The 133,940-nt window shown below is 43.1% G+C and overlaps 1 protein-coding gene, 1 long non-coding RNA gene and 1 pseudogene across 10 annotated transcripts, besides 4 other annotated features; 1 reads left to right on the top strand and 2 right to left on the bottom strand.

Moving 5' to 3' along the window:
* Positions 8,549-9,748: an enhancer, noted in NCBI's record as "MED14-independent group 3 enhancer chr1:182729835-182731034 (GRCh37/hg19 assembly coordinates)". NCBI's record gives its function as "activates an origin of replication core promoter dependent on BRD2, BRD4, P300/CBP and CDK7 cofactors, and independent of MED14, by STARR-seq in HCT116 cells {active_cell/tissue: HCT116}" and the evidence as "EXISTENCE:reporter gene assay evidence [ECO:0000049][PMID:35650434]".
* Positions 18,072-128,630, top strand: RGS8 (regulator of G protein signaling 8). Of its 9 annotated transcripts, XM_017002631.3 has the most exons (9): positions 85,861-86,096; positions 87,256-87,357; positions 92,682-92,804; positions 97,516-97,629; positions 98,718-98,791; positions 103,475-103,576; positions 104,415-104,479; positions 122,145-122,311; positions 123,531-128,630. In XM_017002631.3, the coding sequence occupies exons 4-9, from the start codon at positions 97,624-97,626 to the stop codon at positions 123,711-123,713; spliced, it is 597 nt and encodes a 198-aa protein (XP_016858120.1). In that variant the 5' UTR covers positions 85,861-86,096; positions 87,256-87,357; positions 92,682-92,804; positions 97,516-97,623; the 3' UTR covers positions 123,714-128,630. The 9 variants fall into 9 exon arrangements, with proteins under 9 accessions (NP_001374776.1, XP_011508391.1, XP_016858120.1 ...); NM_001387847.1 differs by lacking the exons at positions 85,861-86,096; positions 87,256-87,357; positions 92,682-92,804 and adding exons at positions 18,072-18,196; positions 100,696-100,824; NM_001102450.3 differs by lacking the exons at positions 87,256-87,357; positions 92,682-92,804 and adding an exon at positions 100,696-100,824.
* Positions 27,475-28,088: an enhancer, noted in NCBI's record as "H3K27ac-H3K4me1 hESC enhancer chr1:182711495-182712108 (GRCh37/hg19 assembly coordinates)". NCBI's record gives its function as "activates a minimal SCP1, AML or CMV promoter by ChIP-STARR-seq in naive H9 embryonic stem cells {active_cell/tissue: H9 hESC(naive)}" and the evidence as "EXISTENCE:reporter gene assay evidence [ECO:0000049][PMID:30033119]".
* On the bottom strand, positions 35,697-36,219 carry LOC100421471 (NSE4A component of SMC5/6 complex pseudogene; annotated as a pseudogene).
* Positions 55,904-57,586, bottom strand: LINC01688 (long intergenic non-protein coding RNA 1688). The gene is made up of 2 exons (NR_146548.1): positions 57,560-57,586; positions 55,904-56,135 (listed from the first exon to the last, which is right to left on the bottom strand). It is a non-coding gene; the product is annotated as a long intergenic non-protein coding RNA 1688 (long non-coding RNA).
* Positions 125,763-126,962: an enhancer, noted in NCBI's record as "MED14-independent group 3 enhancer chr1:182612621-182613820 (GRCh37/hg19 assembly coordinates)". NCBI's record gives its function as "activates an origin of replication core promoter dependent on BRD2, BRD4, P300/CBP and CDK7 cofactors, and independent of MED14, by STARR-seq in HCT116 cells {active_cell/tissue: HCT116}" and the evidence as "EXISTENCE:reporter gene assay evidence [ECO:0000049][PMID:35650434]".
* Positions 126,452-126,731: an enhancer, noted in NCBI's record as "active region_2206". NCBI's record gives its function as "activates an Ori minimal core promoter by ATAC-STARR-seq in GM12878 lymphoblastoid cells {active_cell/tissue: GM12878}" and the evidence as "EXISTENCE:reporter gene assay evidence [ECO:0000049][PMID:35858748]".
* Positions 128,631-133,940: the final 5,310 nt, after the last annotated feature.

Genomic DNA, 133,940 nt, shown 5'->3' with positions numbered 1-133,940 from the left:
GTCTCCTTGGATCACTTTCTTGCCAAAACCCTTCTCTGATTGCAGATTGACCGTGACTAGCCACTGGGAGATCTCTTCTGGGAGCTGCGACATGTCCCATATCCCAGCAATGCTGGAGGGATGCACTGCTGGAGAGCTGCCTAAGGAAACTCTAAGAGTCCACTCTATAGATGACACATGCTGGGCCAAGACACTGCTGTCCCAGCAAGGATATTTATCCACTCTATTAACAGGGATAATAATGAATTTTTATGATACCAGTGATTATTGTACAGTCTCTGAGATAACTGAAAACCTTACCTTGTTTGGCTTTAGAAGCAGCCACAGAAATAGCCATTGCTCGACAGTTTCATACAAGGAGGGGAAAATACTGACTTCATGAGAAGCTTGAAAAGTTTAAATGACATTTAATTAATGATTTCATACATTAACCAAATATTTGTTGTGCATCTGCTATGTTCACAGCTCTGTTGTAAGGCTTGAAAACTCTAAAGGTAAGATGGGCTGGGTGTGGTGGCTCATGCCTGTAATCCCAGCACTGTGGGAGGCCGAGGTGGGCAGGTCATCCGAGGTCAGGAGTTCCAGACCAGCTTGGCCAACACGGTGAAACCCCATCTCTACTAAAAATACAAAAATTAGCCAGGCGTGGTGGCATGCGCCTGTAGTCTCAGCTACTCAGGAGGCTGAGGCAGGAGAATCGCTTGAACCTAGGAGGTGGAGGTTGCAGTGAGCTAAGATCACACAACTGCACTCCAGCCTGCGCGACAGAGTGAGACCCTACCTGAAAAAAAAAAAAAGGTAAAATGACTGCCTTTGTATTTCCTATAGTTCTGAGTAGTGGCAAGGGAGACATACACACTAACCTTTATAACTGAATGTGATACATATTACAGTAGAGACGAGTACAAGCATGGAGAAGGAGGTGCATAACCCTGCCCAGGGGAATGAACAAACCTTCAGGTTTCTGTGAAACTGGTGCTAGGACTTGAAAGACAATAATGACACAACTTATGTAATGCTCACTCTGTGCCAGAAGTGCCCTATTCTATGCATTTTCCGAATATTAAGCTATTTATTTTTTTCCAAAGCCCCACAAGGTTGGTGTAACCATCATCCCTATAGGAAACTGATTAACAGGGAAGTTAAATAACTTTGCCCATTGTCACTCAGTCTGGGAAATATGGAGCTGGGATTTGAATTCAACTACTAATCTCTGCACTATACAACTATGACTCACTGGGATTAAGGGGCTGGGTGAAATGGGAGGTGTGGAGGACGTTCCATGCTCAGGGAACTGTATAAAGATCTGAGAAAATATGGCATGTTTGTGGCTTTTGTTCTGAATTTCAGTGGGAAGGCAACATAGAGGGACTGATGATAAATACATGCTTCATTTTTCTTTCATCATAGGAGTTTTTCTGGAGAATATTTGGAAAATGATTTATCAACACAATTTCTTGAAATTGGAGCGTTTTCAAATGGCTGCTGTCCAGCTGGTCATCCTGTTGAGTTGTTGGCTGAGGGTTATTTTATTTGTTTTTTTTTTTGTTTGTTTGTTTTTGACATGGAGTCTTGCACTTTGGCCAAGGCTGGAGTGCAGTGGCGCGATCCCGGCTCACTGCAACCTCCGCCTCCCGGGTTCAAGCAATTCTCCTGCCTCAGCCTCCTGAGTAGCTGGGATTACAGGCGTCTGCCACCATGCCCAGCTTATTTTTTGTATTTTTATTAGAGACAGGGTTTCACTATGTTGGCCAGGCTGGTCTTGAACTCGTGACCTTGTGATCCACCCACCTCAGCCTCCCAAAGGCTGAGGGTTATTTTAAATATATCCCCAGAAGAAAGACAACAAATTTATTGATTTTCCATGATTCCCAGAATTGACTTATTCTAATGCTACCTGAGGCCAAAAGTGAAAGATTGAGTGCCACAGAAAACAGCATTTCCAGAATAATTTTTTTTGGGTATAACCATAACCTATATTCTTCATTATGGTCAAAGTTTTTGCTAATGTTGACTATTGGTCACCAAGTGGGACAGTAGACATGACTCCATGTAGCACCTTGCTAATGCCTCAGGGTATGTGAGAAGTACCTGAATGTATGTGTCTTTTTTTTTTTGAGATGGAGTCTCGCTCTGTTGCTCAGGCTGGAGTACAGTGGCATGCGATCTTGGCTCACTGCAACCTGCACTTCCCAGGTTCAAGTGATTCTCCTGCCTCAACCTTCTGAGTAGCTGGGATTACAGACGTGCATCACCACGCCCAGCTAATTTTTGTATTTTTTTAGTAGAGATGGGGTTTTGCCATGTTGGCCAGGCTGGTCTCGAACTCCTGACCTCAGGTGATCTGCCCGCCTTGGCCTCCCAAAGTGTTGGGATTACAGGTGTGAGCCACTGTGCTTGGCCTGAATATATGTGTCTTAACAGCAAAAACAAGGTGTGGCAAAATTTGGTCTGGAACAGCACCTAAATAGAGAATAATCTGGTCATTTTCTTGTATAATCTTCTGCTCTTGATGGACCAGAGGGTAAGACAATCATTCATTCATTCATTCATTCATTCAGCATTTTCTAAGTGCTTACTATAATAAAATCTAGTAATAACAGTTAACGTTTAACAGAAAGCCTACAATGTGACAGGCACTGTGCTAAACACCTTAAAATGAACGCAACTACTCCTCACTAACCCCCTGAAGTAAGAGTAACATTATCCCCAGATAAGAAAACAGGGGGATTAGGAAACTTGCTCCATGTCACATAACTGGCAGAGCTTAGTTTCCATCCCAGACAGTCTTAGCTAAGAACCTGTGCTCTCAACCACTGTGCCATGTCATTTCCCTATGTCCAAGGTTCTGAAGTAGGCCTGGTTAGGAATGCAAATAACAAACTGTAATTACAAACTGTAATTAAGTCAGAATGGAACAGACATAGAGAACTGGTTCTTAGATGTTTGCCCGCTGAAACATGTACCAGCTGATATGCTTGCATGAGATGCATTCTCTGTGGCAACACTAGCACTGTCATTGATCCACCCTTTCCCCTCCACTTTTTGCCCTAGGAAAGCATACTGAAATGCACGTAATACATGTGAGTAAGAGTGACAATATTGTAGGAATGACATTGAATCAGTACTCATTTATGAAAGTGATGTATCCTTTGCACATTTTTGTATAAGATGATAGTGGTTATAAGTCTTAGTACACAAATGAAGGCATTCAAGAAATATAACTTTTTTTTTGCTTTTATAAATCAACTTCATTTTGGCTCTGGACACCCAGCCTTTTGAGCTGGCAGGAAATTTAGTCTCTGCCATTTTGGGCTGATCTCCCTCATGCCCTGTGAACGTGTGCCAAGATCTGGGTCTTACGCAGGGCCAACATATTGTATTGCACAATTATCTACATTGATTCCACTGAGACTGCTGTGGTCTTTCACTTTCCCTTTGGCTCTTGGAACCCTGAAACCTATAAAACTGGGAGCCCTGGGCCCAGAATCCAGGTGCCCAGCTTCCCAAGGCTGCACATGACCTTTCTTCCAAGGCACCTTAGATCTCTCTTCCCCATAACCTAAGGCTTTTCTTTTTCTAGAAGGAAATCCCTTGCTCACCTTCCATCTGAGGCACTTTCCTGTCAGCAGGCCCTATTCTCCTCAATGGGTTTTGCTCTTTGAAAAAAAGAAAGCCATGAGGTAAAAAGTATCTTTTTTGTTCTCTTTCTTGCTGCAAACCTTTTGCAAGACAAGTAAGTAAAAATCTGCTTGAATTAGGAGAGGAAAATAGTAACAAAAATAATAATAACTGGTCTTTAGAGTAGAGTTTACCTGGAAACAGATGCCCTTTTCTTATTAGCCTTCTCTCCCTCTCCTTCTTTACAAAATATAAGTAACTTTTTTCTTAATTATAAAAGTTGCCATTGAACGATTTAACAGTAAACATAACCGCAGTTTGGTAATTATTTTTTCAGACGTTTCCCCCTGTGTGTATATATTTAACAATATTCAAGAAACATTTGTAGAATGTTTACTGTGCCTTGTAAGCTTCAATGAGGAGGCTGATCGTATTTGAGGTATCAGCCCATTGGAGAGTTTGCAGGGCAATAACCTGATCATCTTTATATGTTTGAAAGATCACAATGGCGGTCCCATGAAGAATGGATTGTAAGGACAAGAGGCTCTTACAGTGTCCAGAGAAAAGATGCTGGTGCTGGGGGTAGGGTGAGAGTCATGAAGGTGGAGTGATAAGCAGGGATTCTGGATCTGGTTGGGAAGGCAAGCAGGCAGGACTGGCTGGAAACTGGATATGGAGGTAATGGGCAGTGAGGAACTGAGGATGATTTCCAGATTTGGGGCTTGAGCAGCTTTGTGGACCTGGGTGCCATCTACAAGAAGAGGGGAAAGGCTAGCAGTAGGGCAGTATCTTTTACTTCTTAAAATGCTTCTCTAGAAGGGCACTTCCTAATTTCCAGGACCTCTTGGAGTCTAGAGTAGTGAATCTAGGGGGTGAATCCTGACCATGGGAGGCACAGATGATGCAATGGGCTGCAGGAAAAACAAAACTTCTATTTAATCTTGTTTTTCTCATCCTTTATAATTTATATTTCTGTATATGCCTTACAATATGCATATTATTACAGAGTTTTGTATATATATACACACACATGTATATCATTTATAAATAAATAAGAATGACTGAATGAAGGAATGAATAAACTGAGAATGTGGCAGACAAACAGCTGTTCACCAAAATCTGTTCTTCATTTCAGAATATACAGTTTTAGCTGGCAAGCTGCTGCCCAGCCCAAGGCAACTTTTTCCAGATTGCTTGCATGTGGGTGTGACCAGTTCTCTAGTTATTCCCAACGGGAGGTGAATGGAAGTTATAAATGTCAGTTTTGGACCAAGGCTTTTGAGAAGCAGTCATGCTTCTTTTACACTCTTTCCCCTTCTGCTGGCTTACATGCAGAAAAGGAACAGGCCCTGGGAATGTCGGAGGCCTGAGATAGACGGAGACTTCATCCCTGAAACATTGCTGGGAGGGGACTGCCAACTTACCAGGAGCATTCACTTCATGCAATTTTATCAGCAAGAGATAAACTTCTGGGTATTTCAGTCATTATACACATTTGGGTCTCTTCGTTACCACAGCCTAGCATAGAGGGAGCATGCTTAACATTTTTCTATTGGCTTGGAGCATGTGCAAAATATATGGAGGCCACTGGTCTAAGCACTTGCCAAATGCAAATGAAATAGGATTGCTTGTTTTGTCAGATCCAGGGGACAGAAGCTCACCATTTCAAAGCCATCCCGTCATGTAATCAAAAGCTATAAGGATCATAGATGGTGTTTAAGACAGCTGAGTTTTATGTTTGCAAAACTGAAAAATAGTGAAATTTTTAGGAAGATTCACAAACTTAGATTACCATTAATTAGAAAAAATGACAAGCCTTAGTGGTAACCCAAGGGTTGTCTTAGAAAATGTGGAAATATTTGATGAATGTTATTAAAGAGCAGTGAAATCCAGCAATTGTTTGGCACAGAGTTTGCTCAAATTTGCAACTACTTTAATGTCCCCAGACTTTAGCTTAAATTGTCTTTTTTCAAGGCTCAAGGACTTTCAAGATCCAAGTGTTTTCCAGTTACCTTTGCAAATGAAATAAGAGTTCACTGCATTCCTCTGACCCTCCTCCCTGGTGTTTAGATGGTGAAACTCAGAAAGCCTTCCTTCATGCATTCAGCTTAGAGAAAGAATAGAATGATATAACAAGGCAATATTTCTGAAAGCTGAGATCAACAGACTGTGATTAAAGTCAGCTTGCAGTTATATTGGCTGAGAATGTCATGCCAGCTGCTCGTAAACCCCACAAGATGATGGATGTCTTACTGTTATCCTTATTGCTCTCCAGAATTTATTAGCAGAAAGAAAAATGGGGAAAGGTTATAACTCTCAGAGGTCCAAAATTTTCTTTGCAACAGTGAATAGTGAAGGCTTGGGTGTCAGTTATAAATGAATCACTGGGCATTTGTGTGGCACAGGGAGGAGTGTCAGAACCTCAGCACTCTAATCAAGAGCGGCAGGAGCACCTGCACAGAGGGTCAAGTGAGGTGTTAAGAGGGGTCGTGTTGCAGGTGCATTCATCATTCTACCCTGAGAAATTTAGCTAGTTGCTGTTGAGAAAAAACTCTGTTAACAATAGGGAAACAAAATTCCACGGCCCTCATTCACTGTTGGGGAATTAATGGTTATAGGGAAGGGAAATCCTGCTTGGGTTCAGGAGTGAGGTGTGGGAGTTCTAGCATCATGGAACTGGTGAAGGACTATGTGACTGGGGATCTGGGAGCAGCTGCTTTGGGAGGCAGAAAGATAGATTTGGATCCCTCATCTTGGGTCTTGATGCTAATTTCCTTCCTTTCTCCTGCCCTCTCCTTTCTCCTACTGAGCTAAGAAGAAAAACTCTGGAACCTGCTGTTTTATTTTTTTCACTCAAGAAACTGATTAATGAAAGCTGCTGGGTTTAATAAATGGCTGTCTATTTCAGCTTAGAAAACACTGTTTTGGGGAGTGGAAAAATAATGGCAATCATTCACCTTGTGGAGAGCTGCATTAGTTTGCAAGTTGTTAAAGGAATAGACTTTGGTATTAAAGAAGCTTTGGTTAGGATACGTGTTCCTCCACCTGGGATACGACATTTAATAGCTGTGTGACCTTGAGTGGTTACTTCACATTGTATGAGCCTTAGTCCTCTCACCCAGGAAATGGCGATTAATGGTACATGCCTCTGAAGTTTGCTGTGGAAATTGAGGAAGAGACTTGTAATAGTAAATGTTGGATAAATGTGAACACTCTACATGACCTATTTATTTTCTACTTTCATATTTTCAAAAGGAAGATAGAGAATGTATTTGCTTATGGGTACATTGCTTTTGAGCTCTTGCTCATGGTTAAATTTCCTGCTGAGTATTTTCTGAACTCCAACTCATCATTATTGAATCTGGACAGTTAACATCACCCCTATTCATTTCTGTCTGGAGCACTCCCCTCTCTTTCTTGTCTTAGGAAGTTAAAAATGAATTGATGTGGCTAGAAAGATTCCAAAGGGGGAAAAATGAACTGATAATGTGGGGAAGTTTGCTTTAATTTCCTGAAGAGAAGCTTTGGAATAATACTCTGAATACTTATTATTTGTTGAACCTGGTCAATGTTAGGCATCCCATGCAGATTTTCTAAAGGTGCCATCTTTGTCTTAGGACTATGTAATCAAAATGAGCAAGGTAATCCTAGATGCACAAGTCAGCTTTGTGTTCATTGATGAGGTGCACTATTAGCCTAGATATTGTATTCGATTGCATGAGCACCTCATTCAAGCACTGTCCCACTTTAACCTCTTGCAGCCTGACTGACTACTCTCTGTATCTGGAAAATGGAAAAACCAGCCAGAGTTTAATCCAGAAAACAAACTACTCTAGTTATTTTAGATACAAGGGAGAATTATCTGGAGATTAGGTTCTTAGGAAATTGTTGGAAGGGTTAAAAGGAATGGGCTCTAGGCTGGCTAGAGCTAAGAATGGCCCCTGGAATATGATAGAACTGAATTACAAGGGAAATGACTACCCGAACCCCAATTAGGAACAGCAAAGAATGGAACCATTGACTTTAAGGACACAAAGGCATAGCTGTGATCGAGAGATCAGAAAAACAGCATCTGATCTGTTTGGGGGACCAAACCGTGTGGACAGTGGAATGTGGAGTCTGGTGATCTTCATAGCCCAACTACCCCTCAACACTCACAAAGGCAGAGACTAAATACTGATACACAAAAATCTTCCCTGCCAGCAGAAAACAGCAAACAGCAGAAAGACAGCTTTTGCCCACTTCCACGTTTTACATTTCTGATGAGTGCATCTAATTGACAGAACCTAAGTCATATCCAGTCTCCTAACTAGATTCCAGAAAATGTTGTGTTTATTTATTTATTTATTTTACTTCCAGCCTCTGCAGCATTGGAAAGCACCCTGGAAATGTAACCATGGGACCAGCTCAAACTGATTAACCATTGCTTTAGTTTTTACAGGTGACAAAGGACCAAAATTGCCTGGGTATGCACAATAGAAAGGGCTTTGACCTTCTAATTTAACACCACCAGCCTGGCAGACCAGCTGCATTGGCATCATCTGGAACTAGTTAGAAAGGCCATAAAAGCTGGAGCTACTCCCAGATTGGAGAGACAGTTATGAGTGTTGCCTCCTATCTCCTTGCCAGTTGACTGGAAATAAAGTGTTTTCTTTTCTCCAAAGCTGGTGCCATAGTATTGTTATCTATGTGCATTGGGCAGTGAGCCCATTGCTCGGTAACAATAGGTGAGAATGGATGTTGAGCCACAGTCAACCAATTCCTGCACACTGTCCTGCCTGAGACCCATTATTGTGTGTTCATCTGTCTCTAATTCAACCACATGAATTCAGCAGAACCAAACCAGTTCACTAAGGTAGAGAGAGAGAGAGATTTAAATATGGGAGCAATTTTGTTGAACATTCAACTCAAGGAATGAGCATCAGATCTGAAGTGAGTATGAGCCAGAAGACATGAACTTCTTATTTCCTCAGGTGATGTCAGTACTGAGGTACCTCTCACAATATGAGTCTATATACTCTGAATAAGTGAATAGAGTGATTAAAAAGCCGTATCTAGGGTCTCCACTCCTGAGGGGGGTAATGAGAGAGGAGAAAGGAAGAAACCAGACAGGCAGGCAGTTAGGGTGGGTCCTTGGTTGAATTATTTCAAAGAAAAGAACAGACTGCAGGCATAGATAAGGGAACTTGCACAGGGGGACTTGCCTAAGACATGCTCCCAGCCACACAAATAAGAAAGGCTACACAGGGGACTTGCCCAGACATGCCCGCAATGGAAAATTACATCCCCTGACACATGTACAGTAAGGGGAACAAAGCAATATGGAGTAGCTCAAGCTAGGGGCCTGCATATGCACTAGGAGGACAGGGTGGAGCTACCAGAAATTCACACCTTATGCAAATGAGATGTTCAGTCCTTCTCGGTTTCTTATAAAAGCCTTTGCATTCAACTCTGAAAATGGCAACCCTCTTTCTGGTCTTCTCTCTGCAGCAGAGAGCTTTCTTCCTTCACTTATTAAACTTTTGCTCCAACCTCAAAAAAAAAAAAGAAACAGCCATATCTTAGTCAAAATCTGGCCCCTAACAGAAGGCCAAATCCCTCTGTGTTTATAAGATAAAATGATAAACACAAAGAATACTCTAGGGAAGTAATTTTTTAAAAAACCTGTTTATAGATTTTTGCCTTCCTGGCTGAAAGTTGAGGCCCTTCCTCCTCACCCTCCCATGAGACCTAGCTTCATTGTATTTCACTGAGAATTCAGTGATAATCAATTCAAATGAGCAGTCATGTGAAAGGATGTTGTCAACTGTAAAGTCCTACATATGTCAGGTGTTATTATCACACATAGTGCTTTACATGTAATGGGTACTTTCAATGTTTTGCCAACTTTTCTTTGTTAATTTCCCCCTCTCTTCAGGCAATATAGACATATGTATTATATATATATATATTTTTTTTTTTCTGAACTATTTGGCAAGTTTTAGAAATCATGTCCCTTTGTCCTTAAATACGTCTGTATAAATTTTCTAAGAAGAATATTAACTCAGAATATTGACCATTGATATACTACTATTTAATCTACAGACCTTATTCACATTTTGCTAATTTTCTCTGTAAGTTTTTTTTATACCAGTGCTTTTCTTCCATCCAGGATTCAATCCAGAATTATGCATATCATTGGGTTTTCTGAACTTTCTTTGATTTTCAGGACCTTGACATTTTTGAAGAAATCAGGCCAATTCTTTATAAAAAAGAATTGACTCTATACAAGAGTCACTGAAACTGGGTTTTGTCTGATGTTTCCTCATCATTACATAATTAGAGTCAGGTTATGTGATTTTGGCAGGAATAGTAAATAAACAGTTAACATTTCTTGAGCTAAATAAGAAGCAACCCAAGGTGGATTCACTAAGCAGTAGTTTGAAGGTCACTGGACAGAGTCAGCCAGTGTGGAAGCCGAAAGACTAGACCAACTTCTGCCGTTAACCAGGTAATATTGAGTAACAATAATAAAAAGGATGGTGATGATCATCGTAATAATAATGACTTTATTTAGCAGCATGGAAAGTGCTCTTATATGCATTATCTTATGTAAATCTTTCAATTGTCTCATGAGGTAGAAATGATTCTTACTTTATGGATGATAAAATTGAGGCTCGGAGAGATCACATAGGTGGAAAGTGGCAGAGCCAGAGGCCAAATCCAGGTCTCAAAATCAGACTCTGAAGCTTTTCTTTCTAAACCAATATGCTGGAACAGAAGTCACAGCACCTTCTCGGGAATTCATCTCTAAAAGGAGAGGAGTGAATAAAACAAACATGTAAGGCAGCACTTCTCAGTATTTTGGACTTCGCAAAGCAATAAAAATAATTTTTAAAATTGGAAAACAGACACAGGACTTGTAATACTTTACATTGCCAAGTAAGGATATTAAAATACAAAAATAAAATTTTTATCTAGCATCAGTACTGTTTCATAAAAGAAAGGACATTTTAATATAAAAATATAGGAAAGTAATAATCTCAAAAAAAGAACATTCTTTGAAATTGGATGTATTAGTTTTGTAACATACTCGGTACCTTGTCATTAATTTTCCCACTTCACTGGGGCCTCGTTAAAGATCTGATCTGAGCAGCCCTGATCTGTGGCCTGGCATCGGGAGAACACTGTTTTATGGTGTCTTCCTGCTCTAGTGTCCAGCGGGTTTATTCTAAATGACAAAAGTACGTGAGCAGGGAGAGGAGCAGTGAACAATGATACCTTCCCAGGGTCTCTTTTCTTGCTTCTCTGCTTCTTAGCCCTCACTTTCAAGGGATAAGAAAGAGTTGGCAGGAGAGCAAATACAACATAATGATTTGGGTATAGTAGGAATGGAATAGCACCTGTTCGTGGCTGAGGGCCTAGGGTAGAAATTTCCAGAAAGCAGCTTCTGTCAGTTAAGTTAGGCACCCATTCTGACACAGTGGTTTTTTTTTTTGGTGACTATTTCTATTTGTTTGTTTGTTTGTTTGTTTATTTATTTATTTATTTATTTATTTATTTGAGACAGAGTCTGGCTCTGTTGCCCAAGCTGGAGTGCAGTGGTGTGATCTTGGCTCACTGCAACCTCCGCCTCCTGGGTTCAAGTGATTCTCCTGCCTCAGCCTCCCCAGTAGCTGGGACTACAGGTGCACGCCACCATGCCCATCTGATTTTTGTACTTTTAGTAAAGATGGGGTTTCACTGTGTTGGCCAGGCTGGTCTCAAACTCCTGACCTCAAGCGATCCACCTGCCTTGGCCTCCCAAACTGCTGAGACTGCAGGTGTGATCGACTGCACCCAGCCAGGTGATTTCTATTAATGCATTAAGTAACCAGGTCTTGAAGTGGTTCTAATAACTCCCATAATTTCAAAGTAGTAATAATTATAAACAATATTTTGCAATATTATCTGTATTGTGATGTTAAAATACTTGTGATTATTATAGGTAACAAAGTCACAGGTACTGTTACCACTACTGAAGTGTGAAGCCTACAGTCATAATTGAAGAAAAGGCACAATTTCAGTTAGAGGTCAGTGAAATCAAGATGTAATTTTTTTCCCATCTGAGTTCATAGATTCCCTGACTTCTTTTTGTTTTTTTTGAGATAGCGTCTCACTCTGTCGCCCACGCTGGAGTGCAGTGGGGTGATCTCCGCTCACTGCAACCTCCGACTCCCTGGTTCAAGTGATTCTCCTGCCTCAACCTCCTGAGTAGCTGGGATTACAGGCATGCGCCACCACACCCAGCTAATTTTTGTATTTTTAGTAGAGATGGGGTTTCACCATGTTGGCCAGGATGGTCTCGATCTCCTGGCCTTGTGATCTGCCCACCTCGGCCTCCCAAAATGCTGGGATTACAGGTGTGAGCCACCACGCCTGGCCGATTCCCTGACTTCTATCCATGGGTCCCTTGGAGGGGAATGGAGGATGGGGTGTAGGAGGAATCTGAGGACCCCAGATTAAAACCCCTATTTTACAAAATGTATTTTTATAAATTTAGAGGGTACAAGTGCAGCTTTGTTACATGGTATACTGCATAGTGGTAAAATCTGGCCTTTTAGTGTACCCATCCCCTGAATAGTTTACATTGTACAAAATGTGTAATTTTTTACTCCTCGCCCTCCTCCCAGCCTTCTCATCTTTTGGAGTCTCCATGTCTGTTATTCCACTCTGTGTGTCCACATGTACCCCTGTTTAAGTCTATATTCCCTGTCTATTTTTTAATCTTCCATTCGTGTCTTAATTTTATGATCCCTCAAATATCTAACTGTGTATAAGAGTAAGCAATCTTTGTAGTATGGTTTTTACCCTCATGACCCAGGGTGACTATTCTCACCAAAGTCACCAATGTTCCCCCAGGTTCGAAGGACTTTTTCCCATTTTTATATTACTCCATCTCTCTGCAGCCTCAGACACCAAACCGTTCCCTCCTTGGAACTTTCTCCTTCCTGAGATTCTGCAATATTCTTCTCCATGCCATGACACAGTGGTTTTAAGCCCTCATAATGGTGGGAGTTTTTTCAAAACACAGGGCTGGAGCTCTGTTCTCTGAGTATTCTGAGAGGGAAGGTTTGGGGTAGGGCCTAGGCATCTGTTTAATGCTACATAAGGAGTTCCAGTTTGTACCAATTGAGAATCACTGCCTTTGTTATTTATGAGTGCTGGATGTATGTTTTCCACTGATAACTATAATAATAATAATAATCATAGCCATAGACTTAGTAATGTTTTTCTCTCACACTGAGTTTTTTTTTTTTTTTTTTTGAGGTGAAGTCTCGCTCTGTCGCTTAGGCTGGAGTGCAGTGGTGCCATCTCAGCTCACTGTAACCTCTGCCTCCCAGGTTCAAGTGACTCTCCTGCGTCAGCCTCCTAAGTAGCTGGGATTACAGGTGACTGCCACCATGCTCGGCTAATTTTTATATTTTTAGTAGAGACGGGGTTTCACCATGTTGGCCAGGCTGGTCTTGAACTCCTGACCTTAGGCAATCTGCCCACCTTGGCCTCCCAAAGTGCTGGGATTACAGGCATGAGCCACTGTACCCAGCCTCTCCCACTGAGTTTTAAAGCACAGCTCTCATTTAATCTTTTCTTGGCTTTATTTCCAACCTTAAAAATAAGAATAAAACAAAAACTCCACTTCCTTCAACAAGGAGATGTATATATTAATGAGGAAATGTCTGCAAAATTTTCGCAATATCTGGAATCAAATGTATTTTGTAGGAATAAAAACAATAATTTCTTTTCTTTTCTTTTTTTCTTTCTTTCCTTCCTTTTTTTTTTTTTTTAATGAGGCAGGGTCTCACTCTGTCACTCAGGCTGGAGTGCAGTGGTATGATCACAGCTCACTGCAGCCTCGACCTCCCAGGCTCAAGCAATCCTCCTACCTCAGCCTCCTAGGACTACAGGTGCGTGCAACCACATCTGGCTAATTTTTGTACTTTTTGTACAAAAATTTTCACAATGTTGCCCGGGCTGGTCCTGAACTCCTGGACTGAAGCAATCCACTGTCCTTGGCCTCCCAAAGTGCTGGGACTACAGGCATGAGCCACTGTGCCCAGCCAATAATAACTTCTTTATTTTGGAAGCAAACAGGGAGAAGGCAGAGGTAGATTCTAGGGGTGGTTTGTAAACTGCTGATTTATGGCCAATGATAAGCAATGTTAGTCTATGTGTGAAGATGTGAGACAAGCAGAAAGTGAGTGTTTGCAGGTGTGACTTTATAGCTAGGGAATATAGATAGCAGAGCATTGTCATAGAATCTTAAAGAAACATTGACTCAAATCTGCAAGGAATCTTAGAGTTTTCCATCTTCATTCTTTATCCCCATGATCACATCCAGTCAGGGCCACATTATGACTTTCTTGGAACCCCAGCAGTTCTGCTTTTGCTCCATGGGCCGAGATGGGTGGATCACGAGGTCAGGAGATCGAGACCATCCTGGCTAACACAGTGAAACCTGGTCTCTACTAAAAATACAAAAAATTAGCTGGCATGGTGGCACATGCCTGTAGTTCCAGCTACTCAGGAGGCTGAGGCAGAACAATTGCTTGAACCCGGGAGGCGGAGCTTGCAGTGAGCTGAGATTGCGCCACTGCACTCCAGCTTGGGCTACAGAGCGAGACTCCATGTCAAGAAAAAAAAAAAGTATCTAAAATTATATTTTATGACTGCATTGGCATAAAATCACCTGTAATCCAGGCTGGATTTATTATTACATATTCATTATTATATTTATGTTTCCTTTGGCTTAAAAAAATTAAAAGTAAAACATTTTTATGGGCCCCTAAAAGCATCATGGGCCCCAGACACTTGCCTCCTATGTCTAATGGAGGAGTCAGCCCTGCCTGAGAGAGGGAATGCACTATCTTTTCAAACAGCCCATAAATTTCCATTTAAAAACCATTTGAATTGATAGAAAGTTTATAATATGTATATGCACTTCTGTCATGTTTTTCTAGTTCTTTTCCTTAGAGCCAGTCTCCTCCCTCTGTCTCATGTCCTACATACTAGATCCTGGCTATTCAAATTGTGGGTTGTGGACCAGAAACATTGGTATCACTTGGAGGCTGGTTAGACATGCAGAATCTCATGTCTCATCCTATACCTACAGAATCAGAATCTGCATTTTAACAAACTCCCTAAGTAATTCATATTCACACAAAATTTGAAGAAGCACTGTATTGGAGAGAATAATAATAGCCAACGTTTATTGAATACTACTCTGCCGGACATCATTTTAAGTGCTTTATGTGGATTGTCTAATTAATTCTTTCAACAACTTTATTTATTTTTCCCATCTTACAGATGAGTAAACTGAAACACAGAGAAGCCAAGTGACTGTCTTTATCCAGTGAAGAAGTGGTGTGCAGGAATTCGGACCGGACAGTGTGACTCCAGGATCTATGCTGTTTATCTCCATGCCAGTCTGCCCATTCTCCTGTGCCCTTCTCATTTGAGAAGTTGCTGCTTGCTGCCCAGCTTACAGTTCAGGTTGCCAGGGTGGGAGCAATATTTTTCATAGCACTTAGTCCAACCCTCTTGTTACAGCTGATTGGGTGACAGGTAGATAGATCCCTGATCAATGGTAGTCTATGGCTATTCTGCAATCTGTCACTCAGGTGGGCTCTCACTCTGTGGTATTTAAATGAAGCAACTTGGAAATAATTTGCTAGCTGTTAAGGAACAGGAAAAAGTGGATGGGTGGCCTGTAGATGAGTCATGTTTAGAGTGACTTATCAGTAATAAAGGTATTAGTGCTTCGCTACTTGAGTGTCTAGAGTACCTTCAATTCAGATCCACTCTCCCACTCATTTATCTGGGATTCCCAAGCCTATTATGGCTCCATCTTTTGAATTTCCCTGGGAGTCCTTTTATTGTACCACAAGAAGCCCTACAACAATCTTGCTTTACTTGAGCTAGCTCAAGTGGGTTTCTGTTTGTTATCCTAAAAGCCAAACTACAAGAACACACATTCACATATTTAAAAGCACTTGTGCATCTCCCTAAGCTACCCCTTCTCCAAGGGAAGCATCCCCAGTTCTTTCCATCAATCCTCATGCCACGTGTTCACTCCCTGTCTTGCTTCTTTCCCTCTGGACCGTGCAGTTGTAGCCTTTGGAAACAGACTAATACGGAGGCTGGAATTGGAAGCCACTTTTATGGAACAATTTTATGGGTAAAGAGTGAGCCTGCCAGCCTCAAAATTTCTTCCTTAGCACCTGGCAAGACTCTTCCCTGGAGCCTTAAAATTGGTTCTGCTTACAAGAGGGCACGCTGTAACTGGAGTTATGACTAACAGCTGAGCGCAAGCCCCCTCCCAACCGCCCTCCACCCGCAAATGGGTAAGAGTAGGCCCCCTGAAGAAAAGCATCAGAAATTGGAGTGGAGAGTTTTTCCCAAGCCTGTTCTAGCTTGAAGGCATTTCAAAGGAGAAACCCTGATGGACTGTGTCTCCCCAACTCTGGGGAAGAAACTGCAAGCTGGCAGGCAACCAGCTTGCAGCAACGGAGAGGAACTCCGGCCCATTCCCCCTTGTGGTTGTCGTGTTCAGGTCAGTACTAACTTTAGCCCTGCAGTCCTCAAATGGGGACAGTCCACTAGTGGATTAAATCCTCCTTAAATGATTAGAAGCTTTTAGCCAGAGATCAGAGGAAAGGAAATTATTTCATTTATTCTCTGCTGGTACACGATGACTTCCGGGGAAGCCATCCTCCAGTGTTTTGCAGAATAATAACACTTTCTATTCATATATCATTGATCTCCCAGGAGCTCAAAGTTCTCCACAAGCATCTTATCAGCTAATTTCACCTGAGGTGCTTGGGAAGGAGGGAGGAGGCAAGGACAACATTTGCTTTCTTTTTTTTTTTTAACCTTGAAGTGCAGGGGTACATGTGCAGGTTTGTTACATAGGTAAACTTGTGTCATGGGGGTGTGTTGTAGATTATTTCATCACCCAGGTATTAAGCCTAGTACCCATTAGTTATTTTTCCTGATCCTGTCCTTCCTCCCACCCTCTACCCTCTGATAGGCCCCAGTGTGTGTTGTTTCCCTCTATGTTTCCACGTGTTCTCATCATTTAGCTCCCACTTACAGGTGAGAACATGCACCCAAAGGAATATAAGTCATTCTATTATAAAGACGCATGCACACGTATGTTCATTGTAGCGCTATTCACAATAGCCAAGACACAGAATCAATCTCAATGTCCATCAACAACAGACTAAATAAAGAAAATGTGGTACATTAATACTATGGAATATATGCAGCCATAAAAAAGAATGAGATCAGGTTCTTTGCAGGGACTTGGATGGAGCTGGAGGCCATTATCCTTAGCAAACTAACATGGGAACAGAAAACCAAATACTGCATGTTCTCACTTCTAAGTGTTTGCTTTATTTTCTTCCTTGCGGTCATTCTTTTAGCTGAGACCTCTGCCCCTCAGAAAGAGAGGTGGGGGTAAGCAATGCTGAGGACTTTTTCATTATATAAATTGCCTTACAGTGTTGTCCCTCTACCGGCTTCTGCTGGGTGTCCAACTACCCACCACTAGGTCATTATCCTCTTTTTGTAATTTACTTGCCTCGTTTCAATGTGGGGTAAATACCCTCTTGTTGAGTTGGAGAAACTGGGGGCTCAGAGAAGCTGTGCAGGATGACTGAGTTCTCATGCCAGGCTATGGGTGAGTCTAAAGCCAGTGTTATCACATGTTCAGCTACTGACATGTCCCTCTAAATTCTTCCTGCCTGCAGTGCGCAGGGAGTGGTTACAGAGCTGAGGTTGGCCATAACTCTCTGAATCTGAAAAGATGCGTTCTGAAGCACGTTTGAGGATAAAAGAGGGACGCACATTGAGCCTGAAGGCCTGACCTCAAGTTGGCTGGCCGTCACTCTGAAGCGGCTCTTTTCAGACCTACATCCTGTGCAGTGCTCTGCAGATCAGGCTGCCTCTCTGGGACTTGAATGTTTCAAAAAGGATCTAAAGGGCCTTTCAAATGGTGCCGGGACATAAATAGCTTTCACAGAAGAATGTTGCCTCAGTGATGCGATGACTGAATCAGCACCACATTGAATTAGCAGCAATCTGGTGCTCTGGGTAATGGAGTGATGGTAAATGAACATTATTACGTTTTTACCCCGTGAATGAGTCCTTAATAAAAAAGACAAATGGCTTCCAGGTGTCTTGCCACAAAATTTCAACAACTGAGTCACTCAAGCTGGAGGGAAGAACAAAAGGCAGTATAGAATCTCCTCGTGATTCAGTGGCCGCCAACTTGGATTGTCCCCAGTTCCAACTTTAGCATCTTTCTTTAGTCATTCTACTGCACAGTCAGTTCCCCTTGTGTAGATGGACAACAGGAGGAATTTCTAATGAAAAGACAAAGCTGCCACTGTCCCATCTGACCAAGCATCCCCAGAGAGAACAGGCTTCCCATACCAGGAAATGCTGTTCCTGACAGGAACCACCTGTGTCTCGTCTGTGGCCGGGTCTTGAATTACTGGCCATTCTGGAGCAGGACCGGTTGATGTGCCGACTCCTGTGGCTGCTAGGATGTAAGGTAACCCCTCAGGAATGTTCTGTCAGCTGGCTCAGCCCAGCCTCTGCTGTCATGTCAGGAGGTGGGATGGCTTGGAAGTCTTGTCTCTGTCATAAACTAACACTGTGACATGAGGTGGCTTGGGATCTCTCTGGCTCTTATGTTTCTCAGCTGTGGGGTTCATGGCCAAGAAAGGAGTTGGGAAAGTATCAGGTGACAAACACAAATGCCTCTGGGGGTCAGATAGGTGACAGAAGTGAATGGATTGTCTGGGTGTAAGACAATAGGAACCGCGGCGCCTGTGAGGAACTGGAGAATAAATGCCTTGCCTGAAGATGTTCAAATTCAAATAAAACAAAAACAACCAGAACCCAATATTGTAGGCCAAATAAAATGCCAAGGGGTTAAGTTGATCTGATGATTAGAGTTTCCAACGTATTCTGGAAGGTTGCTTCTAGTTTTAATGATCCAGCCTTTATCTGCAAGTATGTATTCTTGTATATCAGAATTCCTAATTCAATTATGTATATGGTATATCTTTTTGAATGTGAGAAAGTATATTATGTACCTAATGCTTGGAATAAAATTCAGACCAATCTAGGCTTTTATAGGCTAAATCATAGCAAAAATCATTGATCTTAAGTTGTTGGTTAGAAAAAAATATTAAATGTATGTGGTAGGATGTGACTCAGAGGTCATTTAAGCTCCTCTGAGCCACAGCTCTGGGAAGACAGGGAAAATGAACCCCTTTTTAATCACACACTCCTCCTGTTCAGAGCCCAATTATTTTTCATCTGATTTGTACGTAGGCACGCGTGCAGGGACTGTGTCTGTCTTATTAAACACTGTACATGACCCTGGTACCTGACACCTAATAGGGTTCTCAACACATATATGATAAATAAATGAATGAGTTAATGAAAATAGTATGCCTAGGTTTTAGTCTTTTCTCTTTTAAACTATCTAATAAGCTATTGATTGCATAATTTATTTTAAAAGTGTAGATGTAATCATGCCAATTCTTGGCTCAAAGCCTTCTAAACATGCCACATTGCCTACACAACAAATCTCAAAGTTCTTGGCATGATCTTTATTTCCATGTTCTGATTTCTTCTTTCTGTTTAGTTCTATCTTCAAATGAAGTTGCTTCCCCTGCCCCCATATCATAGCCCACCTTAACTACTTGTTCCCCAAACAAGTTCTTTCATTTTCATGACATTCCCTCTGTAATGCCCAGCTCTTCTTTTTCTCCATCAAAATGTTATCCATTCTTCAAGATGCAAATGTCCCCTCTCCAGGAAACTTTGCTTTATTTTAAAGCCAAATCAGAAATAACTTCTTTCATCTGTGCTCTTTCTGCATATCTCATATAAAGTGAGTATTACATTCTGCCTTAAGTTGTAGCTGTTTATTTATATACCTACATCCTCTAGAATCTAGAGTCTAGATAGTATCTAGTCTAGTATCTAGAGTCTAGATAGTATCTAGTCTAGTATCTAGAGTCTAGATAGTAAACTTCCTAAAAGCATGGGCTATAAATTGTTCTTCTTTGCCTACTTCATAAACATGAAGGTATTCAATGCATTTATGTTGCATGATAAAACTTAAAAGTCTACATTTATTGGTTGTTTTTAATTGATGGAGAAATTTTGGTGGCTATCTGTTTGCAGTTAGAGGAACCCTCAACAAACAAGTTTAGTGAGAGAACAAGATAATCCAAGAATCCAAGAAAAAACTGTCACCTTTTGTGACAGAATTGTATAAAAATATATAGAAAAATGTCAGAAGCAATTCAACCTAAGACATAGGGTATTTTTTGCCAATGGGTTTAAGTATCTTCCTGTTGATTATAAAGAAAGAAAAATCATCTGTAAAGTCAAGGATCTGAACTATTGTTGATGTAAAGATGGGTAGTATTACAAAGACAAGTTCCAAAAAAGGGTGTTGGTCTGCACAGAGCCTGGAACTAAAAAATGTGGACATGGGAACCCTCACCACATCTTTATTTTTGTTCAGAAAAGAGGGTAGGCCATTTTCACTGACCAGTTCCAGTTTTGTAGAGTAAAAAGAAAAAATTTATTAGGCTTCCATAGCCCAAAAGAAAGAGCTGTTAAACATATCTCATACTATGTGTTCTAATTCTGCATTCACTAAATAATTTTCTGATCTATAATTTGTTTACTAGTTTTATTAATGAGCACCTATGTGCTTGGTCCTATTGAGAACTTTTATGTATATTAACTTACTTAACTTTCATAACAACCTTCTGAGGTAGGTATTAAAAGCCCCATTTTTAGATGAAGAAACAGACTAAGAGAGGTTAAGTACAGTGAGAACACATGGACACAGGCAGGGGAACAACACACACTGGGGCCTGTTGGGGCATCAGGGAAGGGAGAGCATCAGGACAAATAACTAATGCATGTAGGGCTTAATACCTAGGTGATGGGGTGATAGGTGCAGCAAACCACCATGGCACACATTTACCTGTGTAACAAACCTGCATGTTCTGCACACGTATCCTGGAACTTGAAGTAAAATAAAATTCAGAAAAAGAGAGAGGTTAAGTAATGTCCTCAGTCACCCATCAGAAAATGGTAGAGCTGAAGATTTAATGCAATCTGTTTGAAAATACCAGTGATATGCTTAACAGAAATAGAAAAAAAATCCTAAAATTCATATGGAATCACAAAAGACCTCAAATAGCAAAAGTAATCTTGAGTAAAAAGAGCAAAGCTGGAGGTGTCACACTACCTGATTTCAAAGTATACTACAAAGTCCTAGTAATCAAAACAACATGGTACAGTGTGTGGTATTAAAACAGACACATAGACCAAAGGAACAGAAAAGAGAGCCCAGAACTAAATCCATGCATTTAAATCCAACTCATTATTGAAACACCAAGTACATAATGGGGAAATAAAGTCCTCTTCAATAAATGGTATTGGGAAGACTGGATATCCACATGGAGAATTAAAAAAATTAGACCTTCCTCTCTTGCCATATACAAAATTAACTCAAAATAGATTAAAGACTTAAGTGTAAGACCTGAAGCTATGAAACGACTAGAAGACAACACAGGAGAATCATTTCATAACACTGGTCTGGGCCAGGATTTTTTGGATAAGACCTCAAAAGTACAGACAACAAATGTAAAAGTAGACAAATGGGATTACATCAAACTAAAAAGCTTCTGCACAGCAAAAGAAATAACAGATAGAAGAGACAACCTGCAGAGTGGGAGAAAATATTTGCAAACTATACATTTCAGAGTTAACATTCAAAATATATAAGGAGTGCAAACAACAGCAAAAGACCAAATAACCTGATAAAAAAAATAGGCAAAAGACCTGAATAAGCATTTCCCAAAAGAAGACATACAATGGCCAGCAGGTATATGAAAATATGCTCAACATCACTAATTGTCAGGGAAATGCAAAATAAAATCCCAATGAGATACCATTTCACCCAGTTAGAATGAACAGTATAAAAAAGACAAAACAGAACAAGTGCTGGGGAGGATGTGGAGAAAAGGGAACCCTTATATACTATTAGCAGGAATGTAAATTAATGCAGCCCTTATGAAAAACAGTATGAAGTTTCCTCGAAAAATTTTAAATAGAACTACCATATGATCCAGTAACTCCACTACTGGGTATATATCCAAAGAAATTGAAATCAATATGTCAGAGATATCTGCACTCTTGTGTTAATCACAGCACTGTTCACAATAGCCAAGACATGGAATCAACCTAAGTGTCCATCAATGGATGAATGGATAAGAAAATGTGGTGTATATACACAATGGGATATTATTCAGCCATAAAAAGAATGAAATCCTGCCATTTGCAACAATTAACCTGGAGGATATTATGTTAAGTGCAATAAGCTGGGCACAGAAAGACAAATACTGCATGATCTCACTCACATGTGAAATCTTTACAAAGTTATCACATAGAAGTTGGGAATAGAATGGTGGTTGCCATAGGCAGAGATGGTTAGGAGAGGGGGAAATGGGAAGATGTTGGTCAAAGGATACATAATTATGGTTAGACAAGAGGAATAAATTTCAAGAGATCTATTGTACAGCAACACAACTACAGTTGGTGAAATATTGTATTCTTGATAAACATAAAGAGATTGAAGGTTATTTGGTCTCATCACAAAAATGATAACTAGGTGAGGTAATGTATTTGTTAATTACCTAAATTTAACCATTCTACAATGTGTATGTACTTCAAAACAGCATGTTGGACACAATGATACCTGTCAATTTAAAAAAAGCAAACTTTTAAAAATAAAAAAAGCATAAAACATACTCAAAAATAAAGAGCCAGGAAAAGATGTAAGAAACAGACAAAACAAAAAAGAAAATGATGGAGCTCTGATTTAAACACTGCCTGGACTACCTTTTTTTTTTTTTTCGTATTTTTAGTAGAGACGGGGTTCCGCCACATTGACCAGGCAGGTCTTAAACTCAGGTCATTCTCCCACCTCAGCCTCCCAAAGTTCTGGGATTACAGGCATGAGCCAATGCGCCTGGCCAAGCCTGGACTAACTTTCAATGTTGCTTTCTTTTCTGCATGGTGTTGCCTATTGGAAGGGAACCGCTTGATGCCTCTTGCTTGTTCCACTCTTGGGTCAGAGATATCTCCCTGGCTGGAAATTAAGTAGTGGCCACAGTTGGTAGGGTCCAATCTCCCATAGCTGGCTCATTTCTGAGTGAAGTGGTTATTGTGTTTGCAAGTACAGATCAGACCTTGAATAGCAATATACCCATTAAGATAGTGTCTCTGACAGAAATAGGCTATCAGTTCTACCCCTTATGTTACAGCACTCCTTAACCACTGGAAAGACTTGTGAAAACACAAAACATTCTCTGCATGGCATCTTTAAATGGGAAGCACACTGAAATTTACTTTTTCTCCTTGAAAAAGCTCCAAATTAAATGGATAAAAGAAGCTTAGTATTACTGCTTTTGTTTTCACAGCTGCCAAAATAACTCTGGATCTCCTGGTTCAATTCATAATAACCTTAGCTGAAATTACATGTGTCTAAAGATAGAAGATGCAGGGCCAGGAATGGTGGCTCAGGCCTGTAATCCCAGTGCTTTGTGAAGCTGAGGGAGGAAGATTGCTTGAGCCCAGGAGTTTGAACCAGCCTGGGCAATATAACGAGATCTCCATCTCTACAAAAAAAAAAAAAAAAAAAAAAAAAAAAAAAAAAAAAGACCAGCAGTGTTGACACGTGCCTGTAGTCCCAGCTACTTGGGAGGTTGAAACAGGAGGATCCAGTGAGCTATGTTCATGCCATTGCACTCCAGCCTGGGCAACACAGCAAGAATCTGTCTCAAAAACAATAACAAAAGCAAAAGATAGGAGATGCAGGTCAGAGCATCTGATGCATTTCCTATCTTTAAAGAAGACATTGTCTTTTGTTTAAATGGGATCTGTTCATTTTAACTCGAAGCAGTCCTTGATGACAAATGAATGTGAAAAGCCTACAGATGTCCTAAGTTGGGAAATTTCCTTCCTTCCTCCCTCCCTCCCTTTCTCTCTCTCTCTCTTTCTTTCCTTCCTTCCTTCTTTCTTTCTTTCCTCCTTCTTTCTTTCTTTCTTTTTTTGACAGAGTCTTACTCTATTGCCCAGGCTGGAGTGCAGTGGCGCGATCTCCACTCACTGCAACCTCTGCCTTTTGAGTTCAAGTGATACTTATGTAGTTGGGATTACAGGCATAAGCCACCCTGCCCAGCTAATTTTTGTATTTTTAGTAGAGACAGGGTTTCATCATGTTGGCCAGGGTGGTCTTGAACTCCTGGACTTAAGTGATCTGTCTGCCTTGGCCTCCCAAAGTGTTGGGATTACAGGAGTGAGCCACTGCACCCCACCTGGAAGTTTTCATTTATATACTCTTGACATCATCATATATATTGTGTTTGCATCTAAGAAGTTATTTTAACAATTAATTCTAGCCATATATGGTCTCTTTTTTATTGGAAACACATTAGAAAAGTTCTTAGTTAAATGCCTATTTTGCAGATTTGTACTGAAGGATAGCAGCGGATTGGTGGATGATCAGAAAGGTGGTACCTGGGGTGGCAGTATTTTGGAGAGGGGGTCTGAAAACCAAGTTGTAAGATGGCCTGGGGGCTTTTTAGCCCAGGGAAGAATTTCTAGGCAGGGAAGAGGTCTTCAGATATTTGAGGGACTCACTTGCCCCAAATAGGAATAAACAGGTATCCTCTTCTTTACCCTAGAGGGCAGAACTTGGACTAAAAGAAGGTCAGGATAGGGAGAAAGTGATGTACATGTGGGAAAAATCTTTAGGATACTTGAGGAATTTATTAGAAGGATGAATATTTGAACATTAAAGTTGTTGGGAATGATGGTGGAGGCTGTCTCAAGTAAAGATGGTCAGGATAGGGAGAAAGTGATGTACATGTGGGAAAAATCACTGGGATATTTCAAGCTAGGAAGCTATGGCAGGGATTTCAGTTTGGGTAAGAGATTATGCTCAGTGCCCTAAAGTTCCATTCCAATTCTAAGAACTTAGTTCGTGGTTTAACTTATACACTTAATATCATTTGGCTTTATGTGAATCAAATATGACAAATGGTTTAACAATGATTGTTGGAGAAGAGTGTATTTATGCAGTAGAATCTCACTGATTTAAAATAATTGAAAGGGAGAGCCAGTCTGGTTGGTGAAGTCAATTATGAAATGATTGTAAATAATAAAAGTCCATTTTATTACTTTCAAGTCCTTGGATGCGTGGAATTACATCTACCAAAGTTGCCCGATCAAGGTTCTGCTTTAAAGAATAGAGAATGATTTGTAATCAACATATCAGAGTACCAGGCTTGCTGGCCTTTGCTTAGATTAGAATTAAATCATTTCCAATTCAGAATGTTTGAAAACAGTTGGTTCTCATGAGTAAATAAATAGGCCCTTCAGAATTTCATTTTATGTGTTTATTCTGTCAACTCTTTCTCTTTTATTCCTGTTTCTAGGGCAAAGGGAAGCTTATGTTCGACTTCTGTCAAAATGTCACAATTAAAAAATAAAACACAACATAAATAAGTGAGATTTTTGTTGTATTTTGGTCAGACCAATTCTCTGTCTTGCAGATTGAATGTTAGATTGCTCAAAATTCTTGAAAGGAAGCTTTCTGAAGAACTATTTATATCTAGAGGGTGTGGCAAAGAATTGGATTTAGTAATTTGTTCATTAGTCAAAATTTAATTTCAAAAAGACCATATATGTATAATTTCATGTATGTGAAGTGTCCAGAATAGACAAATCTATAGAGACAGAAAGTAGACTCATAATTGCCTAAGGCAAGGGTCGGGGGTGGTAGGGTGGCTTAAGGGGATAATAGAGAGTGGCACTCACAGGTATGGGTTTCTTTCTGGGGTGATGAAAGTGTTCTAAAATTGTGATCATGTTTGGACAACACTGTAAATACAGACATGCATAGTTTAATGACAGCAATATATTCTGAGAAATGCATCAGTAGGTGATTTCGTTCTCGTGTGAAACAACAAAAAGTTGTGTACTTACCCAAATTTAGTATAGCCAACTACACACCTAGGCAACAAACCTGTATAGCACGTTACTGTACTGAATAACGAAGGCAATTGTAACACAGTGGTATTTTTGTCTCTACACACAACTAAACATAGAAAAGGTAATACGTTACTACAACGTTACAATGGCTATGTCACTAGGCAATAGGGATTTTTCTGCTCCATTATAAACTTATGGGACCACCATCTTATATGCAGTCTAATGTTGACTGAAACTTTATTATGTGGCACATGACTGTGTCTTAAAAAACAATGAATTGGGCTGGGTATGGTGGCTTACACCTGTAATCCCAACACTTTGGGAGGTGGAGGCACTGAGAGGATTGCTTGAGCCAAGGAGTTCAACACCAGCCTGGGCAACATAGTGGGACCCCATCTCCACAATTTTTTTTTTTTTAGTTAGCCAGATGTGGTGATGTGCACCTGTGTCCCAGCTACTCTCGAGCCCAGGAAGTTAAAGCAGCAGTGACTGCAGGGATGTCAGCTTGGATGAGAGAGTAAGACCCTGTCTCAAAAAACAAACAAACAACATTGGATTTTATACTTTAAATAGGTGAATTGTATGGTATATGAATTATATTTCAATAATTATTGAGTGTACATTATGAGTCAGGAGTTGTTCTGGGACTGGAAATACGATGTTGAACAAGCCAAAGTCTCTGCCCTCACAGAACTTACAGTGGAGAGTCAGATAACAAACATGTGAACAAGCATATAAAAACATAGTTTCAGGAAGAGGTAGTACTCTGAAGAAAAATAAAGCAGGATAAGGAACTAGAGAGTATGTGCATACATATATGCACATGTGTCTTGTGTGTATATGTGTGTGGGTATGTGTATGTAGCATGTCTATATGCATGTGTGTTGTATGCATGTGTATGTGTGTGCATTGTGTGTGTATACACATGTTTTCTATTTTAGATATGGTGAACAGAGAGGCCCTCCATGGGGAATATAACTTTTGAGTAAAAGTGTGAATAAAATGAAAGAATTAACTGTGCAGATAACTGGGGTAAATGCATTTCAGGCAATGCAAAGACCCTGAGACAGGAATATTTTGGTCTGTTCAACCAAGAAGGACAGAGAGCTAGTGGGAAATGATGCTGGAAGGGTCAGTAGGGATCATATCATGTAGGTGATGACCATGATAATATCTATGAGTTATTATGAGTTCAGTCTTAGCATTAATAATTACCACTAACTTTGCGTGACATATAGTCCCCAAGTCCTTTTCACAACCTCTATCTTGTTTGATGCTCACAACTCTAAGAAGTTGCTGTTAGTTTGCTTGGTCTATATATAAGGAAAATGTGAGGAAATTGTCTACAATTCTCGGTGCTCCATGAGTCAATGACCCACTTCAGGACATGTCCCAAGTCTGGTGATCTTATTTCCTCAAATCCTAAGTCAGTACTTGCTGCAAGACATAGGCTCAATACATGTTCATTCAACTTCTTTGAGGTCACAAAGTGAGTGGATAGCCAAGCCAGGACTGAAGTTCAGGTCTTCTCATTCCAAATCCCATGCTCTTTGTACTGACTCACATGGCCATATTGCTTTTCCCTTTGAATCACAGAATGATGAGGATTACAGGGTCTTCAGGGGTCATCTTCCCAGTAGATTGACACTAACATCTTCCAAGGCCTGTGGGTGTTTACATAGTTTTCCAGGATTCTGCTGAAAGAGGTTGATCAGTCTCTGTTATTGCACAATGCCACTTTAATTGAGGAATAAGTTTTCCTTAGCATATTCCATTAAGCGACTTTATGTAATTAATTGTGTCCCCTGATTGTTACAGTTTGATAATTTTCATCTCTGCCTTACCATTCAGGTTCCTTCTTAGCAAATCCTACCATCTTTCAGCTTTTAACTACATAAAAAAGTAGTTAAAAACATGAGTCCCTCTCCCTCTCCCTGTCCCTGTCCCTGTCCCTGTCCCTCTCCCTCTCCCTCTCTTTCCACGGTCTCCCTCTGATGCCGAGCCAAAGCTGGACGGTACTGCTGCCATCTCGGCTCACTGCAACCTCCCTGCCTGATTCTCCTGCCTCAGCTTGCCGAGTGCCTGCGATTGCAGGCGCGCGCCACCACGCCTGACTGGTTTTCGTATTTTTTTGGTGGTGACGGGGATTCGCTGTGTTGGCCGGGCTGGTCTCCAGCTCCTAACCGCGAGTGATCCGCCAGCCTCGGCCTCCCGAGGTGCCGAGATTGCAGACGGAGTCTCGTTCACTCAGTGCTCAATGGTGCCCAGGCTGGAGTGCAGTGGCGTGATCTCGGCTCGCTACAACCTCCACCTCCCAGCCGCCTGCCTTGGCCTCCCAAAGTGCCGAGATTGCAGCCTCTGCCCGGCCGCCACCCCGTCTGGGAAGTGAGGAGCGTCTCCGCCTGGCCACCCATCGTCTGGGATGTGAGGAGCCCCTCTGCCTGGCTGCCCAGTCTGGAAAGTGAGGAGCATCTCTGCCCGGCCGCCATCCCATCTAGGAAGTGAGGAGCGCCTCTTCCCGGCCGCCATCACATCTGGGAAGTGAGGAGCGTCTCTGCCCGGCCGCCCATCGTCTGAGATGTGGGGAGCACCTCTGCCCCGCCGCCCTGTCTGGGATGTGGGGAGCACCTCTGCCCTGCCGCCCCGTCCGGGATGTGAGGAGCGTCTCTGCCCGGACGCCCCGTCTGAGAAGTGAGGAGACCCTCTGCCTGGCAACCGCCCCGTCTGAGAAGTGAGGAGCCCCTCCGCCCAGCAGCCACCCCGTCTGGGAAGTGAGGAGCGTCTCCGCCCGGCAGCCACCTCCTCCGGGAGGGAGGTGGGGGGGTCAGCCCCCCGCCCGGCCAGCCGCCCCGTCCGGGAGGTGAGGGGCGCCTCTGCCCGGCCGCCCCTACTGGGAAGTGAGGAGCCCCTCTGCGCGGCCAGCCGCCCCGTCCGGGAGGGAGGTGGGGGGGTCAGCCCCCCGCCCAGCCAGCCGCCCTGTCCGGGAGGTGAGGGGCGCCTCTGCCCGGCCGCCCCTACTGGGAAGTGAGGAGCCCCTCTGCCCGGCCAGCCGCCCCGTCCGGGAGGGAGGTGGGGGGGTCAGCCCCCCGCCCAGCCAGCCGCCCCGTCTGGGAGGTGAGGGGCGCCTCTGCCCGGCCGCCCCTACTGGGAAGTGAGGAGCCCCTCTGCCCGGCCAGCCGCCCCGTCCGGGAGGGAGGTGGCGGGGTCAGCCCCCCGCCCGGCCAGCCGCCCGGTCCCGGAAGTGAGGGGCGCCTCTGCCCGGCCAGCCGCCCTGTCCGGGAGGGAGGTGGGGGGGTCAGCCCCCCGCCCGGCCAGCCGCCCCGTCCGGGAGGGAGGTGGGGGGTTCAGCCCCCCCGCCCGGCCAGCCGCCCCGTCCGGGAGGGAGGTGGGGGGTCAGCCCCCCACCCGGCCAGCCGCCCCGTCCGGGAGGTGAGGGGAGCTTCTGCCCGGCCGCGCCTACTGGGAAGTGAGGAGCCCCTCTGCCCGGCCAGCCGCCCCGTCCAGGAGGGAGGTGGGGGGGTCAGCCCCCCACCCGGCCAGCCGCCCCGTCCGGGAGGTGAGGGGCGCCTCTGCCCGGCCGCGCCTACTGGGAAGTGAGGAGCCCCTCTGCCCGGCCACCACCCCGTCTGGGAGGTGTACCCAACAGCTCATTGAGAACGGGCCATGATGACAATGGCGGTTTTGTAGAATAGAAAGGGGGGAAAGGTGGGGAAAAGATTGAGAAATCGGATGGTTGCCGTGTCTGTGTAGAAAGAGGTAGACATGGGAGACTTTTCATTTTGTTCTGTACTAAGAAGAATTCTTCTGCCTTGGGATCCTGTTGATAGGTGACCTTACCCCCAACCCTGTGCTCTCTGAAACATGTGCTGTATCCACTCAGGGTTGAATGGATTAAGGGTGGTGCAAGATGTGCTTTGTTAAACAGATGCTTGAAGGCAGCATGCTCCTTAAGAGTCATCACCACTCCCTAATCTCAAGTACCCAGGGACACAAACACTGCGGAAGGCCGCAGGGTCCTCTGCCTAGGAAAACCAGAGACCTTTGTTCACTTGTTTATCTGCTGACCTTCCCTCCACTATTGTCCTGTGACTCTGCCAAATCCCCCTCTGCGAGAAACACCCAAGAATGATCAATAAAAAAAAAAAAAAAAAAAAAAAAACAAACAAACAAAAAAAACAACATGAGTTCAAATCCTGAAATGAGTTCAAATTCTGACCCTGCTCTTAATAGATGTACGACCTTTGATGCCTCAGTTTTGCTCATTGGTAAAATGGAGATAGTAATATTATTTATCTCATATGGCTGTTTTGAAAGTTAGATGTGTCTGTATAGTGCTCAGCACAGAGCCTAGAACAGAATAAGTATCAGTAAATATTAGCTATTACTAACTGGTATGCTTATGCCCCACTCTCTGGTAGCACTTACTGTAGAATTGTGGCCAGGGAGGCAAGAAGTAAGATAATAGCTTGTCAATGTTTCTGAGTACACAGCACTTAGGTCTCTATTACAGCAGGCCAGTTGGGTGGTCAAGTACATCCTTGGACTGCAACACAACATGTGCACAGATGGAAACTAGGATTGATTAACTCCTGAGCATTCTGCATTGGAATTAAGGGGGATGATTATTGGGTCTCCCCAAGTACACAATTCCATATGAATCTCTGTGGCTGTTATTAAACTCTGGATTGGAGGCTAGTTTCACCCAGGCGATGATAGAAATTGGGGGTTGGGGGTTGGGTGTTGGGAGCTGGAGCATGGAATGTGTGAGACAGGAAAACAGTATGGGTAGGGACGAAAAGCCATTGATAAAAACAGCCGTTTGCCCCCCTTCCCTTCCCTGCTTAGATTCTGGAAGACTCAGAGCTCTCTGGTCTCTGCTGCTGTGTTGCTGCCTGTTAGCGTGATTGTCGCTGTTGCCAGGTAACTGCTGGCGCAAGGGCTTCTGGGTGGGCTGCCCGCTGGCTGGGTGAGTGGGAGGAGGTGTGAAGAGGCAGAGGTCAAGGCCAAGAGGAATGGAAACAGCACTGTCTACATACACAAATCAGGGCCATGGCGATTCCCCCTAGGCTATGGGACAGGGGGAGGCCTGAAAACATGAAGATAACAAGGCAGTCCTCAAATACAAAGCCAATATACAATACTTTAGAAAAGGAATGAACAATTTGGTTTATTCTTTTTTTTCCTCTTAAAAGAAACCCCAATTCTTCATAAATGCCAGAAACTGTGTGTATGCCTGTGACTGCTGGTGTGCCTTTAAAAACCCCATTGAAAGAACATCAGTTCCCCCACGTCAGTACTCAAGGTCGGGGCCCCAGTGACACTGTTGGGGATGACAGTGTTTCCCCAGATGACAGCGTTGGGGAGAAAATACATTGTCTTATCAGGCTGTGCGAAGCCCCTCAGAAAGCCATCTTTTGGGTTCTTTTTCTCTCACGTTAAGCACTGATTCTCTTCCTAGATGAGGAGTAAGTACTGACACTAGAGAAAGAGCAGAAGGTGAAGCCAAGTAGCAGCTGACTGTATCCAGCATATTTCATTGTTCATCTGAAAGCTGAGACTTTCCCAGCACACTTGTGGGGGAATATTCCACTTTTAAATGGAAAGAAGCCATAAATGTCAGCTAGAAGATACCTGGGAGAGGATCCAATAAGATTCTTTATTTCAGGGGTGAGGAGAGATCAGAAGTTAAGTGCTTATCAAATTCAGAGATACAACTACAGATCTAACCTTGTATGAAAGAGAGATTGTCTCTTTAGTCCTCTAGCTTCCGCATCTTTCAATGTCCTTACCATCGACCTTCATCCTCTTGCCCTGCAAGATGTTTCTGAAACTGCCTCCCCAGCTCTCCACATGATTCAGCCTCTTCACCCTGCCCTAACCCCTAAATGGACCTGCAGTCAATCTCTGGACTGCTTCCCAGATGCATACTTGGTTTCAAGGTCTTTATTGGTTTGCTCTTGTTCAGTGATTGTATCCCCTCTCTCTGTCAATAGATGTTTCACTGACTGTAGCTAAAATAATTTTGTTTTGCCTTTTTTATTCCCTCATGTTCTGACTCCATACTTCATATTAATTACAGGATTGGCCATAAAGGGTACCCAGAGTATACCTGGCATGGCCCATAAAGATGAAAAAGTCCATTGTTAGATCATTTTCATTTGTTTAAAATAACACCAAATAATTGACCTCTCAAAGGTCAACTCTAATTTCATTTAAAAATCTAAAATGATAAGCCTAAAATATATTTAATGCTATTTTAAAATATATATTTTCTTGAGGTACATGAAAATTATATAGGCTACTATTTATTGGTCATTTGATGCCAGATACTGAACTAAATGCTTCACATATGTCATAAAGTATTATCCATAATACACCTGGAAAAGTATCATTATCTTCATCTAACACAAATGGAAACAAAGGCTCAGAGAAGTTAAACAACTGTTCAAGGTTGCTTTTTCTAATGAATAGCTTGTGCTCTTGTTATAATATCAAGTGGCCTCCGTCCATTATATGCAACAGTTTTGGCTCTAATTTTTATCTTAGATGTGAATACAACATAATGAATATATAATGAATTAGCATTTTATGAGTCTTGAGCAAAGCAACTGTTAGTTATTTGTTACTGTGTAACAAATTATCACAACATTTAGTTGCTTTAAAAAGCAATTTTTAAAAATAGTTTCTGTGGGCCAATAATCTGGGAATGGCTTTACTGGATTCTCTGGGTCAAGGTTTCTCACAAGGCTGCAATCAGGGCTTCAATTGGGTTGCAGTCATCTCAAGCCTGCTTCCAAGTTCAACTGCTTCCAAATTCACTCGTGTGGTTGTTGGTAGGCCTCAGTTTCTCACATGCTGGTGAACTGAGGTCCTCAGATCCTCCCTAGTTGTTGGCTGGTAGCTGCCTGTAGGGGGTTGAATGGTCGCCCCCAAAGATAAGAGGGCCTATTCTCTGGATCTGTGAATGTTATCTTGTATGGTTTATTAGTCTGTTCTCATGCTGCTAATAAAGACATACCTGAGACTGGATAATTTATAAATAAAAGAGAGATTTGATGGACTCATAGTTCCACATGTCTGGGGAGGCCTCACAATCATGGTGGAAGGTAAAGAAGGAGCAAAAGCACGTCTTACATGCAGCAGGCAAGAGAGTGTGTGGAGGGGAACTGCCCTTTATAAAACCATCAGATCTCGTAAGACTTATTTGCTATCATGAGAACAGCCTGGGAAAAACCTGCCCCCATGATTCAACTACCTCCTATTGGGTCCCTCCCACGACACATGGGGTTATGGGAGCTACAGTTCGAGATGAGATTTCGGTGGGGACACAGCCAAACCACATCATATGGCAAAGTTAAAAAAATTTATTTCCTTATGGTCAAATACACATAAAATTTATTATATAGTTAATTTTTTTTTTTTACCTATGAGATTAAGATTTAGGAGATGAGATTATTCTGGATTATCTGGGTGGTCCCTTTAATGCCATCAGAAGTGTTCTTATAAGAGAGAGGCAGAGGGAGATTAGACACCAAAGAGGAATGCAATGCCACCAACAGAGGCAGAGCCTGGAGTGATGCAGCCACAAGCCAAAGGATGCTGGTAGCCACCTGAAGCTGGAAGAGGCAAGAATAGATTCTTCCTAGAGCTACCAAGGGAAGCAAAGCCCTGCCAATGCCTTGATTTTGGGCCCGGTGAAATTGATTTCTGACTTCTGGCCTCCAGGACTGAGAAAACAGATTTCTGTTGTTTTAAGCCACCAACTTTGTGGTAATTTGTGATAGCAGCTGCAGGAAATAATATACTGCCCTTAGTCCCTTGCCACATGGGCCTCTCTATATGGACATGTCACAGCATGGCAGCTGGTTCATCCAAGTGAGCAAGCAAGAAGAGCAGAGCGGGAAAGAGTGAGCAAGGTGGAGGTCAGTTTTAGAACCTATTCTCTGATGCAGCATCCCATCACTTCTGTGTTCTGTATGTTTGAAGCAAGTTGCTAGGTCCAGCGCACACTGCATGGTAGGGGATTACTCAAGGGCATGCCCTTCCCTCTCCTCTATGTTGGACTCCTACTGCTATCCCAGGGCTAACATCCATGACATAGGTTTCCATATCTCATACTGGCTTGTGGTTTTATGTCCCAGGGTTTCTTGAAGTGGGCTTTGCTAACCCACCAAATTCTAATCACCCCAAAAATTTGGTAAAAATGCAGATATCCAGGCCTAACCCAATTCTACTAAATCTACTAAATCTAGTGTGGGACCCAGAAACCTATATTTTAAATAAGCTTCCCACGTGATTCCTATGCAAAATAAAGATAAAAAAAATCTGACCTAAACACTATTCCCCACTCAAGAAAAGTTCATAGCTAACTAGTATTTGTGAATGCTACACATCTGCTCTCTGACAGTCATGTTTTAGCAATTGCTTTTTGGGGACAGTTCCTTAATCCAGTATTTCCTAATTAGTGGTAATTGTACCACTGGTGGAGGCAAAATGGTTTAAGGTGGTACAAGCATGACCATTTAATATTTTAATAGTGGTTTTATCTTCAGGGTAACTTCCTATTTATGGCAAGTCACATTGGTTTTACTGCCTGGTGATGATATAGAGTTTCTTTAATCAATGTATTGTTGTAAAAAAGAAAAAGGAGTTAATTTGAAAAATGATATTAAGTAAGCAATGGTATAGGTGGTACACAGACATGGCAAAAACAATGACAGACATAATCAAATGGTTGAAGTTTGAGAAACATTGTCCTAACCCAAAGGAAGGCACTCTGTGGCCTTCAGGTGTCATGATAGAAAGTGGAGGAGATATTTGGGGGCAGAAAGGCCCTGCCCAGGTTAGTAAGGTTATTGCCTGTGTCTCTGTGAGGGGAAGACCCTGCTGATCAGGATCAATCATGAAGCTGGTCAGACAGAGAAAATGAGCCATGCCTTCAGATACATCTCTTGTGAATATAGAAAAGAAAGGGCCAGAGCAAAATATAATCACAAACTGGTGCAATCAGGCTGTGTAGAGGCACAGACTTATTCAATAACAGGACTGGTTCTTGGCAAAAATGAAATGAAGGTGAAGCCCTGTGTTGTCCCTGCTTCCACCAGGGCCCTCTCTTTGTTACTGCCATAGCGCCCTGCTTATCTTCCCTTCTATCTCCAACTCTTTCCTGCTTCCTTCTGTCCCACCCTGATCTCATCAGATCTAGCTCTCAGGGCTTTCATTTTTTTTGGAGCTGTAAATGACCTACGTTATTCAAAGCATTGGTCTTCAAATTCTGTTGGACAGAGCATTCTACCACAAAAGTTAACTAATGGATATCTTTAACCCCGTTTATCTTTATTTTTAGTTTTCAGTTTTCCTAATGTTAAATTTTCTTTAAAAAAATGGCAGTGACTTTTCCTTAGTTATCGTTGATTATAATACTCTATAACCAATTTAATAAGATGCATTAAAATGTTTGATGTTCTTGAAAATTTTATTCAGCAGACAATACATTAAATAAGTGCTTTTAAAAAAAATTCACTATTCATTTGAGCTCTTAGGACTGCACTGCCCAGTATAGTAGCCATTCGCCTCAAGGCACTACTGAGCACTTAAAATGGGGTTAGCCTGAAGAGAGACATGTTGTCAGTGTAAATTACACATTGAATTTCAAAAACGTAGTATTAAAAAAAGAGAATGTAAAATATATTATTAATACTTTCAAGTACTGGTTGTATGTTGGAATAATAATATCTTGGTTATATTGTGCTAAAATATATGATAAAAATTAATTTCACCTGTCTCTTTTTACCTGTTTTAATGTGGATACTGGAAAATTAAAATTATGTATGTGGCCCACATTATATTTCTATGATCAGCATCGCCTTAGAAAATACTGAGTTCAACTTGCAGTAATTGCTGACCTTCTATTGACTGGACACTAAGTGATTATAGGCTCTGAACCTCCCAACATCCTCCCAGTGCTAAAACACAAAATTATAACTCCTTGGTTCCTAACTTGGGTATTTAGGTCAATTCCCTCACCTCCTTTGTTAATATTAGTAGATTCTATTACAGGAAGATTGTCTTGGTCAAGCCTTATTTTTACAAAACCATACCTTATAATGAGACAACATAAAAAATGCATGAAAAAGTATTGGGATCAACTACAAAGTCAAAGAAGGACATAGAAGTATCAAGATCTTGAAAAGAAGTTTACAACCGTCTTGATTCTTTCGGTTATTTTTTCTGTAGCTTATTGATGAGAATCTTCTAATCTTTTTAACTTGGCAAGTATGACCATCTTTTCTGGTGGGATGTTTTCTTGTAAAGCTACTTTCTGCTGCTACTATGCACTATGCATTCAAAATCATAATTCTTATCATTATAATTGAGTTCTTTAGCTTCCAGTCAATTAAAACCCGCATGGCCATAGAGAATCAGATCACACTGTGACTGACCTGCTTTTTGTTTATCCAAATCTGACATCAAAATAAATAACTTGGGGCCAGGCACGGTGGCTCATGCCTGTGATCCCAGCACTTTGGGAGGCTGAGGCGGGCGGATTGCCTGAGGCCAGGAGTTCGAGACCAGCCTGGTCAACATGGTGAAACCCTGTCTCTACTAAAAATACAAAAATTAGCCGGGCATGGTGGCAGGCGCCTGTAATCCCAGCTACTCGGGAGGCTGAGGCAGGAGAATTGCTTGACTGTGGGAGGCGGAGGTTGCAGCGAGCCGAGATCATGCCACTGCACCCCAGCCTGAGCAACTAAGCGAGACTCCATCTCAAAAAATTATAATCATAATAAAAATAAATAAATAAATAAATAAATAAATAAATAAATAAATAACTTGGTATCTAGGGCTGTGTGTTTTCTTTTGACTATGCCATTAAACAGAATACTATTGGCTTCAGGGACCTCTGTTAGTCTGTCAGTGTTGTGCCTGTTTCTATTCCTAATTTTATTGGACAGTGTAGATGAACACTGGATGGAATTGGGTCTGCCTGTGTCTCCTTTCATTACTCTCCTTCTTTCCTTGGACCTTGGCTGGTCCTTGACATCATTCTTAGCTCTATCTGCTTTGCTTCCTCAATCCTCAGGCTGTCCCCACCCCCTGGTGTTCCAGTGTGGCAGCAGATTTGAGATATGAGTGAGAGTCACTCCAAGGCATTGTTCCAGCCCTATCCTGGCCTAAGCTTGTGACTGGTCCCAAATTCCAGCCCTAGCTTAGCTCCTACCTGCAGGCTTTATTTGTCCCACTCTGTCAAAATTTCATAAGTCACTTGATACCCGATGCTCCTTGTCAGCTACATTCTAGCAGTCAACCAGTAAACATATAGCAGATGGATACTTAAAATGTAGCATCATAATCTCTACAATCCTTCATGAATTCTCCCAGATAATTAACTTCCTGGGATATTGAGCACGGCATATCATTTCTTATTTAACACACTTGAATATTGAAAACACAGGACAAATAATCTTGCTGCAAAATTGTGTTGATTTAATTAACAGAAAAAACTATAACACATGTACCAGACACTGAGTTACTGCCTATGAACACAGCATTTGAATATCTGAGTATCCTCTGTTGTGAAATCCATTCGCTTCACTCACAGTCTTTGCCATTTAAATCCTTTTTCAGAGCAGACTGCGAAACCATGAGATGCACTTGCTTCTGTATTCAGGTTTCCTCTATGTTCCTTACATTAGGAACAATATACGGTCTTTTAAGTTCCTACAGTGACCATTTAACTTGGTTGCATTAAGCTGTGATGGCTTTGCTTTGTGATTTCTGGAAAGCCATAATACCATTTGGCTGGCTAGCCTGGACTCTACCTGAGGCATGTGCCACAAGAAATCATCTTCAAAGTTGCCAGGGTGAAGGACTCTTGATTCTTTTTCACTGTGGCTGTCATCTTGCTTTTATCTTCAAAGAATCCTCCAGGAGCTTCTACTCAATTAGCTTTTCTTTGTCCTTCTATAGCATGCCCTTTTTTGTCAATCAGTACCAACATAATACATAACATTCAGTTTCTGATAATAAAATTGTTTCTGGCTCAGATGCTTCATAATGGTCACTATTACACTTAAGTTTTCTGCCCCTCAAGTAGGTCTGAGAACCCCTTTGTTGAAGCCATATCCTCTCCTGAGACATTGTGGCCAAAGGATTTAAATTCTATTGATGAAATGTTAACATTGGCTAGCAGGAGAAAGAATTTGGAATGAATGGTATGAGTCTTTTTCAAGCTCCTAAAATTCTACCATCTAGTTGTTTCCTTATTTGCTCCTTGCTCATTTATTCATTTAACAAATATTTATTTAGACTTACTGTTGGACAAGTTCTGTTTGAGGAACTGGAAATGTAGCAGCCTAGAAAAGGATTCAGAGCATTAAGCGCAACCTAGTACTGCTACAGTGGGTGTGTGTGTGTGTGTGTGTGTGTGTGTGTATGAGAGAGAGAGCGAGACAGAGGGAATGAGAGAGAGAGAGAAAGAGAGAGAGCGCTTGTTCTGCTGACATTATAGCAAAATTCCCCAAATTTTTTTGAAGATGAAATTAATAGTTTTCACAGAACACCAGTTAACATCCTGGAAGTGTAGTCTGGGAAAACACCCAGTCAGTCACCAATGTTGGTTCTTTCTAAAGTCGTCAGTATCTATCCCTTTTTACTCCTACTGCTAATAACCTAGTCCTAGTCCCAACACTTCCTGGCTCATACCCAGGTCATTGCAGTAACTTTCCCACAGGTCTTCCAGCCTCAGTCTCTCCCACTGTGATCTATCATTCATACTGTACTAATACTGGCAGCCTTTTGTTCAGCAATCTGCTTTAGTTGGAACCAAGGCTTGGAGAGATTAGCTGCCACTAACAAGGTCACCTAAGTAATAAGTGGCAGTGATGAGAAATCTATTATACTGCTGTTTTTCAAACTGTGATCTGTAGGACCCTGAAGTCCAAGCACATTCTCAAGTACTCTGAGGATTTCTAAATTTTGTGTTTTCATTTAAATCGTAGTCCATTAATGGAGAGAACATTCTAAACCACCTAAATGGCCTCTCATTGTTGAGAATTGGGATGCAGTTTCTGTGTGTGTGTTTGTGCTTTTTGTAATGTTGAGACCAAGTAATGTGATATTAGTTGGGATGGGCTTTTGAGAAAAAAGTAGATTGAGGATTTTTTCAGCAGTGATTTCAAGAATCTTGAACTAGAAGAAGACTTTTTCATCTTTTCTAGCTCTAAGGAAATGTTTTCGTTATAATTGGTGGGCTTACTCTATTTCCTTGGGATAGGATGGGCATAGATGGGTGACAAAAGTCTTGGGAACAGGTAAAGGAGAATTATTTTACTGTATCAGGTAAGCAAGAAATAGGATATAATCCAACTGCCAATTGCAGTCAACCAACAAGCAGCACACTGGAGAAATTAGAAGTAACAGCGTGAAGCCAAGTCACTTTTCATAGCTAAGTTTGTGAGGGCTAAAGGTGCAGGATTATTGGGCTACATTTCTATCTAGATTCTCCAGCAACTGCAGATGCTTTGCTGAACGTTGGAAAGTGTTGCCACGTGGGGATCCAATTAGTGCCTATGCTTGGGAATAAAACGGCTATTAAAGATCCTGAGAGTTTTTAGGGGCAAGTTATAGGTGAGAACAGGAAGATAGAATGCAGGTCAGATAAACTCTTTTCTTTAGAAATCTGCCACTGGTGGATCTCTCTGCAGCAGGGAGAAGTGAAGATTTCTCTAACCCTTTAGTCTTTCAGTGCCATGCAGTGATTTTCAAATGTGGGCCAGGAGATGGGTTATATCAGAATTGTTTACAGTGCCGGTTAAAAATACAGTTTTCTGGAGCTGAATCAGAATCTCAGAATTTCCGGGAATGAGACTGGTCAGTTGTAGTGTTCCACAACATTCTTAAGCATGTAAAAAATTGAGATCTACTGGTCTAGGGACTTTTTCTGCAAGGTAGAGTGCAAATTGCTGGAAGGACTCTAAATTTTTTTTTTTTTTTTTGAGATGCAGTCTCGCTCTTGTCACCCAGGCTGGGGTGCAGTGGCGGGATCTTGGCTCACTGCAACCCCCGTCTCCCGGGATCAAGCAATTCTTCGGCCTCTGGCTTCCAAGTAGTTGGGATTACAGGCACCTGCCACTGTGCCCGGCCATTTTTTGTATTTTTAGTAGAGATGTGGTTTCGCCATGTTAGCCAGGCTGGTCTCGAACTCCGGAGCTCAGGCAATCTGCCCACTTTGGCCTCCCAAAGTACTGGGATTACAGGCATGAGCCACTGACCCCGGCCAAATTTTTTTTTTTGTTTTAAACCCAGCCAAACTCTGCTAGAAAAGGTGATTGCCTCCTAGTGCGATAGGGTGTGCATGTTTTAAAATTTACTACTGCATTGCATGGGCTAAAGTGTTGTTTTACTCAACTGATCCTTCTTGGAAGTATAAATCTCCCTAGGAGAGATAATGTACTAAGTCCCTTCAAGTTAGAGTGAATGAGTGTCTTATGGATAGCAGAAGGGAGTCAGGGCTCCTTGGTGGAGTCAGGGTTGAAGATATTGGAAGACTGCTCAAATTAAGAAAAAGATATGAAAAGGAAGGTTGGGGAAGTGAATTTCAAACTTCTTGGACTTGCCATTTGCTCCTACCTCTAAGGCCCTTTGCTTATTATCCCCATCATCTTTTCTAAACCTGACCCTTATATGCCTGAAGTTAGGGAAACTTTTTTCTTCACCAGCCTTTTTTAGATGTGTTTGGAATTTTGCCTAAACATGGTCTGCCAAGCGTGGCCTATGTTATTTTTAGTATCTCCTTTGCATATGTGCCCTAAGGAAGTGGGATCCTCCGTTCGTTCTTTCTTCTGAGGAATATTTGATTGGCAACCTTAAAATTTTTCTTTGTGTTTAAATTATAAACTCACTGCAAGCACAAGGCACCTTTCAGAGTCTTTTAAACTACATGTCAATATGTGTTCTTGTAGAGCTATAATTACCTATTATTTCATAGCTTTCTGAATTAAATATTCATTAAACAAAAGCTGAAAATGGTATTAAATCTATATAAGATTTTTAATGTGCAAAAATTACTTATCAGTATATTAATATACCTTCATCAGGGTTCACTTAGGTAGCAAGGAAGGACCCTATATTTTTTAATAATGCTTTGTTTTTTAAAGTCATTCACATTTACAGAACAACGCACATTTTCATAGAATTCTGACTTATTATGTGACTAAGGGAGTTACTAAATGTAAATGAGAAATGATTTCACTGTACTGTCTTTGGAGAAAGGATGATTTTTAAATAAAAATGGAAGTTTCCCACTTTTGCCAATAATCAGTGTTAACATCACTAGTGAAAGAGATATCTATATTGGATAAATATGGGCAGAAGAGCTGCCCTCTGATTCTAGGAATGTGGAAGACGCCCATTAGAATTCACCAGTCCAGACCATCCCCACTCATCCCGAGGTGTTCTGGGGTGAAGAGAGTTGAAGTTACTCACAAGCCAGCATTTTTACCATCCATTCAGACATACATATCCTAAGAAAAGAATATCTCTAATACAATCAACCATTTCATTAAAATTTTTTAATCCAGCTAATTCATGAAACTTGAATTTTAAAAAGGATTATGCAGAAAGCCTCGTAAAAGAAGCAGGTTGTCCTGCCTTACCCCATTTCCACTTGCCAGAGGCAACCATCTTTTTTATTTTATTGTATTGTTTACATGTACAGGATGGGGTACATGTACAGGATGTGCAGGTTTGTGACACAGGTAAATGTGTGTCATGGTGGTTTGCTGCACCTGTCAACCCATTACCTAGGTATTAAGCCCAGCATGCATTAGCAGAGACAACCATCTTTAAGTGATAATGTTTTTAGGGTTTTGATAGTTACCTTTCTATTTCTAAATAGTAAACTTGTCCTTCTAATTTTTGACTGATTACTTTAGGTTATTATCTGTTGATTCTCTCCTATCAAATATGAGTATTGCACTAATCTTGTCCACTTCCCCTTCTAATTCTTAATGCAATTATTGTTAGTTCTTCTGTTGATTTTCTTTGTTGAATCTTTAAAGAATACTATTAAATTTTCTCTTTTTTTGGGTCCATCAAATTTGGACCTTGCCTCTTAATCCCATCATTTAGGTGAGGATTTTAGCACACTTACTCTTCCTCTACTTTTTCTTCCTCCTTTTCAGCTCCATGAAGTTTCTGCTCTTGGATTTCATTGACATTATCCATATTGCTCAATGTTTATCATTATGCTAAACTTCTGTTTACTTGTGCTAGCTAGAGTGGGTCTTTAGAATCGAAAGGTTCATATTGAAATGATTTGAATCATATTTATATAATTAAATATCTTGTCTTCTTATGTACTCTGACGCTATCAGGAGCATTTTTTGGTATCTTTATTTTTTAGACCACATCCTTCATGGTTGCATATTGTTCTATTTTCTTAGGAATGCACTGAAGCTTGGCTTTGCTTTTATGTTTAGCCAGAATATGCTATTCAGCTTTGGTTCAGGTTTAGTCTTTGGAAGCCCAGATAGATTAATGCCTGCTTCAATGTCATTTCTGACATTTTGAATGTTGGTGTGAGCAGTGATTTTGTAATTATTTAGTTTACCACCACCAAATATCAGTGTAACAATTTCTGTAAAATGAACATATTGTGCTATTTGGATTTGTTGTAGATATTGGAGTATCAAAATATTAGGCTATTCAAATATAGGTAAGTTTTATTCTAGATGTAACTTGGAATTAAAAAATCCCTTTGTGTGTTTTATTCAGTTAAATGTGTCAGTCAAATGAAGTGTAAATGTACATTTGTTATTGAAGAGTAAAATCCTGCAATAATTAACATGATTGTGAAACTATTCATTTTATATATAAAATTACTATGAACTTTTGAATAATAAATAGGGAAAGAATGCAGATTAATATGCATAATGAGAGAACACACTGGGTAGATTACTTTAGAAAAAACTCTATACTTTAGAGCCTAAAATATTTATAACATTAAATTAATTATAATAAAAAGTAGAAAAATACAGAATAGATGACATAATTCTAATCTTTATAGAATTATTTGGTGTTCGAAAATGCACAATATTAAGCAAAGTAACCTTTCGGAACGGCTTTTAGTTATCTAATTCCATTTAGGTTATGAGTTGTTCAAGAAAAGGTTCTATTTTTCCAAATTCTTCACATTTTATGCAAATGATTAAAGAGCAGAATGTCAATTTTACTCCCTTGAAATGTCACGAAGAGAAAAACTCCAAATCATAAAAAACAAAATTCATCATAAATTGTCTTCATTCCAGACATATTATTAGCCAATACTTAAATTATACTTATTATGAGCCAGGCACTGTTCTACATGTTCTTTCTAGATTAACTCATTTAATTCTCCCAACAGTCCCATGAGGTCTGGCTATTATTAGCTCATTCTACAGATGAAGAGCTAAGGTACAGAGAGGTTAAGTTATTTGTCCAAGGTCACATGGCTAGTAAGTGGTAGTGCAGGATTTGAAGCCAGGTGGTCTGACTTGAGTCCATGATCTTAACCATGGTATGATTTCTTATATGAGATATACCTAGAAAATGCTTAGGTGGAGTTCCTGACTTGTGGGAAGCAACCACTAAAAGTTCTTATCATCAGTTACTGGAATGGGATGGGGAATGTTGGAATGAGAGAGGGAGGAGCTGAAAAGTTATTCATCTCTCACTGTTCCAACCTGTGGCGGGTGTACATGGCCCCAGAAGGTGAAGAAGCCTGCTGCAGCCAGGAAGGTCCATGATAAAAAAAAGTCTATATCAAACACCTCATGCCTGTAATGGCTACAGGGCCCTTTGAGACAAGGGACCTGCTGCAATGCACAGGCTGTTGTGGCTAGCTTCCATCATGGGTTTTCCTTCTCACTTTGTAAGGCTATTCATGAAGATGGCTGCAACATTCTAGTTTCATTAAGTAGTGCATTACTTTCTAGTTTCCTTGGGAGAACTGTGGTGGCACAGAAATTACAGTAGAGTGGCATCTTTTTTTTTTTTTGAGACAGAGTCTCGCTTTTGTTACCCAGGCTGGAGTGCAATGGTGTGATCTTGGCTCACCACAACCTCTGCCTCTCGGGTTCAAGCGATTCTCCTGCCTCTGACTTCTGAGCAGCTGGGATTATAGGCATGCACCACCATGCTCGGCTAATTTTGTATTTTCAGTAAAGATAGAGTTTCTTCATGTTGGTCAGGCTGGTCTCCAACTCCCGACATCAGATGATTTGCCTACCTCGGCCTCCCAAAGTACTGGGATTACAGGCGTGAGCCACCGCACCTGGCCGTGGCATGGCATCTTATCAGAGCATGGAGATTGAGACTGGGGGGCACTGCATAGACCTATCTCTACTCCTAGAGGAAAGAGGGTTAACCAGGGCCCCTTAGAGGATACTTGAAAACATTCTACAGAGAAAAGCTTAGTAAATATCAAAGCAGTTTTCTTTAAAACATGGAAGTTTTGGAAACCTGAAGTTTTTTTTTTTTTTTTGAGATTAGCATCACATAGGCACAAATGAAATTCTTTCCCAAAAGCAATCAGTGCCAGTTTACTGCAATTAACTAAGAACTGCAAACTGCAAGCCGCTGAGAAGCCACTGAGTAGAAGTACTGGGCCCAGATGTTAAAGATCCAGAGGCAATTTAAGCAGTGCTAATAGCAGTTGTGGAAGCTGAGACAGCTGCTTTACTTGTGCCTAAGTGTTCATCATTTATTAACTATCTTCTCTATACTGCACCCTTTAAAATGTGTGCAAATGTTACTCATAAATTGTTTAACATTAACATTTTGTGACTTTAATGGGGTGATGCTTTGTTTATTTAGGCCCAATTAATATATCTTTCGTTTGCCTGTAACTAGGGGAAGCCTGGCTGATTGAATCACACGCCGTGACGTCAGACACTGCTGTGTGGCTGAGCCCACCGAATTCCAGACAGAATCTAGCAGGAAACACATCACTTCTTGAATACCAAAAATACCAGCCTTACAAACTAAGACATGAAATGGTGGCTTGTAGCACCAAGTTTCATTTGTAAGTCCTTGTCCCCACTCCTAGGATTCAGGGACTACCCAGCACCTCTTATGGCTCCTCATAGGAAGTGACTCTTGGATTTCTGGCCCATCACTCATCCTCATTCCTGTCCCCATGTCCCCATCTCGTGTGTTCTTTCTCAGGATCCTGCTGGATGGCCAGCTGGCTTTGCTAATTTTGAAAGTGTGGGAAAGGTTCAGATGCTCTTGTTGGTCTAAGAAGTGTATGCAGAAACATTAAGACACATCCAGTCTGAGTCCACAGGAAGTTGGCAGCAGTCCCGCAGGGAGTATTGTGAGCATCTGTTATATTTAGGGGTCTGTTTTAACAAGTAACTTCATGGCAACTTCTATAATATTAAAATTATCAGGGTTGGGGGGCATTGTTTTGGACTAAACTTGTGTACTAGGCTCTAACAGATCAGAAAAACCAAAATGGAGTCCCTCTTGCTACATGGCATGTGGTAATCAAACTGAAACTTTAAGGAAGCCAGTAGATCCCAAAACAGACCATTTTCTTTCTCCTCAAAACAGGAGATTCCAGCATAATAAGGAAACCCCCTCAGCTTTAACCTTTACAAAAAGGTAACCTGAAGTAACCTGATGTTAACCCATCAGCCTTTCCCTCTATTTTTCATTTTCCTTATTCCCACCTTATAAAACTCACTGTTAGGCTATTTTCCAGTGGGATTTGAGACCAGATATGTCCACTTACAACAGTGACAGAATGATATCAATGCCTAAAGCTTTGGTCAACCTCTCAAAATTGTTAAATTAAGTTTAGCCTAGGCCGGGCGCGGTGGCTCATGCCTGTAATCCCAGCACTTTGGGAGGCCGAGGCGGGTTGATCACCTGAGGTCAGGAGTTCGAGACCAGTCTGACCAACATGGTGAAACCCCGTCTCTTCTAAAAATACAAAAATTAGCCAGGTGTGGTGGCAGGCGCCTGTAATCCCAGCTACTCGGAAGGCTGAGGCAGGAGAATCTCTTGAACCCAGGAGGCAGAGGTTGCAGTGGGCCGAGATGGCACCACTGCACTCCAGCCTGGGTGACAGAGCAATACTCCGTCTCAAAAAATATAAAATAAAATAAACAAAAAATAAAAAATTTAGTCTAAAGCCTCCTCCTTACATATTTTTAAGTTTGACCTAAAAGCTTTTCTGTGCATAGTGAACTGCAACCTAACTGGATGTGTAAACAGGCTGTAACCTACTCGTATAACAAGTAGCTGAGTCAGCCAATCACAGATGGTCAATTGTCCCACCCATGTTCAAATAAGGCAAAGGCCCAGTTGTTTCTATACCTCACTGTGTCTTCTTTTTTCTGTCCTTTTTCCTTTTTCTGTCCTTGAATGTTATCTGTATTAGTCAGGGTTCTCTAGAGGGACAGAAATAATAGGATATATATATATATATATATATATATATATATATATATATATATATCCAGTCTAGCCTTTTCAGGTTTTTCTGCCTGCTTTCTATTTATATTCTGGCCACACTGGCAGCTGATTCTATGGTGCCCACCCAGATTGAGGGTGGGTCTGCTTTTCCCAGCCCACTGACTCAAACGTTAATCTCCTTTGCCGACACCCTCACAGACACACCCAAGATCAATATTTTGCATACTTCAATCCAATCAAGTTGACACTCAGTATTAACTATCACATTATCCAACCACGTGGCAGTCTTGGAGCTGCTCTGAACCTATTCTCGTTTTGGGGGCTGCCCGATTTTCAAATTACTCCTTGCTCAATTAAACTCTGTTAACTTATTTAAAGTTTTTCTTTTAACAATACTTTTAAAATTAGAGTCATCACTGATTCTAAGTAAAATACAGTTTAATCTGGAATTAAGGCATACAAAGGAACAATTTATATACACTTAAAAAATTGCTGCCATGATGTATTGAGCTGCATTATTTTTGCAGTAGGCAGCCTCCAAGATGACCCCCAAGGACCTGGGCTTCCTGGTTTTAGACCCTTGCATAGTCTCCTCCTATGTTGTTCTTGAGTTGGTCTGTGGGACCAACAGCAGCATACAGCACAAGTAACACATCATTTTCCAGATTAGATTTAATAAGATTGCAATTTCTGTCTTAAGCACTCTCTTCCATTTTTGCTAGTTTGTTCTCTCTCTCTTTCTGTTTCTCTCTCTTAAATCACTGCTCTGGGAGAAGCCAGCTTCTGTGTCATAGAGAAACTTCCCAGCCTGTGGAGCCAGGCCCATGTAGTAAGGAGCTGAGGCCTCACGCCAACAGCCAGAGAGGATCCCAGCCAGCCAGCAACTTCATGTGTGAGCTTGGAAGCCGATTCTCCAGCCCTAGTTGAGCCTTGAGATGACTGCAGCCCTCACTGATGGCTGGACTGTAATTTTGGGAGACTCTGAGCCAGAACCATCCTGCTAAGCCATTCCTGGATTCCTCAGAAATTGTGATATGAAATAACACTTTTTTATTTTAAGATGCCAAGTTTGGGGGTATATAATTGGTTGAATAATGTCCCCCCCAACCCAGAACATCAAAATGTGACCTTATTTGGAAACAGATTTTTTGAAGATGTAATTAGTTAAGATGAGGCCATATTGGAGTAGGCTGAGTTCTTAATCCAGTGACTGGCATCTTTATTTATTTATTTATTTATTTTTATTTTTATTTATTTATTTATTTTTGAGACCGAGTCTCACTCTGTCACCCAGGCTGGAGTGCAGTGGCGCGATCTGGGCTCACTGCAAGCTCCGCCTCCTGGGTTCACATCATTCTCCTGCCTCAGCCTCCCAAGTAGCTGGGACTACAGGCGCCCGCAACCAAGCCCGGCTAATTTTTTTCTATTTTTTAGTAGAGACGGGGTTTCACCGTGTTAGCCAGGGTGGTCTCAATCTCCTGACCTCGTGATCCACCCGCCTCAGACTCCCAAAGTGCTGGGATTACAGGTGTGAGCCACCACGCCCGGCCTGACTGGCATCTTTATAAACAGAGAGGACACATAGAGATGCAGGCAAGAAGGCCACAGGATGACAGAGGTGGAGATGGGAGGGATGCAGCTGCAAGCCAAGTAACCCCGAGGACTGCTGGGAGCCACCAGACGCATAGAAAGAGCCAAGAGGTGCATAGAAAGAGCCACCAGGCACAGGGAAAGAGCCAAGGAGAGATTTTTCTCCAGAGTCCTCAGGAGGGAGCATGGCAGGCTGACACCTTGGTTGCAGGCTTCTGGTCTCCAGAATTGAGAGATAATAATTTTCTGTTATTCTGAGTCACCCAGTTTTTTTTTTTTTTTTTTTTTTTTGGTAATTTGCTATGGCAGCCCCAAGAAACTCATGCAGTGCAATCTGTGAGGCAGCAATGGATAACAAATACAATTAGGTGACCAAATTACTCTTTTACAACATTCATTGACTTCTCAATGACTACATATGTGGAAAAAAAAAAAAACACTTGTTTCTTCAGGACACTTATTATTTTTCCTTTTTTTTGGCAACTTTGCAAAATTTCCTCTGGAACTACCTTCTTCCTCAGGACAAGAGGAATCAGATATGCTAAGATATAATACGTCCCAAGTTATGTAAAGCACAGAGCTTCATACACAGAACCTGTGGTGCTACAGCTCTATGTCCTAAAACACAGCAATTCTGATACGTTTGATTTTGCCGATCTCCATCATAGAAGGGGAAGGAAGTACTGTGCTACTTTTATAATTGTGTGCACTGTGATAGGGAGTGTACATTTTGACTAGACATTAATGATACCAAATTATCTGCTAGGAATTGTATATACATGTGATTGGAAGAATTTTCCATAGACTAGCTTCTGACTCTGTAGGCTTCAAACTTCATTTCTCCTCTGCTACACACATGCTTCCAGTGCTGCTCATTTTCATGTCATGATATGAACTCTGACCTTTCATCTTTGTGTTGTAAAGCTGAACGAGTCAGCACAGTGGGTGACAGCAGTGTTCCTGGAAGCCATCCCTACACCAGGATGGCAGAAATGACTTAATATACATAAAAGTGACCAATAGATACATAGAAAAGCTCAAAGTCAATATCCCTGGCTCCACTTACCCTTAGCAGATCCCTGAGATGCCCTTTCCCTGGGAAAGCAGCACTCTCTTTTCTTAGGCATTATTGGCTCTAGGATGATGGAAGCACACTGCTGCCAGTGGCCATTTCTGTCACGCTGTGAAGAAATTTTGCCGAGAACAAAGCATACCCAAGAAAAGCAGAATTAAGATAAATATTTTGAGAGAGTGAGATTAATTTCTAATGACATCCCTAGATCTTTGTGACTGACCAAGTTTAGTTTTCCAGTGACATGAGCCAATACATTTCCCCTCTCCTGTTTTTGCTTAATTCAACTTGAATGGTCTGTCTGTTCTGCGTTTTTCACTGTGGCATCCCAATTTCTAGAACCTGGGACATGATAGGCACTAAATAAATATTTATCGAGTAAATGAATAAATTGGGGGTTCTGTCATGTTAAAGTGAAGAAGATCTTTATCAGACTAAAGAAGACTAAATCAGGGAGATTAAAATCATATATATATGTATATATATACACACATATATATGTGTATATATGTATATATACACACATATATATGTATGTATATGTATATATACACACATATATATGTGTATATATGTATATATACACACATATATATGTGTATATATGTATATATACACACATATGTATGTATATATGTATATATATGTATATATGTATATATGTATATACACACACATATGTATATATATGTGTATATATATACATATATGTGTATATATGTATATATATGTATACACACAGATATATATGTATAATTATACACATACATGCACGCAATCACACACACACATATAATTATAATCAAGAATTGAAGTGCTGCAGACCAAGTGCTGGAGGAAGGATATTGATGAGCACACATGGGTAAATAGAGAGGGCAGGCATGCTGAGCACATTAGAAGCAAAGCCCTAGAGGAAGGAATGTACTGGGCATGCTCAGAACATGGGCCTGCAGTGAACAGTGGTAGTGCATTTCTGAAGGAGGTTAATGGGACGATGCTGAGAAGGCAGAGTTGGCACATCTCTGAGAGCTTTGAATGACAAATTGAAGAACTTGGAATTTATTTGGTAGCCAGTGGGGAATGAATGGATGATTTTGAGCAGAGAAATGAGATATTATCCCTTCCATAGATGGTTTCATTTTAACAGAAAATCCAAAGCTTCTACTTAAAAGGCTATACTCTTACATAGCAGGCATTTGGGGTCATAAAGCAGGGTTGGTGAAGATTTTTGCGAGATAACTTTCAAATGACACCATGTAGTCCACTGCTATCTTATGACTAGTCATTTTCTTATGAAAATCTGCAGTTAAATCCAATCATTTCTCAAAAACCTATTTGCAACTTTTGCTACTCAAAAATAGAACTGTAAGCTCTGAGGGAGGTAGAGGAAAGAAAAACAAAACAAAACAAACAAACAAACAAGAGAAGACTTTTTAAAATCTTCAGGTCAATTTTATCTTTTGGAAAAATTCAAAATAATGAATAAAATATTTAAGATAAGTTTTCAGCAATTACAAAGTGATCAGATGCTTTAGAAGAGAATCATCTAAACATATTTCTGAAGAAGCAGAAATTATGTGGATAGCTCAGAAACAAAGGTCAATTAGGCAAACTGGCTGGAGGTTAGTGTAAGTAAAACTGATTAGACTAGAAGAAATAGGGTATGGGCAAATTAGAGAGATTGGAGGAAAAAAATGATAATTTCATAAGGAATCCAAGCTACAGTGTGTAACATATTTTACCCTTAACTAACAAAAGTGACTATAAATGGTATAAACATACTGCATTTATTTTGGTTGCTCTGCAACAGTGTTTTTTTTTTTCCTTTCTCCCCAGTCTATGTAAATGAAAAATAGTCGGGTGTGGTGGCTCATGCCTATAATCATAGCACTTTGGGAGGCCAAGGCAGGAGGATCATTGAGCCCAGGAGTTTGAGAACAGCCTGGGCAATATAGTGAGACCTCATCTTTACGGGAAGGTAGGGGGAAGCAGGGTGCAGTGGTATGCGCCTGTAGTCGCACCTACTCAGGAGGCTGAGGTGGGAGGATTGCTTGAACCTGGGAAGTCAAGATTGCGCCACTGGGTGACAGAGAGAGACTCTGTCTTAAAAAAAAAAAAAAAGAAGAAAGAAAAAGAAAAATAGAGTTTACTTTTGATTTTGAAAATTTTCAAACAATTCATGTGTCTACTTTTTAGGCATCCTATTTTTCCTACATTTACATGAATTTTCTTCTTTTCTTGTGGTATCATTTGTAAAGGATACTTATACATTTTTGGAAAGAGTCTAACTTTTTTTCTCCTCTCACTTAAAACTGCTTTTCTGATTTTGATTTCTGTGATAAAGGAAGAATGAGCGTGAGCGTTAACACTCCCTTCCCAGGAGGAAGGCTACTCTGTGCTGCGCAACTCCTGGCCTTTGTGCATAGAGAAGGCATGGGACTAAGAAGGCCGAATAATGGGATACCTGGGACAGATGGGTAATGAGCTGTTGGGACAAGAAAGAAACCGGGGAAACATGGGAAGATTTCAGTCATTGTGGAGGTAGTTGGGTGGGTAAGCATGCTTTTCAAAAGCAATTTTTAGAAACTGTTATTTGGGAAAAAGGTGTCACATCAACCTCTGAATCCCTTCGACATTTCCATTAAAATGTCCCATTTCCATCCGACGCTATTACAGTAAGATTTGTGAATGTACATATGTTTGTCTAACTTGTCAATTTGTTGAGATTGGATTCAAGGTGGGAGGGGAGAGGCTCTTAAGATGACCCAGTTTTATTTATTTATTTATTTTTTTGGTAAAGCACGCCATATCACAGCAATTAAAACTATAAAGAGAAGAGGGTTAAGACAACGGCCAGAAAACAGTGTTCTGTTCTCTAGCCCCTTTTCCATTTTTCTCATATTGTTCTAGGGCTCTAGATTCCATGTTGCTTAATGTGTGCTCATTAACCTGTCCTCTCAGCTGTTATGTGGAGTCTGCCAATTTTCTCTATTCTAGTCAGCTTAGATGATGTCTCTGAGTTCACTGCAGTATCATGGCTCCCACCATGCCAGAGATGTCCACTTGAGGCTCCACTGCTGGCATCTGCCTGGCTGCTTCAGGAAGTGCGATGCCAGGTGGAGGTCTTGCTGCCACTGCCTTGTGGAGTGTTTCTAATGCCTCTGAAAATACCATGGTGCCGTCCAAATTTGACAACATCTTTGGGATTTCCCCTTCCAGTTGCAGATGTTGGTTGTCTACTGCTCCAACTGCTGAATCAATTCTGTTTCTTTTTGGGTTCTGCTTTAGTTCTGTCTCTCTAGGACTCAGATGTAAGTCTGTGGTTGCAGGACCTGCTGGGACACAGAGCCTGGCTTGCCTCAAAATATTCCTTCACGCTGGCTTGTCTGGGATCTTTCCTAGATATTCCAACTCTCTCTTACCTTTGGATATGCTCTGTCCCAGGACAGAGGTGCTTTGGCCCCCACGATGTGAGGTCATCACACCCTTGGTCATGCTTAAACTTGTCTACATCTCAGCACAGACTTAGGTCCTCAAGGTAAGGTTCCAGCTACGTGGACAACAGTTTTCATAGTCCTTTCATTTGTATTCTCTCCTTTGATGAAATATTAATGAGTATACCATTAGGATAATTGGGTTACTGTCTTATACTCAGTAAAATTTCAGCTTGGAAAAAGAGATGAACTTGTCTCTGCTATTTAAATATCCATTTATTTATTTCTTCATTCATTCAACATATTTAATTAGTAACTACTGTAAGCTAAAGATGGTTCTAGGGATTGAGGACATACCAGTGACCAGGACAGACAAAATTCCTCTCTTTTTAGAGTTTACTTCTTATGGGGGAGGCAGATCATTAGCAAGTAAACTGACATTGTAATTTTAGAAGGTGTTAGTTTCCCTGAAGAAAACACAATAGGGGAGGGAACCAAGGGTGACAGTGGGCACAGGATGGGGGCACTCTTTCAGATAGGGACACCCACTAGGGCAGGCCTTGCTGAGACTCTGAAACACCAGAATTTTAGTTCTTTTAATTGCAGGTAAGTCCTTTCCAGGGTTTCACTGATGAAATGAGCTGAAATGATGACATAATGAAACCATCTGTGTGCTAAGGTTAGCTGTGTCATCTTATCTCAACAATTTCAGGTGAAAATCTTTGGCATGTAAAAGGAAGGAGATACTCTGTTAGTTTCAGGAAGAAAAATGAGTCTGACTCTTTTCCATAGGAAAGTAATTGATGGTTCCAGGAGCCTCTTCTTTCCCTCTTGCTCCTCCGGCCTCAGCCTTAGTTTTCTCCTTCTGTTGAGGTTGAAGATGAGGATGGTTTTCACTTTCTTATAACAGGAAGTAGTGTGGCTTTCATTTAACTGCATACAATTATAATGCAGCAGGTCATTTGCATAAAAATGTACCAGGCATTTTCTCAGAGCTTGTTTAGACTTCCTAAGTATTCTGTAAAGCTCTAGTTTTACAGATGAATGTCCAAGGTCACAGAGCTGGTCATTAATAGTAATGAGAGCCACTCATATTGACTGGCTACTATGTGCCAGGGATAGGGTAAAGTATTTTACCACACACTTCCTCCAAATTTCCTGTGAGACAAGAATTAGTATGTTCGTTATACCTTGGGGGAAGATGAGATTGGACAGATGAAAAGACTTAGCCAAGTCACACAGCAGGAAGCCTGATTTTCTGCCTGATCCCAAAGTGCACTCACTTTTCACTAAATTGTGATCATTCTCAAGGTGAATCTAGGTGGTGGCATTTGTATTTGACCTTGGATGATGATCCGAGGCACAGAAAAGTGGCAGGGCCGGAATTCAAACTCAGGTCCCCAAATTGCATCATAGCTAAGAGTTTGGGCTGTGAAAGTTACACAGATCATGGTTTAAACTCAGGCTACAGAACTTACTAGCAGTATGACTATGGGCAATTTCTGTAGCTTTCTGTTTCTCAATTTTCTGATCTGTAAATGGGCATAATAGATACCTACCTCAAAGAATCATTTGAGAGATTTAAAAATGTATACACTTGGCCTTCCATGTCTGGGGGTTCCCATATTTGCAGATTCAACCAATTGTGGATGAAAAATATTCAGAAAAAAAAAACAATAAAAAATAGCAATACAATAATGAAAATAATATAAATAAAAATACAGGCCAGGTGTGGTGGCTCACACCTGTAATCCTAGTACTTTGGGAGGCCAAGGTGGGCAGATTGGCTGAGCTCAGGAGTTCAAGACCAGCCTGGGCAACACAGTGAAACCCCTTCTTTACTAAAATACAAAAAATTAGCCAGGCATGGTGGCGTACACCTGTAGTCCCAGCTACTCAGGAGGCTGATGCAGGAGAATTGCTTGAACCCGGGAGGTGGAAGTTGCAATGAGCTATGATCAAGCCACTGTACTCCAGCCGGGGCGACAAAGTGAGACTCTGTCTCTAGGAAAAAAAAAAAAACCAAAAAACAGTGTAACTACTATTTTCATTCCATTTATATTGTATTAGGTATTATAAGCAATCTAGAGATGATTTGAAGTACAGGGGAGGATGTGTGTACGTTATATGCAAATACGATGCCATTTTATATGAGGGACTTGAATATCCATGGATTTTGGTACTATGGGAACCTATGCCCCTTGGATATGAAAGAACCTATCCTCCTTGGATATCAAGGGTGACTATATTGTGTTTTTAGAGCAATTTTTGGTACATACAAAGCTCTCAATACATTCCAGTATTATTATTCTGTTTCACTGTGGCAGACCCTAATATTACTAGCCACACTGCTATTCCTTGCCGAGAAAAGCCACAATTCTGTATAGCTCTCAGGCAACCAAGACACCTGGCAGGCTTGGCTCCCTCCCCATTGCTGGCAGATGGGTCATGATTGGTCTAAGTCAGATGTTCCAAAAATGTGGTCTCAAGACGAGCAGCATCAATATTATCTGGGAACTTATTCTAAATGCAAAATTTCAGGCCCCACTTGAATAAAAGACTCTGGGGATAGAGCCCCACAATCTGGGTGATGCTGGGTCACTTCTAGGTGATTCTGATATGGGCTAAAGTTAGGAAACTGCTAATCTAAAGCAATACTGATAATCTTATTCCCCTTTCCAATAACTGGGTGAAGCATAGACACAGGGCCCAATCATGGCCTATAGGACCTGAGAAGAAGCCAGATGGGGAGTGGGGAGCGTGCTCAGGTTTTTTGTGCCAATTTAAAGGGGTAAGTGAGAGTAACTGCCTGCTTTGCAGTATGCTATTTGTTGTGTATGTGACACCTGGACTACTTCCATCACTTTGAAACTGGGAGAAAGATGTTTTCTAGGAAAGACAGGGTATAAAGTTAGAAAATACCCAGGTCTTTGTTGATGCTGCTGAGCTGCTGAATAAGCCAAACTCCAGACTTCCTCTTATACGTTACAATAAATATTATTGATGGGTAAGCCACTTTCAGTGGGTTTTCTTCTTTGTAGCTGAAAGCAAACTCACTGATGTTCCCATACAACAGTTGTCTCTTATGTAAATCAGTGCTCTTTGGAATGTATTATAGAAAGATTATGGCGCATTGAAAATGTGGGCTTTAATCATACTAATTATTTATTTTCATTTTCTCTCTGTATTGATGGCGTAGGGGTAACGCATCCATTTCTTTCTTCCTTTGGACTCTGAATAAGCCAAGAAAATGCCAAACATTTGGATGAAGAGATGCTCAGTTTTTCATATGGGTCCAAATGATCTGGATGTTTGGCTTCTGAAAATGAAACATCTGGAGCACAAAGCAATGTTTTTACGTTTCAGTTATATTTTGGTGTTATATGGAAACTATTATCAAAACCAGGAAGGAAAGATTTATTTAAGAAAAAGGATCACTTGAGAGCATCACTGGCAAGCTGCCCTGCCCATATAGCAATTCATTCACTCATTCCATTTTTCTCATTCTGAATAACTGAATATCTACCATATGCAGGACATTGTGTTATGGGGATGTAATTATGATTTCACATATAAATATGACTTTATAGACTTAAAAACAGTCTTTTTCTTCCAGGACCATACGGTTTAATGATGAGCAATTGTTATAATAAAATAAGTTGACATGGTAGAGAGTGGTAAGGTGTTAGTGGGAGCTTGAAGAACGGTGTTTTCATTCATTTAGTTATTCAACATATATTCATCATGTGTTTAATGAACCAGATGCTACTTCAGGCTTTGGGTCCACAGTGATAAGCACGGCCAGCAATTGTCTCTACTCTTGTGGATCTTACAGCCTAATGGAAAGAAAGACATGAATGCATAAATACACAAATATATTTATAATGATAAATTCAGATAGTTTTATGAAAGAAAGAACAGTGTGCTGTCAAAGAGTAACTGGGGTGATGTCATTTACTATGCGGGTCAGGAAAAAACTGTCTGAGGATATGACATTTAAGCTGAAACCTGTAGGGTGAGTGGGAGTGAGTGAGATTAAGTTTGGGGGCATGAGGGGGAGGAAAGGTTAGAAAAGTCTTCTTATAGGAAGTGGCATTTGAGATGAGTCTCAAAAGTCAAATTGGCGTGGTAGAAAATGTCTATAAATATGCACACGAAGAGGATTGTGAGGAATATATCAAAATGCAAACAATTTTATCTTTGGTATCATGATAATGTGTACTTCTACTTTTCTTGTTTCTGTTTTATGTACTGTATTTTCTGTGTACTTCTTTTGCAATAAAAAATTACTTTAAAAAGTGACCATAAAAGAAAAGAGAGATAAATTGGTGTTTTTCAAACAGGCAATGATGGGGTCAGGGCTGGCGTGTATGCGTACCATGGGAGATGTAGTATTTCCAGGCACAGTAAATGGCTTTGGCAACAGCTTGAGCATTTAAACAATTGCTAGTTACTAACAGCATCTCACAACTATAGCATGGCAGTGGGGACAGGGGAGAGAGGTGAACCAGGAAAGTGGTCCAGGGGTCAGTTAAGGCCCTTGTGTCATCAGGAAGGACCTCAGGTTCATCCTGTGGTCAGTGGGGGTAAGGTGATTAGATTTGTATTTTAGAGGTATCCCCCGTGCCAGTGCAATCTATGGGACAACTGCAATCATTAAAGAGAGGCCGGGCGTGGTGGCTCACATCTGTAATCCCAGCATTTTGGGAGGCTGAGGCAGGCAGATCACTGGAGGTCAGGAGATCTAGAAGAGCCTGGCTAACATGGTGAAACCCCATCTCTACTAAAAATACAAAGATTAGCCAGGTGTGGTGGCATGCGCCTGTAATCCCAGCTACTTGGGAGGCTGAGGCAGGAGAATCACTTGAACCTGGGAGCTGGAGGTTGCAGTGAGCCGAGATCACACCACTGCACTCCAGCCTAGGTGACAGAGCAAGACTCTGTCTCAAAGAAAAAGAAAAAAGAAGATAAAATAAAGAGAGCAATTTTGTTAACAGCAGGGAAATATTTCTTTTTTAAAATTATATGTATCTTCGAGTGAGCCACCCAAGATTTATTCTTAGTTGGTCGCCATGGCTCAATTTGGGACGATGGCAACTTGGCCAATTCTTATCTTATACCACTTTGGCTGACTTGACCAATTAAAATATTAAATTCAAATGATTAATTTGACCGGTCTGATGCCAAACAACTGGGTAGGTGAAATACTTTAGTTTCAGCCATATATTTCAGGGTGCTACAGCCCCAGTCTCCCCTTTACCTGGTCGTCACCATGAGTCCTTTGAGGATCTTAAGAGGAAGGCAGGACTGTCCTTTTCCTACCTGAGAGATCAGAATGAGGTCATGTCTGTAGAATGATTGATTTCCTCAGACAAAAATACTCTTGAAATATAAACTGTCAATATTGTTTGTTCTGATACCAACTTTTTGTGCAGGTTTTAATTTTGTCTATTTATTTCAACCAAATCTGAGGTCTCCATGGCTACAACAGAAGAACAGAAGGAATAGAATACTTCTGTGTTAGAACATCCTAAAGGGTATTGTTTATAATAAAGTGTGGGTATTTTGAAGGATGCCCATATTTTTAAAAGGTGTAAATACTGTTCATATGGTGTTCCAAGCCAGAGACATTTTTATGTTCTGGCCGTGGGTGACATGTGAGCACATTGGAAGGATATATCAATAAAGGCTCTAGAAACAGACTAAAAAGATAGCTGGATTTTATGGTCAAATTCAGATGGAACAAGATGTGTTTATTAGCCTGTAGGGCAGGGTCTGGGCTCTGTATGACCTGAGTAATCAGGTCAAATGTGGCCATGGATTGACATCCAAGTAGCTGTATGAGTTTACATTCTGAATGCCTGAGAAGCTTTACTTCAGGAAAAACTCACATTTTCATGGGTACTTCATGGATGTGTAGCTAACCTGTTTGGCAGGATTGGCACATGATGATAAGTCCAGCATCCTTTTTCAAGAGGCAATGAGTGTGTTTGAGGCTTTAGAGTTAGATCTGAATTCCAGCTCTTCCCCCTACTATGTGTGACTTAGATTTCTTCACTTGTTAAATGGGAGTAACAAAGTTCACTTTGCAGGGTTATTGTAGGGGAGTAAATAAGTTACTTATAGGGTTCCTGACATTTAATAAGCTCTAAAAAATTGTTGCACCTACTGTTGTTATCATTCATACTCTGAAACAGGACAGAGCTATGCAAGCAACGGCTCAAGAATTTTGATTTCTAAATTCTGCAAATTAGAAGCTCTAGGATGGTGGAAAGCAAAGGAGGAAAACAGAGATTAATATGATGGGAAGATCAGGTTAGAGTTTCCTGCTGTTCAAGGTGGTGAGATCTCAGGCCCTGTGTAGCATCTGGAGATTTTTGGAACTTAGCCAGTATCTGGGGCCAAGATATTCCTGGCTGTTAATGCAGATGCCAAGGCCTTGAGCTCCTGGTAGACAAAGGTTAGGGTGATGCCAGGGTGCAGCCACATCACTTGGCTGAATTGTTCCACAGTTCAAGTCAGGGGTAATGCTGGCTGACCCCAGCCCACTGAGTATCTGTCTCAATATTTGTTGCTGGTATGTGTTCCCAGCCACTTATCAGTCCTCCTTTCCTCCCTCCTGGGTCTTGTCCTAGTCAGGTGCTCTGCTTCCAGTCAGGTATCCAGCCTGTGTCCTATTTTGCTTCCCAGCTTAAGGAGATCAAACGTTGCAGGTAAAGTATTTGCTGACGAGGTGGGACCTGTGTCATTTTGAAAAGGACTCTTGGAAATCAGAAGAATGACATTTTAATGGCAGAATGATAGACAATGGATTGGTATTTGGGGTCAGGGGGCTCTGTCTGGCACTTGTGATTGGGATACATCATGGTGCAGTGGCCACATTGTCTACTCTGAAGGCCAAGCCTTGCCAGAAGTAGTGTTTTCAAGTGTTCCCTGAAAAAGGCAAGTGATCAGGGGAGTGGTTCAGTACAGAGGTACTGGCTCATCACCTGTTCACTTCTGGCCTGATGCATTTTTGACTGACAGTGACTTCATTTGCAAAGCGAGGTCCTTGTGTGATCTCCTTCTTGGGCCTCATTCACCTACCAACTCAGGAATCCCATGCAAAGTGGTGTCCTTTGCCGGCATCTTTGTGCCTCTTGCATTGGGACTCACACCTGTGATTGCCTTAAAGATGCCTTTGGTTTCTTGATGCTTATTGCCCTGAACTGTTGTGTAGGTGCTGGGGAAAGGTTGCAGGGGGCAGGGACAAAAAGTACTCCATGAACATGAAAAATGCTGCAATGAGAGGTTTCTTTTTGGAGAGTTTGTTGAATTACATAATAATATGAAAATAATATTACTACTACCTACATTTTCAGGTCCTTTTCTGTTTCTCAGGTACTGTGTTAAGCACTTTTCATGGTGTTTGAATGCCTGTTGTTTTTGCTTGTCCTGCATCCCTCCTCCTCTTGTGGTAACAGCAGATTTAAAGCGGAAAATCAACTCCTGATTTTCCTTTTGGAGCTCACCTATTCCCCATTACATGCAATCTTTGGGGGCCTTTTGTTTTGTTTGCCTTCTCTTCTCCCCATTGGTGGGAGAGGGATCTTTGCTGTAGGGTTATGGGGATGGCTGAACACACAGGACACCTGACCCTGGACAGATGAGGTTGCCAGCATTTTATTAGTCATTTATACACACAGCCTGGGGGAGGAGGACACCACCGGCCACACAGAGCCATAGGGGGTTATGCTCAGGAATAGAGTGAACAAGTAGAGGCTGTGGGAGACAGACTTTGTAGTATCAAGAGGGTAGGGGTGTCCCTGCTACCTTATAAAGATGTGATTGGGTCATTTGAGTAATTCCACAGGCCAGCAGGAAACTGAAACCCACTACTCAGGGATAAGCAGGAATTGCACTTTGTTCATTTGATAAGGAGAGATGTTTGGCCAGGGGACCTTATTTGTAGGAGGAGAGGGAGAAAGAAGTTTGCAGTTAGGTCATTTGAGGCCTTCCTCATTTTGGGCCATAACTTTAGGTCTCATACCACACCTGTGAGTCAAATTCCTGTATCCTTCGCTGGTAAAAAGGATGGGTATGTGGCCTATGCTAGACCAATCAAGCCCTCTCTCTCTCTTAGAAATGTGAAACCTTAGTGAAACAAGGATGGAAAAATGATTGGAGTTGACTAATTCTGACAGCGCTGTCCCAGAGAAATTATTCACTCCTGTAACCCAGAATCTAGAGTTGGATTCTGTTGCTTGCAGCCAAGAACTATAACTGTTTCACATTTATTTGACATAATGACCCTAAGGGATAGGTAATTTTTATTATCCCCATTTTACAGATGAAGAAACTGATGCAAAGAGATGCTAAGATGGTTCGCATTCATAAAACAAGTAAGTGACAGTGGGGGGAGTTGAAAAAATAAGATTAGGTTGGCAGTAGTTTGCAACTCTGCACCTTTTTCTTAAAGTCAGGGAATAGAAATAGTGTGTCAGAACTTTACTTGCCACCTAGGCAGGGGAGTGCCGATGAGATATAGTATCACCCAGTGGCAATACCTGGTACACTCCTTGGTATGTGGTTATCCAGTCTTTGGCTTTATGGGGTCACTTACATTTCACCAAGAGCTAAATAAACTCAGTCCCTGAGTTCCAAAGATGGTTGGATATGAGGTGTCACATTGATGTGGAGACCATAACCAGAGAAAGATTATTATCTTTAACTGGCTCTGATGAGGTTGAGTCAAGAGTATTCTGGTTTGAGTGGGTATGGAAAGGATGTGTGTGTGTGTGTGAGAGAGAGAGCAAGAGAGAATACATGTGTGTGTGCACTTCATAGTTCAGATTCTTGAATCTTTTCTGTCAATAAGCACATATACCTGGACTTTGGTGAGCAAAGACAGGAGGGCTGAAAAGTGTAAAACTTTTCAGTAAGAGTAGAAACTATGAGGCCCAGTGTTTTCCCACTAAGGACCCACAACATTGGGAAAGTTAGAAAAAGGTGGACAGTGCTCTAATGGGGATAAAACAAAAACAAAAACCCACACATACATAAAAGCACATCTACAGAAGTAGAAAGAAAGCCAGGAAAAGGAAGAACCACTAAAACCAAAGAGAGAAACGGAGAGAAGAAGGTGTGTGGGAAATGGGAAAAGGCGCTTTCGTCAGGCTGCTGTTCCTAGATGGAAGGACTTTCACCATCTTGGCAGGCCGCACAGGTCATCCTTTCCCTGCCCCAAGCTTCCGCCTGCCCAGAGCTGCTTGGGGAGCAGTGCATCAGCGACCAGATGTTAGGAGCACCAGCGTCAACTTGGACATTCAGAAGTCTCATCACCTCATGGCTGTGTTCAAAGAGAAAGTGGCTTCCTGCTGACACAACAGTTCCCAAGTATGGGGCAGGAGCCTTGAGCTCTGATTCCCCCATGCGGCCCAAACTTACTCCGCAAACTTTGAAGTCTGTTGTTCTTGGCCGGGTTTGAGGGCCTCAATGCAGAGAGACACAAGTGGTCTCTGTCTGGAAGCCAGCCTGGTGGCAGGAGAGATGGAGCCGTGCTAAGGCACACAGAGCTAAAATTATCCTGCCCTTATTTCTTCCGCTTAAAGACACGTTCTGTGGAAGTCATGGGTATTATGCTATCAGTCCATTGATGGCTTCAAACCCCTTGTCTGAGCCATTATATCATCTCAGGGGTGTGGGGAGCCCAGGTGTGCCTCTGTAGACAGGCTGCTTCCCAGCACAGGGACCTGCAGCGGCTGTGAGTCAGGTCTGCCTCACCTTCATCCATCTCCTTCAAGGACACTGCAGGGGCCAGCGGGGGCTTCCTTTCCATGGCTTCCTGGGAGGCAGTATGGGGGAAAATTCCTTTCCAGGTCACATTGTGAAGGGATGAGGCTTGAGTGGAAGACAAACAGAGGGAAGCAGACTTTTTCTGGTGGACTCCTTGAGTGACTAGTACTTCTTCCCAAGGGGTGCTGCTGCTTAGCCTATTGATTAGGAGTTTGGGGTCAGACGTCCTTGGCTGAATTCCATCTGCACTACTGACGAGCCCTGTGACTGTGGCCTATTACTTAACCTTTCTAAGCTTTAGTTTTATCATCTATACAATGACAGACTTATCTCGTGGAGTTTTGTGATGATTGAAAGAAATAATCCCCATAAAAAGCTTAGCATCTAATGCCTGTAATCCCAGCACTTTGGGAGGCCGAGGCGGGTGGATCACGAGGTCAGGAGATCGAGACCATCCTGGCTAACACGGTGAAACCCTGTCTCTACTAAAAATACAAAAAATTAGCCAGACATGGTGGTGGGCGCCTGTAGTCCCCGCCACTCGGGAGACTGAGGCAGGAGAATGGTGTGAACCCGGGAGGCAGAGCTTGCAGTGAGCCAAGATCATGCCACTGCACTCCAGCCTGGGCGACAGAGCGACTCCATCTCAAAAACAAAACAAAACAAAACAAACAAACAAAAATTTAGCACCTTGCTGGCAAGTAGAAATGCCTAATGTTATTTATTGATTATGATGATGACTACACAGTTGCCTTAGGTGCCTCTGCCCTTGGACTTTTCCTGGCCAAACCATAAAGATCATCTGGCCCCAAGTTAGCGGGTTATTGGAATGATTCTTCTAGTGGCGGTGATAGTAGAGGTGGGGGCAGGAAAAGGAGCAGAATGGTTTGACAAATATTAAAATAAAATTTTGATGCCTTTGCCACACCTTCCCCTGCTTCATACTTGAACTTGGACTTCTAGGTTCAAAGCCAAACTCAAATGGCCAATGTTCTTAGAAAGCTGGCTCAAACCACTGTTGGCTGCAGTGTTCTTAGTGGGCAGAAGGCCATGTTCCTCAGCTGGACCAGCTCCCAGCACAGCAAAGTACAAAAGGTTGTCTTTGCCTCTCCAGCCTCCTTCCATTAGGCTACTATTACAGTAGTAGTGTCCTCTCAGGCACAATCTTGTTTTTGTTCCTATCGATACCTAGTTTTTGTTTGTTTGTTTGTTTTTTGAGATGGAGTCCCACTCTTGTTGCCCAGTCTGGAGTGCAGTGGTGCGATCTCGGCTCAATGCAACCTCCACCTCCCGGTTCAAGCTATTCTCCTGCCTCAGCCTCCCGAGTAGCTGGGATTATAGGCACCCCCCACCACGCCTGGCTAATTTTTTGTATTTTTAGTAGAGATGGGATTTCGCCATGTTGGGCAGGCTGGTCTTGAACTCCTGACCTCAGGTGATCTGCCTGCCTTGGCCTCCTAAGATACTTAGTTTTAGAAAAAAAATCTGAAATGAATTCATACTGAGATATAAATGACTGACAGCCTAAAGTGTTACCACTTCAGGGGAATTTAGAGTTTGATATGAAATAATGTACTCCCACATTGATTTTAAGAGTTAGCCCATGGATGGCCAGGCATGGTGGCTCATGCCTGTAATCCCAGCACCTTGGGAGGCTGAGGTGGGTGGATATCTGAGGTCAGGAGTTTGAGACCAGCCTGGCCAACATGGTGAAACCCCATCTCTAATAGAAATACAAAAATTAGCCAGGCGTGGTGGCACACGCCTGTAGTCCCAGCTACTTGGGAGGCTAAGGCACGAGAATCGCTTGAACCCAGGAGGCAGAGGTTGCAGTGAGCTGAGATCGTACCACTGTACTCCAGCCTGGGCAGCAAAAGTGAGACTCTGTCTCAAAAAAGGAAAAACAAAAATGAGTTAGCCCATGGATGAGGAAGGCATTCTGGGAGCATTAGGTCTTCCTACTTAGGTGGTTAATTTCCTGGTCTTCAAATCTCTTTTTAGCTCAGTTCTAGCAGGTGGCACGATCAGCAGCACTAGTTGGACAGGGGAGCCAGATTGTTGTCCTGACATATAAAACATATCTCCAGGCCAGGTGTGGTGGTGCACACCTATAATCCAAGCACTGTGGGAGGCTGAAGTGAGCAGACAGATCACTTGAGTCCAGGAGTTTGAGACCAGCCCAGGCAACATGGTGAAAACCCATCTCTACAAAAAAAATACAAAAATGAGCTGGGCGTAGTAGTGCATACCTATAGTCCCAGCCACTTGGGAGGCTGAAGTGGGAGGATTACTTGAGCCCAGGAGGCAGAGGTTGCGGGGACCCGAGATGGTGACAGTGCACTTCAGCCTGAGTGACAAAATGAGACCCTGTCTCCAAAAATAAAAAATAAAGAAAAAAAAAGTTGCATCTCCAAAACATTTCTCAGGGATAGTGGGGGACAGAATCTGACACTGAGGAGAGGGCCTGTTGCTCCAATGTCCTCTGCCCCATACCCACTTGCTCCTAAAATTCTTCATTTATAGAAGAAGCTGTTGAACGGGGCTGCTACTGATTCCCTTGCTGAGTCAGGGGCACAAACGCCATTTCTGGAGATGTAAAATCCATGAGAAGAATTGGAAGGAACTGGCAACTCTCTATATACTGTCTTGTTTAAAATGGAACTTCACCCTACACATTCCCCGTCTTTTTATCTATGTTGCCATTTGCTTGTAGATGATGCAGATATTTACTATTATCTGAGTACTGATTCAATGAGTATTATGCGATCATTCCTGAGGCCTTCTCCTTCATACTCACCCACATCAATGCTGCATGTTCTAGATAAAGTAGCTATAAAAAAAATCTTGGGATTCTTTTTACGCTTCAACTTGACAGGACTAAGAGATGCCCAGATAGCTGGTAACACATTACTTCTGAGTGTGACTGTGGGGCATGTTCTGGATGAGATTAGCATGAATCTGTAGACGGAATAAAGATTTCTCTCTCCCATGTTGGTGGACAGCATCCACTGCATTGAGGACCTGAATAGAATAAAAAGGCAGAGGAAGGGTAAATTTGCTCTGTCTGCTTGAGCTGAGGCATCTGTCTTCTGCTGTCAGGCATGGGTACTCTTTGTTCTCAGGCCTTCATACTTGAACTGGGGTTTTTACCATGTGTCATGGGCTTTCTTGCACCTCCTGCTTCCAGACAGCAGACTCTGGGACTTCTCAGCCTTCATAATCACGTAAGCCAATCTCTCATAATGAATTTATTTTTATATATCTATATGTATGGTGTTGCTTCGGTTTCTCTGGAGAATCCTAATAAAACTGTGATACAGAGTAAGAATATACATAATGATATGTTGTTTCACATAACAGTACTTACCCTTACTATATATCAAAAACATTGTTTGACCTCTGAAAATGATTTCACAGGTCACAACCTGCAGTAGGAGGCTGGGACCCATGTTCACACCTGGCTTGCCTGTGCACAGATGGGCACGTGTGGTGTGAGTGCCTCTGATGATGGTGCTGATAGTGACAATGTTGGCCCTGGGTAAGCCTGGCTGGAGGTGTCTTGTGCGAATTCTTCACTCATCCCTAGCATAAGGCCACCTCCCTGCCATAATCAAGGACAGCTTGGGTCCAACATGGTCTTGCCAGGAGTGGGGGCAGTGAGGGTGGGTCTGCAATTCACACCCAGCAAGTGACACATACATAATCCGCATCCCCGATTCCTCTTTCCACCATGGAAATGGCAGCAGGGGAGTGGAAAGGGACCAGTTTTAGAGGGAGAGGCTAGGGGAAGGGTTAGTACTGTGGAGCCACACCTTTGTCCCATTCTGCATATGGGTCCAAGATGCCCCCCCTTACCTGCTTTTTTCCAAACTGGCACACTTTTCTTCTGTGGAGGACTGAAATTGGGAGGGCTCCTGGCCTTCTAGGGGTAGTGTAATGCAGATTCCGGGAATAGAGATAAACCAAAAGAAGGGCTTATGACGGGGCCTGCCTAAGAATGGTTTAACTGAGGACAGTGAGAGACACTGAGTATTTGCTTCTTCAGTGATGAACTCTTCAACACCTGCAGATGTGCAGTTTCAAGAAAAAACCTCTCCAACCCATTGTCCTGAGAGTTCTAGTACCCAGGGAAGTGATTCTGTGGCTATTTTATGCAAGCTGAGAAAATTGTATTTTATACAAGTGGAGAAGCACAGAAAATTACAGTTATGGTTATTGGAGGAATCACTATTCGTCTGAATTCCATTCAATCAAAAGCCCCCTGGGCTCTGTAGATATCTGAAGTAAAAACAGTCCTATTTAGGCTTATAGTTAAAGCTATAGTGAAATCTTTATTGCATAAATGTAAAGTCTTTATATATTGCCTCTCTAAGAAGTCAAACTTCTTCAGGTCAGAAACTATTTCATTTCAACTTTATATTTCCTGCAAAACCAAGTGCTGTGCTGTACCATTTGTTAATGTTCAATAAATATTTGTTAAACGAATAATAAAATTTGTGGTTTAACTCCTACAAATTTTTATCTCTAATCAGTTTTTCTCAACACTCAGCCTACTCGGCATCACCCCTCCCTGACTTCCCAGTCAATGTGTGCTGAGGGAACGCAAACAAAATGTAATTAGGGAGGCGAATCTGCTTTGAAATGCACTTGTGTAAACAAATGTAGGCCAAAGGCAAATTTAAATGACTTTCAAAATCATCTGTGGTTATTATCCATGACCCTGTGCTGGCCCAATTTTTACAGATAATCAGGTTATAGCTGATATTGGTTCTGTATTTTCACTTTAGAACAGAGGTAGAAGGTAGAAGGATGCTGTGAGCATGGATTAGGACAAAATAAAGTCACAAAACCCCTGAAGTTGTGGTGAATTGAAGACACAAAAACAAAAGGATATTATTTTTCTTAGCCGAGGTCTATGCAAATGTACCTTTTGGCCACCCCTCCACAAGCTCCAATTCTATTTGCTATCTCATCAGGTTAGTTCAGGATTTGGGGGTGGTAGGTAGGATTTGTGGGTCAGAGCAGTTTGTTATTCAGATTAGTGTAATCTCCTCTTGAGATAACACAATTTTCCCAGCCTCCAGGGAAGGTTCTGGTTTGCAGCTTTTGCTGCCACACAAGCATCTCTCTCAGAAATTTGGGTTGCAGGAGAAAATGCCCCTTTCCCTTCAGAAGGCATAGGCAGGGAATTTGTAGAGGGTAAGGAATCTTTGCAAAATTTAGGTCAAAGCACTGGCTTGGGATTATTTACTCAGATAAGACTGTCTAGTACTCTATCTTGTCCAGCATTGCAAAGTGCATGGTACATAATAAGTACTCAAAAAGGATAACTTCCTGGGTAAATAAATGAGAGGGTGAGTGCTCAAATGAACTTACTGGAAACAATCCAAGTGTTCCTTTTCTGCCCCTTTATCATTGCCTATACATTGTAATGACCCACTGCACTCTCCTTTAGAGAGGTGACTTACTCTCCATATGTTTGCAGTTAGATGGGCTGTGAATGTACATATGGTAGGTGAACACCTATTTGGTCTAAATAAAGAACAAAACTTTTTACCTCTTTCAAAATATTGAGTCATCTCTCAGTGATCTGTGCATTTGACCTGGCCTGAAATTTCCATTATTATTATCACTTAGGGGTTAGATAGCAATATTGAATAATTGAATTTCTTTAGGAAGTCATGGATACAGGTAATATCTAATTAGAAAATCACTGATGATATAAATATTTTACTTACGATTGGATCTTTAGCCTTATTAGTTTATTATTTAACCGACTGATCCCTTTGCCAACAAGTGTATGACACAACAAGTCTTTTTAAAAAAGTTATAATTTCAAGTTTTATTTTAGATTCAGGGGTACATGTGCAGATTTGTTACCTGGGTATATTGCATGATGCTGGGTTTTGGGGTATGACTGATCCTGTCACCCAGGTACTGAGCATAGTATCCAATAGTTTTTCAACCGTTGCCCCCCTCACTTCCTCCCTACTCTAGTCATCTTTTCGATTGTTGCCATCTTTATTTCCGTGAGTACCCAATGTTTATGTGGTATTTGGTTGCCTGTTCCTGGGTTAATTCGCTTAGGATTATGGCCTCCACCTGCATCCATGTTGCTGCAAAGGACGTGATTTTGTTCTTTTTATGGCTACACAGTATTCCATGGTGTATATGTGCCACATTTTCTTTATCCAACCCAACATTGATGGGCACCTGGGTTGAGTCCTTGTCTTTGCTACTGTGAATAGCACAATGCCTTTTTAGCAGAATGATTTATTTTCCTTTAGGTATATACCCAGTAATGGGATTGCTGGGTCAGATGGCAGCTCTAAGTTCTTTGAGAAACCTCCAAACTGCTTTCCACAGTGGCTGAACTAATTTACATTCCCACCAATAGTGTGTAAGTGTTATTTTTTCCTCTGCAGCCTCACCAGCGTCTGTTGTTTTTTAACTTTTTAATAGTAGCCGTTCTGACTTGTGTGAGATGGTATTTCATTTGGTTTTTATTTACATTTCTCTGATGATTAGTGATGGGGAGCATTTTTTCATAAAAAACAAATAGTTTAAAAGTAGAGAACCCCAGCAGTGAAGAAGGGGAGATCCAAGGGTAGATGGCAGCTTAAGAATTTCAGCTCAAAGATTGACTGGGCCACTAAGAAGGATTCCTTTGCCTCTGCCTACTTAGCTGGGGGTCCTGCTTCCTGAATAGCATTCAGTTTTCCAGGCGGCTGGATACAGGGCTGCAGCTAAAGAGTAACCTTGAGACCAACCCTATAATCTTAACTTCTCCCAGTAGTGCCTACCTTTGATCTAAGTGGTGTAAGAACCTCCTTTATGGTACTCCTTAAGGGACAAAAAGTTGCATTTAAGGGACAAAAAGTTACATTTGTCTCAAAGGAAAGCTGGACATGGATATGACTCAAGGGAGCTGATAACTCCACCCTGCCTTTCCTTGGAGTCATCTCTCAGTGACCTGTGCCTTTGACCTGGCCTGAAATTCCCATTGCTATTATCACTTAGGGGTTGGATAACAATATTGAAGAACTGAATTTCTTTAGGAAGTCATGGATACATGTAATATCTACTTAGGAAGTCACAGAAGTCATCTGATGCCTGCTGCCCAATGAGGTTTCCTAAAATGCTGATTTATGATGTCACAATTCTGCTCAAAGAAATGCAATGGTTGCCTGTTGTCCATCAACTCAAAACCCTGCTATTCCGCCCCATGCCATTAATTTCACTTATTTGCCTCATTTGGGATGGAGCTACAAGTAGGTGAAGAAGAGGACCTAAATGTCACATTTGACACATTTAAAACCTTCTCAAGAAAACATGACAAACATGTTGGGTAAATTTATATGATGAATTTGTTACAATGATTCATAATATATGTAACTCATTCATTACAATGGGGAAGCTTAGAATATTGGACTGGGATTTGGAAAACTTGCACTTGAATCCCAGTTCTGCTATGTTACACATGATGAATCCTTAAATAATTACTTTTTTCTGGTGTCTTAATTTCCTCCAATGTAAGTAGTCCACTGGACTATCATGATGATCAAATTAGATGATTGTAAGAGTCCTTTTGAATACAAAGCTTCAAATTCAAAGCACTTTGAAATATGAAATTTCATCAGTTAACAAAAATTAGACATTGCATTAATTTTTAAATGCTGTTCGGTTTTGTGTACTTAGTAGAATGAGAACTCTAACAAAAAGCATTCAGTCTTTCTAAGACACTCATGACTTCCAGCAATTCTGCTATCTCCTGAAAGCTATGGGAATTAGAAGACGGAAGATGCACCCTGTGTCTTCTGCCGCCAGAGGCAGCCCGAGGCTGAACCTGGGGTGTCTCTTGGAATACCACCCTGGACTGGCACCTCCTTTCTCTTGAAAGAGAAACCAGGAAGAACAATGCTCATGGTTACGTTTTCGGGGAGGAATGCTGAGGTGTCAGATTGGTGCGCTTATTGAAATATACAGGGACAAAGTAACACACTGTAGACTAGCGTGTGTGTCGCGGGGAATGTTTTGGGGGTCATGTTGGGGTGAGTGGTTACACCTGCTTCCATCCATTTTCTAGGGCAAATGGCTTCAGCTGCTGCCCGGCAACAGCATTTTCATAAAAGCCTTTGAGAGTAGCTTTGAAAATGTGTCAGCCAATAACCGTGCAGGACCCGGCCTAACCGCCGAGGGATCCCCCTCCCCCTCGCCGGAGCCGAGAATTGGGAAGGAGCAGATGGAGCTAGTTCTCCCCTCGGCGGGCTCTGGGGCGCATTGTTATGCACTCAAGACTCAGAACCTGAGACCCAGGCGGGCTCTTCACAGGCTTCGCCCTGGATCCCGAGCTCGGGAAGGAGTTCTGTGAGCCCCTCCAGTCTCCTGCAGGGTGTGAGGTGCCGGATCTTATCCAGGGCAGGCACTGTGTGAGGGTGCGCCCTCCTGTTAAATTTGCCGTGAGACCTCTCATATGTCATTAATCAAGCAGCTGAACCGAGCTGGCACTGCTGGAACACGGCATTCATTATAGTCCCCGAGGGATCCCTTTCTGCAGATCCCAGAACTTTTGGCTCCAGGAATAGAGATATCCATCCTGCCAGGAAGGCCCCAGGCCTGCAGCACATTGCAGGCCTCTCAGGGGATTTTGCCTGTATCCCTCCCCGGTAATCCCGTTGCAATCCCCAGGGCTCTGTGAATCCCCTCGGATTCTTAAGGTCCCTGCAGCAACGAAGCAGGCTTTGGGGAGCCACAGCACAGGGAGAAGAGCCTCCAACAGGGATCTGTGTGGAAGTTTCTAAGGACACAGCTATGTGGCACGTGTCTAGCCTGTTTTGTAAAATGTTTTTCACTTTCCCCGTGGCATGTGCCAATCCCTGGGGGCTAAGAGTTAGGAAAGGCCTTGGGCCTGCTTTCCTTGGCCCCCTGCCACTGAGGCCTGGGCCCAGGGAACTAATCTTTGCTCCTGGGAAGATGGGAAGAGCTGCCTGTCTGCAGAAACCACCTCCTCCTCTCTACACTCCATCCCCTTCCACATACACCATGAAGCTCCTTCTTTGATTTCTAAGTACCGAGCCAGGCGAGAAACACCCATTTAGCCATGGCCCCCTTTCAATGTGTTTAATCCCAAATGGAATAAATAAAATGAAGGAAGGCCTGCCTCTGTGGTGATGTGGAAACCCCTCTGGCCCAGGGATGGAGGCATGCAGGGTGATGAAAGTACAGCAGCTGGAGAGGCGGCTTTTAATAAGAAAAGATGAATCAAAATGCGCAAGTCATAACTCCCTCTACGCAGCCACCTATCTTCTGCCTTAACCTTTTCAGAATCATAAAAAACAGTCTAATTTCTTCCAAATAAATAGCTTTATGCCTCTCTGGGCTCTATTTTTCAGGCATACAATAAGTCTCTGGGCGCTTACACAGACGTGCTGAATATATGTAACTCCACATTCATTACGGAGACATGTGTGCACACAGTCACACACACATTGTTCTAATTCCCCTTGGTCTAATTTATGCAGTGAATTCTGTGCTTACGAAGTAAGAATTATTTCAAGGTTAAACAAAATGATGATAAGCACCTGACTCTAGCTGGGGCAACTCTGCCCTTTTCTTAGGACTGGTGGAGTTTAGGACACCAAAAAAGGAATATGCTCAATAGCAAATTCACTCTCATCGTGATAATATTGCTGACTTTTTTCACCCACAAAAAAGCAAACATCTTGGGGAAAGGGCTATGTGGCTTTAATCTTAGGGGGAAAATAAGCATCAGAGAGGGACTTAAGGTTGCTTCTAGGACTTTAAAGAATTATATTTGGCTTTCCAGAGAAAGGAGACTCTTCTTCTCCAAGGGAATTTCAAGTAGGAGGCAATAATAACAAATTATTTCATGTTTCTATGTGGCAGATATTATTGTAAGTGTACAAATATCAACTAATTTTTGACCCCTGTTTTACAGATGCAGAAACTGAGGCACGGCAGGGTTATTACTTGCCTAAAGTCACAGCACTTTAAAATAGTAGAGCTGGGATTTAAACCAAGGCAGTCTGGCTCTAGAGCCTGCCTGCTTAACTACTATGATGGACACAATAAAAGAAACCAACTGAATGAAACAAATCAAGCAATGACCAGATGATGCCAGCTCCTTACAGAAAGACCACCAACCGGTTTGTGGCTTTGGCTTCTTTCTTCTCCTTGATTTTACCTTTCTCTCCATTCTAGTGGCCAGCAGCCACTGAGCCAGAAGGTAGCAGGGGAAGGGAGAAACAGGGGAAACTCACATCTGTTCCCTTTCAATAATCATCATTCTAGAAAAAGTCAAGGGAGGACAGCAATCGCCTGTTTGTGTCATCCTGCCTGGTATTGCTAGTATTCCCTCTAAGTCCCTGAATTGGAAACATTAACACGCCAAAGCTTTTGGAAACCCTACCGGTTCTCATGGCCTTACTTTTCTCCTGCTTCAGTTTAAATCATTCTAGTAAGCACTCAATTGGCATTTGCAACGAAGAGTGGTGGCCCACTACAGTTACAATATTCTATCAATTGAAAGACGAATTATGTTTTTAATTCAGCTTTATTTTTTCAGGAGGATTGGCTGGGGTGAGGGATAGTCACCGACCTTACCACATTATAGATACACACTGATTATAAGACATCTCAGCTTTAGAAATGTGAAAATGTGAAAAAAAAAGTGTTTTAGAATTGAGAAAATACACTATTTTATTTCTGTCTTTCAATAAGGATTCAGCCTTGTTACGGTAGCATCTTGTAAGGGTTCTTCTTATGTGGTCTGCCCTCTCCGGGTATCAGAATTTTGATTACAGTTGTCAGCCGGAGTTCAGCCTGGTTCAGATATCTATTTTTAACAATAGCCGAAGGGGTTCTTTTATTCAAGACAAGAGAAAGATTACTTAAGAATAAGGGAACTGATTCATGGATGGGGTCTGAATTTCCTTCTTGTTAGCAAGGGGCTGTCTTCAGAGGGTGCCCCCTAAGGGGCGAAAATTGAGTGGAGATTCTTACTTGAGGTAGCAGGGTTGGAAAAGTCAGAGACATGAGCCAGGTCTGATATCAAGAAGAAGAGTCAAGTATTTCAAACTCTAGAAATAAATTCAAGTACCAAGATTGTGGTAGATTCAGCATTAAAATGGCCCCAGTTCTCTACCTCTGCCCATATCCATGCCTTTATAACATGACTGCAACTTTTCTCATCAAGATGTGGAGTTTCTCTGCCTCTTGAATCTGGGCTGGCTTTATGGCTTGGGTTGGCCAGTAAAAAGTGGCAGAGTGAGGTTGCAGTAGATCCAAACCTGGGCTTGAAAATGTCTTTGCACTTCTGCTGTTTCTCTTGGGACTCCTACTTCTGCCATAAAAATAGAAAACCTTGCTTAGCCAGACAGATGATAAGAAACATGTGGCCCAGCCACCCCTAGCACCCTAGCCAGCAGACAGCCCAATGTCAGGCACATGAGTGAGAGCATTCTAGACCAACCAGTCTCAGCTGATCCACCAACTCCCTTCAGGTTCATAAGCCAGCCCAGCAAAGATCAACCAAGCCTGCCCCAGATAAGCCAAATCAGCTAAATGACTCAGAGATTCATGATCAATAACAAATGGTGATTATTTGAAGCCACAAAGCTTTTGAGTGGTTACACAGCAATAGCTACAAGGCACAAAGACAGGATTGAAATCAGGGCACCAGATCCAAGGTTTAAAGTTAAACAGAGGCTTGGCACGGTGGCTCACGCCTATAATCCCAGCACTTTGAGAGGCTGGGGCAGGATAGATCACTTGAGGTCAGGAGTTTGAGAACAGCCTGGTGAAATCCCATCCCTACTAAAAATACAAAAATTAGCCAGGTGTGGTGGTGGGTGCCTGTAATCCCAGCTACTCGGGGGGCTGGGACATGAGAATCACTTGAACCCAAGAGGCAGAGGTTGCAGTGAGCCAAGATCATGACACTACATTCCAGCCTGGGTGACAGAGCCAGACATACAATAAGTCTCTGAGCAGTTATTGAGCCAGACTCCATCTCAAAAATAAAATAAAATGAAATAAAATAAAAAATAAAAAAGCTAGACAGAGACTAGGTTTGGAGCAATAGCAGTTCAGAAACAAAAGACAGGCTTGGAGGGCGATTGTTGAGAATGGCTTTGGGATGTCTAAAAGTTGAGTAATTGGTGAATTCCTAAATTGGATGGGTTCTTACAGAGGGATAGAGGCAGGGTAAGGAGAATGAGAACTAGAGAAGAAACCAAGATTGTTTCTTTTGTGGGAGTAGCCCTAGCAAATGTATCCTTAGTACAATGTCTGGCCTATAAAAGGTACAAAATAAATATGTTAATTAAATTAATAAATCCTCTCCCCAGCAGAAGGTTTAGATGTTCATTCATCCTTTAATCAAAATTCATATTGAGCACTATATATGGGTGCAGAGGCTTGTAAATGGCAGGTGTAGGTGCACGATTCTGTGGAAGTTTTGAAATTCCACATCTACCAGATACAGAATGTATATAACCCAATATTTATCTTAAGCATATGCACATGTACATTAAGCTGTAGTGTATTGACCTCCAATCTCTCCTCTCTAAAGACTGAGTAAATGATGCAGTTGGTATGCACTAAGAAATGGCTGTTCTGTTTTATCTTGCTTCTGCATTGTCTATCAACCACTTCTGTATCCCTTGCTGTTCATATCAGGTATTAGCCTGGGTTGGAGGAAATACTTTCTTAAATGGCTAAGAGCAATTGTAGAGCCAGGTGCATCAGCATGTGCCTGTAGTCCCAGCTACTCAGAAGGCTGAGGTGGGAGATTTGCTTGAGCCCAGGGGTTCGAATCCAGCCTGGGCAACATAGGAAGACCCTACCTCTTAATTTTTTTTTAAGTGATTGCGATAGTTTTACAGTGGCTCAAAATTTAGATTTGGCCTGCAGAGTCCCCTTCAATAGGATTCCTGAGCTCCAATAGCTCTGAGTGTGCTAAAATGGAGGAAGGTTTGTTTTTCTTCAAAGTGTTCTGCGAAATGTGAGTTGTGGCTATTTATTACGTGTCCATTTTTTGTGGCACCGAAAACTTGTCTTACTTGGATCTGCTACAGTGGTAGGAGGGGCCAAAGTCTTTTCCAGTGTAGGTTTCCAGAGTCAATATGAAAAAAGACTAACCGCTTTAGCAGAAGTTATGAATGCTAAGATATTTCTTAGGTGTTCTTGCCAAATACCTTTTTCTGATTGTGGTCTTCTGGTATTCTCAGTTATTGTTTCACGTATGCAATGATGTAGCCAGTGATTCCCAAATACAGTCTATCAATAGGTAGCAGTTAAAGAAAAAGTCATCACTGAACACAGAAAAATGAGAGAAAAAAACAACAACCCAATGCACTGTAGTGTGTATATGTTTCTTCATATCAATTTCTGTGTACCTATATGTGGGTGCAAGTTCGCCAGCTGTGCTTTTGTGTGAAGACTTATCCTTCATTCTGCAATTATGTGTTTCATACTTTTCTGACGTTAAAATTTTCTTTATTTTATAAAGTGATGGCAATAGTAGATAACTTTTTTTTTTTTTTTTGAGTAGGAGTCTTGCTCTATCACCCAGGCTGGAGTGCAGTGGCTCTATCTCGGTTCACTGCAACCTCTGTCTCCTGGGTTCAAATGATTCTCATGCCTCAGCCTCCCAAGTAGCTGGGATTACAGGTGTGTGCCACCACATCTGGCTAATTTTTTGTATTTTTAGTAGAGACAGGGTTTCACCATGTTGGCCAGGCTGGTCACGAGCTCCTGACCTCAACTGATCTTCCCACCTCGGCCTCCCAAAGTGCTGGGATTACGGGCGTAAGCCACTGTGCCCAGCCACAGATAAGCATTTTTTAATGTTCTTACTTGGAAAAATAAACAATTGATGATCCTGTGGATGCTGCATCGGAATTTTTAAAAAGTTGACCAGGCCAAGCTTTACAAGTCTGGAAATCACAGAAAGCAAGGCCACAGTGGACACTGTGAAGGACAAACAAGGATGGCTCCTTCTCTCCAAGACTAAGCACTTCCTTTGGGAAGATTAGACATTTGGGCAAAATAGCTAGCAGAGAGTTAGCTTGCAAAGCTGTATTAGATAAGTGGGAGATGTCATGACAGGTGTAATTTAATAAACATATTCAAAAAAATTTACCATCCTGAGGTAAAGAAAGGTTGACCAAAATTTCAGAAGAAACAAATACAAGTAAACTTTCTTTTTTTTTTTTCTTTCCACATTTTATTTTAGGTTCAGGGGTACATGCGAAGGTTTATTATATAGGTAAACTGTGTGTCGTGGGGGTTTGGTGTACAGGTTATTTTGTCACCCATGTAATAAGCACAGTACCCAGTAGGGTACTGGATACTATCCTCACTCTCCTCCCACCTTCCACTCTCAAATACGGCCCTGTGTGTTTGTTCTTCTCTTTATGTCCATGTGTACTCAATGTTTAGCACCTACTTGTAATTGAGAACACGTGGCACTTGGTTTTTTTGTTCCTGCATTAATTTGCTTAGGATAATGACCTCCAGCACCATCCATGTTGCTGCAGAGGCCATGATCTCATTTTTTAATAGCTGTGTAGTATTCAATGGTATACATGTACCACATTTTCTTTATCCAGTCCACCCATTGATGGGTGTCTAGGTTAATTCCATGTCTTTGCTATTGTGAATAGTGCTGCAATGAACACACATGTGCATGTGTCTTTATGGCAGAATGATTTCTATTCATTTGGGTATATACCAAACAATGAAAATGCTGGGTCAAATGGTAATTCTGTCTTAAGTTCTTTGAGAAATCTCCAGATGGCTTTCCACAGTGGCTGAACTAATTTACACTCCCACCAATTGTGTGTAAGTGTTCCCTTTTCTCCACAATGTTGCTAACATCTATTATTTTTTTGATGTCTTAATAATAGCCATTCTGACTGGTGTGAGATGGTATCTCATTGTGGTTTTGATTTGTATTTCTCTAATGATTAGTGATGTTGAGCATTTTCTCATATGCTTGTCAGCCATGTGTATGTCTTCTTTTGAAAAGTGTCTGTTCATGTCCTTTGCCCATTTTTCAATAGGATTGTTTTTTCTTGTAAATTTGTTTATGTTCCTTATAGGTTCTGGATATTAAACCTTTGTTGGATGCATAGTTTGCAAATATTTTCTCCCATTCTTTATGTTGTCTGTTTATCCTGTTGATAGTTGCTTTTGCTCTGTAGAAGCTCTTTAATTAGGCCTCACTTGTCTATTTTTGTTTTTGTTGTAATTGCTTTTGGAGTCTTCCCCATAAAGTATTTGCCTTGGCCAATGCCCAGAATGATATTTCCTAGATTTTCTCCAAGGGTGGTTATAGTTTTAGGTTTTATATTTAAGTCTTTAATCCACATTGGTTGATTTGTGTATATGGTGTAAGAAAGGGGTCTGGTTTCAATCTTCTGTATATGGTTAGTCAGTTATTCCAGCAGCATTTACTGAATAGGGAATCCTTTCCCCGTTGCTTGTTTTTGAGGGCTTTTTCAAAGATCAGAAGGTTGTGGGTGTGCAGCTTTATTTCTGGGTTCTCTAACCTGTTCTATTGGTCTATGTGTCTATTTTTGTACCAGGACCATGCTGTTTTATTTACTGCGGCCTTGTACAGTTTGAAGTTGGGTAGTGTGATACCTCCAGCTTTTTTTTTTTTTTTTTTTTTTTGCTTAGGATTGCTTTGACTATTTGGCTCTCTTTTGGTTCCAAATTGAATTTTAGAATTTTTTTTAATTCTGTGAAAAATATCATTGGTAGTTTGATAGGTATAGCACTGAATCTGTAAATAGCTTTCATCAGTATGGTTATTTTAACAATATTGATTCTTCCTATCCATGAGCATGGAATGTTTTTCCATTTGTTTGTATCATCTATGATTTCTTTCAGTAGTGTTTTGTAATTCCTATTGTAGAGATCTTTCACCTCCCTGGTTAGTTAAATTCCTAAATATTTTATTCTTTTTGTGGCTATTGTAAATGGGATTGCATTGTTGATTTGGTTCTCAGCTTGGACATTATTGGTGTATAGAAATGCTACTAACTGCTGGGTCCGATGGTTTATGCCTGTAATCCCAGCACTTTGGGAGGCCGAGGTGGGCAGATCACGAGGTCAGGGGTTCGAGACCAGCCTGACCAACGTGCTGAAAGCCTGTCTCTACTAAAAATACAAAAATTAGCTGGTGTGGTGGCACGTGCCTGTAATCCCAGCTACTCAGGAGGCTGAGGCAGGAGAATCGCTTGAACCCAGGAGGCAGAGTTTGCAGTGAGTTGAGATTGTGCCACTGCACTCCAGCCTGGGCAACAGAGCAAGACTCTATCTCAAAAAAAAAAAAAAAAAGAAATGCTAACTACTAATTTTCATACATTGATTTTGTATCCTGAAACTTTGCTGAAGTTGTTTATTAGATTTAGGAGCCTTTGGGCAAAGACTGGAGTTTTCTAGGTATAGTATTATATTGTCTGTGAAGAGAGATATTCTCTATTTCTATTTGGATGCCTTTTATTTCTTTCTCTTGCCTGATTGCTCTGGCTAGGACTTCTAGTACTATGTTGGATAGGAGTGGTGAGAGCGGGCATCATTGTCTTGTTCCAGCTTTCAAGGGGAAAGCTTCCAGCTTTTGCCCATCCAGTATGACGTAGGCTGTGGGTTTGAAATAGATAGCTCTTATTATTTTGAGGTATGCACTTTTGATGCCTGGTTTGTTGAGGTTTTTTTTTTTTTTTTTTTTTTTTTTTTAACATGAAGGGATGTTGAATTTTATTGAAAGCCTTTTCTGCATCTATTGAGATGATCATGTGGTTTCTGTTTTTAGTCCTCTTTATGTGATGGATCATATTTATTGACTTGCATATGTTACACCAAACTTGCATCCCAAGAATAAAGCCTACTTAATCATGGTGGATTAACTTTTTTGACATGCTGCTGGATTCAGATTCTCACAAGTAAACTTTCTAATAAAGCCCAGATTTCATTTCGTTGCCTTTGTCAGTTTTGCTCTTTGATACTAGAAATGAAGTTGGGAGGGGTAAATTAAAAATAGTTGGTGTTCAAGGAAGAGAGCTAAAATTTGGGCTACTCCATGATGTATCAGTGAGCTTTTGGTGTGTAACAAAACATCCTAAAACTTAGTGGTTTAAAACAACAACCATTTATTAGGTCATAATTCTGTGAGTCAGTTGGGCAATTCTTCTAGTTTGGAGCTAGTTTAGCTAATCTTGGCTGGGCTCACTCTTATATCAACAGTCAGCTGGTGGATTGGCTGGTAGCTAGATTATCTAATATGAACTCACTCACATGTCTGGCAGCAGACTGGCTGTGAGTTGGTACAATACAGGGGACTGGATCAAATGTTTTCTTTCATGAAGCAAGTTAGTGCAGGGTTCCTCATGAGGAAGCTACAGTATTCCAAGAGTGGCAAGAGAAAGCAAGCCCCAATTTGTAAGTGCTTTTCAAGTCTACTTGCATCCTGTTTGCTATTGTCCTGTAGGCCAAAGCAAGTTACATAGCTAAACCTAGAGTCAGGGTGGGAGAGAGTACCGTGTAATGGATAGAGAGGTCATGGATAGAGAGAGCTGTGAACAAATGAAGGGCCATCACTTCAACAATCTGCCACAGCTGTTGATAATATCCTAGTAATGGTTTTATCAAATCACGAGGTATTTTTTGTCCAAACTACTTAACAATTTATTTCAGATGAGACCAGAAGTATAAATGAAGCACAGAATTGTAGAATTGTAGAGTTGGGAACAAATTTACAGATGACCTAGTCTAGCCCTGTCATTTAACAAAAAGAAAATGGGGACCCAAAGAATTTAAATGACTCGCCCAAAGGGACAGAGCTAGATACTGATAAATATTTTAAACATCCATGCCTATATGCTAAGAATTTAATAACCTAGGGTGAGAGGTACAACTCCATCACTGATATTTGAATACCTGGGATAAGGTGAGGATAGCAGAGTGAAACAAGACAGATTCAGTCCCTGCCTTCATGGAGCTTATGGTCTAGCCAGGTGACACAGACAAGAAAATGGGTAATCGAAAAGTAGTGTGCTATTGTTGTACCAGAGAAGTACAGGATGTTATGAGATGTCAGGGGGGCATGAATTATGAAGGAGCAGAGGGGCTATCCATTAGTTGTTAAGGCTTTTCACACATAAACTTATTAACTCTCTTTACAACCCTATGAGACAAGTATGATGAGTATCCCTCTTTTCCAGGAAAAGACCCTGTGGCATAGAGAGGTTAAGTGACTTGCTCAAGGTCACAGAACTGGTAAGTGGCTGAGCTGGGATTTGTCCTCAGAGTACCTCTCTGACCCTAGAGCCCACATTCTGCCTATGGAAATGGAATAAGAAAAATGAATGAAGTCCAAGGATTATTCAGACAGGTTGATCAGGCCAAGAACAGGATCTCCAGACAGATATTTTAAATTCTATTCCCTAGAAGTGACCTTGAGATATCACAAGATTTAAACTCTGTGAGTGATGAGTGTCATTGTGTATGTGCATGTGCTCACATGCTGGCCTGTGCCCATTTGCGCCCAAGTCTAGGGAGAGTTGAACTTTCATGGCTCTATATATAAATTGTTCCATATGGTGGAGTTCAGCAGCTTTCTTTGTTCCTTTGACCATTAACTATATCTATATCCATATCCATCCATTCATCCATCCTATTTTCTGTCTACCTGGAATCTTCTGACTCCTTCCTATCCCAGGACTGGGTGATTTTGATTGTGTTTCTGCTGTCTATTTACTTTCTTTCCTTCTGTTAGTGGGCTCTGCATTCTCATCACCAGAGGCTCTCTTCTCTTGCCAGGGGAGATGGCCCCTCTCTACTTTTCTCCTCCTATACCTTAGGCATTTGTTGTGTTCCCTGTGACAGATAATACTGTATAGGAGAGCAAAGAAAGACTTCCTCAACAGTAGCTAATCAATCAGAGAGATAAAGCTATTTTTACTGGAAGTAAGATATACCAGGGAAGGAAAGGGATCCTAATAAATTATTTAAGATTGAGCTCAGATATTCACTTGTGGGGTGTGTGTGTGTGTGTGTGTGTGTGTGTGTGTGTGTGTGTGTCTGTGTGTGTGCGTGCGCGTGCACGAGAGAGAGAGAGAGAGATGCTGTTAGGGAGAGATTTAGATCTTACATTTCACTAAAAGGCAAAGGCCATCTAGTTTCTGATTTTGGTTTTTCAACAGTCTTCTATATCTCTATACCGTTTTTTGCTTTTTGCTCCTGTTGAAATGCAAAGACATGTCCTTACTACAACCAAGAACAGCCCCTCTATGTTAGTTTTCGGTTACTACCATAACAAATTACCACGGACACAGTGACTTAAACAGCATAGATTTATTATCTTACAGCTCTGTAGGTTGAAATTCCCACAGCGGTCTCATTGGGCTAAAATCAGTGTTGCCGGGTCTGCATTCCCTTCTGGAGGCTGGAGGGGAGGTTCTGTTTCCCCGCTCATTTGGGTTGTTGTGCTGCATTCAATTCCTTGTGATTACAGAACTGATGTCCTGTGTCCTTGATGAACTTCAGCTGGGTTGGTCTCCAGCTTCTAGTGGCAACTGTATTCCTGGGCTCCTGGCCTTCTTTCTCCATTTCAAAGCTAGCAAACATGGGTTGAGTCCCTCTCATAGTTTGAATCTCTCCTTCTTTGGCTTTATCTCTGACTCACTCTTCTGTCTTCCTCTTTCACTTTTAAGGACTCATATGATTTGATTGAGTCTGCCTAGATAACCCAGGATAATATTTTCATCTCAAGGTCTTTAAGCTTAACCTTATCTGCAAAGTCCCTTTGCCAAGACAACATAGTCACAGGTTCCAAGGATTAGGGCGTGGTCATTTTCTGGGGCCATCACATATAACACTTCGCCTCTTTTTCTTCTTTTCCCTCTTTTTCTTCCTCCTCATCTTTCTTCTCCCTTTCATTCTTTCCTTCTTTCTTAAAAATGAAGATGAGAGAGAGAGAGAGAGAGAGCGAGCGAGAGAGAAAGTGTGTGTGTGTACTATCTACTAAGTAACAGGCACTGCAGAGGGCACTGGCTAGAAAAGATGAATTAGTTATAGCCTCTGCTCTCAGAGAGCTTACAATTTATTGGGAGAATTCATTTCAATAAAAGATAAAAATCAAGACAAGGTATTAGGTGGTATACCTTTCTTATACATTTAATCTCTTTAATCTCTTCCTCTGAATATTCAGATCTTCTTATCCTAAGAACACTCTAACTAAATACTGGCAAGTGAATTAATAAAGAGATTTGCACAATGGCAGAAGGTTTCTAAAGCCTTACCTCTACCAGACAATAGGACATACGCAGTTTAAAAGCTATGCAGTTTATCATAAGTCAGTGTAAATGTACCATAAACTCTATGTAGTCTGAGATGTCTTCCAATCCCTCTTCACTAAGGAAATGGTGGAGTTCCTTGGTCAGGGATAGGTAAAGAAATGTTTCTGCCTTCTTAAACCTGGGTTTCTTTCTTCTTTATTTCTGTATTTTCTGTATTGGTTCAGTTGGTTCTGTATTTTTTGCAGGCAACAACATCTCCCTTTTCCTTCTCAGCCAAACTTCTTAATTCAATTTATTCTAACAAATGCAGAGTCCCTATATATGCTAGATACTTACTTGGTGCTGGAGGTACAAAGATGAAAGAGAGTCCCTGTTCTTGAAAGCAAAATCCATTTCTGTTGTTTTGACAGCCTAGTGATCCACTCACATTTTGGTATTTGACCTTTTCCCCTTTTATCCCTCTCAGCCAAACCTCCCCAACCTGTTTGGCTAGTGTACACTGCCATGTGCTGAGATATTTCTTCCCTCAGCCCTTGGGCAGTCTGGCAGAGCCCTGGGTTCCATTTACTCTGGTATTCCATACAAAAATTATTTTCTGTGTGTGCCATAATTTGAAAATCTGAGAAGCAATACTCTAAGCCAATAGTTGTCAAGTGCAGTACCCAGACCAGCAACACTGGCATCTTTGGAAAGTTGTTAGAAATCCAAATTCCTGGAGCCCTCAGGCTTATGGTCCCACCTTCTTCAGAGGCTGAGGCCCAAGGATCCCTTGAGGGGCCAGGAGTTTAAGTCCAGCCTGGGCAACATAGTGAGACCCCATCTTTGGGGGAAAAAAACAGAAAAAGAAATAAATGCGTATTCCCAGACCCCACCCTAGACCTGTTGAATTGGAAACTCTGGGAGTGGGGGCCAGAAATCCATATTTTAATAAGTACTCTGGAGGATTCTCATGCTCTTAAAGTCTGAGACGCACTGCACTAAGCCACGTTCCCGGTGGTCACCTATGACGAAAATTCTTTTTGCCATTTTCATCTCAGTTCTCACCCACATTAACTTCTCTGCCGTATTTGACTCTTCTCAAAAGCTCATCTTTCCTGGCTCCTGTGACACTTCATTCCTCTGGTCCTCCTACTCTCTTTCTCTCAGATGATTTTTCTCAGTATCTTTGGTTGGCTCCTCTTTCTCTGCTCCTCCTGTAAATGTAGTCACTTCTCAAAGTCCTGCCCTCAGCCCCTCTTCTCTTGCTGTCCTTGGGTGATTCCATTTACTCCCCTCATCTCTTTTCTTCAGGTGGAGAGCTCCCAAATCCTACCTCTCTGCTAAGATCCAATGCTGTATTTCCAACTCCTCTTCCACTTCTGCCCTGGCCTATCAACAGAGCTCAGGCAAACACACAATTAGTTTTCATTTGCAGGTCAAAGTCTGCTTTTCCTCCTAGGTCCCTTAGCCTTAAGAACTAGTTCTCAAATGGATTGTAGAGTCATTCTCAGCTCCTTCCCATCCCCAAGCCCCACATTCTGAGCTCACCCTATCCTTCACAGAGGATCTCGTCATGCTAATTCAGTCTCCCCAAATCTCTGTACTTTGTCCTTTCCTCTCAAGCCCATTGTCTTTTTTTGGCTCTCATCTTCTCTCACCTAGGAATTTGTAACAAGTTTTGATGGGCTTTACTTGCCTCCAATCCCTCTCCACTTAGTATCTTCTCAAAACACAGATCTGATGATAAAAAAAAAATTCGATCAACACTTCTTTGTTTAAAGTTTTTACCGTGTGGTCCCAATGGACCCTTTACATTGCATTCACCACTGTGGCATCCTATCACACTCTACTTTTTTCTCCTGCCTCCCTAGAAAGAACACTCACTGTTTCCCAAACATACCAGGTACCTCTAGACTCCATGCCATTGCCCAGGCTGTTCCTCAGCCCTGCTTTCTCTAGCCCAGTCGACTCTGCTTGTCGACATCCACATGTAACTTTCAGGGTGCAGGTTGTGTCCAGAGGACGCCTCCTCTGAGGGGATTTCCCTGACTTCCCAGTTGGACTTAATCCCCCTTCCTCCGTGCTCCCCCAGCATTTCCGCAGAGCTCTGTGAGTGCTTAACTCACTTCTCCATGCATTGGAGTCAGCTATTTAAATCTCTCTCTCCTCCACTGGGTCACCTAATACATGACAAGGAGGTCTTAGTCGTCACTGCATCCCCCACAGCACATACTAGGTTCCCAAGAGTTGTCTGCTGAATCGGCCTGATTTTGTCGAAATGGTGCAGCAGTGAAATGGTGACCTGTCCCCTGAGGGGTCATCTCGTGGGTCAGTGCTTGTCAGGACCTCAGGAGTCAGGCTTGACTGAGAACGCCCAGAGTGCAGCAGGGAAGGACAGTTCACTGGAGACCTGCAAGAGTCGTGTTCTGCCCTCCCTCTGCCTCCTGTTCCCTCCCTCCAGAGAAGGCCCTTGCTTGAGATTGCTCTTCCCATCGTTAGCTGTGTTTGTGGAGAGTTCCCCAGCTGCAGCTTCCTTTGGTCTTCTCTGTCTTCCATGGTTTGTTGATTTACTTCCCTGTCAGTCTCTTTCTCTGGCTGTGGTTGTAAATAGAGCTGGTGACTGTAAGCTCCGCCCTGCGCAGTGAACCTGCCTCATGTGCATGGCAGGTCCAGGAGACTGTGGGATCCATGTGAAGGGTCACCTCTCCACTCCAAAGCTGCTCTGGGCTCTGGCCCAAGCTGTCCAAGAGGTTTTGTCCTGACTCTCCAAATGGACCTTTACAGACAGAAGCGTCACATTCTCCCCATTTCTCCATGATGCTTCCTCTTGCTCCTGTTCTTGCCACCACCACCCTCTGGCCACAGGATGGGCAGGTGGTCGAGGGGACAGTCAGGCTTGTTTGCAGCAGAGGGTGACAAATGACACAGAACATTTCATGCATTACACTCTTTCATGTCTAATTTTTTTTTTTTTTTTGCCTCTTTGAGAAAGTTGGAGCTGTGCGTGATATAAATTGCCTTAGCCATTGCTGAAATCCTAAGCAAAAGTGGCCTTGTTGGTTAGGAAAGGAGAGCGACAACCTTGAAGCCAGGCCAGGAATATGGGGCTTTATCTTTCCCCCTTCGCCATCTCTCATAAAGCAACCACTTTCACCTTGGAATGTTTTGAGCAAAAGCAGGTTATCCTTTCTCCCACAAGCCAGTTACCCCGTTTCGCCTCCTTGTGTCCCAGGTGATCTCTTCCCTCCCTCACCTTCCCCTCTGCCATCCCCTCTGAACTCTGCCTCTCCCTGAATTCTGGAGAGCCACCAGCCCCTCGGAGGCAGCTGTCTGTGAGCGAGCTGGGAGCGGGAGAGCCACACAGGCAGTGCCATCCTGCTGGAGCCTGCGGTCCTCCCCCGACTCTGCGTGGCAGTGCGCATCATCTGTCAGAGTGCCCCTCTCCCCTCCCTCTGCTTCCCCACCCCCTCCCCTGCCGCTCACTCGCTCTTTCCCTTTTCATGAGATGCAGAGCCTGGAGAGGAGCGGAGCCGGCAGGAGCAGCATGTTGCAGCCGCTATTCTAGGGGCGCTGGGTGAAGTGGGCTGCCCTCTGCCACCCTCTCCCAGGTGCCAGGAGGAGGTGGCTGACTCTATCACTCAGGGCCTCACCGAACCATGCCCAGCTGGGGCCCGCACCAGCCACACCTTCCCAGCTGCGCTGCCCACCGCCAGGCAGGTAAGAAAGAGCAGCTGCTTCCATCAGGGCCTGAGTGGGTCCCTGGGCAGGTCAGCCCAGGCTATAAGTCTTGCTGAGAGGTGCAGGGCACTGCAGGGCAGAAAAGGTTCTGGCCTCCTGTCATTGTCCCCATTTACTCTCTGACTCCTCAGAGCTATTAAGCCCGCCACCTCCGCCAGGAGCAAGGGTGTAGAAATATGCCTGTTCTTCCCAGTTAGCAGGTGCTAAGCCTCAAATGTCCTTTGTGTTCTCCATCCTCCTTCCTCAACCCTAACTCCTCAGGTCCCCTAACACCTGCTTTCTCCTCAAAGGTGATCCTGTTTCTTCCCTCAGCTCCCTTAGGGGGCTCTGAAAATATTGTAGGTTGATATCTGGACGATAACACTGTCTCTTTATTTTTAGTTTCATTCATGTCTTTTTCTGCTGTTGTTTTAAATGGGTTGCTTGCACAGCAGTCTGGCAGCACACAGAATCTGTTTTGTTTCCAGTACATGTGCAGGTCTTTGGTGTTGCTGGTGACTAACGTTGGTCACACATTCCGATGCAGAAGAACTCACAATCACAATGAGTTGGAGGGAGATTAAAATTGGAGGTCACCAATTTCTAAGCAGTGAGTTGAGGGCACGGTTGCCTCCTACAGGGACTGAAGAGTCCGTGGCATCAGCTAAATGGGTACTTCTCAGCACTGTCTAGTCAGTGACTTTTTTTTTTTTTTTTTTTTTTTGAGCACTGGGAAGAGGGTTGCTCTTCTCTTTCTGTGATAGAATGGTGACTCAATATCAACCTATTGTTGAACTACATACTGAGAACCTGGCTTGCAAGTGTTTGTAGGTCCTGACCTTGGGGTGCTTAGAGTCTAATGAAATAATGAAGGAAAGCTTACCCCATCCTGAAGTCTGGGTTAATTCTGGATTGTTTGTTCTTACAGATTTGAAGAACTTTAGAGTTTTCCTGGAAAATGGAGGAGGTGCTGGCAAGTGGGAGTGAGATAACTGTATTCATGAGATCATAGTAGTTCTTGGTTACAGTTAAAAGCTCTGAACATGCAACATGGTATTACGCTGATGATGGCTGTTATTATTTTGAGAATGAGAGTCCTGTGAGCAATCACTCCAGTAAACTAGTCTTTATTAACTGTTTGTTCTCCACCCATTCTTAGAGCAGGTTTCCTGAAAGAAGTGTGTGTTAGACTGGAAAGGTGATAAGTGAGTGGGCAGTAGAGTGTGTAGTGTGGCCCACATCTCACCATGGCCAGGTCAAGGTAAGCCTCCCTTGGGTATCACATCCTTCTAGCTTCTTCTTTGTTTAAAGATTTTTTCCACATAGTGTCTAACACAAAAAGGGATCTGAAAACTTGCTCTTATTCTTGTCCAGGTGAATGAAACATGCCAGTTAGGTGAAGGTCTTTCTCCCGTGGGTCAGTGAACTCTGACCTGGAGAACATGGTTCCTTAGTCACAACAGCCATGCCACTATAGCAAGGGGCTCTTAGAGGACAGAGCAAGAGTGTGGATGGACAGCTGAGCCAAACCCTCATCTTTCTGTTAAGAAAAACCCTCCAAGTGTGGATCTCAGCCATGGGTCAGCAGCAGCATGAGCTGAATAGGCAGAGTTGGGGTGGAAAAAGTACTGGAGGTCCTGGGTTCAAGTCTTCTTAGGGCCATTAATTGAATTACCCTGGGCCCTCCACTCAGGGCCACTGAGCAGCTTCATCTGTAAAATGAGTGATAACAAGTGTCTGGCTCACTTTCAAAGGAGCTTGTGAGGATCAGCTGAAAGGAATGATAGCTCCCAGTGGTCAAGATGTGCTGAACAACTTTGCCAGGTACTTGCCCACATGATGCTGTTTAATTCTCCCAACTTCCTAGAACAAATTGAGGCTCAAGGGGGGTAAAAAAAACTCGAGGAAGTTCAGCCAGAGAAGTGAAAGCACCTGTCCTTGTATCATCATCCCCATTTACTCTCTAACAGACCCTTCAGAACCTTTAAGCCCACCACTCTTGCCAGGAGCAAGGGTGCAGAAATATGCCTGTTCTTCCAACTTAGCAGGTGCTAAGCCTCAAATGTCCTTTTTGTTCTCCATCTTCCTTTCTCAATCCCAGCTCCAACTTGTGACTTGTGATTATAAGTAACAAAACTCACATTTGTATAGCACAACCCAGCTTGTGACTGCGCTATACAAATGTAAGTTTTGTTAATATAATGACTTTATGACTTAGAACAATTTTCCTGTCTATTCTATTCCAGGCTCTCTGTTTTATGCTTTCTGGTTTCTTCTTTGTCCAAACACCTACATTTCTAGAGATGTCAGAAATGCTTTCTTGCTTCCCCTCTGTGCCTGGGGGGTATTTTTCACGTCCAAGAAATATCAGCATCATCATCAGAACCTTTGCCAGTGTTCTCTGCATGGAATTGGTCAGTGTTCTCTGTATGGAATTTCCCAAAGGCTTTTGAATTCAGCAGTAAAAGGTTCTAGAAGGAAGAGGGTCTCAGAAAAGCTGAGTGGCTTAAGGTTGATTCCTCCCAGGGCCTTGTCTCTCAAGGAAAAGTGTCAGGGGGAATTTGCTCAGCATCTCCGTGCATCGGAGTGCACCCACACAGCCCTCGTCCCTCCTCCCGCCTCCAGCTCAGACATTAACGTGCACCAGCACATGCCCGCAAGCAAGGCGTCTCACTGAGTGCTCTCAGTTCCCAGTTCTGTGTGAATTTCGGAGCAAATACCAGTGGGAGAACTGTCCCCAGAGTCCCAGACTCCACTCCACTATTCCCTGCTGCTGTTGCTGTGGCCGAACCCCACTCCTGGGTCTGATGGCTGTGGATTCTCCTTGCTGCGTGATTCTAGGTGTCTGGCTAGAATGGAGCTAGGAGTGAGGACATGAAAGCCATTGCCTGAAGTCATTAAAAATGGAGGATTAGAAAGAGCTTATTTTATATTCAGAGAAGGGGGAGAGTGCTGAAGCTGCTCTCTGCCCACAGCTGTAGACTCTGATGGCAAATGGTAAAGCTTTTGTTACTATCTGAGAAGGGGAAGAGATTGATAACCAGCACCCTGGCACTGAGCGATAGGAGGGAAAGCCACATTTCAGTTGTGACAGGGTTTCATGCTTGCCTCTCAGCTCCATGGCTTTGAAAACTACATCCCTCTGCTTCTCCACCTTTGGCCCTCCTGTCCCATCCATGCAGCCTCCACACCTCTCCCCACTGGGTGTGGGGCTTCTGCCTTCTCGGACTCTGATGTTCTCCCTGTGACTCAATGTTTTCATAAGCCTAAGTGATTTACAGCCCATGTTTACTTATATATTTCACTGAATTCTTGCAGTAACACAGGAAGTGGGCATTGCCTTAGTAATTCTGATTTCAGAGATGAGAAGGCAAGGTCCTAAGCCAAGGAGAGCCTGCCATAAAGGGGCAGAGTTGGAGCTTGAACCCTTGTTGCTGACCCTGGAGCCTGTGCCACTCTGTGACTCCACACTGTCTCTGTTGGCCAGCATCCTACACCAAACACAGTTTCCTCACCTACCTGCTGGGGGGCTCGTGTCAGCTCAACATACATTAACTGAGCCTTTTCCTGTTGCCGGGGACCGTGCTACATTTTGGAGGTGTAGAGATGAAAAATACGTTTTTTACCTAGGCAATGTACATAGGGAATGTAATGTACCCATGCCTGGGACCTTGCTTGGCACATAGGAGACACTTAAATGTTAGTCAGATGAATGAATGAATGAATGAACCCATGCTTTCTGCCCTTGATGAACTTAGGATCTGGTTAGGAGAAGAGAGTTGCAGGTACCTAGCTATGCCAGGTGCTGACATAGAGAAGTGTGCCTGGAAGCCATAGGAGCACAGAGGGCATTTCCTGAACTTGGGTGTTCAGGTGAGGCTTTTGGAGAAGTCGTCCTGAAGTGCAGCTTGAGGATGAGCAGGACTCACTCAGATCAAGGACATTCTGGGCAGAGGAAATGAAATAAAGGAGGCCCAAAGCCATGGAACCCTGTGATATGTGCTCATGATTATGGAAAGTGTAGAGTTATTGGGGCCTGAAGGACAAGCCAGGGAAGTGGTAGGTGACTCTCAAGGTAGCCAGACCTTGGGGTGTTTGTGTATCAGGATCCTTCTTAAGCTGGAACTTTATCCCTAGAGTAGGAGGGCTTAAAGGTTTTGAGGAGAAGGAAATGCAGTCATGTTTGTGACTAACCAGGTGATTATGGCTGCAGATTGGAGCTGAATTTAAGAAAATAGGCTGTCTCATGGGGACCAGAGACTGTGAGGACGTGAACCAGGACCGTAAGGACATGAGCCAGAGCAGTGGTAGCGAGGATGGAGGGGAGGAGACAGATTTGAAAACTATGAAAGATTTAATCAGTATGATTTGGTAATTGGTTGTCGACAGGAGATGAGAGAAAGGGAGTTGCCTGTAATTACTTTCCTATTTCTGGCTTGAGTTACTCAGTAGATGGTGGTGCCAGAAACTGAGATCAGCAATTCCAGAGGAAGCCAAGGTTTATATGTGTGTGTAGGGGGTGCGGGTGGAGTGGGAGGTGGGCGTGGTGAGGGCGGCGGATAAAATGGGCCAAGAAAAGATGGGAATATGATGTGTCCATTATTTAGATATATTTGCAGTTGTTAGGCCTGTAGGATATCTGAGGGGTATGTTCAGCAACCCAAGGACTATCGGAGTCTACATGATTGGGAGCTATTGGTGTCTACATGATGGGAGAGGGGCTAGAGTTGGACAAAAATATTTAGAAATGGTCAATATACCCAATGTAGTTAGGACTATGGGCAAGGATGAGATTGCCCAAGTAGCATGCAAGGTGAGAGAGGCAGGAAGCTAAGATTAGAGAGGAAGGAAAATACCAGTGTTTATGGGGTGGACAGAGGAGGAGGAGCCAGCAAAGGAGACCAAGGGGAAGGGCAGCCAGGGGAGTGTAATGTTGGGAAGTCAAAAGAGAGAGATCCAAGAAATGAATGGTCACCATGGCAAAGGCAGCAAAGAGGTTCATAAAGACAAGTACTGGAACATTTCCACTTGAACCTCACAGTATGGAGGCTGTGTTTCGGGGGAATGGTGGGAATGGAAGCCAAATGGCAAAGGGGTTAGGAGGGGATAGGAAGTGAGGAAGCAGAGGAGACTCTTTCAAGCAGTTTTGCTGATAAAAGGAGAAACACCCAAGGGTGTTTCCCAAGGGGAATTTTTTTAAATAAAAGAGATGAACATTGTTTTTGTTAAGTGCAGAATAACATGTGAGAAAGAGAAAATAAAGATAGAGTTCATAAAGGAGGGTCCATGGGAAAGAATAGGTGGAAGGCCACAGGAGGAAGAATTCACCTTAAATAGACACATCTGAGGGCAGCTGGAAGGAGGTCAGGGTGTGTGTAATATGGATAGATTAGTAGGAGTTGTTAGTAAGTGAAAAGAGGTCCAGGTATTTCATACCTGAGGCCTTGATGATCTTGATGGGACAGGAGATCAGGTTGTGAGGGTGTGAAGAGTTGTGTATGTTGCATAAGCTCTCTCTCTCCACTCTACCTTCCTGCCCTTCAGCTGCCCTCACAGAAACTAGTTGGCCACTGGAAAGGTCATTTGTAAAACCTGAGTTCAGTGTTTAAGGCTGTGATCATAGTAGGAACAGAGAAGGGCTGTGGAGGTGAGCAAACAGGCCATCATTTCTCTCCTTGTCCAGTGTTAACATATGGCCCTGAATTCTGCCTGTATAGATGGGCAGCTCAGCAGTGGGAACAAAGGATGTGGCTGGATTCCATCCAGGAACTCTGAGTTGGAGTCCTGGCTATGCCTCTAAGAAATGTGACATTGGACAAAGTCTTCAAAGTTTAGTTTCTGTAGGTGATGTCTAGGAGTTATACCCACTCTAAACCTCTGTGAATTTTAGCACCTGCTCCCTAGGCATAAAATAATAGACTTTTCTTAAAATGGATTTATTCAAGGGGAGAAAAACTTACAATGGAAAATGTACAGAAAATCAAGTTCCATTCAAATAGTCTCCTCCTTCTGTATTTCAGTTTTCTTGTACTTTGTTGGCTTATTTTACTGAAGCCACACATTGTAGGCACAATTTCAAATATACACAAGTCAAGAGAACAGAACAATGAGTCCCTACGTACCTACCACCCAGCTTCCCACCCAAGATGATGTTGAAGCTGTTCATGATAGCATATCATTTCAACTATAAATATTTCAGAGTATACCTCTAAAAGATAAGGTCTCTTAAAAAAGCCTCAATATCAAAATTGCACTAAAAAATAACGATAATGTCTTAATACTATTAAATATCTAATCAGTGTTTAGATTTTCTCAATTGCACTGTATTATTTTTAAAATTTTACATTTGAATCAGGATTCAACACAAAGTCCATGTATTACATTTGGCTGAGGTGTTTCTTCAGCTTTATTTTTAACCCTGATGGCCATTGTCTGCGAGGCAGCACTGTGTAATCCTCTAACATCTCCTGATTTTGTTTCATTTCCTTTGCTGTTGCTATACCATTTCATTTGAGGAGACCTAAGGAAGAATCGCAGGCTTAGACACCAAAGCCTCCAAAATTTAACTTTGAAATTTCTTTCTAGACACACTTAGAAGGGGGAGTATAAAGTAGTGAATAAAGAAAAGAGGCTGGCAAGAGGAAAACCCTGCAGTGAGCAGTGAGGAGACAAATGAATGCTCAAGAGGAACAAAAGGAAATGAGAAAGGTAACAGAGACTTACGTAACCCCCAGCCACTGAGCAGCTGGAGAATCATTACAGATGTGCTATCTTATACATTTTTGTCTCACCTCGCTGAGCAGGTGGTAAAAAAGTGAAACTTTAAATAATGGCATTCTATTTATATAGCACCTTTCCCCAAACAGCTTATTAAATAGCTGAACAGACATCTAAGTAATCCTCTATGTAAAATGAGGAAGTAGTAGGAAATTTAATTACCATTTTACAGATGATAAAATATAGTTGAAAAGACTACGAATAATGATAAAAGTGGCTCACACAGAACAGCTATTTGCCGTTTGTCAAGAATTGTGATGAAGACTGCATTACATTATCTAATTCAATCCTTATAACGAGACTATGACATTGCTATTGTTATTATCTTCATTTTATCCATGATGAAAATGATACTCAGACAGGGCGAGTAGCTTGCCCACAGTTCTGGATCTGCCCTTAATCTGGAAAATTACGGAGTTGGGGTTGAAGCTCAGGGCTGTCAAATCCACCACACTTTCTTTTCCAGTCAGTCTAATCTCCACTAAATTAGGAAACTTTTTTTTTGTTTTTTTCATCTCCTTGCTCACTGGCAAAATTCCATTTAAAGGGAAGCCAAGATCATCTTCAAATATAATAATAGGGTGTGATGTACTGGAATTTACAGGGCATTTCCCCCATAGACTTTCTCATTTCTTTGCATATAATCGCCCTGAGAAATAGACCGGGCAGGTGTGTTAATTTGTGTTTTACAGATGAGGAAATTGAAGTTGAAATGTCTTGGTGATGTTCGTTGGTGGTCACAGAGCTAGTAGAAGTAGTTAGTGTCATGGAGCTAGTTAATTGCAGAGTTAGTACCAAAGGCCCTTTCTTCTGATTCCAAATCCTGTGCTTCTTGGTTTTCTTTGAAAACCTCATGGGCACACAGCTTCAGCTGCTGACTTTTCTCCATGTCCCCTCTGATGTTCCTTATGAGGAGTTGAGCAGCGTTATTACAAATTAAATATGTGGATGCTTGAACTGATGAACAGGAAATGAGGCTGCTAATGCTCAGAGGAATGAGATAGAGGTGCATTTTTTAAAGTAGAATTTTGGGCCAAGTGACCTCCTTCTGTCCTGCCCTTCCATGTGTCCTTCCGGTTTCCATGGAAACCCTAAATCAATGCAGCATATGTTGATTCATGTTTCTACTGTTACTAGGAAGCTACGAAGTGGAAATTGCTTTTAAAAGATTTACGGAAGAGCTTTAGCATGCTGACCAGAATTCAAATCTAATATCCAAATGACTGTTTTATTAAAAGCTTTAAATGTGGTATTATCCTAGGTGGTATGTTGATTACATAAACACACAGGGGCATTTGGCAATAAACCTCCTCCACTCTCGTGGCTTTTTAAAATATTATATTGCAAATTTAAACTCCCTTTATCTTCAATTTAATTACATTCTCATGGCCTGTGTGACAATGCCAGGTGCTCCTTTTGCTCTTGATGAATTCCACACTGCCCTGACCAGGCTATTGGGTTAGTTTGCAAATGCCTTATGTACCTGTGCAGCTGACCCTGAGTGTCATTAGCATTCTGTTGACTTCAGTCTTGACCAGAAGGCTGCAGAAGTCTAACATGTTTCTACCATAAAGAATCCTCGGCGATTTTTCAGATTTTTTTTTCACGAACTCAAAATCAAATTTAGCCGACATTTACTCAACACCTGCTCTCTGTGAGTTAATGAGAATTAATAGTAAGGAGAGTAAGTAAAAGAGTCTGTCTTTTTGGAGCACACAGTCAGTTGAGAGGCTCAGAAAATATAAATCTTAAGAATAAACTATGCCTGTGATGTGGGCTGTCAGAGGGCCTTACAGCAAGGTGGTGCTATTGGGATGGAGGGGGTTCCTTCTGATTGGGAGAATTCTGAAAAAGGTTTGGAAAGGAGAATTTTTAGCTTGAGGTAATGGGTTTAGGGAAGAAGCTGAGAGTTAATAGGCAGATCAAGGGTGGGGACATTCCGGGCAGAAGGGACAGCAGAGGAATCATGCATGTGTGTGGGATAGAAAACCTGGATAGGCAAACGGGACAAACTCATTGTCAGGCAGGACAAGGAGGTGCAATGGAGCCCATCAAAGATGATTGCACAGATGATCCACTTTATGGTATCTGTTCAGTGGTACTCTGGTGGTAGTGTAGTGTGCAAGAAGGTTTGTGGGTGGGCAGAGAAAGAAATGAGGGCAGGGAGATCAGTTATTTAAGAGAGGGCAGGAGGTTGTGCAGGTGCTGGGGGTTGAATAACCTCTCATATGGCAGCATCAATGGATGGGAGGAAATGAAGTTGAGAAATACTTCAAAAATATGACAAGATTTAAAAACCAATTTAGGAAGGGAATGGAGAAAAAGAAGCCAGAAATGTCTGTACTTGTTGGGGTTAGGGTTAGGCTTAGGGTCCCTTGTGGGACTTGGGCAGAGTAATGTCACAAGTAAGCACAGGGAGCCCAGCAGGAATGGAGGATGGGGGAGAGTGATTGTTTAGAGACAGTATAGCATGCAGGGTCTGTTTAGAGAAGAGTATAGTGTGCAGGGTCTGAGATGTGAGGAACTGTCCAGCAAACCTCTGGAAAAGCGGCCTAGAGCTGAAGAGGCAAGATTGAAGCACTGATTCTGGAGAGGAGTGGTGGGTGCCTGGAGAGGGCAGGGCTTCCCAAGAGGAGTGAGTATAGACTGGGAAGTTCAGAGGCGGGCAGGACAGCCCAGAGGCAGGAGCAGGGCTTGCAATCACTGTGTTCCTGTAAGAAACGTGAGTTGTGGCCAGTTGAGATGTCCTGTGCCAACTGCAGCTAGCAAGTCAGGAGCAGTAGCTGGAAAAGAACCCAGAGCTCTACATTCCTGGGCCAGAGCTCTAAGCCTGGGGAATGTAGAGTCCAAGGTGATGAATTCCTTTCTCACGAGCACTTAACTCTGCTTGCCTTTTCTGTTTATTTGTTTCAGGAAAGAAGACGATGCTAGAATGCTTTACTTTAGGTTCAGCTTAATTCTCCTCCCTGAAATTATGCCCTGGCCTCTTTGGAAGATTATGCTGGTGTCCTCTTGTAAGCGGGGCCTGCACTACGTCTGTACTTCTCAAACTATGGTCCTCTGTGATTACTTTTTGGCATTTAGGAGTGTTTTGATTAGAAAAAAAAAGCTTGGACTAGTTTTAATGTTCCGTTTCCTTGTGTTATTCATGTCCACACACTTTTGTCCCTCTGCTCTTTATATTCCTGTTCTTTCTTTTACATTTTTCTTGTTTACTATAGCTCTTTTTAAACATTGGACTTATTGACTTCTTGTGACTATATTATTTTCCCAAAGGCTAATTGAAGATTCTGATGCCTGGTTAATATTGATTAGCTTCCACTTGCGACTCAGGCCCATTTGCAGCCCTGCTCTCTTTCCTTGGGGCCTTTACCCCGTGGACACTGGCCGGGGCAGCGTGAGATTTGGAGGAGGCCTTTGTTCCGCTGTTTTAGTGCTGGTAGAAAGTGTCCTATGATGGCACTACCTTTGTGTTAAAGCAAGGAGTAGAGCAGAGGCTGGAAGCATCAGGTTTGGTGCTAGATACCAGCTCTGCCACTTTTAAATGACGCGTCTCTGTTTCTCCATCTGTAAAAGGGAGATGATAAAGGTGTTGGCTTTGTAAATTTGTTCTGAAAATTAAATAGATAACTCAAATACGATGTTTGGCATAGTGTCTGGCACATACTAACTGCTCATTAAACATTAGCTATGTGGATTCACCTTATTCTATAAACATATCTTGAATTAGGGGAGTGCTTATCAATGGGCTTTTATTCACCAGTTTATCTGTGTACAAGTTTCTTATGGTGCCGTGTACCAAGAAAATGTCCAGAAATGAAGGGTTCTCTTTCTGCTTAAGTTCTAAACCCCAATTAGCAACAGGGTTCAAGAAAGGGGTAATAAGAAATGAGAAACTTTTCTTTTGCATCTTATTTTATAACACAAAGTTCCCTTTCTTTAATAGAGGGGCACTGTGGACGATATCAGAAAGAGACAATGAGTCACTGTGGAGGCAGCATCAGAATTTTTATTTCATCTTATCAACAGACAATGAGTAGTTGTGGCAGAATCATTTCACCGAGAGAATTCAGGTTATGCACCAATAGATCTGCCCAGAAAGACTGGGTCCTGGTATGATATAGTAGAAAGAGCTCTGCTGTTAGAGTCATAAGACTCAAATTCTGGTCCTTGTGCCTCCTCTGGCATGTTGGGTTGCTTTGATAAAGGTACATCACCTTTTCTGGCCTCAGTTTTTTCATCTGTAACATGGGAATAATAATACCCTCTCTGACTGTGGCATAGGATTGTTGAGTGACAATACATGAAAATGCTTTATACATTTAAAAAGGTTTAAAAAATCGAATTCATTTCCATTATTATAAAGCCATCACTTTCTGTCGAGATTTCTCCTGCCTTCTGGGTTTCAGAAACGGTTTGCAGCAAAGGCTATGTGTCTTTGGAGCTAGTTCCTGAGTGGGAGTGTAGACTCAACCTTAGGGACCTAGAGCATAACGAGAAGACAAGCTTTCTCCCAGGGCAGCGGTTTGCAAACTTTAGCATGCATCACAGTCACCTGGAAGGCTGATTACTGTCCCCAGAGTTTCTGATTCTGTAGGTCTAGGGGTGGGGCCTGAACATTTGCATTTCTGATACTTCTCAGGTGATGCTGACACTGCTGGTTCAGGGACCACGCTTGGAGAACCACTACACTAGGGCAAGCAGGAAGAGAGTCCTCCTTCTGGAACTGAAGCAGGCAGTGTGAAGACCCATGTGGGTAAGGAGGTTTGAAAGAAGAAAGAAATGGAAAAGACAGAAAAATAGGGATCATGTGCAGATCGGGCAGAACAAAAGGAAAAGTCTCACTCCATAACAAATGCAAGTAGGGGGAAGTTGCTAGGTGATGGATGAGGGAGAGAGGTGAGTTTCTACTGTAGGAAAAACCAGGTGAGAGGCAGGAGCACAGAGTTGGAAATATGCATGTTTGGGAAGGCAGAGGAGGTGGAAATTTCTCATTAAGAAGTGGGGAGTGGTGTGGTTGGCACTGGTTAGGGTGGGAGTGGAGATGAGCTGGGGGAGAAATGCCTCTGTAGAGTAAGGGGCACAGCTGAGATGTGGCAGAGAGGGCTAATTTCAGGGCTGTGTGGTTTGGCTTGGTAGTGCAGCACAATAGAAATTGAGAGAAAGGGGGTGGAATTTAGATGTGTGACCTGCCCTGTAGCTTTCTTGCTCTCTGCATTTATCACATCACATCACACCCAGCAAGACAGCCCCCCTCCTCCTGGCTCATTAGGAGATTTGATTTGGAGTGGCTCCTGCTGTCAGCAGCTGTCTGGGGCAAGATCTTTACGCTCCCCACTCCCGGTGCAGCAGCCAACCTTCAGCCAGCAGCGGGGCTCATTAGAAGAGGGTCCCCTGGACACTTGATTTTTAGCTCACTGGTGACTGGAAAGAGTTAATACCTATTCTTTGCTGCCCCCCGCACAGCCTCTGGGTGCAGAGGGAGGCAGCTGTGGGCTGTGGGGACTTCTCCCTGAGCTGCAGCCAGAGGAGCTTCAGGTTAGTGAGGCTGAGCTCAGCTCAGGGGCACCTTCTGCATCCTGCCAATGAGGATGGGCGTGCAGACTGTGCCCGGGAGCTGAGCCGCCGCCCGCTGGGTGTAGGCTGCTTCAGTATTTACTGGATGTGACAAGCAGAGAGAAGAGCTTTCAGTGGGGCCGCTTGCTGCCTGGCTCAAGTGGTGGGAGGTGTGTTGTGCATGCCTGTGTGTGTATATGTGTGTGTGTGCCCCTATGTGTTCATGCACACATGCCCTTCACTCGCCGAGGATTTGACTGCTAAAAGAAAGATCTACTTTTTCCCCAGAACACCTTAACCCGAAGCCTCTCTGACCATCCAGTTGGCAAAGACCCTCAGGCCATGAGGACTGGCCAAAGACAGTGAGTATTGCCTTTGCTTTTCTCTTTCTTCTCCGGGGTGTCTGTGTGCACCGATTGCATTATCCATATTTAATTAACTTGCCTCTTCATGCATATTGATTGCTTTCTTCCCTCGGAGGCTCTAGTTTCTCTCCCCCTCTTTGTAAATCTTTGTTCTTTGCTTTTAACTTTCATTTTTTCTTTGAGTATCCTGTCTTCCCATTATGTCTCATCCTGTCTGCCCCAGACACACCTGTGACTTGATGCCCACCTATGAGGGCACATGCACTGTGGGGGCAATCAGATCTTTGAACTTCCTGGGCTTTGGGTAACTCCTAACTCTCAGAAGTCCAGGGCCAAATGGGATAAAAGCCCTGAGGTGCTGGGATGGGTAAGGCAGCTGGGTCAGAGTGTCCTGCTGATTCTTATTTATTGGCATCTGTGGTTGAGAGCATCAAATGGGTAGTGGAGGGTCTGAGCAGCAATTTGGGCAGCGCTGGATTTGAAGGAGAGAGACAGGCAACTGAACAGCATGGGCAAGCCAGTGTGGGCTGGCAGTGGAATGGGAAGAGAGACAAGGCGGGGACAGAAGGGTGGGTGATCCCCTGCCCCAAATGACCTTGCCTGCAATGTAGGTGGGTAGTCGTCTCTGGTTCCACTTGGCTCTAGGATAATAAAGGTCCCTGCATGAGTTTCCCCTTCCCCTGGGGCCATATCCCACAGCAAGAGGCCTAGGTGCCCCAAACATGACTTCTAGGGACCGGCACAGCTGCAAAAGCTTTGATTTCATGACTTCTGAGGAAGCAAGTGTAAGCCTGGTTAGGAGAAAGATTAAGGAAATGTCCCTGCAGCCAGGGAACACAATCCGTGACAATGGACCTTCATACACAGTCTAACTAATTTTTTTTTCTAGTTTTAACAAAGCAATCTTTTAATTTTATTAATTATAGTATTATTAAAGAAGCTATTTTTAAAAAGTACTTGTGAAATAGTCGCGGTAATATAAAAATAATTTAAATGGTGTAGCTCACATAGGAGTCTTATCTATCTAAATTAGGTTCCTTTTAAAATGGGTTCTATGTTTGATGTCAGAGTCCCCCAGGGGAGCCCTTTATGGATAGGCTGCTCTCCTCACGTGTTTCTTCCTATCAGAGGTCTTCTGTGGGAACAAAGGGTTTGAAGCACTGAGAATGGGACCCTCAGGAGAGGAAGACTGTAAGTCAATCAGCTTTCAACCTCAATGACCCCTGTCTTCCCACACTCATGTCCTTCCTGCTTCGCGTCAAGAATAGGCCAGGCCCCAGGCTGAGGAAGGTCATGTAGGCTCCATATGGGCAAGAAAGGGTAACTTGCATATTCGTTTCTTCAGCCTGCACCTGTGATCCCTGCAGAGGAGCAAGCCTGTGTGGTGATGGTGCCTGACAAGCCTCTCTTGGAGTTCCTCCAACCTCCCTCCCACTCCCACTTTCCCGAGTCTCCACGCACTCCCACCTGGGACAGGTTCACTTGGAGGGAGGCGAGAATCAGAGCAGCATCCAATCAGATTATTTTGGAGCAAGTGCCGACCCCCTCCTCCAATCCCGCTTGCTGGTCACTTGGGCCCCACTTTAGTAAGAGAAAGAGAGCAGTAATTTTTGGTTTGCTAGGCCCACGCCTCCCCTGAGGCACACGTTCCACTTTATATTTGATGGCCAGTGGTTGGGGAATCAGGAACTCCTAACCAATAATCAACAACATGAAGCCACCAACAATTTGTTCTTGTCCATCCTTGGTTTGTCGCCCCTGCTAAGGACAAGTGGACATTTGTGGGGCTGGGGGGATGTGTGTGGGGAGGTGTTCCGCTGGCGGAAACCCGTCTGAGAGGAAATGTAGTGCAGTCAGATGAGAGAGGGTGGCCCCTCTTACAGCAGATTCTTTGATTTTAGGTGAGAGGACGTGCAAGGGTAAATTCCTGAGCCCCGCAGTCTTATTTCCTGCCCTGACGTCCCTGCATACCAGCCCAAGGGTTAACCGTAAGCTGATGCCTGTATGGCGGCCTTACTGATGCCACGCAGGTAATGAATCAATGGCCTGTTTTCTTGCCCCTGACCCTTTCCTCTTTTCTCCACCTTGTCACACCCTCTGTTATTTGAGTCTGGCCCAAGCCTTCTGAGCCCATGCGTGGTCTACTTTCATCTGTCCCCATAGGCCTCCTGTGTGAACTGCACGGTTCTTGTCTGTATGCCTCTTGCAAAGTTGTGGCCTTGCAAGCAGGACCTGCCTTAGCTGAAGCCCTCCCATTGACTGGTGAGACAGCTTGGCAGTGACTTGTGGGGTGGGATGAGGGACTGTGCATGAGCTTGTATGGAACAATTTAGGGATCTCTGTGAGTTACTGGGATGGGGCTGTAGAAAGGAGAAAGATGAGGGAAAGCCTCGTTATTTTTAAAAAAGTATCCTTAACCTTTGACTCCTACTTCTACCCTCATTATTTCAGACCTAGCTAAGAAGATTATAATTGAGGTCTTAGCTAGAAAGATGAAAAATAAAAACCATTTTGTCCCAAAGAATATTTTGTTGAAGATTTTTGCAAACTATTTGGGAGAATCACAGTTGTCTTGGTAACAAGTAGCATCCTTTACACTGGTCCCTGCTAAACCTTGTTAAATGGCTTGCGTGGATTTGTGATTTTTTGAAAGTCCTCTTGATTGCTCTTTGAGGGCAGTGACCTGAATGTTTTATGATTGATGATCCTGAGGCACAAGGAATGAACCAACTCACTGAAAGTTGGGCTTTGGTCTGTGGGGCAGCCTGAGCAGGACCTTAACTTGAATTCATGGAATGTGATGACTCGAGGGCCCTCAATCAGCTGCTCGCAAGGCGTGCTGTCAGACACCCTGCGATTTGCAAGCGCGAGTAGACACATAAGATGCCCGCTGTCGCAGGAGAGAGAATAGCAGTAGCCAATGTTTGGAAATGCCATGAAATAGATGGCTTCACAATGCGGCCTGGCTGAGATTCAAGGTGGGAGCAGGGGACGTGCAGGCCCAATTTTTTGCAGGAGAGAGGATATTTCTGGGAACTTGGATGTTCCAGCCCTAGGAGGCTCTTCAGAGATGTGCTGTGGAATACAAATGCTGTCCATCCCTGCCAAATATAATACCATCCCAGCAGAAATTTCTTGGATAAGATTTCTGTGAACAAAGACAATTACCAGGGATGAAAATCCATTTGAAGTAAAAGAGATTGAATTGGACGACCTCTAAGGTCTCTTCCCACCCCTAGGAAAAAGAGGAAAGAAAGCTAGCCAGAAGGACTCCTTTCAACATGCAGAATGGCATCTTCTAGGACTATTTCTGTGGCAAATTGTTGCAAATGTGCAAGCGGCACTTCCTTTTTCTAAGTCACTCTTAAGTCCTGATTTGATTATACTAAACCTGTCCCACTTACCTTTGCCCTCAACACAAGGAGTTGTCATAGTTAAAGGTGAGGGGTCAGCAAACTTATTCTGTCAAGGGCTAGAGAATAAATATTTTTGGGTTTGTGGGCCATATGGTCTGTGCTGCAACTACCCAACTCTGCCCTTGTAGTTGAAAGCAGCTTTAGACAATTCGTAAACAAATGGTGTGGTTGTGTTCCAATAAAGTTTTATTTACACAGACAGGCACCTTTTCAGGGCTATAGTTTGTCAACCTCCGATTAAAGGTTAGCAGAGGCTAGCTGGGCGTGGTGGCTTGGGCCTGTAATCCCGGCTACTCAGGAGGCTGAGGCAGGAAGATCACTTGAGGCCAGGAGCTTGAGACCAGCCTGGGTAATATAGCAAGACCGTTTCTCTAAAAAAAAAAAAATTAAACATATTAAAGAAAGGTAAAGTGGTAAACGGAGACTAATGTTGGGAGTCAGAAAGAGACATTAGAGTAACTTCTCACTGGATCTGTTATAAGAGATAACTATTTAAGTGCCTGATGTCATTATATAGGTCCTTTGGAAAATAAAACATATGAGAAATGTAAACATACATGTTAAAAATTTAATTATGCTTATTGAGATAAGCCAAAATGTAAATAGGAATACATGAGCTTAGTTAGGCAAGCATAAGAACTGACAAAGGGGACATTGGTTCTTAATTGCTGATTGTACCAATTACTCTTCTCCCCCTACAGGCATCAATCCTATGGGTTGACTATAGCTAGATTTGTGGGATGAGTGGGGAGAACTTGAGTTGGAACTGGCCTGCCTTGAGGCCCCCTGCTTTGTGCTTAAGACTCTGATATGCACCCTGCACCCTGCAAACATCCCTCTGCTCCTGGTGTTGGTACCCCTTCTGGGTCTTTGCAATCAGGAGCTGCTGCTGCTGCTGTTACTTTGCCCTCCTTGTGGAAAAGCAAAATGTGGATTGTTATTTTGTTGTCACTGTATTTTCTTTCCCTACAGAGAATCCTAATTTAGAAATTCTTCCAAGCTAATGACCTTCATTGACTTACCGTCAACTTGCTGTGTCAGCTTTGAAAAGCATTAAGCCTCTAGGGGGTCGGTTAGGGTACCTATTCAGGTAGTTATTGATTCTCTAGGTGGTCTCTTCCTGTTCATGAAGTCTTCAGAGACCACCTGGGGAAGGGTGGGGGCAGTGCTGGCTCCCGTAGCAGCAGCTCCAGGGGCCCTGTATAGAGCTGACAGCTGTGATCATGAGAGTTTCCCCGTCCTTCTGCCCCTGTGCTTGTTGCAGGAACAAAGGGATGAGGACTCGACTGGGATGCCTGTCTCACAAGTCAGACTCGTGTAGTGATTTCACAGCTATTCTTCCAGACAAACCCAACCGCGCTCTCAAGTGAGTAGTACGGCCACGTGCCATTCCCTGGGTAATACAGCAAGTCATATAGCTCACTTCTTTAGTGAGATGCTGACCAGATGAGCCACTGGAAAAATCCTGTCTCTTGGCAGCTCCTTTTATATCCCTGGACGTGAGTGAAAGGAATGTTTATTTTCCTTTTCAAAACGTATAGCTTAGTGATCTCAGAATGGGAATCCTCTTTTTTTTTTTTTTCCTAAGTAAGCCATATCATCCATCTCTCATAAAACTGTGGGTGGCAAAGGATACTTCTTGGTTCTACTTAGTTGTCAATCTGAGCTCTCAATTTGGAAATAACTGTTCAAATTTACTCTAAAAATATGCTTAGATTCAAGTAACCTGAATTCAGCACCTCTTCTGTGCTGGTGCTGTATTAAATATCATAGATGTTACCTTGTGTGACCCTCACACAACTATGTAATGGGCATCATTATCCCCATTTCAGAAGTGCAGACATTTAGGTGACAGTAGGAATGGAGTCAGGAGCTGAGTCTAACTTTTCTGGCTCTAAGACCAGTTTCTTTCCATTGTTACCTCGATACCTTTAAATCATGTACTTACTTAGCTTTGTTCTTTAGACTAAAAGCCAACAGACAAAATTCACTGAATTTCAGTCTTGAGGTTTTTTTTCATCAGTTACTTAAGAATGTACAAATTTACAGTGACAGAATTGCAGGAATCCAGGTATAGTCTTCATTTGCTCCCTGCACCCTTCCCCACATTTTTCCAATTTGTTTTCTTGAGCAAATCTTAGCGGTTGTTGAGGGCAAGGAGGTTATTTCAGAAACATTCAAGACAGATGTTTCTTTTTTTCTAGGAGATTATCGACAGAAGAAGCTACGAGGTGGGCAGATTCCTTTGATGTGCTTCTCTCTCATAAGTGTAAGTAGAATTCAGGTCGTATCATGACATGGCAAATCATCTATTTAGTGAGAGATGTACCAAAGGCCTGTGATGATCCAGGCAGGTATGTACTAGGTGTTCCAGACCTCTGTGGGCCCCGCTCTCACAGAGCCTCCTGCCTAGAGGAGCATATAGAAAAGAAAATGAATGATTTAAATGCAGTGAGATGAGGGCCTCCTTTTCTGTTTTCTGGGTTCAAAGTATGATCCCAAGAAGCCTTCGTATTCTCAGCAGTTTTAGCAAGAGAGAGTTTAGCTTAGGGGTTTGGAATGTTGGGCTCACTTGGGAATGAGAGAAGCTAGGTTCCAGCCAGATCTTGTTTGTAGAATTGAATGGCCTCCCCGCAAATTATGGGAGAGTCTTGGGCTATGCATCAGTCAAATGAATATTTTGTGCATTTTATTATTCACTTGAGTTGACAGTTTTTGAGTTTTATTGTTGCTTTTTGTTTTGAGGGTTTGCTATCCCAGCTGCATTTTACCCCTCAATTTCTTACTGAGTATACATTTTACTGGAATACAACTTCTGCTATCCTTCCTTTTCCATTTTTCTCTTCCTCATCTGTAATGCCTTTTGTTTCCCACAAAGGCAGAAATAGTTGTGCATATTGTGGTGTGGAGAGGGCAATTTGATATCAGCCAAACTTTTCATCTCTTGCTTTTTCTCATTATGTACAAGTTCAAATTAATGGGCTTTGAAACTAGTGGCATTTAATACCTGGGCAAGGCAGAGCAGGGTTGAGGAAGAGGGAGGGGTTTTGTGAAGAGAAAGAAGGCTTCAAATAGACATTTCCTGCTCCTCTTAAATATGTCGCAGTGATATTAGAAGCCCTAACTGATCTGGGAACAGAGGGCTGCTTTTAGTTTGGAGTAGGGTTTCCACTTAATTGGAGAAAATGGTTTGGTACAATTAAATGAAAGGCACTGGGTGGGAGTCAGACCTGCGTTCTTGATTTTGACTCAGCGTTGTTACTAAGTAGTTGGGTGGTCTTGACAGAAACTCTCAGTCTTGGATGTCTTTAGAAGTGATTTTGCTTTCAATTTGATGAGCAGTTCCCTCCAGCTATGCTGCTGATCTGGATAAACTAATTAATAAATACGTTTGAATAGATTTTAGAATGAAATGCAAAATCTAAGAATAAGTACATATTGTAGCAAGCAGTTTTGTGAGACAAACAGTCACTTTAGTATTCTGTGGATTGCACTTAGGAAGGAAAATAAGACAGCATAGATATAGCATATGTAACATATGGCTACACCCCAAACAGCAAGCTTATGTGATGAATTTGCCAAGGTAATGACAAATGTATAATAATATTTAGGATTTGCAGTAATGCTATTTTTTTTAATGAGGCTATTCTGACTTTTTTTCTGGAGTCACATTAGGCTAAACAAGTGTCACTACCAATGTACGCCTTCTTTTCTGGCTGGATTTCATTCAAGGTCATCTTGAAGTTTGGTTTCTATTTTAGCCTCACAACTGACTCACTTAGTTCAAGTCCCTGAGGCTGTTTCCTCATTCTAAAATAGTGATGGAGATGCTTGCTACCTGTCACTGAATATGAGAAATTTAATAAGAGGACACCTTTCGTTGATTTCGGCTTCTCTACTTAAAGGTTCTCTACTTAAAGGTATTTTGTAAGGATATGGTGGGTTTTTTTTTTAAATGATACTTTTATTTATCAAATGCAAAATAAATGTGCCTTGAGAATAATATTACAAATTTTGCTGCCAATTATTAATATTAAGCCATTATGGTCGGAGTTTATGGTGGTGAAATTAGTGATAGGAAGCTTAGGATATATTTAGATTGCTGCAGTAGCAAGACCTAGAAATGTAAGAGGTTTAATTTTATTTGTCTGATTTGATGACTTTTAAATCTGAAGACACTTGTTTCTACTTCTGTCAGGGATGCTTTTGGTTTTTGGGAATGCAATGACACTTTTCTGAGATGGAGACTCTGATAAGGAGTTACAAGCTGACAGGTGCAGTGGCTCAGACGTATAATTCCAGCATTTTAGAGGCTGAGGCAGGAGGATCACTTGAGGCCAGGGGTTCAAGGCCAGCCTGGGCAACATGGCAAGACCCCATCTCTAAAAAAATAATAATTCTAACAAATTATCTGGATGTGGTGGCATGTGCCTGTAGTCCCAGCTACCTAGGAGGCTGAAGTGGCAGGATCACTTGAGCTTAGGAGTTCAGGGCCAGCTTGGGAAACATAGTGAGACCCTGTCTGTACTAAAATAAAAAATTAGTGGAGTGCGATGGTGAATGTCTGCAGTCCTAGCTACTCGGGAGGCTGAGGCAGGAGGATTTTGCTGAAGCCCAGGAGGTTGAGGCTGCAGTGATCTGTGATCACACCACTATATTCCAGCCTGGGTGACGGAGTGAGACCCTGTTTCTTAAAAAACAAAACAACAAGCTGACACCAGATTGCTTCTTTGTAAAACTACTGCAGAAATAGGCTTTTTGAACTTTGAAGTTTTGTGATCCTTCCTGGAGTCTGATGTTCTGTTTATATTTCTGTTTAGTATAGAAGTAAAAAGCCAGTGGAGTGAATGTCTTCGAAAAGAAAGGGTCTTTATTCAGGAGTCACTGGTAGAATTTCAAGCTTTTAGAATTTGAACACGTACTCCCCTGTGAAGGCTATGGAGCAGTCAGCCCAGGTTATCTTGAAGGATGTTGACAACTTTCTGAAAGTCTAATTAATTTGAGTTGGTATTGTGACTCAATTAGGGCTGATTAAGCTTTTCCAAAGGGATTGCACGTGTGCTCGTCTCTTAGGAGGGGCAGTGTTGATCAGAGGTTTGTGGAGCTTGCAATTAAGACAATAACATGTCCTAAGAAGCAAAGAGTGAAGAATCCCTGAATGACTGGGCTCCAAAAAAAATGTTCAGGAGTCTAGAACCCACTCCCTGGTAATTCTCTACATGTAGGCAGCTGTCCCCCTTAAGATTTCTATTTCAGAAAACACAGATGATTATTTCCCCCCCTCCCCATTCTCAATCTACAGGACATCTTTGCCATCCCTGTTCCGTTGGGTGTTTTGGGCACTCATTTATGTTTAAAAAGATGTACCAAGTGCTCATGGTGTGCAAAATCTATGGTAAGCAGCTGGAGGAGGGGAAGCACAAAGATGAACAAGGCACAGTCCATCTCTGGTGGAGAATGCAGCCTCTGAGCGAACAGGCATGCATACCAATAACACAGGAAACAATGCAGTGTGCTGACTACACGCTGGGTGGCCTCAAGATTCCAAATAGAATCCTGACATCAGTGCTCCTCTTCAATTCCGTCTTGTCAATATTAGAAGACCTAACTGATCTGGGGGCAGAGGCTGCTTTTGGTTTACAGCATGGTTTCCACTTAATTGGGGAACATGCTTTTGGACAATTAAGCGAAGAGCATTGTCTGGTAGTCAGATCTGTGTTCTCGATTTTGACCCAGCTCTATTACTGGATATCTGGATGATCGGGATAGGATCTCTCAATCTCTTAGAAATTCTGTTTCTTCATCTATACAATGAAGCATCTGGAGTAGGAGGAGGTGTCAGAAGCTGGATCCAGGATGCTCTCTGTAGCAAACAGAGAGGCTGGGCAATAACCAATCACCTTTGGCAGGTAGTTTGACTCAGCGCTGCCTGCAGGGTTATGTAAAATACTGCTTCAGAGCTGAAATGGCTCCAGCACCAGAAGAGGGACTATGGTGCCTGTGTTAAAAAGCTTCTCCTCTCCTTGGCTGAGCACCTCATAGGCTGAAATCTCAGGCAAAAGAAAGCAACTTTGCTATTTTTTAAACCTTAGAATTTAAAAAATCTGGAGGGCAAATGTTTGGAGCCATTTTATTTCCAATTATATTTGTTTACAAATGCCATACAAAGTGGAAGAAGCACCCATGGAGGTCCAGGAAGTAACCACTAGCTAAGCACTCTTAAAAACAAAAAAACAAACACTAACAAACGAACAAGGAAATTGAAATTGCTGATGGCTTCATTAAATAGGGAAGGATTTCTAATGTGCATTAATTTGTCATCTTTTTCCTTTTCACCAGTAACAATTAGGCTCCATGTCTGTGAGTTGTGCATGTAGTCTGGCCCCAAGAGTGTGTGTGTGTGTGTGTGTGTGTGTGTGTGTGTGTGTGAATGTGTGTACACTCAGGAGACTTTCTGCTCTGCAGCTCATACCCAAGAGAGCAAAGTTTCCTCATTTGTGGAAGATCTTTTCTGACAGGTCTCTGGGAAACAGGCATAAAATCATGTGTATTCTTCTTTATTTCTCACAAGATTCATGCAAACTTTTTTTATTTGTTTAGCTTTTAGTGGAACATTAAGTCCTGAACTCTGAGTTGGTGCTCCCTTCATCTCCTTCATTCTCTCTCTTTCTTTCCTTCCTCCCTTCCTCCCTCCCTTCCTTCCCTTATTTCTCCCTTCCTTCTTGCCTCCCTCTGTCCTTTGATACTTTTTGAACATAAAAAGTTAGATTTATTCCAGTTTTAAGGTGAAGGTGAAGGCAGGGTTCCCTCACCTTTCCTCTCACTTCTTATGTGTGACCACACAGCTGGGTGAATGAGCACCTCACCCCAGGCATTTATTTGGTGTTTAGCCTTGTTTTGCTGTTTGCACAGGGCATGGAGGGTCTCCCTGACCTATCCCACCAGGCCCAGGGAATGCTGGGTTAATGGATAGTACAGTTAAAAGCTCTTCTGCATTTGCAGAGCTGTTATCTATCTCTGAGAACAGGATACCCACAGAGAAACTTTTAGTTTTTAAAAATTAGCCCCTTTTGAGATAATGGTTGAGATATAAAAATATAATGACTGGAGCTGGTCACACAGCAACCAAGCAGAAGACCCCAAACAATCAAATAAACAAACATTAAAATTATCAATTCATGAAATTTCTTAAACTATTCATCTAAATGGCCTGTAGCTCTAGAACATACAGTTGAACAGTCAGGCTTCCATTCACTGCGCAGCCCTCCCCACATCCCTCTCCAAGCCAAAAGGTTCTAGAACAGCATTACTCCAAGTGGTGTCCAAGGGAGGCAGCACCAATATCTACTGGGAGCTTGTGAGAAATAAAAATCTGCGGGTCCTCTCAGACCTACTGAATCAGGATCCCTGGGGCTGGGGCCTGGGGATCTTTTTCTCACAAACCCTCCAGGAAGGTTTATGCACATCTCAGCTTGAGAAACCCTGTTCTCAAAGGCACATGAGTAAAACCAGGAGTCTGGAGCATCCTGGTGGGGCAGGTGGCCTGTGCTTTCCAAGAAACATACTAAAGACTGTATCTCGTATGGAAGCTTTCCAAAGTGCTCAGACAGCGCATCCCTAGCAGTACATTGTGAATCCCAGTTTCCACATATGTAGGGAGGAGGGTTCCACAGTAAATAAACAAATATGGCAGGTGTACTTTCTGGATATATTCAGGATAAGAGCTAGAAAAAGATGTGCAAAGTAGAAATGGGTGGAAAATAAATGTCTTTGCTTCCTTGCCATCATCTTCACATTGTTGTAGTTTGTACTTGGACCCAGAAATGTGGGTGCATTTGGTCTTTATTGAAGGAATGCCTGGAATATATTAGGCAACTATTAAAAGCCTGTTGAGAAAGGTATGAATGAAAACAACTGGACAGGCTTCTAACCCCTTCTGTCACTTACCAGCGATGTGACTGTATTCAGATTACTTAACCTCTGTGAACCTCACTTTCCTCATCTGTAGAAGGGGAATGATGAGGCTTACCTTGTACAGTTGTGAGAGTTCAGTGTGATCATGGTTCTGAAATGCTAATCATGATGACTTCTCCATAGAGGAACTCAATAAAAAATAACTATTCTAATTATTTTTGCTCTAACATAATATTAAATTCTTTGAGAAAACATGCATTTCATGCCTGTTATATGCCAGAGATGGTGTCAGCTTCTTGATCCCACAGGCAGCTTGAGTTTGTGGATTGGAGGTAGTATTAGAATTGCCAATAGGGTTTCTTTGAATCCCATAATACTTGTCCCCTTTGCCTCATGAGCTTTTGGCAGGCCCCCTTCAAACCTCCCCATGCATGTGAGGGAATTCCATTGAGGATGTAGTTTTTAAAAGCCCAGAAGGTAAATTTGATATATTCCCTTTTTTTTTTGTGAGTCCCTGCAGTATTTCTACATCAAACTAACTAGACCAATATTTCTGGATACTTGATTTTCAAAATCTTTTAGGCTATGGACTGGTGTTCATGAGGGTTTTCTTTCCAGGGGGCGGGGTACGGAGTCTCACTCTGTTGCCCAAGCTGGAGTGCAGTGGCACAATCTTGGCTCACTGCAACCTTTGCCTCCCGGGTTCAAGCGATTCTCCTGCCTCAGCCTCCTAAGTAGCTGGGATTAGAAGCGCCTGCCACCATGCCCAGCTAATTTTTGCATTTTTAGTAGAGACAAGGTTTCACCATGTTGGTCAGGCCAGTCTCAAACTCCTGACCTCGTGATCTGCCCGCTTCAGTCTCCCAAAATGCTGAGACTATAGGCGTGAGCCACCGCGCCCGGCTACATGTTTTATAATACTTCTCCTGTATTAAAGGATTCCTTCGTGAATGCTAAACCTTCACCCTGTTAGGGGGACACTTCTTTTGTCTACCCCTTAATGGAAATTTCTTGCTGATTTCTTATAATAGTTGCAGATACAGGCTCCACCTTGATTTTCTGGTTATCTAACTCAGCTTCTCCTTGATAAAATAGGAAAGAACATTGGAATAGGAGTTGTAAACCCAGGCTCTCCTTACTCTTCTGCTATCACATCCTAAGAATAAGAAGCCATGCAACCTCAGAGCTCACCATTTTTGTGTCCAGTGTAGGGTTTGATCATAGGCTCTCTCATGTCCTTTCTGGTGCAAAGACTTTAACAATCTTCAAGTCCTAATACAACTATAATAAATCATCTTGCTACATATATACTAATGAAGTAGAGATCATTGAAGAAAATTACGTTAATCACACTACTGAAGTATAATTAGCATATCAAATGGTTGCCAATAAAATGTCACAACTGGAAATAGTTTGTTCTCTACGTAATCTCTCTACATAAATATTACTTAGTCCCAGTTATTTTTAAAATTTTTTAGAGACAGGGTCTTGCTCTGTTGCCGGGGCTGGAGTGCAGTAGCATGATCATAGCTCACTGCAGCCCTGAACTCCTGGGCTCAAGAGATCCTCCTGCCTTGGCCTCCTGAATATTTGGAATTACAGGTGCAAACCACTGTGGCCACCTCCAGTTATTTGTTTAAAAACAATTTATTTCACAGATTTCACAAAAGAAGAGCTGTGATCCTGATGCTATTCTCATCATGAATTTCAAAGCAGTGATTTGTTTCTGGATCAAAGAAGTTTTGGCATCACTATTAGTATATGTATCCTGGATTTTAGAAATGTAATTTCCATTCTTTTCCTCTATCTGGTCTTGGAACCCATTCACCAGCTTATTTTCTCCAGTTGTTCGGGGATACAAGAGGACTCTGGTTTTTAGGACAGCATTTTCATAAATAGAGAACTTAAAATAAATTGTTTTTGTTGTTGTGCTCTTGTATTTTTCCAAGCCTGGGAACTGAGCTAGGCTCAAGCCCACCCTGATGCCAGCTACATCAGTGCTCCTGGGCCTTGAACTGTTACCTAAGCTCCACTCCCTGCTGTACCAGCTGCACTGCTCATTCATAGTGACCCAGTTTCCTTTCTTATGTAAGCATCCTCCATCAAATAACTAGAGGGAGAAAGCCAGCCACAGGCAGCATGCACAGCTGAGGTGTGTTCTTGGAGATTCTGTGGATGCTCAGGTAGATGCCAATATTCTGCTCACTGTTCCAAGAATTCTGGACACAAGCCTTTCCCTTTCTGTCACTAGATGTGTATCAATCTCAAAAAATTATAATTTTCTTAGCACCCTTGACTTCTTGAAGGGTCGTACAAAGAAAACCAAAGTGAAATAAAAATGAAATGACAAAACAGCAGGTCCTTCTGTCATTTCTCTTCCCATTTTCCCAAACTGTTCACCACCTCCTTGCCTTTCAGTTACTCAGGATTGTTTTGTATTGGGTATGTTATGTTCTGTATGATGACTCCTTAAGCCACTGAAGTACAAGGAATAATAGTCACTAACCTGGATTGAACAATCACTGTCTATGTGTCAGGCCTGCATGTTGTTTACATGTATGAACTTACCACATCCCAGAACCCTATGGAGCAGATGCTATTAGGACCTGCATCTTACAAGTGAGGGAACTGAGGCACAGAGATGTTAAGTCTCTTGCCCAAGCTCACACTTAGCTGGTGTGGGTTAGAGCCATGACAGAATCCCAGGTGGAACAGCTTCAGGGGTCAGAGAGTAGTCACTCTTTCCAACTGCCTGAGATCTGTTGGGGGAAACTGGGGCGGGGGGACTTCAGTTGCCTGGGCTTGGGGAGGGAGCAGGGTCTGGGGTGCATGGGGCCCCGGCAGAGGAAACACAGCTAATGCAAAGCATGTCACCCTGAGAGATGCTGGGAGACACGAATGAGCCTTTCAGAAATAAACCAGCATCCTGTATTTGGAACCAACTACAGTTCATGGACAAGCAGGAGGGTCCTGGTGGAGGGAAAGGGGAAAGATAGAGGAAGAGGACAAAAAGGAAAGAGAACAGGAGAACAGGGAGAGGGGCAGGGAAAGATGCTGAGGAGTCAGGGAAAGGAGCAGATGAAAAGCTCGCTGGGAGGAGGTGGGAGGTGGATGGAAGGGGAGAAACAGTGTGGAGCTGGCTCTATTCCACGCAGTAGGCTAGGATTTTACGCAGTTGTGTTTGGATTTGTTTGCTTGGTCACATAAGCAGGAAAGGTGGGCCAGGGGGGTGGGTGGGGGAACAAGTGGTCTGTCCACAGAAGCCCGCTGCTGCCATCTGCTCCAGGCAAGAGGAGGGGCTCCTGCAGCAGTGCCCTCTACCACCTTCTCCCTTCCATTATTCAGACTAAAGTATCTCTTTGTTCAGTGCAGGCTCTGGGAATATAAAAAGAGTTGGGGGAGATTGGGGCTGAGAGGGATAGGCATACAAAGTGGGTGAGCAGAGGAGGAGGGGTGAGGGCAGGTGCAGTCTGCACAAGCCTTTGTGATCTGTGTCTGTTGGGGTGTCTTTGCCACAATCTGTTCTCTGTTGCATCTCAGGTCCAGACCCTCCCAGGAAGGGCCCATGAGGGAGGGCCATTCTCCCCTCCTTTCCCATCTCTCAAGCACTTCCCTTGAAATTCCAGGCAACTTTCAAGTTTCTTTTGGTTTTCCTCTCACTCTTTCTGAGCCTGCCCTGGAAATGCAGGCCACCACATTTTGGGCTGAGGCTGCCTGAGAGAACATGGCATCTTTACAAGGCCACTCAGCTGTTCTTCGTTACAGCATCCCCTGGCCATGGTTGGGAAAGATGCCTTTCTGCTCACACTTCAGCTCTTTTGACAAGAAAAAGCCACCCCACCAGGCCATCAGTTTTGTGGGAGAGAAGAGACTTTAGGCAGGTTCCAAGTTATTGGTGGCACCTAACGGCCTCAGTTCTTACCACAGAGAAGGCGACAGCAGGTGTCCTTTTGGTGGAGAATCTCCAGGTCTGTGAGCTAAATGGTACACTTGCTGGGCTGTGGTATGTGTGTGGTGTGTTTGCCTGATTTGGGCTTACAGTCCGTCTCTCCTTTGGAGGCCTGCCAGCTGTCACCAGAGGAGAGAGGAGGGTGGCTCCGAAGTCACGCAGATGTGTGTGCAAAGTCACTTCTCACCTTTTACTGGCCAAGCGACTACAAAGTAACTCTCCATGTCTCACTTTCCTTATTTATAAAACACACTTTGCTAAGAGCTAACACTTATTGACTGCTTATAATGAACTATTAGGCACTTTTCCGTGGCTTGCCTCATTTAATCCTTATAACAGCCCAATTCAGTAAGTCCTGACATTATTCATTATTCCCATTTTAGAGATGAGAACGCTTGGGCTTGGAGATGTTAAGGCACTTTTCCAAGGTCATGCCAGGCTGTGTGACGCCAGAGCCTCTGTCTGCTTAGGAGCGTTGATGTAAGGATTGAGTTAATGTATATAAACTGGGCAGCACAGAACTCGGTGATGACACTGACATTGACATTGATGAGGAGAAGGATGGAATTGTGGAGCTGTGAAAATCAATCAGCTAAGAGCTGTGTCTGATACAGGCTAATTTAAGTTGCCATGAGGACACCGAACAGAGTGCTAACTCTACCTGGGAAAGCTCATCATATCCAACCCCCTTAGTTTACAGATGAGGATGCTGGGGCCTAGTGAAGTTGAGTGTGTTGTCCAAAGTCACACAGTTAATGATAGGGCTGATTTTGGTCAGAACTGGTGCTCCCAGCTGAGACTCGTGGAGCTTCTGCCTCAGCAGGCTGCCAGGTAATGAGAGCTGGCTATGAGTTCACCACACATCTCCAACTCCAAATCTCCATCCCTGCCGAGTCGGCCTTAACTGCTTATGGTGTAACTTAGTTGAATTCTCCTGCCTATGCGCACCCTGTTTCTATGTTGACATATGCTCAGATACCCCTCTGCCTTCCTCAGTGACTTTTCTTATTTTCTCTCCACCCCACCTGGAAATGTCACCATCTGTGGTGTCACTTGTGGCCTCCTTGTCTTGCCCTACAGTGGGAGTCCTCTCCTTCCACTTCAGTGGTCACTGGCACAGGCATCCCTCAGGTTACTGTCACACAGAGCTAGAGGCTAGTCCTTCTACATGCGTGAGAATGCTGGCTTTGCAGTTTAGCATCCTTGCCACTTACAGACTGTGACCTTGTGGAAGTTATTTGGCTTCTCTAAGCTTTGTTTTTTTCTCCTAAAAAGTGGTGAAAATATCAGGACCTAAGCTATAGATGTGCCATGAGAAGCCAGTACCATAAGATTCATAAACCACTAGGTGCGGTGCTGGGCCCAAAGTAAGTGTGCTATCAATGCTTGCTGATGTTACTTTAAAATTCTTTCTCTGGCTTCAACTTTTTTTTTTTAACTTCCTGCTTGTCTTTCTCCTCTTCCTCTATGTCCCAATTGCCACTTGCTAAATCCTTGCTATTCTCCAGGTTCAAGGATCATCTGCCAGCCTGGAACTGATGGGTTCTCTCTTTGAATAATAGATGCACCATCAAATTAAAAGTTCTTGCTCCCTTTTTGGTGCATTGTAACTCCTCCAGGAATCTAAGTTTAAGCCTTTACAATTGTATGACGGTTTTTTTTTTATCACATTCTTATTTACTTTTCCAAGGTCGCTGTTCCAAACCCTTCCCACTCTTAGAGTTCCCCACTATAGCCCACTCTGCATTTGTAATTACTCAATTGATTATTTTAAATTATCACTTAATGTCGGTTACACTAGACTAGCCTCTAAATTCTATGAGGTGGTGACTTTATCTCATGTGTTTGTGCCGTAGCCCCAAAACCTAGCACGTGGGTGCAGCCCACATTCACAGTGACCTTATCCCAAATTAATAACAAAGATTAAGGCTGTTTGACTTGACATATCACAAATATGTCCCTTTTCTTGCTGTTTTTCTCTATCTTCCTCTACCTCTTTCCTTTTTTCTTTGCCTTTGTCCTTAAGGAAAAGAAGTTCTTTCACTTTTTCTAGGTCTCTCTACTCTAAAATTTGCCTTCACCAAATACTATTCTTTTGCTTCTTTTAATCTCCCATTTTCAATACCCTTTCCCTTCTGTCTGCACACACATCTGGAGAGACCTTGCTTTGGAGTCATATGGACCTGGCTAGGAATCTTGGCCCTGCTCTTGCTGGTTGTGTAATTGGGCCATGTATTCCACTTCTCTAAGCTTTAGTTTCTTCCTGTGGAAAGTGGAGTGATATTATCTATGGATCAGCTTTGTGAAAATAAATTGAGCTAATGTTTTGTAAAGTCCTGAGCAAAAAGCACGGTGTATAGTAAATAAGTAAAATTCCTTGCCCCGCATCCTAAATAAATAAGTAAAAACAACACCCTACCTTTCCTAGGCGCTACCATCTTCTCCAGCTAACATGAGACAGACTTTCAAGTTCCTGCCTGAAATGAGAAACTTTCCTGCATTCATACATAGCTCCTCTTTTTGCTCCTCATCCTATTTCTTCTACCTTCCTGGGTGCAACATTTTGTCAGTTAGATTCTTTTCTTGAACTTCAGCTCCTGCTGCTCAACTGGTCTTTTCTGATCAGATCAACATTTACACATACCCAAGTCTATCTCTTTTATTTTTATTTTTTTATTTTTGAGACAGAGTCTGGCTCTGTTGCCCGGGCTGGAATGCAGTGGTGCGATCTTGGCTTACTGCAACCTCCACCTCCCAGATTCAAGCAATTCTCCTGCCTCAGCCTCCTGAGTAACTGGGATTACAGGCGCATGCCACTGCACCTGGCTAATTTTTGTATTTTTAGTAGAGATGGGGTTTCACCATGTTGGTCAGGCTGGTCTCGAACTCCTGACCTCATAATCTGCTCTCCTCGGCCTCCCAAAGTGCTGGGATTACAGGTGTGAGCAACTGCGCCTGGCCCTACCCAAGTCTATCTTAAAAAAAAAAAAAAATCTCTTTCCTCGCTTCATGTTTCCTTCCAGCTATGCTGTCTTATTTCTCTACTTTTTTCTCTACCAAATTTGTTGCAGGCATCATCTGAATGACTGTTTCCACTTCATTCAGTCTCATTCACCACCGTACGTACCATGGGACACCTAGAACCCCATCACACCATGAAAACTCTTCCTGCCAACGCTTGCTGAATCTACTGACTGCTTCTCAGACTGTATCTAGCTTGACCTCTGGGCAGCACTAGACACAGTGACCACTTCCTTCTTGAAATAATCTCTTCCTGGTCTTTTGTAGTGCTGCAAAATTCTTCTGTCTTTCTGGCTCTTTCACAGGCCTCTTGGTGTATGCTATCCTATAAGCAGGTCTAGTCATTTTCAGCTGTATTACTATTAAATGCTTGTCTTAATGAACTACTTCCAATTACTCAAGTAAACTTTCTTAATTCTAGGCCTTCATTCCTGTGGTTCCCTCTTGCTGAAATTCTCTTCTCCTTCCTCTCCTTCCTTCCCTTGCTTAGCTGCCCTCTCCTCTACCTCCCATGTCAGCTAAGAAGCCTCTTCCTCCCACAGCTCTTCCCTTCCCTCCTCAGGGCCGGCAAAGGCACCCCTCCTGGGTCCTTCATGACCCCTCTGCTTTCTCTATCATGTAACTTATCACACTACATCATAATCATCATCATTATGTTTTCTTGGCTCAAACTTCCCCTTGACGGCATGTTCTGTGAAGTCACGATTATATCTGCTTTTAGCACATAGCATAGCCTGAGTCACATAACAAGTGAATGAATGAATGAAGATGACATTATTGCTATGTTGGATTGAAGGTGAGTATACCTTATATGAAGTTTTCAATGCTACATATTGTTAGCTATGTGAAATCGGGCAAGTCACTTTTCTTAGCATTGGTTTCCTCATCTGTAAGATGAGAAGTAAAGCAAGGCTCCTGGGAGCACTTTGCAGAAGTTATCTCTACTCATCCGCACAAAGACCCAACAGAGCTGAAACCTGGATTTAAGGAGGTGATGCCTGTACCTCATCTAGCACAGGGCCAGACAGTTTCCTTAGCAAGGCTATCTTTACAAGTACCATGAAGGAAGGCAGAAAGATAATATTCTTTCCTTGTTCATAACTGCATTCACCTTGCTCATAAGCACCTGTTTCTGTTTGGTTAAAAATTAAAATCTGACACAAACAACCTTAAACTCTCCCATTAGAAGAATATAGTCTCTTCTGGTTTAAAACCAACAACAGGCTCTTCTGAGTTGCTTTTCCAAGTCACTTTCCAGTTATTCTTTTAGACAAATTCACAGTCTTTTAGGGCCCCCTCATTCTCCTCCTCATTCACTGAATACAGTGGAAAATGTGGTAAGATGGAGGCAGAGAGGGAACCTCTGGCCTACGGACCCTCAGGTCCTCCCTGTGTCCATTGATAGTGAAATCGTGGACTGGTCACTGCTCAGAGTCCCCCCCTTGCTAAACCAGCCCTTCACTTAGTTCTCAAGGGCACTGGGTCTCCTTCAAGGAGAAAACCTCCTCCAAGAGCACTGAGGCTTCCACAGCTCCAGCTGTTTTTCCCTCCAACCTCTGCCTGTAGCCTCTGCCTCAGGGGTCCCTCCTACAAGCAGTGGGGATCTCCTGGCAGGCAGGCTGGCTGTCTAATCCGAGTTCCCTCTAGAGTCTGTGGAGACTTCTGGATCTTCTCCATGGAGAGGACAGAGTGAGGGAGGGGTGACAGAGTTTCCTTGAGAGATTTCATGGGCAAGGATTTTATGATTTTGTTCTCTGACTTACTATGGTTCAACTTATGATTTTTCGACTTTAGGGTGGTGTGAAAGTGATATATATATTCAGTGGAAACAGTACTTCAAATTTTGCATTTGGATCTTTTCCCAGGCTAGCAATATGTGATGTGATACTCTCTTGCAATGCTGGGCCAAATAATCTAACACAATGTCTGTTTTATAATAAAGTGCTGAATAGCTCATGTAATTTACTAAATACTGTACCAAAAGTGTTCTGAGCACATTTAGGGTAGGCTCGGCTGAGCTGTGATGTTCAGTAGGTTAGGTTTATTAAGTGCATTTTTGACTCTTGGTATTTTCAATCTATGATGGGTTTTTCAGGACATACCTCCATCATAAGTTCAGAAGCATCTGTACTTTGTTACATTAGTAGTTGTTTTAAAAGACATGGCTGAATTGAACGAATGATTCTCAGTCCATCTCTGCCTAAACATTGCCGTGTCATTGTTTCATTTTGATTTTCAGTTTATCTCGGGTTTCTATTCCCTTCCTCCAGAGTTTTGAATCCAATGTAGGAATGGGAGCAGGAGGTGCCCTGAGCAGACCTCTCATTTGAGTCTAAATTACGTTACTCTCATCTTCTTTTTTGATACAGGAAAATTTTATTTTCCACCTGCCTGACAGGAAGTAACCTTACATTATATTCTACTTTCTCTATGCTTTGTGGTTTAGAGTTAAGGTAATCATGTGTCCTGGGTTTTGCCTGTGGTGGTCATGGTTTATAATTATTGTCTGCATGTAATTAACAGTAATGCAGCCTTCACTCTCAACATGACCTGACTTGGATAAGTCTCAACCTCTAGGGTTCAGGTGATCCTCCCACCTCAACTTCCCGAATCGCTGGACACATGCCACCACAGCTGGCTAATTTTTGTATTTTTTGTAGAGATAGGGTTTTGCCATGTTGCCCAGGCTGGTCTCGAACTCCTGGGCTCAAGCAGTCTGTTCACCTCAGCCTCCCAAATGTTGAGACTACAGGTATGAACAACTGCACCCGGCCATTCCTACTTTTTAAAATGACTTTAAGCTCAGGCTTCCAAACTTAAATCTCCTTGTGACTTCAAGCTTAGTGTTGGGAGTCACCCGGAAACCTTTCTCTTAAGTTCCTGGCTCTTGCAAGTAAAGATGTGGCTTTTTTGATACTGTTCTAGTATAGACATTAAAATATGTATTTTGAAAGACAAAGATATACAATGACTTTTTTATTCAGAGAAATGAAAACATTTCAAGAAAGTAAAAGTAAGCATTGAATATATCAACAGCATGGCACCAGCAATCCATCAAATGACCCTGGCCAGTGCACGGTCCTGGTGGATAGTGGTGGACGTCAGATGCCCAGGTCATCCTGTCACCTAGAATTAAGAGTTGTTGGCCGGGCGTGGTGGCTCACGCCTGTAATCCCAGCACTTTGGGAGGCCGAGGCGGGTGGATCACAAGGTCAAGAGATCAAGACCATCCTGGCCAACATGGTGAAACCCTGTCTCTATTAAAAGTACAAAAATTAGCGAGGCGTAGTGGCGCACGCCTGTAATCCCAGCTATTTGGGAGGCTGAGGCAGGAGAATTGCTTGAACCCGGGAGGCACAGGTTGCAGTGAGTCGGAACTGTGCCACTGCACTCCAGCGTGGCGACAGAGCAAGACTCCATGCCCCCCACCCAAAAAAAAAAAAAAAAAGAGTTGTTAACATTTTGTTCTTCTGGGGGATTTTAGAAAAGAAATAAAAGATTATTGCCGGGGTCTTTTATAACCAGTAGAACACTTCTTTATTCTAGGTTGTATGTGCCCTTCCCCTGAGGACAGTTTATAGAAAACTATAGCTGTTATTTGATTAAAGGGAGTGTGTTGAGGTTGAAATAACTAATAAAAAATATTTTTAAATAAAAACATTAACTGGATGCATAAGCTATCAATAAATGTGATTTCCCTTTCTAACTTGACATGGTAACCCTGCTCATCTTGTGTTGGTTGGAAGCACTGCTTGACAATATGTATGACATTGATTAATAAAAATGAAAAGCCATATTAATTTGTTAAATCACTTGGCAGAAAAATTATGATCAATCTTAATTAAAACATAATTTGATAGGCAATATCTTTTAAAATAAAGGACACATGGAATAAAAGGTCAAAATACAGCACCTCAAAGGTTTTTTTTAAAAGAGGCTTGCAACCCCGTCCAGGTAACAGAATGAAACTGCCGACTGCATTTCAGTGGGTAGTTTACTTTCAGATTTTTTTTGGTAGTAGCAAAGGATGAGACATTCACACTTCCCTCTAGTTCATCTTGTAACAAGTTGTGTGTTTCCTCAGGGTGGTTGACTTGGATTAGGTTAGAGAACAAATAATTTGACCAAATTATTAAATAGCAACATAGCTCACCAGTAGACCCAGGGGATAGAGACACCTGTGCCCCAAATATATTACTACAACTTCCTAAATGTGGCTTCGTAATATTACTATGACTCTATTTTTTTTTTATGAGACGTATTTTTGGTCTTGTCGCCCAGGCTGGAGTGTAGTGGCGTGATCTCGGCTCACTGCAACCTCTGACCCCCAGGTTCAAGCAATTCTCCCACCTCAGCTTCCCAAGTAGCTGGAATTACAAGCATGCACCACCACACCCAGCTAATTCTTTGTATTTAGTAGAGATGACGTTTTGCCATGTTGGCCAGGCTGGTCTCGAACTCCTGACCTCAGATGATCCACCTGCCTCTGCCTCCCAAAGTGCTGGGATTACAGGCATGAGACACTGCGTCCAGCCCTATGACTCTTGAATATGAAGCATGGCTTGCCTCTGAGGACACTTTTGTGTCTAAGAGAATGGGGTCTTTTTTTTTCTTTTTTTGAGACGGAGTCTCGCTCTGTCGCCCAGATTGGAGTGCAATGGCATGATCTCAGCTCACTGCAACCTCTGCCTCCCGGGTTCAAGCGATTCTCCTGCCTCCCTGCCAAGTAGCTGGGATTATAGACATGTGCCACCATGCCCAGCTAATTTTTTTTGTATTTTTAGTAGAGATGGGATTTTACAATTTTGGCCAGGCTGGTCTCGAACTCATGACCTCAGGTGATCCACCCACCTCGGCCTCCCAAAGTGCTGAGATTACAGGCGTGAGCCACTGCACCCAGATGAGAATGGGGTCTTCAAGAGGGTGTGGAGGAGCAGTGAGCTTGGACAATTAGGGGCACCCTCACACTATTACTTCCTTTCTTTCTTCTACAGTTCTTAAACTTAAGCTGCTTCCTATCTCTCTTCTTTTCTTCCTCCCACATCCGCAGATGGGGTGGCTGCATTCCGTGCCTTCTTGAAGACGGAGTTCAGTGAGGAGAACCTGGAATTCTGGTTGGCCTGTGAGGAGTTCAAGAAGACCAGGTCAACTGCAAAACTGGTCTCTAAGGCCCATAGGATCTTTGAGGAGTTTGTGGATGTGCAGGCTCCACGGGAGGTGTGTTGGCAGCGGCGACCATCCTGTCTATCCATGGCTCCTAGCTTGCATTTCTCTCCTCAGAGAGGATCTGAGCCAGGCTTGATGAGGACTTTCTTATACTAAACTGAGCCTCATCACTCTGGTGGCCCTTGATGAAAAAAGGATCATTTTTAAGAAACTGAAACCCAGGGTTTCCATCAAAGGAGCTCCATTAGGAGTGTTTTAGTTATCTGTCAGTTAAACATGTGCTAGCAGGAACTGTGTTGCTACAGAGATTTTGCAAGAATAAGTGCTACCGAGTCTATGTTCATTTTCCTGATGGAAAGCAGCATAGCTTAATGAAATGTGGATCTGCTTTGAAATCTTGTTTCAATTTTAGCTCCACCACTTACTAGCTATGAGATCTTGGTCAAGTTACTAAACCTCTCTGGGTCTCAATTTCCCCAATGTAAAAGCGTACCTACTTTTCAGAACATGAGAGATAAAGCACCTGTTCAGTATTTGCCACTGCTCATTAATGAGTAATTACAATTATTTACATTATTTAATTATACTTATTTGTAATAATAGGATGAATTTCTATTATACTGCTGTTGTGAGTTATAATACAGAATTTCACTTGGGAGGGGAGGGTTTAAATGAAGAAAAATGTTTGCTACAAGTTTAAGTGCATTGCATTTTTAGATTCCTTCAATTATGCTTTGACTTGGGATGCGAGAAGTCTTTACCAGTTGGCTAGGATGCTACAGGCCCTTTATAATGCTGTTTGGAACACAGATGTGCATTCTAACCAGGGCCTCCCTCCACAGGGCATTTGTTTCCTTAGTAGACAAGAAAGGAGAGGACAGAAAGCTTACTTCAGGGGACTTGCGTTAGCAACTGGCTTGGATCTATCCCTTTGCCTGCCATGGTGAAGGTCCCTGGATTAGGGATTCAAGTAATTTGGGATTTTGCCTTGGCTCTGTTACTAACTTTCCATACTACTTTAAACAAGCTTTTTAGTCTCTTCTTTCCAGTATTGTTGTCTATAAATTGGGACTGAGAATATCTGGTCTTCAGACCCCACAGGATTCTTGCTGTGATCAAAAGGGATGACCTCCATGGAAGCAATTTGAAAAGCAGAAATCACCTTAAATATGTAGATGCTGTCATTCATAATTATTGCATAGTTAGGGCCAGCTGCCAGAAACCTTGGCCCTTGAGGGCCTGTGACCTTGCTCTCTGTTTGTATCTCTAGGTAAACATTGACTTCCAGACCCGAGAAGCCACGAGGAAGAACCTGCAGGAGCCATCCCTGACTTGCTTTGACCAAGCCCAAGGAAAAGTACACAGCCTCATGGAGAAAGACTCTTACCCCAGGTTCCTGAGGTCCAAAATGTACTTAGATCTGCTGTCCCAAAGCCAGAGGAGGCTCAGTTAGACCTCAGAAGGGAACTCCTGGAAATCACCGGCTTTCCCCTCCACTTGCTGCCAAGATCATATTCTAATGTGAAATGTCATAGGTGTTCAAAAGCGGTGGCATTGGGGGTGGGAGGCTGGGGGTGAGGAGGGAATGAAGGGCCATTCCAAAGTATGACCCAGCTGCCGGAGCTTGGACTCTATTCCATTTACCCATGTTTGTGTTTTGGTTAGTGGTAGCGCCTTGCCGCTGTCACCCTTTTCTGGGTCAGCAACTTGCCCTTCATATAATGCCTTGGGTCACCTCTGCTGAGAGGGCAGATTTGCTGTGCTAGGCTAATCTGTAAATAATGCAAATGCAATTCCCACCACCTCCACACCCTCCTCGGTTAGGATTCCTGACTCTCCACTTGTTGTAAATCCCTGGGAGGAATAGCTGAAAGACTTGGGCTCAACTCTGTGATTTGTAGTGGCCAGCTCTGCTCACTGGGATCTCACAGCTTAGGAGAGAGGTTTCTGTGGAATTCCAGGTTTCTAGTTCTGTCATTGACAGGTGACCTCTCAGAGAAGGAGTGAAATCCATGGAGTTGTTTGTTTCTTCCATTTCCATTGGACCAGTGTGAAAAACTGTGATTACTTCCCATCTTGGCCTAGGAAATTCACAAGACTACCCTAACCTTACATTTCCAGAAAGAGTCTTGGGTGATGTTCTTCATGACTTCTGAAGTGGAACTGCCATTAAGAAAGATACAGCTTGCAAATCTTCCTCAATTCTACGAAGAACTTTTCCAGAAGTCAAGAGACGAGGGCAAGTAGCACCAGTAGACTTCTATTCAAAGGGGTACCATGTAACCTGTCTGTTGCTCAGTGTCTTCTCTGCCCTCACCTCTCTGCAGCATCATACATCACTGATGTCTTAGGATGACAGCTTGGCAAAGGGAGGTGAATTCCTATAGCATGGAGTGCTCCCATGGTGCCTAATACTTTCCCTGTATCTCCACCTCCCCCCTTCCATGCCGGTCATGTAATTATGATGGGGGAGAATGGGAATTTAGGCTGAAACTCTTTCCAGCATACTTCCTGGGAAAATGCTTTCTTAGAAAGATCTCTCTCTTGGATACTATGAAGCACCTTCTTTCTTGATCTTTGACCTTTTGGAATTGAGCATGAAATAGGAGGTGTGGCTAAGAAGATCACTGTGAACATCTGGACGTGGACAACCTTCCTAAAATGCTTTCATGGTACCCTGCAGCTGCTCTTGGAAATGTGTCAGGCAATTCTTCCTTGGAGGATGAGTGAGCAGCCTGGAACCTACTCTAGCCACCCAGGAAAAAGCTGACTTTGGCACAAGACTAGTGCCCAGGAGATGAACCTTTAGCAGAGAGACCGGAAAGTGAAAGAGGGGCATGTAAGAGGCTGGTTTCCAGGTGGAGAGGATAACAGAGTGGAGTTACTATTGGAATAATTCACGACCAGTGGATTTGGATTCATTGCAGATCTACAAAACGTTCAGCTTGACTAAGTGGAACAGCACATGATTAGGCATAAGCTCTGGAGTGCAGATGATTGAGAACTGGGCTGAACCATTTTCCTTTTAAGGGGTGAGGGGCCTTTTAACGTTATGCTGGTGGCGTTCTAGTGCTTGTGTTCCTCTCCAGTAACTTTGAGAATCTCTTCCTTTTTTAGCTATAGCTAGACCAGGCCAAGAAAGCCCTTGAGTCCCACTAGTGCTAGGGCCACTGCACTGCTACAGCACATTGTTATCTGTGAGTGAGGGTGGGTGTGACTGTGTGAACCTCAAGGGGAGAGAAGAACACATGTCTCCTAGCCCTCACAGACACCGAAAAGACCTGTGGAATTTTGTGTTTGAGAACTCCAAAGCCTCAAATGGGTGTTCCTAGTTAGATCAGGTAGTATCCTCCCAACCGTGGTTAAAAAAACAAATCATTCTTTCTTAGATAAAGCTGCCAGAATTAATTTAATGATTAAATTCTCTAACAGGGTATTTTAAACATTGTTTACATATGAAATGTGCATCTGCTGCCAACTCTACTGTCGAATATGAGGTGCATATAAATTAGAACTGCACAGAGTTATAGAAATGTGAAACATTCTGAAAGGGGATTTTTCTCCACTTCCACTATTCCAAGGAGAAAAGCCTGAACAAGAGTGTCGTGCGATGGCCTCATAGAGAGGCCTAGAGTTCTTGCCAACTATTGAGGAAACGAAGGCTGCAGATGGTGGTGTCATGGCGCCCTGGTGACTTCCTCCCACAATGGGGAGGTGTGAAAGACCAAGCTTGGGGATCCTGAATTTTGCAGCTAAGCAAGGGTATGTGGGCATGTGTCCATGTGTAGAGGAACGTGATAGCTAAATTTATGGTACTCCTGTGGAGTGTCTCTGTGTGTTTGTGTGTGTGTGACAACTGTGAGCATTAGACTAGTACACGGCAGACATGATCTTCCCGTGGGGTGGAGCTTTCCTCATACCTTGTATGCCCTGCTTCCCACAAGAGGCACAGAGCTCTCCACTCTGATGCCTACTTTCAGGCACTCTGGTCGTGCCAACCCAGATTTTGGTCTGTGATGAAACAAAGAGAAATGTTTACAACATCTAGAGCAATATCCAAGCATACCTCATCCCTGAGCTTCCATGTTTCCCAGTCCTGCCCTCTCTCCCATTGCCTCTTCCGCAAGCCCATGTCCTTGGGTATCACTTCCATTTATTTCCTGTCTTCCTTGGCTCCTCAAGCCGAGCCTGTGCTGTGGACTTGCCTTCTGGACTTGAGGCTTGCTCAGTCCTGGGCCTATGCAGGCTCCAGGCAAGCCAGGGCAGGGCAAGTCCAGGCAAGTCTAGGCAGAGCTGTGACTTCTAGAATTGCTCTCCATCCCTGAGTGATCTTGCCCCACTGGAGGGCTAACTTGTTTGGGGGCTGGTGTGAGATTCGTCATTGCCCTTGGCAAACTAAATAGAATACTGTCAGTATCAACCATTCATGGCCTTGGGCACCTCTGGGGTGAGGAAGAATCCTCTGAGGCAGTCCTTCTCATTAAACTTGAGCATGCACAGGAATCACCTGGAAAGCCTGTGACACGTGCTAATTCCCAGGTGCACACCCAGAGATGCTGATCTGATAGACCTGAGATGGGGCCCAGAAATCCACATTTTTAATAAGTTCCTAGATGGCTAGTGGCCTGTGGACTTGGACTCTTAGACAGAGTCTCACGACCTTGGCTGCTCCTTAGAATCACCTAGGGAGTTTTTAAAACCCAGATGTCCAGGTCCCACCCCAGAACAGCCAAATCAGAAGCTTTTGTTAGAGACCCAGGCATCAGTCATTTTTAAAGCTCCACAGGTGATTCCAATGTGCAGCTGAACTTAGGAAGCATTGAGTCTAAGGAGTGAGGAGGAACACAGCGCGGGGGCGGGGGGGCTGGGGGAGGGGGGAGACACAGCTGTGTGGGCCAAGGGGGCTGGTGTATCTCCACATGCAAGCACGTAGATACCGAGGAACCTGGCCAGCCCTGCAGCCTGACTCGGGATGGCTGCCTCTATGCCCTCTGCGTCTGACTTTCTCCTTTGAGATAAAGGTGTTTTGGCCCAAGCTGAGTGCATTGCTGGGCAGCGGCCATGCCGAAGGTGGTAGCTGAAGGGACCCTTGATCGAAAGACGCTCTGCCATGCTTTCTGAGTCCTGTCTCCTCCAAGCTTGTCTCCTAGACTGTTTCCCCTGTCTGTTTTCCTGCGCCCTTGTGTTTGGCCATTTTTGCATTAGGCTGTGTCTCTGTACCCAAGGCCACGTGACAAGGTAGTTGGAACCCCCACTCAAGTGGTGAGTGAAGAGCGTCGTGGTAATAATAATAGTAGTAACACAACTTCCAAATTTCTCAGTGGAGAGTGTCACGTCCTGGGGGTATCAAGATCTGTGAGGCCTTTCCAAGCCCTCACCATTCCCTCTTTGGTCCCACGTTGGGTGGGCAGCTGGGAAGGTCCTAGTTGATTTTAATCTCCGGTGCTTTCCCCAGAACTGCTGCTCTGAATAAACCAAAGCTGTGAAAGAGTGTTCTGCGCAGGCTGCGGGCCCAGCCTCTGGGTGCAGGCCCTGGGCACTTGAGCTGAGCAGCTCAGCTGGCTCTGCTGTGAGGGAAAGCCGTGAACTTAACTGTGCTGAGAGCTGGGTGAGGGCAAAATGGGGAAGACTGAAGAAGAAGGAGCAGGTGGGAGAGACCAGCCGCTAACATGGTGTCTACTTCTCCGTGGATCAGAGAAGGGATGAGTAGCAAATGCAGAGGCAGGGTGGTCTCCCAGCAACAAGGATGTCCAGAGTTCTCCTGACCCTGTCTGCACCCACTTCCATGCAAGGCAGAGGCATCACAGTTTTCCATCCCAGGCCACCCTTCACTCTTCCAAGTGTCAGGCCTCTTTAAATCTGCATCCCTTTGGGTTAGAAGCAAGAGAGGTGGCAAAGTCTCCCTGGCACTGAGAGCCTGTCCCACCATGCCACTCGGCATGAGATGGTGGAGGAAGAAGCCAAGAGCAGGGATGCCTTCCTGTCCCCGTGGCCTCTCAGGACTCCACAAGATGCTGTGGACCAAGATGAGAGATTTCAGGATGGGGCCACTGGCCTTCCTAGGTTGGGCTCTGGGTCCTTTCAATAAACTGTTCCTTTCCTGATTCTTACTCCCTTCTGGTCCTTCCACTCCCTTCCCTCTGCCAGGTATGGAAAAGGTGGCTGGGCTCGGTGTGCGCTCCAACCCCGGTAGCATTAGCTGAGTCACGCGGCGAGCACACAACAGATTTGTAGCAGCTCATCTGCCATATAAACCGCTTGGCTGATGGAGTCCTCATTGAGTTTTTTCATTATCGTGTAAAGTGGAATCATGTCATTCACCTTTACTATAAACAAGGCTGTGAGAACATAATAAACAGAACCTGAACAAGCTGCTCTCTGCTCTCTGTCCACATTTCTGCCCAGCTGACTCTTTATGAAGAAACTGTCCACATCACACATGGACTCGCTGGAGGGAGGGCACGTGGGCCCACCTGGCAGTGGCTGGCACAGGGCTGGCCATCAGGAGAAGCAGGGGTGTGGGTGGAAATGGATTGGCCTGGCTTGGGGATGAGCGTGGGGTGGAGAGTGACTATGGGTTATGAAAGTGGCTTTGAAACTGTAAAGTGCTGGCCCAGTTTGAGGTAGTGTTTTTATTAGTACCACCTACTGCTTGAAAATGCAGAGAGAAAAAAAGGATGGGGATGGTTTTTGTATTTGTTCAGCTGGAGCAATCTGGAAATGCAGTGGGTTCATACTGCTTAGGGCTGTACCTCACTTTATACAATCAGTGTGTCCCCAAAAAGTGTGTATTAGTCATCAGATCTTTAAGTGCCTCTGGTGATCAGGTCCTGTGGAGGGGATGGAAGGAGAATAAGGCACTGTATCTGCTCACAAAAGCTCATTCTTAAAGTAGGGTGATAAGACAGAGATATGCAAAACCTTAACCATCCACATAATTGAAAATGCTCTGGAAAAGGTCTGTCTTTAAAGGAAAGCTGACATTTCTTCAAAGATGAATCCTTTGGGTTAAAAGAAAAGTCCTTTTGTAAAGCAAATGATCACCCTCAATTCCAATTTTGTAGACTGGGCAAGGAGTAGTGGCAGGTTGGGCTGCTGCAGACAGGGGTCCGCCACTTGGGAGGGGGTGTGGCTGGTTTCTGTCTTTCTGGCTTTGCTCTTCTACTCCTTCTACCCCTATTCCCACATGGGGCTCCTGACCCCTCCAGGAGAGAGTGGAAGGGGAAAGATGAGAGGTCAGGGATGAGGGGTGTGGGTGGGGGGTCAGGCCTGATGTAGATGCCATCTGAGATAGGCTGTGGGCTCTCCAGCCTTGGAGGACTCTGTGGAGGGGAAAGGGGAGTCCTTCCTGGTTCATTGGAGACCGTGTGTCTTGGGAATCTGCTCCCTGCAGTCTCCCAGTGAGGGTGAATGATTCACTCTGGCGGGTGGACTGGTCCTTCCTGACAGTGCCCCAGCTTCTCTCTGCTGCAGTCCGCTTGCCCACTTGGACAGGTCCTAGGTTGAACTCATGCTAGTCTTCTCTCCAGAGGCCCACAGTGGGCCCATTGGGACCATTTGGATCTTATTTTTCCCTAGAATTAGAAGAAAGCAGCTGCTCTTCTTGCTCTGTAGCCAGAGCCACCAGCCAGCCCGCTGCTAACATTTTTTATTTTCCAGGCTGGAATAGACACCCATCTCCTGGGTCCTCAAGCATCAGGGGGCACATGTCAGGCTCCAAGGACCCACAGAACCCACACTCCCTTGGAGTGAGGTGAGACGTAGGCACCCTGCCCGTCCTTCCAGGGGGCTGGGGCTCACAGCACACCAATAGTTCTCTCCAAAAACTTTCACAAGTTCTCTCCAGCCCCTGATCTTTTGCTGAGGGATGGATTCTCAGTGCCACTCACTTGTTCTCCACTCCCTCCCTGGAGTGTTGGCTTGGTCTGGAACCTGCTTTGGTATCTGAGATCACTCTCCTAGGCCTTGACAGAGGCTCTTACACGTGTAAGACACTTAGCACTAAGCCTGGCATCTCACTAACACGCAGCACATGTACAGAAACAAAAGCCAAGTCCCTTCTGGTCCTAGGATCTACAAACAAAGCCATGGAGAGAGAGAGAGACAGAAGAGATCACTGAGATAACTTCCTCTGGAGGATGTGCTTCTTAGTTGGGGCCTGTCTTAATCTGTTTGGACTGCTGTAACAAAGTGCCACAGACTGGTGGTTTATAAACAACAGATATTGTTCTTCACAGTTCTGGAGCCTGGAAGTCCAAGATCAGAGTGCCAGCACGGTCGGGCTCTGGGGAGGGCTCTCTTCCAGGTTGTGGACGGTCAACTTCTTGTTATATCCCCACATGGTGGAAGGAACGCTACCCAGCTCTCTGGTTTCTTATAAAAGTCACTAATCCCATTCACAAGGGCTCCACCCTCATGGCCTCATCACCTCCCACAGGCTCCACTTTTTAATACCATCCCATTGGGCTCATGGTTTCAGTATATAAGTGTTGGGGTCTGGGCACAAATATTCAGTCCATTTTAGAGTCTGTCCTGGTCCCCTATCCAGAAAGGGTAGTAAAGCTGGAGGGAAAGGGTGGGGACATGCTATGTGTGCTGCCTCCCATGTTCATGCCTCATTCCACAGCACAGAGGGACATCCCAGTCCACACCCTGGGTCACTGGCTGGATGCTCAGCCATGGAAACAGAAAAGCCACAAGCCTGAGAGCCTTTGACTAGGGTTACATGAGCACGCTGTTCCTGGTAGTTTGGGCTGTGATGCCAGATTAGGTTTCAATCTCAGCTTTAACTCTTACAAGTTGTGTGATCCTAGGGAATTTACTTCCCTGTGCCTCAGTTTTCCCATCTGTAAAACTAAAATAATAACAGAGTCAACTGCTTGGGGTCATTATGAACATTAAGCTAGGAAGAATGTGGCACCTAGTAGGCACACAGTATGTGCTAAGTGGCATCATTCTCTCATATTGGAATCACTAGGGAGTCAAGCCAGCACCTTATTCATAACTCACTTGCTTCTCAGATAAATGCAAAAGAAAAACACTCAAAGCAAATGATATTACAGAATCGACATCACATCCCTTCCCTACTAAACTCTAAAATCCCTGAAGGTAGAGAGAGATTGTAATTCCAGACCCAGACTCCCTGGGTCTCTTTTGTTTACTGCCCTAGTTCCTAAATATTTATTGGAAGAACATTACATCTACAAATGTTTTTTGAGCACCTCTTTCTTTTCTTTTCTTTTCTTTCTTTTTTTTTTTTTTTTTGAGATGGAGTCTTGCTCTGTCGCCCAGGCTGGAGTGCAGTGGCATGATCTCGGCTCACTGCAAGCTCCGCCTCCCAGGTTCACGCCATTCTCCTGCCTCAGCCTCCCAAGTAGCTGGGACTACAGGTGCCCGCCACCATGCCCGGCTATTTTTTGTATTTTTAGTAGAGACGGGGTTTCACCGTGTTAGCCAGGATGGTCTCGATCTCCTGACCTTGTGATCCACCTGCCTTAGCCTCCCGAAGAGCTGGGATTACAGGCATGAACCACCACGCCCGGCTGAGCACCTCTTATAGATTAGTCACTTGGGTAGATTGGGGGTGGAGGCAAGAAATCTAAAACCTGGACTCTCATAGAACTTACTTGATTCTTAGAAAGACTTAATGCTTTATAAGCCTTGGCACTTACCAAATGAGTGGTATAGAAAGTAAATGGCTGCATGATGAGAAGCTGCTATGCTAATAGGAAACACTTAGGGGCCAGGTACTTTACCAGCAATTTAGATGGTTCATCTAGTTGGGTCCCTGCAACAGTTTATTATTACTGTTATTATTATTTTAGAGATGGGTCTCATCTATCACCTAGGCTGGAGTACAGTGGTGCTATCATAGCTTGCTGCAGCCTCAAACTCCTGGACACAACAATCCTTCTACCTCTGCCTCCTAAGTAGCTGGGATTGCAGGTGTGCACCACTATACCCAGCTAATTTAAAAAATTGTTTTGTAGAGACAGTGTCTCACTATGTTGCCCAGGCTGGCCTTGAACTGGGCTCAAGCATTCCTTCCACCTCAGACCCCTGAGTAGCTGAAATTACAGGGATGAGCCACCAAGCCCAGCCCCTGCAACAATTATATGAGGCAACGTATGAGTTTGCTCGGGCTAAGAAAACAAAGTATCACACACAGAGTGGCTTAAACAAGAGTTTTATTGTCTCACAGTTCTGGAAGCTAGAAGTGCAAGATTAAGGCGCTGGCAGGGTTGGTTTCTTCTGAGGTCTCTCCTTTTGGCTTGCAGATGGCTGCCTTCTTGCTGTGTCCTCACAATCTTTCTTCTGTACTCTAACCCTTGGTGTCTCTTCCTCTTCTTATAAGAACACCAGTCATATTAAAGCCCCATCCTAATGGCCTCATTTAACTTAATCGCCTCGTACAAGCCCTATCCCCAGATACAGACATATTTTGAGGTACTAGGGTTAGGCTTCATCATAGGAATTTGGGGGACTCAGTTCAGCCCATCACAGATAAACACTATTATTAATCCCCATGTACAGGTGAGGAAACCGAAGCACAGAGAGGTACTTCAGTGATCTACCCAAGGCCGTACAGTGTGTACGTGGCAGAATTGGGATTTAAAGCCCTGGATTTAGAAATCCAGAGCTGGTGCTCTGAACCTCTACTGTGCTGTGGACTAGACGGAAATATGGGGAAGAGATGGGAGTGGGGCAGGTGCATAGGTGCCGGGGGGCAAGGAAATGGGGGTGGCAGGGTGTTGTCAGGGGTGCTGGAGCTAAATCGCTCATAGGATGTCATGGATGAGTCCACACCAATGCTGGTCTGCTACAGATGAAGGTAGGAGGAGAAATGGGAGGGTCAGTTCTCTCTGTCTTTTGCTCGCTCAGAAATCTGAGCTCCTGGAGAAGCTGGAGGCCTGGTGGGAAATGGTGGCTAAAAGACATGCTGCAAAGCCCGCTGGAAATTGGACTAGCCAATTATCCGCCCAAGCTGTTCGTTTCCAGGCAGCGGGTACAGGCGCAGCCATGCGAGTTTGTCCCACATCCTCGGAGCATGTCATCCTTCCTGGGGAGGCGGAGTCCTGGTCTTGCCCACAACTCCGAAGACAAGTGTTGCTCCATCCCCTGAATCTGCCGAAAGGAGAACACACCAGTGGGGCGCAGGCTGCAGGCATGCCCTTCTCAAGGAGAGAGAAGTAGCCCCCATCTCCTCTCACACTAATACCAGCTCACAGGCACCATGAGTGGCAGGGGGCTCTCCCCAGAGCCATGTGATGAGGGAATAGAGGTGAGATTTGGATGCAGACAGGCCTGAGTTCAAATCCTGATGCTGTTGCTTACTCAGTGTGTGTGAGATGCCGGGGATGGTACTTGGCCACTCACAGCCTCAGTTTTCTTACTAGAAAAAGGGGGATTACAAAACCCACATTTCCAGGCAGGTTGCTGCAAGGATGAGAGATGATGTGCAAAGCATCTGGAGCAGGACCTGGTATTGAGTAGGTGCTCAAAAATTAGAAGCTGTGAGTATTGGAGATATCCTGGCTTATAGACATCTCAGCACTAGGTCTCTAAATCTTTATTTTATTTATTTATTTTTTTATGAGATAGAGTCTCACTCTGTCGCCAGGCTGGAGTGCAGTAGCACGATCTCGGCTCACTGCAACCTCTGCCTCCCAGGTTGAAGCAA

This window comes from Homo sapiens, chromosome 1, assembly GCF_000001405.40.
Source record: "Homo sapiens chromosome 1, GRCh38.p14 Primary Assembly".
Classification (NCBI taxonomy): Eukaryota; Metazoa; Chordata; class Mammalia; order Primates; family Hominidae; genus Homo; species Homo sapiens.
The sequence above is the reverse complement of the archived record's forward strand: the minus strand, read 5'-3'. Positions and strand labels throughout refer to the sequence as shown.

Bases quoted from the DNA above. Each gene is read 5' to 3' on its own strand.
- RGS8 (XM_011510089.4), top strand. The intron at 98,792-103,474 runs GTGAGTATTGCC...TGCTTGTTGCAG, and splicing joins ATGAGGACTGGCCAAAGACA to GAACAAAGGGATGAGGACTC. The intron at 104,480-122,144 runs GTAAGTAGAATT...CCACATCCGCAG, and splicing joins TGTGCTTCTCTCTCATAAGT to ATGGGGTGGCTGCATTCCGT.